Below are 144,179 nucleotides of genomic sequence, written 5' to 3'. Positions count from 1 at the left end.
TTTACTTTGAAACTCTGTTCTTTACCTTTTTCTCACTATGAAACAGCTTTGTATTCACCTTAAACACTGCTTCAGGGCAAGAGATTGTGTTTTAGACTAAAAGGGAATGCATTATAAGAAGAATCTTTACTTTGAAACTGTTCTTTACCTTTTTCTCACTATGAAACAGCTTTGTTTCATGAAACAGCTTTGAAACAGCTTTGTATTCACCTTAAACACTGTTTCAGGGCAAGAGATTGTGTTTTAGACTAAAATAGACTGCATTATAAGAAGAATCTTTACTTTGAAACTCTGTTCTTTACCTTTTTCACACTATGAAACAGCTTTATATTCACCTTAAACACTGTTTCAGGGCAAGAGATTGTATTTTAGACTAAAATAGACTGCATTATAAGAAGAATCTTTACTTTGAAACTCTGTTTTTTACCTTTTTCACACTATGAAACAGCTTTGTATTCACCTTAAACACTGTTTCAGGGCAAGAGATTGTGTTTTAGACTAAAAGGGAATGCATTGTAAGAAGAATCTACTTTGAAACTCTGTTCTTTACCTTTTTCACACTATGAAACAGCTTTATATTCGCCTTAAACACTGTTTCAGGGCAAAAGATTGTGTTTTAGACTAAAAGGGAATGCATTATAAGAAGAATCTTTACTTTGAAACTCTGTTCTTTACCTTTTTCTCACTATGAAACAGCTTTGTATTCACCTTAAACACTGCTTCAGGGCAAGAGATTGTGTTTTAGACTAAAAGGGAATGCATTATAAGAAGAATCTTTACTTTGAAACTCTGTTCTTTACCTTTTTCTCACTATGAAACAGCTTTGTTTCATGAATCAGCTTTGAAACAGCTTTGTATTCACCTTAAACACTGTTTCAGGGCAAGAGATTGTGTTTTAGACTAAAATAGACTGCATTATAAGAAGAATCTTTACTTTGAAACTCTGTTCTTTACCTTTTTCACACTATGAAACAGCTTTGTATTCATCTTAAACACTGTTTCAGGGCAAAAGATTGTGTTTTAGACTAAAAGGGAATGCATTATAAGAAGAATCTTTACTTTGAAACTCTGTTCTTTACCTTTTTCTCACTATGAAACAGCTTTGTATTCACCTTAAACACTGCTTCAGGGCAAGAGATTGTGTTTTAGACTAAAAGGGAATGCATTATAAGAAGAATCTTTACTTTGAAACTGTTCTTTACCTTTTTCTCACTATGAAACAGCTTTGTTTCATGAAACAGCTTTGAAACAGCTTTGTATTCACCTTAAACACTGTTTCAGGGCAAGAGATTGTGTTTTAGACTAAAATAGACTGCATTATAAGAAGAATCTTTACTTTGAAACTCTGTTCTTTACCTTTTTCACACTATGAAACAGCTTTATATTCACCTTAAACACTGTTTCAGGGCAAGAGATTGTATTTTAGACTAAAATAGACTGCATTATAAGAAGAATCTTTACTTTGAAACTCTGTTTTTTACCTTTTTCACACTATGAAACAGCTTTGTATTCACCTTAAACACTGTTTCAGGGCAAGAGATTGTGTTTTAGACTAAAAGGGAATGCATTGTAAGAAGAATCTACTTTGAAACTCTGTTCTTTACCTTTTTCACACTATGAAACAGCTTTATATTCGCCTTAAACACTGTTTCAGGGCAAAAGATTGTGTTTTAGACTAAAAGGGAATGCATTATAAGAAGAATCTTTACTTTGAAACTCTGTTCTTTACCTTTTTCTCACTATGAAACAGCTTTGTATTCACCTTAAACACTGCTTCAGGGCAAGAGATTGTGTTTTAGACTAAAAGGGAATGCATTATAAGAAGAATCTTTACTTTATAACTCTGTTCTTTACCTTTTTCTCACTATGAAACAGCTTTGTTTCATGAATCAGCTTTGAAACAGCTTTGTATTCACCTTAAACACTGTTTCAGGGCAAGAGATTGTGTTTTAGACTAAAATAGACTGCATTATAAGAAGAATCTTTACTTTGAAACTGTTCTTTACCTTTTTCTCACTATGAAACAGCTTTGTTTCATGAAACAGCTTTGAAACAGCTTTGTATTCACCTTAAACACTGTTTCAGGGCAAGAGGTTGTGTTTTAGACTAAAAGGGAATGCATTATAAGAAGAATATTTACTTTGAAACTCTGTTCTTTACCTTTTTCACACTATGAAACAGCTTTGTATTCACCTTAAACACTGTTTCAGGGCAAGAGATTGTGTTTTAGACTAAAATAGACTGCATTATAAGAAGAATCTTTACTTTGAAACTCTGTTCTTTACCTTTTTCACACTATGAAACAGCTTTGTATTCACCTTAAACACTGTTTCAGGGCAAGAGATTGTATTTTAGACTAAAATAGACTGCATTATAAGAAGAATCTTTACTTTGAAACTCTGTTTTTTACCTTTTTCACACTATGAAACAGCTTTGTATTCACCTTAAACACTGTTTCAGGGCAAGAGATTGTGTTTTAGACTAAAAGGGAATGCATTGTAAGAAGAATCTTTACTTTGAAACTCTGTTCTTTACCTTTTTCACACTATGAAACAGCTTTGTATTCACCTTAAACACTGCTTCAGGGCAAGAGATTGTGTTTTAGACTAAAAGGGAATGCATTATAAGAAGAATCTTTACTTTGAAACTGTTTTTTACCTTTTTCACACTATGAAACAGCTTTGTTTCATGAAACAGCTTTGAAACAGCTTTGTATTCACCTTAAACACTACTTCAGGGCAAGAGATTGTGTTTTAGACTAAAAGGGAATGCATTGTAAGAAGAATCTTTACTTTGAAACTCTGTTCTTTACCTTTTTCTCACTATGAAACAGCTTTGTATTCACCTTAAACACTGTTTCAGGGCAAGAGATTGTGTTTTAGACTAAAATAGACTGCATTATAAGAAGAATCTTTACTTTGAAACTCTGTTCTTTACCTTTTTCTCACTATGAAACAGCTTTGTTTCATGAAACAGCTTTGTATTCAACTTACTGTTTCAGAGCTAGACATCTTGTTTTTAACCAAACTGAATAACTTACAATATGTTAAGAAAACACATATTTCAAATGAAAAGAGTTTATAACAAGGGGAGATCAAGTTGTTTGTAATATGACCAATTAAAGTAATTGCAACTCTGTTTGTACACCTCTAACCAAAAAGAAACAGGGCTTCTATGCATTGTAATCAGCTTATACACCATTTCAGAGCAAGACATCTTGTTTTTAACCAAACTGAATAACTTACAATATCCTAAGAAAACACATATTTCAAGTGAAAAGAGTTTATCCAGGGGAGAACAATTTGTTTTAACATGGTTCTAATGTGACCCTTGAAAGTAATTGCAACTCTGTTTTTACACCTCTAACCACAAGGAGGCAACGTTTCCACGCATTATAATTGGCTTATACATAGTTTCAGAGTAAGAAATATTGTTTTTAACCAAACTGAACAACTAAAAGGGAATGCATTATAAGAAGAATGTTTACTTTGAAACTCTGTTCTTTACCTTTTAAACACTATGAAACAGCTTTGTATTCGCCTTAAACACTGTTTCAGGGCAAGAGATTGTATTTTAGACTAAAATAGACTGCATTATAAGAAGAATCTTTACTTTGAAACTGTTCTTTACCTTTTTCTCACTGTGAACCAGCTTTGTTTCATGAAACAGCTTTGAAACAGCTTTGTATTCACCTTAAACACTGTTTCAGGGCAAGAGATTGTGTTTTAGACTAAAAGGGAATGCATTATAAGAAGAATATTTACTTTGAAACTCTGTTCTTTACCTTTTTCTCACTATGAAACAGCTTTATATTCAACTTAAACACTGCATCAGGACAAGAGATTGTGTTTTAGACTAAAAGGGAATGCATTGTAAGAAGAATCTTTACTTTGAAACTCTGTTCTTTACCTTTTTCTCACTATGAAACAGCTTTATATTCGCCTTAAACACTGTTTCAGGGCAAAAGATTGTGTTTTAGACTAAAAGGGAATGCATTATAAGAAGAATCTTTACTTTGAAACTCTGTTCTTTACCTTTTTCTCACTATGAAACAGCTTTGTATTCACCTTAAACACTGCTTCAGGGCAAGAGATTGTGTTTTAGACTAAAAGGGAATGCATTATAAGAAGAATCTTTACTTTGAAACTGTTCTTTACCTTTTTCTCACTATGAAACAGCTTTGTTTCATGAAACAGCTTTGAAACAGCTTTGTATTCACCTTAAACACTGTTTCAGGGCAAGAGATTGTGTTTTAGACTAAAATAGACTGCATTATAAGAAGAATCTTTACTTTGAAACTCTGTTCTTTACCTTTTTCACACTATGAAACAGCTTTGTATTCACCTTAAACACTGTTTCAGGGCAAGAGATTGTATTTTAGACTAAAATAGACTGCATTATAAGAAGAATCTTTACTTTGAAACTCTGTTTTTTTACCTTTTTCACACTATGAAACAGCTTTGTATTCACCTTAAACACTGTTTCAGGGCAAGAGATTGTGTTTTAGACTAAAAGGGAATGCATTGTAAGAAGAATCTACTTTGAAACTCTGTTCTTTACCTTTTTCACACTATGAAACAGCTTTATATTCGCCTTAAACACTGTTTCAGGGCAAAAGATTGTGTTTTAGACTAAAAGGGAATGCATTATAAGAAGAATCTTTACTTTGAAACTCTGTTCTTTACCTTTTTCTCACTATGAAACAGCTTTGTTTCATGAAACAGCTTTGAAACAGCTTTGTATTCACCTTAAACACTACTTCAGGGCAAGAGATTGTGTTTTAGACTAAAAGGGAATGCATTGTAAGAAGAATCTTTACTTTGAAACTCTGTTCTTTACCTTTTTCTCACTATGAAACAGCTTTGTATTCACCTTAAACACTGTTTCAGGGCAAGAGATTGTGTTTTAGACTAAAATAGACTGCATTATAAGAAGAATCTTTACTTTGAAACTCTGTTCTTTACCTTTTTCTCACTATGAAACAGCTTTGTTTCATGAAACAGCTTTGAAACAGCTTTGTATTCAACTTACTGTTTCAGAGCTAGACATCTTGTTTTTAACCAAACTGAATAACTTACAATATGTTAAGAAAACACATATTTCAAATGAAAAGAGTTTATAACAAGGGGAGATCAAGTTGTTTGTAATATGACCAATTAAAGTAATTGCAACTCTGTTTTTACACCTCTAACCACAAGGAGGCAACGTTTCCACGCATTATAATTGGCTTATACATAGTTTCAGAGTAAGAAATATTATTTTTAACCAAACTGAACAACTAAAAGGGAATGCATTATAAGAAGAATGTTTACTTTGAAACTCTGTTCTTTACCTTTTAAACACTATGAAACAGCTTTGTATTCGCCTTAAACACTGTTTCAGGGCAAAAGATTGTGTTTTAGACTAAAAGGGAATGCATTATAAGAAGAATCTTTACTTTGAAACTCTGTTCTTTACCTTTTTCTCACTATGAAACAGCTTTGTATTCACCTTAAACACTGCTTCAGGGCAAGAGATTGTGTTTTAGACTAAAAGGGAATGCATTATAAGAAGAATCTTTACTTTGAAACTGTTCTTTACCTTTTTCTCACTATGAAACAGCTTTGTTTCATGAAACAGCTTTGAAACAGCTTTGTATTCACCTTAAACACTGTTTCAGGGCAAGAGATTGTGTTTTAGACTAAAATAGACTGCATTATAAGAAGAATCTTTACTTTGAAACTCTGTTCTTTACCTTTTTCACACTATGAAACAGCTTTATATTCACCTTAAACACTGTTTCAGGGCAAGAGATTGTATTTTAGACTAAAATAGACTGCATTATAAGAAGAATCTTTACTTTGAAACTCTGTTTTTTACCTTTTTCACACTATGAAACAGCTTTGTATTCACCTTAAACACTGTTTCAGGGCAAGAGATTGTGTTTTAGACTAAAAGGGAATGCATTGTAAGAAGAATCTACTTTGAAACTCTGTTCTTTACCTTTTTCACACTATGAAACAGCTTTATATTCGCCTTAAACACTGTTTCAGGGCAAAAGATTGTGTTTTAGACTAAAAGGGAATGCATTATAAGAAGAATCTTTACTTTGAAACTCTGTTCTTTACCTTTTTCTCACTATGAAACAGCTTTGTATTCACCTTAAACACTGCTTCAGGGCAAGAGATTGTGTTTTAGACTAAAAGGGAATGCATTATAAGAAGAATCTTTACTTTGAAACTGTTCTTTACCTTTTTCTCACTATGAAACAGCTTTGTTTCATGAAACAGCTTTGAAACAGCTTTGTATTCACCTTAAACACTGTTTCAGGGCAAGAGATTGTGTTTTAGACTAAAATAGACTGCATTATAAGAAGAATCTTTACTTTGAAACTCTGTTCTTTACCTTTTTCACACTATGAAACAGCTTTATATTCACCTTAAACACTGTTTCAGGGCAAGAGATTGTATTTTAGACTAAAATAGACTGCATTATAAGAAGAATCTTTACTTTGAAACTCTGTTTTTTACCTTTTTCACACTATGAAACAGCTTTGTATTCACCTTAAACACTGTTTCAGGGCAAGAGATTGTGTTTTAGACTAAAAGGGAATGCATTGTAAGAAGAATCTACTTTGAAACTCTGTTCTTTACCTTTTTCACACTATGAAACAGCTTTATATTCGCCTTAAACACTGTTTCAGGGCAAAAGATTGTGTTTTAGACTAAAAGGGAATGCATTATAAGAAGAATCTTTACTTTGAAACTCTGTTCTTTACCTTTTTCTCACTATGAAACAGCTTTGTATTCACCTTAAACACTGCTTCAGGGCAAGAGATTGTGTTTTAGACTAAAAGGGAATGCATTATAAGAAGAATCTTTACTTTGAAACTCTGTTCTTTACCTTTTTCTCACTATGAAACAGCTTTGTTTCATGAAACAGCTTTGAAACAGCTTTGTATTCACCTTAAACACTGTTTCAGGGCAAGAGATTGTGTTTTAGACTAAAATAGACTGCATTATAAGAAGAATCTTTACTTTGAAACTCTGTTCTTTACCTTTTTCACACTATGAAACAGCTTTGTATTCATCTTAAACACTGTTTCAGGGCAAAAGATTGTGTTTTAGACTAAAAGGGAATGCATTATAAGAAGAATCTTTACTTTGAAACTCTGTTCTTTACCTTTTTCTCACTATGAAACAGCTTTGTATTCACCTTAAACACTGCTTCAGGGCAAGAGATTGTGTTTTAGACTAAAAGGGAATGCATTATAAGAAGAATCTTTACTTTGAAACTGTTCTTTACCTTTTTCTCACTATGAAACAGCTTTGTTTCATGAAACAGCTTTGAAACAGCTTTGTATTCACCTTACTGTTTCAGAGCTAGACATCTTGTTTTTAACCAAACTGAATAACTTACAATATGTTAAGAAAACACATATTTCAAATGAAAAGAGTTTATAACAAGGGGAGATCAAGTTGTTTGTAATATGACCAATTAAAGTAATTGCAACTCTGTTTGTACACCTCTAACCAAAAAGAAACAGGGCTTCTATGCATTGTAATCAGCTTATACACCATTTCAGAGCAAGACATCTTGTTTTTAACCAAACTGAATAACTTACAATATCCTAAGAAAACACATATTTCAAGTGAAAAGAGTTTATCCAGGGGAGAACAATTTGTTTTAACATGGTTCTAATGTGACCCTTGAAAGTAATTGCAACTCTGTTTTTACACCTCTAACCACAAGGAGGCAACGTTTCCACGCATTATAATTGGCTTATACATAGTTTCAGAGTAAGAAATATTGTTTTTAACCAAACTGAACAACTAAAAGGGAATGCATTATAAGAAGAATGTTTACTTTGAAACTCTGTTCTTTACCTTTTAAACACTATGAAACAGCTTTGTATTCGCCTTAAACACTGTTTCAGGGCAAGAGATTGTATTTTAGACTAAAATAGACTGCATTATAAGAAGAATCTTTACTTTGAAACTGTTCTTTACCTTTTTCTCACTGTGAACCAGCTTTGTTTCATGAAACAGCTTTGAAACAGCTTTGTATTCACCTTAAACACTGTTTCAGGGCAAGAGATTGTGTTTTAGACTAAAAGGGAATGCATTATAAGAAGAATCTTTACTTTGAAACTCTGTTCTTTACCTTTTTCACACTATGAAACAGCTTTATATTCGCCTTTAACACTGTTTCAGGGCAAGAGGTTGTGTTTTAGACTAAAAGGGAATGCATTATAAGAAGAATATTTACTTTGAAACTCTGTTCTTTACCTTTTTCACACTATGAAACAGCTTTGTATTCACCTTAAACACTGTTTCAGGGCAAGAGATTGTGTTTTAGACTAAAATAGACTGCATTATAAGAAGAATCTTTACTTTGAAACTCTGTTCTTTACCTTTTTCACACTATGAAACAGCTTTGTATTCACCTTAAACACTGTTTCAGGGCAAGAGATTGTATTTTAGACTAAAATAGACTGCATTATAAGAAGAATCTTTACTTTGAAACTCTGTTTTTTTACCTTTTTCACACTATGAAACAGCTTTGTATTCACCTTAAACACTGTTTCAGGGCAAGAGATTGTGTTTTAGTCTAAAAGGGAATGCATTGTAAGAAGAATCTACTTTGAAACTCTGTTCTTTACCTTTTTCACACTATGAAACAGCTTTATATTCGCCTTAAACACTGTTTCAGGGCAAAAGATTGTGTTTTAGACTAAAAGGGAATGCATTATAAGAAGAATCTTTACTTTGAAACTCTGTTCTTTACCTTTTTCTCACTATGAAACAGCTTTGTTTCATGAAACAGCTTTGAAACAGCTTTGTATTCACCTTAAACACTACTTCAGGGCAAGAGATTGTGTTTTAGACTAAAAGGGAATGCATTGTAAGAAGAATCTTTACTTTGAAACTCTGTTCTTTACCTTTTTCTCACTATGAAACAGCTTTGTATTCACCTTAAACACTGTTTCAGGGCAAGAGATTGTGTTTTAGACTAAAATAGACTGCATTATAAGAAGAATCTTTACTTTGAAACTGTTCTTTACCTTTTTCTCACTATGAAACAGCTTTGTTTCATCAAACAGCTTTGAAACAGCTTTGTATTCACCTTACTGTTTCAGAGCTAGACATCTTGTTTTTAACCAAACTGAATAACTTACAATATGTTAAGAAAACACATATTTCAAATGAAAAGAGTTTATAACAAGGGGAGATCAAGTTGTTTGTAATATGACCAATTAAAGTAATTGCAACTCTGTTTGTACACCTCTAACCAAAAAGAAACAGGGCTTCTATGCATTGTAATCAGCTTATACACCATTTCAGAGCAAGACATCTTGTTTTTAACCAAACTGAATAACTTACAATATGTTAAGAAAACACATATTTCAAATGAAAAGAGTTTATAACAAGGGGAGATCAAGTTGTTTGTAATATGACCAATTAAAGTAATTGCAACTCTGTTTTTACACCTCTAACCACAAGGAGGCAACGTTTCCACGCATTATAATTGGCTTATACATAGTTTCAGAGTAAGAAATATTGTTTTTAACCAAACTGAACAACTAAAAGGGAATGCATTATAAGAAGAATGTTTACTTTGAAACTCTGTTCTTTACCTTTTAAACACTATGAAACAGCTTTGTATTCGCCTTAAACACTGCTTCAGGGCAAGAGATTGTGTTTTAGACTAAAAGGGAATACATTGTAAGAAGAATCTTTACTTTGAAACTCTGTTCTTTACCTTTTTCTCACTATGAAACAGCTTTGTTTCATGAAACAGCTTTGAAACAGCTTTGTATTCACCTTAAACACTGTTTCAGGGCAAGAGATTGTGTTTTAGACTAAAATAGACTGCATTATAAGAAGAATCTTTACTTTGAAACTCTGTTCTTTACCTTTTTCACACTATGAAACAGCTTTGTATTCATCTTAAACACTGTTTCAGGGCAAAAGATTGTGTTTTAGACTAAAAGGGAATGCATTATAAGAAGAATCTTTACTTTGAAACTCTGTTCTTTACCTTTTTCTCACTATGAAACAGCTTTGTATTCACCTTAAACACTGCTTCAGGGCAAGAGATTGTGTTTTAGACTAAAAGGGAATGCATTATAAGAAGAATCTTTACTTTGAAACTGTTCTTTACCTTTTTCTCACTATGAAACAGCTTTGTTTCATGAAACAGCTTTGAAACAGCTTTGTATTCACCTTAAACACTGTTTCAGGGCAAGAGGTTGTGTTTTAGACTAAAAGGGAATGCATTATAAGAAGAATATTTACTTTGAAACTCTGTTCTTTACCTTTTTCACACTATGAAACAGCTTTGTATTCACCTTAAACACTGTTTCAGGGCAAGAGATTGTGTTTTAGACTAAAATAGACTGCATTATAAGAAGAATCTTTACTTTGAAACTCTGTTCTTTACCTTTTTCACACTATGAAACAGCTTTGTATTCACCTTAAACACTGTTTCAGGGCAAGAGATTGTATTTTAGACTAAAATAGACTGCATTATAAGAAGAATCTTTACTTTGAAACTCTGTTTTTTACCTTTTTCACACTATGAAACAGCTTTGTATTCACCTTAAACACTGTTTCAGGGCAAGAGATTGTGTTTTAGACTAAAAGGGAATGCATTGTAAGAAGAATCTTTACTTTGAAACTCTGTTCTTTACCTTTTTCACACTATGAAACAGCTTTGTATTCACCTTAAACACTGCTTCAGGGCAAGAGATTGTGTTTTAGACTAAAAGGGAATGCATTATAAGAAGAATCTTTACTTTGAAACTGTTTTTTACCTTTTTCACACTATGAAACAGCTTTGTTTCATGAAACAGCTTTGAAACAGCTTTGTATTCACCTTAAACACTACTTCAGGGCAAGAGATTGTGTTTTAGACTAAAAGGGAATGCATTGTAAGAAGAATCTTTACTTTGAAACTCTGTTCTTTACCTTTTTCTCACTATGAAACAGCTTTGTATTCACCTTAAACACTGTTTCAGGGCAAGAGATTGTGTTTTAGACTAAAATAGACTGCATTATAAGAAGAATCTTTACTTTGAAACTCTGTTCTTTACCTTTTTCTCACTATGAAACAGCTTTGTTTCATGAAACAGCTTTGTATTCAACTTACTGTTTCAGAGCTAGACATCTTGTTTTTAACCAAACTGAATAACTTACAATATGTTAAGAAAACACATATTTCAAATGAAAAGAGTTTATAACAAGGGGAGATCAAGTTGTTTGTAATATGACCAATTAAAGTAATTGCAACTCTGTTTGTACACCTCTAACCAAAAAGAAACAGGGCTTCTATGCATTGTAATCAGCTTATACACCATTTCAGAGCAAGACATCTTGTTTTTAACCAAACTGAATAACTTACAATATCCTAAGAAAACACATATTTCAAGTGAAAAGAGTTTATCCAGGGGAGAACAATTTGTTTTAACATGGTTCTAATGTGACCCTTGAAAGTAATTGCAACTCTGTTTTTACACCTCTAACCACAAGGAGGCAACGTTTCCACGCATTATAATTGGCTTATACATAGTTTCAGAGTAAGAAATATTGTTTTTAACCAAACTGAACAACTAAAAGGGAATGCATTATAAGAAGAATGTTTACTTTGAAACTCTGTTCTTTACCTTTTAAACACTATGAAACAGCTTTGTATTCGCCTTAAACACTGTTTCAGGGCAAGAGATTGTATTTTAGACTAAAATAGACTGCATTATAAGAAGAATCTTTACTTTGAAACTGTTCTTTACCTTTTTCTCACTGTGAACCAGCTTTGTTTCATGAAACAGCTTTGAAACAGCTTTGTATTCACCTTAAACACTGTTTCAGGGCAAGAGATTGTGTTTTAGACTAAAAGGGAATGCATTGTAAGAAGAATCTTTACTTTGAAACTCTGTTCTTTACCTTTTTCTCACTATGAAACAGCTTTGTATTCACCTTAAACACTGCTTCAGGGCAAGAGATTGTGTTTTAGACTAAAAGGGAATGCATTATAAGAAGAATCTTTACTTTGAAACTCTGTTCTTTACCTTTTTCTCACTATGAAACAGCTTTATATTCAACTTAAACACTGCATCAGGACAAGAGATTGTGTTTTAGACTAAAAGGGAATGCATTGTAAGAAGAATCTTTACTTTGAAACTCTGTTCTTTACCTTTTTCTCACTATGAAACAGCTTTATATTCGCCTTAAACACTGTTTCAGGGCAAAAGATTGTGTTTTAGACTAAAAGGGAATGCATTATAAGAAGAATCTTTACTTTGAAACTCTGTTCTTTACCTTTTTCTCACTATGAAACAGCTTTGTATTCACCTTAAACACTGCTTCAGGGCAAGAGATTGTGTTTTAGACTAAAAGGGAATGCATTATAAGAAGAATCTTTACTTTGAAACTGTTCTTTACCTTTTTCTCACTATGAAACAGCTTTGTTTCATGAAACAGCTTTGAAACAGCTTTGTATTCACCTTAAACACTGTTTCAGGGCAAGAGATTGTGTTTTAGACTAAAATAGACTGCATTATAAGAAGAATCTTTACTTTGAAACTCTGTTCTTTACCTTTTTCACACTATGAAACAGCTTTATATTCACCTTAAACACTGTTTCAGGGCAAGAGATTGTATTTTAGACTAAAATAGACTGCATTATAAGAAGAATCTTTACTTTGAAACTCTGTTTTTTACCTTTTTCACACTATGAAACAGCTTTGTATTCACCATAAACACTGTTTCAGGGCAAGAGATTGTGTTTTAGACTAAAAGGGAATGCATTATAAGAAGAATCTTTACTTTGAAACTCTGTTCTTTACCTTTTTCTCACTATGAAACAGCTTTGTTTCATGAAACAGCTTTGAAACAGCTTTGTATTCACCTTAAACACTGTTTCAGGGCAAGAGATTGTGTTTTAGACTAAAATAGACTGCATTATAAGAAGAATCTTTACTTTGAAACTCTGTTCTTTACCTTTTTCACACTATGAAACAGCTTTGTATTCATCTTAAACACTGTTTCAGGGCAAAAGATTGTGTTTTAGACTAAAAGGGAATGCATTATAAGAAGAATCTTTACTTTGAAACTCTGTTCTTTACCTTTTTCACACTATGAAACAGCTTTATATTCGCCTTAAACACTGTTTCAGGGTAAGAGGTTGTGTTTTAGACTAAAATAGACTGCATTATAAGAAGAATCTTTACTTTGAAACTCTGTTCTTTACCTTTTTCTCACTATGAAACAGCTTTGTTTCATGAAACAGCTTTGAAACAGCTTTGTATTCACCTTAAACACTGTTTCAGGGCAAGAGATTGTGTTTTAGACTAAAATAGACTGCATTATAAGAAGAATCTTTACTTTGAAACTCTGTTCTTTACCTTTTTCTCACTATGAAACAGCTTTGTATTCACCTTAAACACTGCTTCAGGGCAAGAGATTGTGTTTTAGACTAAAAGGGAATGCATTATAAGAAGAATCTTTACTTTGAAACTGTTCTTTACCTTTTTCTCACTATGAAACAGCTTTGTTTCATGAAACAGCTTTGAAACAGCTTTGTATTCACCTTAAACACTGTTTCAGGGCAAGAGATTGTGTTTTAGACTAAAATAGACTGCATTATAAGAAGAATCTTTACTTTGAAACTCTGTTCTTTACCTTTTTCACACTATGAAACAGCTTTATATTCACCTTAAACACTGTTTCAGGGCAAGAGATTGTATTTTAGACTAAAATAGACTGCATTATAAGAAGAATCTTTACTTTGAAACTCTGTTTTTTACCTTTTTCACACTATGAAACAGCTTTGTATTCAGCTTAAACACTGTTTCAGGGCAAGAGATTGTGTTTTAGACTAAAAGGGAATGCATTGTAAGAAGAATCTTTACTTTGAAACTCTGTTCTTTACCTTTTTCACACTATGAAACAGCTTTATATTCGCCTTAAACACTGTTTCAGGGTAAAAGATTGTGTTTTAGACTAAAAGGGAATGCATTATAAGAAGAATCTTTACTTTGAAACTCTGTTCTTTACCTTTTTCTCACTATGAAACAGCTTTGTTTCATGAAACAGCTTTGAAACAGCTTTGTATTCACCTTAAACACTGTTTCAGGGCAAGAGATTGTGTTTTAGACTAAAATAGACTGCATTATAAGAAGAATCTTTACTTTGAAACTCTGTTCTTTACCTTTTTCACACTATGAAACAGCTTTGTATTCACCTTAAACACTGTTTCAGGGCAAGAGATTGTATTTTAGACTAAAATAGACTGCATTATAAGAAGAATCTTTACTTTGAAACTCTGTTGTTTACCTTTTTCTCACTATGAAACAGCTTTGTATTCACCTTAAACACTGCTTCAGGGCAAGAGATTGTGTTTTAGACTAAAAGGGAATGCATTATAAGAAGAATCTTTACTTTGAAACTCTGTTCTTTACCTTTTTCTCACTATGAAACAGCTTTGTTTCAAGAAACAGCTTTGTATTCACCTTAAACACTGTTTCAGGGCAAGAGATTGTGTTTTAGACTAAAAGGGAATGCATTGTAAGAAGAATCTTTACTTTGAAACTCTGTTCTTTACCTTTTTCACACTATGAAACAGCTTTATATTCGCCTTTAACACTGTTTCAGGGCAAGAGGTTGTGTTTTAGACTAAAAGGGAATGCATTATAAGAAGAATATTTACTTTGAAACTCTGTTCTTTACCTTTTTCTCACTATGAAACAGCTTTGTTTCATGAAACAGCTTTGAAACAGCTTTGTATTCACCTTAAACACTGTTTCAGGGCAAGAGATTGTGTTTTAGACTAAAATAGACTGCATTATAAGAAGAATCTTTACTTTGAAACTCTGTTCTTTACCTTTTTCACACTATGAAACAGCTTTGTATTCATCTTAAACACTGTTTCAGGGCAAAAGATTGTGTTTTAGACTAAAAGGGAATGCATTATAAGAAGAATCTTTACTTTGAAACTCAGTTCTTTACCTTTTTCTCACTATGAAACACCTTTGTATTCACCTTAAACACTGCTTCAGGGCAAGAGATTGTGTTTTAGACTAAAAGGGAATGCATTATAAGAAGAATCTTTACTTTGAAACTCTGTTCTTTACCTTTTTCTCACTATGAAACAGCTTTGTTTCATGAAACAGCTTTGAAACAGCTTTGTATTCACCTTAAACACTGTTTCAGGGCAAGAGATTGTGTTTTAGACTAAAATAGACTGCATTATAAGAAGAATCTTTACTTTGAAACTCTGTTCTTTACCTTTTTCTCACTATGAAACAGCTTTATATTCGCCTTAAACACTGTTTCAGGGCAAAAGATTGTGTTTTAGACTAAAAGGGAATGCATTATAAGAAGAATCTTTACTTTGAAACTCTGTTCTTTACCTTTTTCTCACTATGAAACAGCTTTGTATTCACCTTAAACACTGCTTCAGGGCAAGAGATTGTGTTTTAGACTAAAAGGGAATGCATTATAAGAAGAATCTTTACTTTGAAACTGTTCTTTACCTTTTTCTCACTATGAAACAGCTTTGTTTCATGAAACAGCTTTGAAACAGCTTTGTATTCACCTTAAACACTGTTTCAGGGCAAGAGATTGTGTTTTAGACTAAAATAGACTGCATTATAAGAAGAATCTTTACTTTGAAACTCTGTTCTTTACCTTTTTCACACTATGAAACAGCTTTATATTCACCTTAAACACTGTTTCAGGGCAAGAGATTGTATTTTAGACTAAAATAGACTGCATTATAAGAAGAATCTTTACTTTGAAACTCTGTTTTTTACCTTTTTCACACTATGAAACAGCTTTGTATTCACCATAAACACTGTTTCAGGGCAAGAGATTGTGTTTTAGACTAAAAGGGAATGCATTATAAGAAGAATCTTTACTTTGAAACTCTGTTCTTTACCTTTTTCTCACTATGAAACAGCTTTGTTTCATGAAACAGCTTTGAAACAGCTTTGTATTCACCTTAAACACTGTTTCAGGGCAAGAGATTGTGTTTTAGACTAAAATAGACTGCATTATAAGAAGAATCTTTACTTTGAAACTCTGTTCTTTACCTTTTTCACACTATGAAACAGCTTTGTATTCATCTTAAACACTGTTTCAGGGCAAAAGATTGTGTTTTAGACTAAAAGGGAATGCATTATAAGAAGAATCTTTACTTTGAAACTCTGTTCTTTACCTTTTTCACACTATGAAACAGCTTTATATTCGCCTTAAACACTGTTTCAGGGTAAGAGGTTGTGTTTTAGACTAAAATAGACTGCATTATAAGAAGAATCTTTACTTTGAAACTCTGTTCTTTACCTTTTTCTCACTATGAAACAGCTTTGTTTCATGAAACAGCTTTGAAACAGCTTTGTATTCACCTTAAACACTGTTTCAGGGCAAGAGATTGTGTTTTAGACTAAAATAGACTGCATTATAAGAAGAATCTTTACTTTGAAACTCTGTTCTTTACCTTTTTCTCACTATGAAACAGCTTTGTATTCACCTTAAACACTGCTTCAGGGCAAGAGATTGTGTTTTAGACTAAAAGGGAATGCATTATAAGAAGAATCTTTACTTTGAAACTGTTCTTTACCTTTTTCTCACTATGAAACAGCTTTGTTTCATGAAACAGCTTTGAAACAGCTTTGTATTCACCTTAAACACTGTTTCAGGGCAAGAGATTGTGTTTTAGACTAAAATAGACTGCATTATAAGAAGAATCTTTACTTTGAAACTCTGTTCTTTACCTTTTTCACACTATGAAACAGCTTTATATTCACCTTAAACACTGTTTCAGGGCAAGAGATTGTATTTTAGACTAAAATAGACTGCATTATAAGAAGAATCTTTACTTTGAAACTCTGTTTTTTACCTTTTTCACACTATGAAACAGCTTTGTATTCAGCTTAAACACTGTTTCAGGGCAAGAGATTGTGTTTTAGACTAAAAGGGAATGCATTGTAAGAAGAATCTTTACTTTGAAACTCTGTTCTTTACCTTTTTCACACTATGAAACAGCTTTATATTCGCCTTAAACACTGTTTCAGGGTAAAAGATTGTGTTTTAGACTAAAAGGGAATGCATTATAAGAAGAATCTTTACTTTGAAACTCTGTTCTTTACCTTTTTCTCACTATGAAACAGCTTTGTTTCATGAAACAGCTTTGAAACAGCTTTGTATTCACCTTAAACACTGTTTCAGGGCAAGAGATTGTGTTTTAGACTAAAATAGACTGCATTATAAGAAGAATCTTTACTTTGAAACTCTGTTCTTTACCTTTTTCACACTATGAAACAGCTTTGTATTCACCTTAAACACTGTTTCAGGGCAAGAGATTGTATTTTAGACTAAAATAGACTGCATTATAAGAAGAATCTTTACTTTGAAACTCTGTTGTTTACCTTTTTCTCACTATGAAACAGCTTTGTATTCACCTTAAACACTGCTTCAGGGCAAGAGATTGTGTTTTAGACTAAAAGGGAATGCATTATAAGAAGAATCTTTACTTTGAAACTCTGTTCTTTACCTTTTTCTCACTATGAAACAGCTTTGTTTCAAGAAACAGCTTTGTATTCACCTTAAACACTGTTTCAGGGCAAGAGATTGTGTTTTAGACTAAAAGGGAATGCATTGTAAGAAGAATCTTTACTTTGAAACTCTGTTCTTTACCTTTTTCACACTATGAAACAGCTTTATATTCGCCTTTAACACTGTTTCAGGGCAAGAGGTTGTGTTTTAGACTAAAAGGGAATGCATTATAAGAAGAATATTTACTTTGAAACTCTGTTCTTTACCTTTTTCACACTATGAAACAGCTTTGTATTCACCTTAAACACTGTTTCAGGGCAAGAGATTGTGTTTTAGACTAAAATAGACTGCATTATAAGAAGAATCTTTACTTTGAAACTCTGTTCTTTACCTTTTTCACACTATGAAACAGCTTTGTATTCACCTTAAACACTGTTTCAGGGCAAGAGATTGTATTTTAGACTAAAATAGACTGCATTATAAGAAGAATCTTTACTTTGAAACTCTGTTTTTTTACCTTTTTCACACTATGAAACAGCTTTGTATTCACCTTAAACACTGTTTCAGGGCAAGAGATTGTGTTTTAGTCTAAAAGGGAATGCATTGTAAGAAGAATCTACTTTGAAACTCTGTTCTTTACCTTTTTCACACTATGAAACAGCTTTATATTCGCCTTAAACACTGTTTCAGGGCAAAAGATTGTGTTTTAGACTAAAAGGGAATGCATTATAAGAAGAATCTTTACTTTGAAACTCTGTTCTTTACCTTTTTCTCACTATGAAACAGCTTTGTTTCATGAAACAGCTTTGAAACAGCTTTGTATTCACCTTAAACACTACTTCAGGGCAAGAGATTGTGTTTTAGACTAAAAGGGAATGCATTGTAAGAAGAATCTTTACTTTGAAACTCTGTTCTTTACCTTTTTCTCACTATGAAACAGCTTTGTATTCACCTTAAACACTGTTTCAGGGCAAGAGATTGTGTTTTAGACTAAAATAGACTGCATTATAAGAAGAATCTTTACTTTGAAACTCTGTTCTTTACCTTTTTCTCACTATGAAACAGCTTTGTTTCATGAAACAGCTTTGAAACAGCTTTGTATTCAACTTACTGTTTCAGAGCTAGACATCTTGTTTTTAACCAAACTGAATAACTTACAATATGTTAAGAAAACACATATTTCAAATGAAAAGAGTTTATAACAAGGGGAGATCAAGTTGTTTGTAATATGACCAATTAAAGTAATTGCAACTCTGTTTTTACACCTCTAACCACAAGGAGGCAACGTTTCCACGCATTATAATTGGCTTATACATAGTTTCAGAGTAAGAAATATTGTTTTTAACCAAACTGAACAACTAAAAGGGAATGCATTATAAGAAGAATGTTTACTTTGAAACTCTGTTCTTTACCTTTTAAACACTATGAAACAGCTTTGTATTCGCCTTAAACACTGTTTCAGGGCAAAAGATTGTGTTTTAGACTAAAAGGGAATGCATTATAAGAAGAATCTTTACTTTGAAACTCTGTTCTTTACCTTTTTCTCACTATGAAACAGCTTTGTATTCACCTTAAACACTGCTTCAGGGCAAGAGATTGTGTTTTAGACTAAAAGGGAATGCATTATAAGAAGAATCTTTACTTTGAAACTGTTCTTTACCTTTTTCTCACTATGAAACAGCTTTGTTTCATGAAACAGCTTTGAAACAGCTTTGTATTCACCTTAAACACTGTTTCAGGGCAAGAGATTGTGTTTTAGACTAAAATAGACTGCATTATAAGAAGAATCTTTACTTTGAAACTCTGTTCTTTACCTTTTTCACACTATGAAACAGCTTTATATTCACCTTAAACACTGTTTCAGGGCAAGAGACTGTATTTTAGACTAAAATAGACTGCATTATAAGAAGAATCTTTACTTTGAAACTCTGTTTTTTACCTTTTTCACACTATGAAACAGCTTTGTATTCACCTTAAACACTGTTTCAGGGCAAGAGATTGTGTTTTAGACTAAAAGGGAATGCATTGTAAGAAGAATCTACTTTGAAACTCTGTTCTTTACCTTTTTCACACTATGAAACAGCTTTATATTCGCCTTAAACACTGTTTCAGGGCAAAAGATTGTGTTTTAGACTAAAAGGGAATGCATTATAAGAAGAATCTTTACTTTGAAACTCTGTTCTTTACCTTTTTCTCACTATGAAACAGCTTTGTATTCACCTTAAACACTGCTTCAGGGCAAGAGATTGTGTTTTAGACTAAAAGGGAATGCATTATAAGAAGAATCTTTACTTTGAAACTCTGTTCTTTACCTTTTTCTCACTATGAAACAGCTTTGTTTCATGAAACAGCTTTGAAACAGCTTTGTATTCACCTTAAACACTGTTTCAGGGCAAGAGATTGTGTTTTAGACTAAAATAGACTGCATTATAAGAAGAATCTTTACTTTGAAACTCTGTTCTTTACCTTTTTCACACTATGAAACAGCTTTGTATTCATCTTAAACACTGTTTCAGGGCAAAAGATTGTGTTTTAGACTAAAAGGGAATGCATTATAAGAAGAATCTTTACTTTGAAACTCTGTTCTTTACCTTTTTCTCACTATGAAACAGCTTTGTATTCACCTTAAACACTGCTTCAGGGCAAGAGATTGTGTTTTAGACTAAAAGGGAATGCATTATAAGAAGAATCTTTACTTTGAAACTGTTCTTTACCTTTTTCTCACTATGAAACAGCTTTGTTTCATGAAACAGCTTTGAAACAGCTTTGTATTCACCTTAAACACTGTTTCAGGGCAAGAGGTTGTGTTTTAGACTAAAAGGGAATGCATTATAAGAAGAATCTTTACTTTGAAACTCTGTTCTTTACCTTTTTCACACTATGAAACAGCTTTGTATTCACCTTAAACACTGTTTCAGGGCAAGAGATTGTATTTTAGACTAAAATAGACTGCATTATAAGAAGAATCTTTACTTTGAAACTCTGTTTTTTACCTTTTTCACACTATGAAACAGCTTTGTATTCACCTTAAACACTGTTTCAGGGCAAGAGATTGTGTTTTAGACTAAAAGGGAATGCATTGTAAGAAGAATATTTACTTTGAAACTCTGTCCTTTACCTTTTTCTCACTATGAAACAGCTTTGTTTCATGAAACAGCTTTGTATTCAACTTACTGTTTCAGAGCTAGACATCTTGTTTTTAACCAAACTGAATAACTTACAATATGTTAAGAAAACACATATTTCAAATGAAAAGAGTTTATAACAAGGGGAGATCAAGTTGTTTGTAATATGACCAATTAAAGTAATTGCAACTCTGTTTGTACACCTCTAACCAAAAAGAAACAGGGCTTCTATGCATTGTAATCAGCTTATACACCATTTCAGAGCAAGACATCTTGTTTTTAACCAAACTGAATAACTTACAATATCCTAAGAAAACACATATTTCAAGTGAAAAGAGTTTATCCAGGGGAGAACAATTTGTTTTAACATGGTTCTAATGTGACCCTTGAAAGTAATTGCAACTCTGTTTTTACACCTCTAACCACAAGGAGGCAACGTTTCCACGCATTATAATTGGCTTATACATAGTTTCAGAGTAAGAAATATTGTTTTTAACCAAACTGAACAACTAAAAGGGAATGCATTATAAGAAGAATGTTTACTTTGAAACTCTGTTCTTTACCTTTTAAACACTATGAAACAGCTTTGTATTCGCCTTAAACACTGTTTCAGGGCAAGAGATTGTATTTTAGACTAAAATAGACTGCATTATAAGAAGAATCTTTACTTTGAAACTGTTCTTTACCTTTTTCTCACTGTGAACCAGCTTTGTTTCATGAAACAGCTTTGAAACAGCTTTGTATTCACCTTAAACACTGTTTCAGGGCAAGAGATTGTGTTTTAGACTAAAAGGGAATGCATTGTAAGAAGAATCTTTACTTTGAAACTCTGTTCTTTACCTTTTTCTCACTATGAAACAGCTTTGTATTCACCTTAAACACTGCTTCAGGGCAAGAGATTGTGTTTTAGACTAAAAGGGAATGCATTATAAGAAGAATCTTTACTTTGAAACTCTGTTCTTTACCTTTTTCTCACTATGAAACAGCTTTATATTCAACTTAAACACTGCATCAGGACAAGAGATTGTGTTTTAGACTAAAAGGGAATGCATTGTAAGAAGAATCTTTACTTTGAAACTCTGTTCTTTACCTTTTTCTCACTATGAAACAGCTTTATATTCGCCTTAAACACTGTTTCAGGGCAAAAGATTGTGTTTTAGACTAAAAGGGAATGCATTATAAGAAGAATCTTTACTTTGAAACTCTGTTCTTTACCTTTTTCTCACTATGAAACAGCTTTGTATTCACCTTAAACACTGCTTCAGGGCAAGAGATTGTGTTTTAGACTAAAAGGGAATGCATTATAAGAAGAATCTTTACTTTGAAACTGTTCTTTACCTTTTTCTCACTATGAAACAGCTTTGTTTCATGAAACAGCTTTGAAACAGCTTTGTATTCACCTTAAACACTGTTTCAGGGCAAGAGATTGTGTTTTAGACTAAAATAGACTGCATTATAAGAAGAATCTTTACTTTGAAACTCTGTTCTTTACCTTTTTCACACTATGAAACAGCTTTATATTCACCTTAAACACTGTTTCAGGGCAAGAGATTGTATTTTAGACTAAAATAGACTGCATTATAAGAAGAATCTTTACTTTGAAACTCTGTTTTTTACCTTTTTCACACTATGAAACAGCTTTGTATTCACCATAAACACTGTTTCAGGGCAAGAGATTGTGTTTTAGACTAAAAGGGAATGCATTATAAGAAGAATCTTTACTTTGAAACTCTGTTCTTTACCTTTTTCTCACTATGAAACAGCTTTGTTTCATGAAACAGCTTTGAAACAGCTTTGTATTCACCTTAAACACTGTTTCAGGGCAAGAGATTGTGTTTTAGACTAAAATAGACTGCATTATAAGAAGAATCTTTACTTTGAAACTCTGTTCTTTACCTTTTTCACACTATGAAACAGCTTTGTATTCATCTTAAACACTGTTTCAGGGCAAAAGATTGTGTTTTAGACTAAAAGGGAATGCATTATAAGAAGAATCTTTACTTTGAAACTCAGTTCTTTACCTTTTTCTCACTATGAAACACCTTTGTATTCACCTTAAACACTGCTTCAGGGCAAGAGATTGTGTTTTAGACTAAAAGGGAATGCATTATAAGAAGAATCTTTACTTTGAAACTCTGTTCTTTACCTTTTTCTCACTATGAAACAGCTTTGTTTCATGAAACAGCTTTGAAACAGCTTTGTATTCACCTTAAACACTGTTTCAGGGCAAGAGATTGTGTTTTAGACTAAAATAGACTGCATTATAAGAAGAATCTTTACTTTGAAACTCTGTTCTTTACCTTTTTCTCACTATGAAACAGCTTTATATTCGCCTTAAACACTGTTTCAGGGCAAAAGATTGTGTTTTAGACTAAAAGGGAATGCATTATAAGAAGAATCTTTACTTTGAAACTCTGTTCTTTACCTTTTTCTCACTATGAAACAGCTTTGTATTCACCTTAAACACTGCTTCAGGGCAAGAGATTGTGTTTTAGACTAAAAGGGAATGCATTATAAGAAGAATCTTTACTTTGAAACTGTTCTTTACCTTTTTCTCACTATGAAACAGCTTTGTTTCATGAAACAGCTTTGTATTCACCTTAAACACTGTTTCAGGGCAAGAGATTGTGTTTTAGACTAAAATAGACTGCATTATAAGAAGAATCTTTACTTTGAAACTCTGTTCTTTACCTTTTTCACACTATGAAACAGCTTTATATTCACCTTAAACACTGTTTCAGGGCAAGAGATTGTATTTTAGACTAAAATAGACTGCATTATAAGAAGAATCTTTACTTTGAAACTCTGTTTTTTACCTTTTTCACACTATGAAACAGCTTTGTATTCAGCTTAAACACTGTTTCAGGGCAAGAGATTGTGTTTTAGACTAAAAGGGAATGCATTGTAAGAAGAATCTTTACTTTGAAACTCTGTTCTTTACCTTTTTCACACTATGAAACAGCTTTATATTCGCCTTAAACACTGTTTCAGGGTAAAAGATTGTGTTTTAGACTAAAAGGGAATGCATTATAAGAAGAATCTTTACTTTGAAACTCTGTTCTTTACCTTTTTCTCACTATGAAACAGCTTTGTTTCATGAAACAGCTTTGAAACAGCTTTGTATTCACCTTAAACACTGTTTCAGGGCAAGAGATTGTGTTTTAGACTAAAATAGACTGCATTATAAGAAGAATCTTTACTTTGAAACTCTGTTCTTTACCTTTTTCACACTATGAAACAGCTTTGTATTCACCTTAAACACTGTTTCAGGGCAAGAGATTGTATTTTAGACTAAAATAGACTGCATTATAAGAAGAATCTTTACTTTGAAACTCTGTTGTTTACCTTTTTCTCACTATGAAACAGCTTTGTATTCACCTTAAACACTGCTTCAGGGCAAGAGATTGTGTTTTAGACTAAAAGGGAATGCATTATAAGAAGAATCTTTACTTTGAAACTCTGTTCTTTACCTTTTTCTCACTATGAAACAGCTTTGTTTCAAGAAACAGCTTTGAAACAGCTTTGTATTCACCTTAAACACTGTTTCAGGGCAAGAGATTGTGTTTTAGACTAAAAGGGAATGCATTGTAAGAAGAATCTTTACTTTGAAACTCTGTTCTTTACCTTTTTCTCATTATGAAACAGCTTTGTATTCACCTTAAACACTGCTTCAGGGCAAGAGATTGTGTTTTAGACTAAAAGGGAATGCATTATAAGAAGAATATTTACTTTGAAACTCTGTTCTTTACCTTTTTCACACTATGAAACAGCTTTGTATTCACCTTAAACACTGTTTCAGGGCAAGAGATTGTGTTTTAGACTAAAAGGGAATGCATTATAAGAAGAATCTTTACTTTGAAACTCTGTTCTTTACCTTTTTCTCACTATGAAACAGCTTTGTTTCAAGAAACAGCTTTGAAACAGCTTTGTATTCACCTTAAACACTGTTTCAGGGCAAGAGATTCTGTTTTAGACTAAAAGGGAATGCATTATAAGAAGAATCTTTACTTTGAAACTCTGTTCTTTACCTTTTTCACACTATGAAACAGCTTTGTATTCACCTTAAACACTGTTTCAGGGCAAGAGATTGTATTTTAGACTAAAATAGACTGCATTATGAGAAGAATCTTTACTTTGAAACTCTGTTCTTTACCTTTTTCTCACTATGAACCAGCTTTGTTTCATGAAACAGCTTTGAAACAGCTTTGTATTCACCTTAAACACTGCTTCAGGGCAAGAGATTGTGTTTTAGACTAAAAGGGAATGCATTGTAAGAAGAATCTTTACTTTGAAACTCTGTTCTTTACCTTTTTCACACTATGAAACAGCTTTATATTCGCCTTAAACACTGTTTCAGGGTAAGAGGTTGTGTTTTAGACTAAAATAGACTGCATTATAAGAAGATTCTTTACTTTGAAACTCTGTTCTTTACCTTTTTCTCACTATGAACCAGCTTTGTTTCATGAAACAGCTTTGAAACAGCTTTGTATTCACCTTAAACACTGTTTCAGGGCAAGAGATTGTGTTTTAGACTAAAAGGGAATGCATTGTAAGAAGAATCTTTACTTTGAAACTCTGTTCTTTACCTTTTTCTCACTATTAAACAGCTTTGTATTCACCTTAAACACTGCTTCAGGGCAAGAGATTGTGTTTTAGACTAAAAGGGAATGCATTATAAGAAGAATCTTTACTTTGAAACTCTGTTTTTTACCTTTTTCTCACTATGAAACAGCTTTATATTCAACTTAAACACTGCTTCAGGGCAAGAGATTGTGTTTTAGACTAAAATAGACTGCATTATAAGAAGAATCTTTACTTTGAAACTCTGTTCTTTACCTTTTTCTCACTATGAAACAGCTTTGTTTCATGAAACAGCTTTGAAACAGCTTTGTATTCACCTTAAACACTGTTTCAGGGCAAGAGATTGTGTTTTAGACTAAAATAGACTGCATTATAAGAAGAATCTTTACTTTGAAACTCTGTTCTTTACCTTTTTCACACTATGAAACAGCTTTATATTCACCTTAAACACTGTTTCAGGGCAAGAGATTGTATTTTAGACTAAAATAGACTGCATTATAAGAAGAATCTTTACTTTGAAACTCTGTTTTTTACCTTTTTCACACTATGAAACAGCTTTGTATTCACCATAAACACTGTTTCAGGGCAAGAGATTGTGTTTTAGACTAAAAGAGAATGCATTATAAGAAGAATCTTTACTTTGAAACTCTGTTCTTTACCTTTTTCTCACTATGAAACAGCTTTGTTTCATGAAACAGCTTTGAAACAGCTTTGTATTCACCTTAAACACTGTTTCAGGGCAAGAGATTGTGTTTTAGACTAAAATAGACTGCATTATAAGAAGAATCTTTACTTTGAAACTCTGTTCTTTACCTTTTTCACACTATGAAACAGCTTTGTATTCATCTTAAACACTGTTTCAGGGCAAAAGATTGTGTTTTAGACTAAAAGGGAATGCATTATAAGAAGAATCTTTACTTTGAAACTCAGTTCTTTACCTTTTTCTCACTATGAAACACCTTTGTATTCACCTTAAACACTGCTTCAGGGCAAGAGATTGTGTTTTAGACTAAAAGGGAATGCATTATAAGAAGAATCTTTACTTTGAAACTCTGTTCTTTACCTTTTTCTCACTATGAAACAGCTTTGTTTCATGAAACAGCTTTGAAACAGCTTTGTATTCACCTTAAACACTGTTTCAGGGCAAGAGATTGTGTTTTAGACTAAAATAGACTGCATTATAAGAAGAATCTTTACTTTGAAACTCTGTTCTTTACCTTTTTCTCACTATGAAACAGCTTTATATTCGCCTTAAACACTGTTTCAGGGCAAAAGATTGTGTTTTAGACTAAAAGGGAATGCATTATAAGAAGAATCTTTACTTTGAAACTCTGTTCTTTACCTTTTTCTCACTATGAAACAGCTTTGTATTCACCTTAAACACTGCTTCAGGGCAAGAGATTGTGTTTTAGACTAAAAGGGAATGCATTATAAGAAGAATCTTTACTTTGAAACTGTTCTTTACCTTTTTCTCACTATGAAACAGCTTTGTTTCATGAAACAGCTTTGAAACAGCTTTGTATTCACCTTAAACACTGTTTCAGGGCAAGAGATTGTGTTTTAGACTAAAAGGGAATGCATTGTAAGAAGAATCTTTACTTTGAAACTCTGTTCTTTACCTTTTTCACACTATGAAACAGCTTTATATTCGCCTTAAACACTGTTTCAGGGTAAAAGATTGTGTTTTAGACTAAAAGGGAATGCATTATAAGAAGAATCTTTACTTTGAAACTCTGTTCTTTACCTTTCTCTCACTATGAAACAGCTTTGTTTCATGAAACAGCTTTGAAACAGCTTTGTATTCACCTTAAACACTGTTTCAGGGCAAGAGATTGTGTTTTAGACTAAAATAGACTGCATTATAAGAAGAATCTTTACTTTGAAACTCTGTTCTTTACCTTTTTCACACTATGAAACAGCTTTGTATTCACCTTAAACACTGTTTCAGGGCAAGAGATTGTATTTTAGACTAAAATAGACTGCATTATAAGAAGAATCTTTACTTTGAAACTCTGTTGTTTACCTTTTTCTCACTATGAAACAGCTTTGTATTCACCTTAAACACTGCTTCAGGGCAAGAGATTGTGTTTTAGACTAAAAGGGAATGCATTATAAGAAGAATCTTTACTTTGAAACTCTGTTCTTTACCTTTTTCTCACTATGAAACAGCTTTGTTTCAAGAAACAGCTTTGAAACAGCTTTGTATTCACCTTAAACACTGTTTCAGGGCAAGAGATTGTGTTTTAGACTAAAAGGGAATGCATTGTAAGAAGAATCTTTACTTTGAAACTCTGTTCTTTACCTTTTTCTCACTATGAAACAGCTTTGTATTCACCTTAAACACTGCTTCAGGGCAAGAGATTGTGTTTTAGACTAAAAGGGAATGCATTATAAGAAGAATATTTACTTTGAAACTCTGTTCTTTACCTTTTTCACACTATGAAACAGCTTTGTATTCACCTTAAACACTGTTTCAGGGCAAGAGATTGTGTTTTAGACTAAAAGGGAATGCATTATAAGAAGAATCTTTACTTTGAAACTCTGTTCTTTACCTTTTTCTCACTATGAAACAGCTTTGTTTCAAGAAACAGCTTTGAAACAGCTTTGTATTCACCTTAAACACTGTTTCAGGGCAAGAGATTCTGTTTTAGACTAAAAGGGAATGCATTATAAGAAGAATCTTTACTTTGAAACTCTGTTCTTTACCTTTTTCACACTATGAAACAGCTTTGTATTCACCTTAAACACTGTTTCAGGGCAAGAGATTGTATTTTAGACTAAAATAGACTGCATTATGAGAAGAATCTTTACTTTGAAACTCTGTTCTTTACCTTTTTCTCACTATGAACCAGCTTTGTTTCATGAAACAGCTTTGAAACAGCTTTGTATTCACCTTAAACACTGCTTCAGGGCAAGAGATTGTGTTTTAGACTAAAAGGGAATGCATTGTAAGAAGAATCTTTACTTTGAAACTCTGTTCTTTACCTTTTTCACACTATGAAACAGCTTTATATTCGCCTTAAACACTGTTTCAGGGTAAGAGGTTGTGTTTTAGACTAAAATAGACTGCATTATAAGAAGATTCTTTACTTTGAAACTCTGTTCTTTACCTTTTTCTCACTATGAACCAGCTTTGTTTCATGAAACAGCTTTGAAACAGCTTTGTATTCACCTTAAACACTGTTTCAGGGCAAGAGATTGTGTTTTAGACTAAAAGGGAATGCATTGTAAGAAGAATCTTTACTTTGAAACTCTGTTCTTTACCTTTTTCTCACTATTAAACAGCTTTGTATTCACCTTAAACACTGCTTCAGGGCAAGAGATTGTGTTTTAGACTAAAAGGGAATGCATTATAAGAAGAATCTTTACTTTGAAACTGTTTTTTACCTTTTTCTCACTATGAAACAGCTTTATATTCAACTTAAACACTGCTTCAGGGCAAGAGATTGTGTTTTAGACTAAAATAGACTGCATTATAAGAAGAATCTTTACTTTGAAACTCTGTTCTTTACCTTTTTCTCACTATGAAACAGCTTTGTTTCATGAAACAGCTTTGAAACAGCTTTGTATTCACCTTAAACACTGCTTCAGGGCAAGAGATTGTGTTTTAGACTAAAAGGGAATGCATTATAAGAAGAATCTTTACTTTGAAACTCTGTGCTTTACCTTTTTCTCACTATGAAACAGCTTTGTTTCAAGAAACAGCTTTGAAACAGCTTTGTATTCACCTTAAACACTGTTTCAGGGCAAGAGATTGTGTTTTAGACTAAAAGGGAATGCATTGTAAGAAGAATCTTTACTTTGAAACTCTGTTCTTTACCTTTTTCTCACTATGAAACAGCTTTGTATTCACCTTAAACACTGCTTCAGGGCAAGAGATTGTGTTTTAGACTAAAAGGGAATGCATTATAAGAAGAATATTTACTTTGAAACTCTGTTCTTTACCTTTTTCACACTATGAAACAGCTTTGTATTCACCTTAAACACTGTTTCAGGGCAAGAGATTGTGTTTTAGACTAAAAGGGAATGCATTATAAGAAGAATCTTTACTTTGAAACTCTGTTCTTTACCTTTTTCACACTATGAAACAGCTTTGTATTCACCTTAAACACTGCTTCAGGGCAAGAGATTGTGTTTTAGACTAAAAGGGAATGCATTATAAGAAGAATCTTTACTTTGAAACTCTGTTCTTTACCTTTTTCTCACTATGAAACAGCTTTGTATTCACGTTAAACACTGCTTCAGGGCAAGAGATTGTGTTTTAGACTAAAAGGGAATGCATTATAAGAATAATCTTTACTTTGAAACTCTGTTCTTTACCTTTTTCACACTATGAAACAGCTTTGTATTCACCTTAAACACTGCTTCAGGGCAAGAGATTGTGTTTTAGACTAAAAGGGAATGCATTATAAGAAGAATCTTTACTTTGAAACTCTGTTTTTTACCTTTTTCTCACTATGAAACAGCTTTGTATTCACCTTAAACACTGTTTCAGGGCAAGAGTTTGTGTTTTAGACTAAAATAGACTGCATTATAAGAAGAATCTTTACTTTGAAACTCTGTTCTTTACCTTTTTCTCACTATGAAACAGCTTTGTTTCATGAAACAGCTTTGAAACAGCTTTGTATTCACCTTAAACACTGTTTCAGGGCAAGAGATTGTGTTTTAGACTAAAATAGACTGCATTATAAGAAGAATCTTTACTTTGAAACTCTGTTCTTTACCTTTTTCACACTATGAAACAGCTTTGTATTCATCTTAAACACTGTTTCAGGGCAAAAGATTGTGTTTTAGACTAAAAGGGAATGCATTATAAGAAGAATCTTTACTTTGAAACTCAGTTCTTTACCTTTTTCTCACTATGAAACACCTTTGTATTCACCTTAAACACTGCTTCAGGGCAAGAGATTGTGTTTTAGACTAAAAGGGAATGCATTATAAGAAGAATCTTTACTTTGAAACTCTGTTCTTTACCTTTTTCTCACTATGAAACAGCTTTGTTTCATGAAACAGCTTTGAAACAGCTTTGTATTCACCTTAAACACTGTTTCAGGGCAAGAGATTGTGTTTTAGACTAAAATAGACTGCATTATAAGAAGAATCTTTACTTTGAAACTCTGTTCTTTACCTTTTTCTCACTATGAAACAGCTTTATATTCGCCTTAAACACTGTTTCAGGGCAAAAGATTGTGTTTTAGACTAAAAGGGAATGCATTATAAGAAGAATCTTTACTTTGAAACTCTGTTCTTTACCTTTTTCTCACTATGAAACAGCTTTGTATTCACCTTAAACACTGCTTCAGGGCAAGAGATTGTGTTTTAGACTAAAAGGGAATGCATTATAAGAAGAATCTTTACTTTGAAACTCTGTTCTTTACCTTTTTCTCACTATGAAACAGCTTTGTTTCATGAAACAGCTTTGAAACAGCTTTGTATTCACCTTAAACACTGTTTCAGGGCAAGAGATTGTGTTTTAGACAAAAATAGACTGCATTATAAGAAGAATCTTTACTTTGAAACTCTGTTCTTTACCTTTTTCACACTATGAAACAGCTTTATATTCACCTTAAACACTGTTTCAGGGCAAGAGATTGTATTTTAGACTAAAATAGACTGCATTATAAGAAGAATCTTTACTTTGAAACTCTGTTTTTTACCTTTTTCACACTATGAAACAGCTTTGTATTCAGCTTAAACACTGTTTCAGGGCAAGAGATTGTGTTTTAGACTAAAAGAGAATGCATTGTAAGAAGAATCTTTACTTTGAAACTCTGTTCTTTACCTTTTTCACACTATGAAACAGCTTTATATTCGCCTTAAACACTGTTTCAGGGTAAAAGATTGTGTTTTAGACTAAAAGGGAATGCATTATAAGAAGAATCTTTACTTTGAAACTCTGTTCTTTACCTTTTTCTCACTATGAAACAGCTTTGTTTCATGAAACAGCTTTGAAACAGCTTTGTATTCACCTTAAACACTGTTTCAGGGCAAGAGATTGTGTTTTAGACTAAAATAGACTGCATTATAAGAAGAATCTTTACTTTGAAACTCTGTTCTTTACCTTTTTCACGCTATGAAACAGCTTTGTATTCACCTTAAACACTGTTTCAGGGCAAGAGATTGTATTTTAGACTAAAATAGACTGCATTATAAGAAGAATCTTTACTTTGAAACTCTGTTGTTTACCTTTTTCTCACTATGAAACAGCTTTGTATTCACCTTAAACACTGCTTCAGGGCAAGAGATTGTGTTTTAGACTAAAAGGGAATGCATTATAAGAAGAATCTTTACTTTGAAACTCTGTTCTTTACCTTTTTCTCACTATGAAACAGCTTTGTTTCAAGAAACAGCTTTGAAACAGCTTTGTATTCACCTTAAACACTGTTTCAGGGCAAGAGATTGTGTTTTAGACTAAAAGGGAATGCATTGTAAGAAGAATCTTTACTTTGAAACTCTGTTCTTTACCTTTTTCTCACTATGAAACAGCTTTGTATTCACCTTAAACACTGCTTCAGGGCAAGAGATTGTGTTTTAGACTAAAAGGGAATGCATTATAAGAAGAATCTTTACTTTGAAACTCTGTTTTTTACCTTTTTCTCACTATGAAACAGCTTTGTATTCACCTTAAACACTGTTTCAGGGCAAGAGTTTGTGTTTTAGACTAAAATAGACTGCATTATAAGAAGAATCTTTACTTTGAAACTCTGTTCTTTACCTTTTTCTCACTATGAAACAGCTTTGTTTCATGAAACAGCTTTGAAACAGCTTTGTATTCACCTTAAACACTGTTTCAGGGCAAGAGATTGTGTTTTAGACTAAAATAGACTGCATTATAAGAAGAATCTTTACTTTGAAACTCTGTTCTTTACCTTTTTCACACTATGAAACAGCTTTGTATTCATCTTAAACACTGTTTCAGGGCAAAAGATTGTGTTTTAGACTAAAAGGGAATGCATTATAAGAAGAATCTTTACTTTGAAACTCAGTTCTTTACCTTTTTCTCACTATGAAACACCTTTGTATTCACCTTAAACACTGCTTCAGGGCAAGAGATTGTGTTTTAGACTAAAAGGGAATGCATTATAAGAAGAATCTTTACTTTGAAACTCTGTTCTTTACCTTTTTCTCACTATGAAACAGCTTTGTTTCATGAAACAGCTTTGAAACAGCTTTGTATTCACCTTAAACACTGTTTCAGGGCAAGAGATTGTGTTTTAGACTAAAATAGACTGCATTATAAGAAGAATCTTTACTTTGAAACTCTGTTCTTTACCTTTTTCTCACTATGAAACAGCTTTATATTCGCCTTAAACACTGTTTCAGGGCAAAAGATTGTGTTTTAGACTAAAAGGGAATGCATTATAAGAAGAATCTTTACTTTGAAACTCTGTTCTTTACCTTTTTCTCACTATGAAACAGCTTTGTATTCACCTTAAACACTGCTTCAGGGCAAGAGATTGTGTTTTAGACTAAAAGGGAATGCATTATAAGAAGAATCTTTACTTTAAAAATCTGTTCTTTACCTTTTTCTCACTATGAAACAGCTTTGTTTCATGAAACAGCTTTGAAACAGCTTTGTATTCACCTTAAACACTGTTTCAGGGCAAGAGATTGTGTTTTAGACAAAAATAGACTGCATTATAAGAAGAATCTTTACTTTGAAACTCTGTTCTTTACCTTTTTCACACTATGAAACAGCTTTATATTCACCTTAAACACTGTTTCAGGGCAAGAGATTGTATTTTAGACTAAAATAGACTGCATTATAAGAAGAATCTTTACTTTGAAACTCTGTTTTTTACCTTTTTCACACTATGAAACAGCTTTGTATTCAGCTTAAACACTGTTTCAGGGCAAGAGATTGTGTTTTAGACTAAAAGAGAATGCATTGTAAGAAGAATCTTTACTTTGAAACTCTGTTCTTTACCTTTTTCACACTATGAAACAGCTTTATATTCGCCTTAAACACTGTTTCAGGGTAAAAGATTGTGTTTTAGACTAAAAGGGAATGCATTATAAGAAGAATCTTTACTTTGAAACTCTGTTCTTTACCTTTTTCTCACTATGAAACAGCTTTGTTTCATGAAACAGCTTTGAAACAGCTTTGTATTCACCTTAAACACTGTTTCAGGGCAAGAGATTGTGTTTTAGACTAAAATAGACTGCATTATAAGAAGAATCTTTACTTTGAAACTCTGTTCTTTACCTTTTTCACGCTATGAAACAGCTTTGTATTCACCTTAAACACTGTTTCAGGGCAAGAGATTGTATTTTAGACTAAAATAGACTGCATTATAAGAAGAATCTTTACTTTGAAACTCTGTTGTTTACCTTTTTCTCACTATGAAACAGCTTTGTATTCACCTTAAACACTGCTTCAGGGCAAGAGATTGTGTTTTAGACTAAAAGGGAATGCATTATAAGAAGAATCTTTACTTTGAAACTCTGTTCTTTACCTTTTTCTCACTATGAAACAGCTTTGTTTCAAGAAACAGCTTTGAAACAGCTTTGTATTCACCTTAAACACTGTTTCAGGGCAAGAGATTGTGTTTTAGACTAAAAGGGAATGCATTGTAAGAAGAATCTTTACTTTGAAACTCTGTTCTTTACCTTTTTCTCACTATGAAACAGCTTTGTATTCACCTTAAACACTGCTTCAGGGCAAGAGATTGTGTTTTAGACTAAAAGGGAATGCATTATAAGAAGAATATTGACTTTGAAACTCTGTTCTTTACCTTTTTCACACTATGAAACAGCTTTGTATTCACCTTAAACACTGTTTCAGGGCAAGAGATTGTGTTTTAGACTAAAAGGGAATGCATTATAAGAAGAATCTTTACTTTGAAACTCTGTTCTTTACCTTTTTCTCACTATGAAACAGCTTTGTTTCAAGAAACAGCTTTGAAACAGCTTTGTATTCACCTTAAACACTGTTTCAGGGCAAGAGATTCTGTTTTAGACTAAAAGGGAATGCATTATAAGAAGAATCTTTACTTTGAAACTCTGTTCTTTACCTTTTTCACACTATGAAACAGCTTTGTATTCACCTTAAACACTGTTTCAGGGCAAGAGATTGTATTTTAGACTAAAATAGACTGCATTATGAGAAGAATCTTTACTTTGAAACTCTGTTCTTTACCTTTTTCTCACTATGAACCAGCTTTGTTTCATGAAACAGCTTTGAAACAGCTTTGTATTCACCTTAAACACTGCTTCAGGGCAAGAGATTGTGTTTTAGACTAAAAGGGAATGCATTGTAAGAAGAATCTTTACTTTGAAACTCTGTTCTTTACCTTTTTCACACTATGAAACAGCTTTATATTCGCCTTAAACACTGTTTCAGGGTAAGAGGTTGTGTTTTAGACTAAAATAGACTGCATTATAAGAAGATTCTTTACTTTGAAACTCTGTTCTTTACCTTTTTCTCACTATGAACCAGCTTTGTTTCATGAAACAGCTTTGAAACAGCTTTGTATTCACCTTAAACACTGCTTCAGGGCAAGAGATTGTGTTTTAGACTAAAAGGGAATGCATTATAAGAAGAATCTTTACTTTGAAACTCTGTTCTTTACCTTTTTCTCACTATGAAACAGCTTTGTTTCAAGAAACAGCTTTGAAACAGCTTTGTATTCACCTTAAACACTGTTTCAGGGCAAGAGATTGTGTTTTAGACTAAAAGGGAATGCATTGTAAGAAGAATCTTTACTTTGAAACTCTGTTCTTTACCTTTTTCTCACTATGAAACAGCTTTGTATTCACCTTAAACACTGCTTCAGGGCAAGAGATTGTGTTTTAGACTAAAAGGGAATCCATTATAAGAAGAATATTTACTTTGAAACTCTGTTCTTTACCTTTTTCACACTATGAAACAGCTTTGTATTCACCTTAAACACTGTTTCAGGGCAAGAGATTGTGTTTTAGACTAAAAGGGAATGCATTATAAGAAGAATCTTTACTTTGAAACTCTGTTCTTTACCTTTTTCACACTATGAAACAGCTTTGTATTCACCTTAAACACTGCTTCAGGGCAAGAGATTGTGTTTTAGACTAAAAGGGAATGCATTATAAGAAGAATCTTTACTTTGAAACTCTGTTCTTTACCTTTTTCTCACTATGAAACAGCTTTGTATTCACCTTAAACACTGCTTCAGGGCAAGAGATTGTGTTTTAGACTAAAAGGGAATGCATTATAAGAATAATCTTTACTTTGAAACTCTGTTCTTTACCTTTTTCACACTATGAAACAGCTTTGTATTCACCTTAAACACTGCTTCAGGGCAAGAGATTGTGTTTTAGACTAAAAGGGAATGCATTATAAGAAGAATCTTTACTTTGAAACTCTGTTTTTTACCTTTTTCTCACTATGAAACAGCTTTGTATTCACCTTAAACACTGTTTCAGGGCAAGAGATTGTGTTTTAGACTAAAAGGGAATGCATTGTAAGAAGAATCTTTACTTTGAAACTCTGTTCTTTACCTTTTTCTCACTATGAAACAGCTTTGTATTCACCTTAAACACTGCTTCAGGGCAAGAGATTGTGTTTTAGACTAAAAGGGAATGCATTATAAGAAGAATATTGACTTTGAAACTCTGTTCTTTACCTTTTTCACACTATGAAACAGCTTTGTATTCACCTTAAACACTGTTTCAGGGCAAGAGATTGTGTTTTAGACTAAAAGGGAATGCATTATAAGAAGAATCTTTACTTTGAAACTCTGTTCTTTACCTTTTTCTCACTATGAAACAGCTTTGTTTCAAGAAACAGCTTTGAAACAGCTTTGTATTCACCTTAAACACTGTTTCAGGGCAAGAGATTCTGTTTTAGACTAAAAGGGAATGCATTATAAGAAGAATCTTTACTTTGAAACTCTGTTCTTTACCTTTTTCACACTATGAAACAGCTTTGTATTCACCTTAAACACTGTTTCAGGGCAAGAGATTGTATTTTAGACTAAAATAGACTGCATTATGAGAAGAATCTTTACTTTGAAACTCTGTTCTTTACCTTTTTCTCACTATGAACCAGCTTTGTTTCATGAAACAGCTTTGAAACAGCTTTGTATTCACCTTAAACACTGCTTCAGGGCAAGAGATTGTGTTTTAGACTAAAAGGGAATGCATTGTAAGAAGAATCTTTACTTTGAAACTCTGTTCTTTACCTTTTTCACACTATGAAACAGCTTTATATTCGCCTTAAACACTGTTTCAGGGTAAGAGGTTGTGTTTTAGACTAAAATAGACTGCATTATAAGAAGATTCTTTACTTTGAAACTCTGTTCTTTACCTTTTTCTCACTATGAACCAGCTTTGTTTCATGAAACAGCTTTGAAACAGCTTTGTATTCACCTTAAACACTGTTTCAGGGCAAGAGATTGTGTTTTAGACTAAAAGGGAATGCATTGTAAGAAGAATCTTTACTTTGAAACTCTGTTCTTTACCTTTTTCTCACTATTAAACAGCTTTGTATTCACCTTAAACACTGCTTCAGGGCAAGAGATTGTGTTTTAGACTAAAAGGGAATGCATTATAAGAAGAATCTTTACTTTGAAACTCTGTTTTTTACCTTTTTCTCACTATGAAACAGCTTTATATTCAACTTAAACACTGCTTCAGGGCAAGAGATTGTGTTTTAGACTAAAATAGACTGCATTATAAGAAGAATCTTTACTTTGAAACTCTGTTCTTTACCTTTTTCTCACTATGAAACAGCTTTGTTTCATGAAACAGCTTTGAAACAGCTTTGTATTCACCTTAAACACTGCTTCAGGGCAAGAGATTGTGTTTTAGACTAAAAGGGAATGCATTATAAGAAGAATCTTTACTTTGAAACTCTGTTCTTTACCTTTTTCTCACTATGAAACAGCTTTGTTTCAAGAAACAGCTTTGAAACAGCTTTGTATTCACCTTAAACACTGTTTCAGGGCAAGAGATTGTGTTTTAGACTAAAAGGGAATGCATTGTAAGAAGAATCTTTACTTTGAAACTCTGTTCTTTACCTTTTTCTCACTATGAAACAGCTTTGTATTCACCTTAAACACTGCTTCAGGGCAAGAGATTGTGTTTTAGACTAAAAGGGAATCCATTATAAGAAGAATATTTACTTTGAAACTCTGTTCTTTACCTTTTTCACACTATGAAACAGCTTTGTATTCACCTTAAACACTGTTTCAGGGCAAGAGATTGTGTTTTAGACTAAAAGGGAATGCATTATAAGAAGAATCTTTACTTTGAAACTCTGTTCTTTACCTTTTTCACACTATGAAACAGCTTTGTATTCACCTTAAACACTGCTTCAGGGCAAGAGATTGTGTTTTAGACTAAAAGGGAATGCATTATAAGAAGAATCTTTACTTTGAAACTCTGTTCTTTACCTTTTTCTCACTATGAAACAGCTTTGTATTCACCTTAAACACTGCTTCAGGGCAAGAGATTGTGTTTTAGACTAAAAGGGAATGCATTATAAGAATAATCTTTACTTTGAAACTCTGTTCTTTACCTTTTTCACACTATGAAACAGCTTTGTATTCACCTTAAACACTGCTTCAGGGCAAGAGATTGTGTTTTAGACTAAAAGGGAATGCATTATAAGAAGAATCTTTACTTTGAAACTCTGTTTTTTACCTTTTTCTCACTATGAAACAGCTTTGTATTCACCTTAAACACTGTTTCAGGGCAAGAGTTTGTGTTTTAGACTAAAATAGACTGCATTATAAGAAGAATCTTTACTTTGAAACTCTGTTCTTTACCTTTTTCTCACTATGAAACAGCTTTGTATTCACCTTAAACACTGCTTCAGGGCAAGAGATTGTGTTTTAGACTAAAAGGGAATGCATTATAAGAAGAATCTTTACTTTGAAACTCTGTTCTTTACCTTTTTCTCACTATGAAACAGCTTTATATTCAACTTAAACACTGCTTCAGGGCAAGAGATTGTGTTTTAGACTAAAATAGACTGCATTATAAGAAGAATCTTTACTTTGAAACTCTGTTCTTTACCTTTTTCTCACTATGAAACAGCTTTGTTTCATGAAACAGCTTTGAAACAGCTTTGTATTCACCTTAAACACTGCTTCAGGGCAAGAGATTGTGTTTTAGACTAAAAGGGAATGCATTATAAGAAGAATCTTTACTTTGAAACTCTGTTCTTTACCTTTTTCTCACTATGAAACAGCTTTGTTTCAAGAAACAGCTTTGAAACAGCTTTGTATTCACCTTAAACACTGTTTCAGGGCAAGAGATTGTGTTTTAGACTAAAAGGGAATGCATTGTAAGAAGAATCTTTACTTTGAAACTCTGTTCTTTACCTTTTTCTCACTATGAAACAGCTTTGTATTCACCTTAAACACTGCTTCAGGGCAAGAGATTGTGTTTTAGACTAAAAGGGAATGCATTATAAGAAGAATATTTACTTTGAAACTCTGTTCTTTACCTTTTTCACACTATGAAACAGCTTTGTATTCACCTTAAACACTGTTTCAGGGCAAGAGATTGTGTTTTAGACTAAAAGGGAATGCATTATAAGAAGAATCTTTACTTTGAAACTCTGTTCTTTACCTTTTTCTCACTATGAAACAGCTTTGTATTCACCTTAAACACTGCTTCAGGGCAAGAGATTGTGTTTTAGACTAAAAGGGAATGCATTATAAGAATAATCTTTACTTTGAAACTCTGTTCTTTACCTTTTTCTCACTATGAAACAGCTTTGTTTCAAGAAACAGCTTTGAAACAGCTTTGTATTCACCTTAAACACTGTTTCAGGGCAAGAGATTGTGTTTTAGACTAAAAGGGAATGCATTGTAAGAAGAATCTTTACTTTGAAACTCTGTTCTTTACCTTTTTCTCACTATGAAACAGCTTTGTATTCACCTTAAACACTGCTTCAGGGCAAGAGATTGTGTTTTAGACTAAAAGGGAATGCATTATAAGAAGAATATTGACTTTGAAACTCTGTTCTTTACCTTTTTCACACTATGAAACAGCTTTGTATTCACCTTAAACACTGTTTCAGGGCAAGAGATTGTGTTTTAGACTAAAAGGGAATGCATTATAAGAAGAATCTTTACTTTGAAACTCTGTTCTTTACCTTTTTCTCACTATGAAACAGCTTTGTTTCAAGAAACAGCTTTGAAACAGCTTTGTATTCACCTTAAACACTGTTTCAGGGCAAGAGATTCTGTTTTAGACTAAAAGGGAATGCATTATAAGAAGAATCTTTACTTTGAAACTTTGTTCTTTACCTTTTTCACACTATGAAACAGCTTTGTATTCACCTTAAACACTGTTTCAGGGCAAGAGATTGTATTTTAGACTAAAATAGACTGCATTATGAGAAGAATCTTTACTTTGAAACTCTGTTCTTTACCTTTTTCTCACTATGAACCAGCTTTGTTTCATGAAACAGCTTTGAAACAGCTTTGTATTCACCTTAAACACTGCTTCAGGGCAAGAGATTGTGTTTTAGACTAAAAGGGAATGCATTGTAAGAAGAATCTTTACTTTGAAACTCTGTTCTTTACCTTTTTCACACTATGAAACAGCTTTATATTCGCCTTAAACACTGTTTCAGGGTAAGAGGTTGTGTTTTAGACTAAAATAGACTGCATTATAAGAAGATTCTTTACTTTGAAACTCTGTTCTTTACCTTTTTCTCACTATGAACCAGCTTTGTTTCATGAAACAGCTTTGAAACAGCTTTGTATTCACCTTAAACACTGTTTCAGGGCAAGAGATTGTGTTTTAGACTAAAAGTGAATGCATTGTAAGAAGAATCTTTACTTTGAAACTCTGTTCTTTACCTTTTTCTCACTATTAAACAGCTTTGTATTCACCTTAAACACTGCTTCAGGGCAAGAGATTGTGTTTTAGACTAAAAGGGAATGCATTATAAGAAGAATCTTTACTTTGAAACTCTGTTTTTTACCTTTTTCTCACTATGAAACAGCTTTATATTCAACTTAAACACTGCTTCAGGGCAAGAGATTGTGTTTTAGACTAAAATAGACTGCATTATAAGAAGAATCTTTACTTTGAAACTCTGTTCTTTACCTTTTTCTCACTATGAAACAGCTGTGTTTCATGAAACAGCTTTGAAACAGCTTTGTATTCACCTTAAACACTGCTTCAGGGCAAGAGATTGTGTTTTAGACTAAAAGGGAATGCATTATAAGAAGAATCTTTACTTTGAAACTCTGTTCTTTACCTTTTTCTCACTATGAAACAGCTTTGTTTCAAGAAACAGCTTTGAAACAGCTTTGTATTCACCTTAAACACTGTTTCAGGGCAAGAGATTGTGTTTTAGACTAAAATAGACTGCATTATAAGAAGAATCTTTACTTTGAAACTCTGTTCTTTACCTTTTTCACACTATGAAACAGCTTTGTATTCACCTTAAACACTGCTTCAGGGCAAGAGATTGTGTTTTAGACTAAAAGGGAATGCATTATAAGAAGAATCTTTACTTTGAAACTCTGTTCTTTACCTTTTTCTCACTATGAAACAGCTTTGTATTCACCTTAAACACTGCTTCAGGGCAAGAGATTGTGTTTTAGACTAAAAGGGAATGCATTATAAGAATAATCTTTACTTTGAAACTCTGTTCTTTACCTTTTTCACACTATGAAACAGCTTTGTATTCACCTTAAACACTGCTTCAGGGCAAGAGATTGTGTTTTAGACTAAAAGGGAATGCATTATAAGAAGAATCTTTACTTTGAAACTCTGTTTTTTACCTTTTTCTCACTATGAAACAGCTTTGTATTCACCTTAAACACTGTTTCAGGGCAAGAGTTTGTGTTTTAGACTAAAATAGACTGCATTATAAGAAGAATCTTTACTTTGAAACTCTGTTCTTTACCTTTTTCTCACTATGAAACAGCTTTGTATTCACCTTAAACACTGCTTCAGGGCAAGAGATTGTGTTTTAGACTAAAAGGGAATGCATTATAAGAAGAATCTTTACTTTGAAACTCTGTTCTTTACCTTTTTCTCACTATGAACCAGCTTTGTTTCATGAAACAGCTTTGAAACAGCTTTGTATTCACCTTAAACACTGTTTCAGGGCAAGAGATTGTGTTTTAGACTAAAAGGGAATGCATTGTAAGAAGAATCTTTACTTTGAAACTCTGTTCTTTACCTTTTTCACACTATTAAACAGCTTTGTATTCACCTTAAACACTGCTTCAGGGCAAGAGATTGTGTTTTAGACTAAAAGGGAATGCATTATAAGAAGAATCTTTACTTTGAAACTCTGTTTTTTACCTTTTTCTCACTATGAAACAGCTTTATATTCAACTTAAACACTGCTTCAGGGCAAGAGATTGTGTTTTAGACTAAAATAGACTGCATTATAAGAAGAATCTTTACTTTGAAACTCTGTTCTTTACCTTTTTCTCACTATGAAACAGCTTTGTTTCTTGAAACAGCTTTGTATTCACCTTAAACACTGCTTCAGGGCAAGAGATTGTGTTTTAGACTAAAAGGGAATGCATTGTAAGAAGAATCTTTACTTTGAAACTCTGTTCTTTACCTTTTTCTCACTATGAAACAGCTTTGTATTCACCTTAAACACTGCTTCAGGGCAAGAGATTGTGTTTTAGACTAAAAGGGAATGCATTATAAGAAGAATATTTACTTTGAAACTCTGTTCTTTACCTTTTTCACACTATGAAACAGCTTTGTATTCACCTTAAACACTGTTTCAGGGCAAGAGATTGTGTTTTAGACTAAAAGGGAATGCATTATAAGAAGAATCTTTACTTTGAAACTCTGTTCTTTACCTTTTTCACACTATGAAACAGCTTTGTATTCACCTTAAACACTGCTTCAGGGCAAGAGATTGTGTTTTAGACTAAAAGGGAATGCATTATAAGAAGAATCTTTACTTTGAAACTCTGTTCTTTACCTTTTTCTCACTATGAAACAGCTTTGTATTCACCTTAAACACTGCTTCAGGGCAAGAGATTGTGTTTTAGACTAAAAGGGAATGCATTATAAGAATAATCTTTACTTTGAAACTCTGTTCTTTACCTTTTTCACACTATGAAACAGCTTTGTATTCACCTTAAACACTGCTTCAGGGTAAGAGATTGTGTTTTAGACTAAAAGGGAATGCATTATAAGAAGAATCTTTACTTTGAAAGTCTGTTTTTTACCTTTTTCTCACTATGAAACAGCTTTGTATTCACCTTAAACACTGTTTCAGGGCAAGAGTTTGTGTTTTAGACTAAAATAGACTGCATTATAAGAAGAATCTTTACTTTGAAACTCTGTTCTTTACCTTTTTCTCACTATGAAACAGCTTTCTTTCATGAAACAGCTTTGAAACAGCTTTGTATTCACCTTAAACACTGCTTCAGGGCAAGAGATTGTGTTTTAGACTAAAAGGGAATGCATTATAAGAAGAATCTTTACTTTGAAACTCTGTTCTTTACCTTTTTCTCACTATGAAACAGCTTTGTTTCAAGAAACAGCTTTGAAACAGCTTTGTATTCACCTTAAACACTGTTTCAGGGCAAGAGATTGTGTTTTAGACTAAAAGGGAATGCATTGTAAGAAGAATCTTTACTTTGAAACTCTGTTCTTTACCTTTTTCTCACTATGAAACAGCTTTGTATTCACCTTAAACACTGCTTCAGGGCAAGAGATTGTGTTTTAGACTAAAAGGGAATGCATTATAAGAAGAATATTTACTTTGAAACTCTGTTCTTTACCTTTTTCACACTATGAAACAGCTTTGTATTCACCTTAAACACTGTTTCAGGGCAAGAGATTGTGTTTTAGACTAAAAGGGAATGCATTATAAGAAGAATCTTTACTTTGAAACTCTGTTCTTTACCTTTTTCACACTATGAAACAGCTTTGTATTCACCTTAAACACTGCTTCAGGGCAAGAGATTGTGTTTTAGACTAAAAGGGAATGCATTATAAGAAGAATCTTTACTTTGAAACTCTGTTCTTTACCTTTTTCTCACTATGAAACAGCTTTGTATTCACCTTAAACACTGCTTCAGGGCAAGAGATTGTGTTTTAGACTAAAAGGGAATGCATTATAAGAATAATCTTTACTTTGAAACTCTGTTCTTTACCTTTTTCACACTATGAAACAGCTTTGTATTCACCTTAAACACTGCTTCAGGGCAAGAGATTGTGTTTTAGACTAAAAGGGAATGCATTATAAGAAGAATCTTTACTTTGAAACTCTGTTTTTTACCTTTTTCTCACTATGAAACAGCTTTGTATTCACCTTAAACACTGTTTCAGGGCAAGAGTTTGTGTTTTAGACTAAAATAGACTGCATTATAAGAAGAATCTTTACTTTGAAACTCTGTTCTTTACCTTTTTCTCACTATGAAACAGCTTTGTATTCACCTTAAACACTGCTTCAGGGCAAGAGATTGTGTTTTAGATTAAAAGGGAATGCATTATAAGAAGAATTTTTACTTTGAAACTCTGTTCTTTACCTTTTTCACACTATGAAACAGCTTTATATTCGCCTTAAACACTGTTTCAGGGTAAGAGGTTGTGTTTTAGACTAAAATAGACTGCATTATAAGAAGATTCTTTACTTTGAAACTCTGTTCTTTACCTTTTTCTCACTATGAACCAGCTTTGTTTCATGAAACAGCTTTGAAACAGCTTTGTATTCACCTTAAACACTGTTTCAGGGCAAGAGATTGTGTTTTAGACTAAAAGGGAATGCATTGTAAGAAGAATCTTTACTTTGAAACTCTGTTCTTTACCTTTTTCTCACTATTAAACAGCTTTGTATTCACCTTAAACACTGCTTCAGGGCAAGAGATTGTGTTTTAGACTAAAAGGGAATGCATTATAAGAAGAATCTTTACTTTGAAACTCTGTTTTTTACCTTTTTCTCACTATGAAACAGCTTTATATTCAACTTAAACACTGCTTCAGGGCAAGAGATTGTGTTTTAGACTAAAATAGACTGCATTATAAGAAGAATCTTTACTTTGAAACTCTGTTCTTTACCTTTTTCTCACTATGAAACAGCTTTGTTTCATGAAACAGCTTTGAAACAGCTTTGTATTCACCTTAAACACTGCTTCAGGGCAAGAGATTGTGTTTTAGACTAAAAGGGAATGCATTATAAGAAGAATCTTTACTTTGAAACTCTGTTCTTTACCTTTTTCTCACTATGAAACAGCTTTGTTTCAAGAAACAGCTTTGAAACAGCTTTGTATTCACCTTAAACACTGTTTCAGGGCAAGAGATTGTGTTTTAGACTAAAAGGGAATGCATTGTAAGAAGAATCTTTACTTTGAAACTCTGTTCTTTACCTTTTTCTCACTATGAAACAGCTTTGTATTCACCTTAAACACTGCTTCAGGGCAAGAGATTGTGTTTTAGACTAAAAGGGAATGCATTATAAGAAGAATATTTACTTTGAAACTCTGTTCTTTACCTTTTTCACACTATGAAACAGCTTTGTATTCACCTTAAACACTGTTTCAGGGCAAGAGATTGTGTTTTAGACTAAAAGGGAATGCATTATAAGAAGAATCTTTACTTTGAAACTCTGTTCTTTACCTTTTTCACACTATGAAACAGCTTTGTATTCACCTTAAACACTGCTTCAGGGCAAGAGATTGTGTTTTAGACTAAAAGGGAATGCATTATAAGAAGAATCTTTACTTTGAAACTCTGTTCTTTACCTTTTTCTCACTATGAAACAGCTTTGTATTCACCTTAAACACTGCTTCAGGGCAAGAGATTGTGTTTTAGACTAAAAGGGAATGCATTATAAGAATAATCTTTACTTTGAAACTCTGTTCTTTACCTTTTTCACACTATGAAACAGCTTTGTATTCACCTTAAACACTGCTTCAGGGCAAGAGATTGTGTTTTAGACTAAAAGGGAATGCATTATAAGAAGAATCTTTACTTTGAAACTCTGTTTTTTACCTTTTTCTCACTATGAAACAGCTTTGTATTCACCTTAAACACTGTTTCAGGGCAAGAGTTTGTGTTTTAGACTAAAATAGACTGCATTATAAGAAGAATCTTTACTTTGAAACTCTGTTCTTTACCTTTTTCTCACTATGAAACAGCTTTGTTTCATGAAACAGCTTTGAAACAGCTTTGTATTCACCTTAAACACTGCTTCAGGGCAAGAGATTGTGTTTTAGACTAAAAGGGAATGCATTATAAGAAGAATCTTTACTTTGAAACTCTGTTCTTTACCTTTTTCTCACTATGAAACAGCTTTGTTTCAAGAAACAGCTTTGTATTCACCTTAAACACTGTTTCAGGGCAAGAGATTGTGTTTTAGACTAAAAGGGAATGCATTGTAAGAAGAATCTTTACTTTGAAACTCTGTTCTTTACCTTTTTCTCACTATGAAACAGCTTTGTATTCACCTTAAACACTGCTTCAGGGCAAGAGATTGTGTTTTAGACTTAAAGGGAATGCATTATAAGAAGAATATTTACTTTGAAACTCTGTTCTTTACCTTTTTCACACTATGAAACAGCTTTGTATTCACCTTAAACACTGTTTCAGGGCAAGAGATTGTGTTTTAGACTAAAAGGGAATGCATTATAAGAAGAATCTTTACTTTGAAACTCTGTTCTTTACCTTTTTCACACTATGAAACAGCTTTGTATTCACCTTAAACACTGCTTCAGGGCAAGAGATTGTGTTTTAGACTAAAAGGGAATGCATTATAAGAAGAATCTTTACTTTGAAACTCTGTTCTTTACCTTTTTCTCACTATGAAACAGCTTTGTATTCACCTTAAACACTGCTTCAGGGCAAGAGATTGTGTTTTAGACTAAAAGGGAATGCATTATAAGAATAATCTTTACTTTGAAACTCTGTTCTTTACCTTTTTCACACTATGAAACAGCTTTGTATTCACCTTAAACACTGCTTCAGGGCAAGAGATTGTGTTTTAGACTAAAAGGGAATGCATTATAAGAAGAATCTTTACTTTGAAACTCTGTTTTTTACCTTTTTCTCACTATGAAACAGCTTTGTATTCACCTTAAACACTGTTTCAGGGCAAGAGTTTGTGTTTTAGACTAAAATAGACTGCATTATAAGAAGAATCTTTACTTTGAAACTCTGTTCTTTACCTTTTTCTCACTATGAAACAGCTTTGTATTCACCTTAAACACTGCTTCAGGGCAAGAGATTGTGTTTTAGACTAAAAGGGAATGCATTATAAGAAGAATCTTTACTTTGAAACTCTGTTCTTTACCTTTTTCACACTATGAAACAGCTTTATATTCGCCTTAAACACTGTTTCAGGGTAAGAGGTTGTGTTTTAGACTAAAATAGACTGCATTATAAGAAGATTCTTTACTTTGAAACTCTGTTCTTTACCTTTTTCTCACTATGAACCAGCTTTGTTTCATGAAACAGCTTTGAAACAGCTTTGTATTCACCTTAAACACTGTTTCAGGGCAAGAGATTGTGTTTTAGACTAAAAGGGAATGCATTGTAAGAAGAATCTTTACTTTGAAACTCTGTTCTTTACCTTTTTCTCACTATTAAACAGCTTTGTATTCACCTTAAACACTGCTTCAGGGCAAGAGATTGTGTTTTAGACTAAAAGGGAATGCATTATAAGAAGAATCTTTACTTTGAAACTCTGTTTTTTACCTTTTTCTCACTATGAAACAGCTTTATATTCAACTTAAACACTGCTTCAGGGCAAGAGATTGTGTTTTAGACTAAAATAGACTGCATTATAAGAAGAATCTTTACTTTGAAACTCTGTTCTTTACCTTTTTCTCACTATGAAACAGCTTTGTTTCATGAAACAGCTTTGAAACAACTTTGTATTCACCTTAAACACTGCTTCAGGGCAAGAGATTGTGTTTTAGACTAAAATAGACTGCATTATAAGAAGAATCTTTACTTTGAAACTCTGTTCTTTACCTTTTTCACACTATGAAACAGCTTTATATTCACCTTAAACACTGTTTCAGGGCAAGAGATTGTATTTTAGACTAAAATAGACTGCATTATAAGAAGAATCTTTACTTTGAAACTCTGTTTTTTACCTTTTTCACACTATGAAACAGCTTTGTATTCACCATAAACACTGTTTCAGGGCAAGAGATTGTGTTTTAGACTAAAATAGACTGCATTATAAGAAGAATCTTTACTTTGAAACTCTGTTCTTTACCTTTTTCACACTATGAAACAGCTTTATATTCACCTTAAACACTGTTTCAGGGTAAGAGATTGTATTTTAGACTAAAATAGACTGCATTATAAGAAGAATCTTTACTTTGAAACTCTGTTTTTTACCTTTTTCACACTATGAAACAGCTTTGTATTCACCTTAAACACTGTTTCAGGGCAAAAGATTGTGTTTTAGACTAAAAGGGAATGCATTATAAGAAGAATCTTTACTTTGAAACTCTGTTCTTTACCTTTTTCTCACTATGAAACAGCTTTGTATTCACCTTAAACACTGCTTCAGGGCAAGTGATTGTGTTTTAGACTAAAAGGGAATGCATTATAAGAAGAATCTTTACTTTGAAACTGTTCTTTACCTTTTTCTCACTATGAAACAGCTTTGTTTCATGAAACAGCTTTGAAACAGCTTTGTATTCACCTTAAACACTGTTTCAGGGCAAGAGATTGTGTTTTAGACTAAAATAGACTGCATTATAAGAAGAATCTTTACTTTGAAACTCTGTTCTTTACCTTTTTCACACTATGAAACAGCTTTATATTCACCTTAAACACTGTTTCAGGGCAAGAGATTGTATTTTAGACTAAAATAGACTGCATTATAAGAAGAATCTTTACTTTGAAACTCTGTTTTTTACCTTTTTCACACTATGAAACAGCTTTGTATTCACCATAAACACTGTTTCAGGGCAAGAGATTGTGTTTTAGACTAAAAGGGAATGCATTATAAGAAGAATCTTTACTTTGAAACTCTGTTCTTTACCTTTTTCTCACTATGAAACAGCTTTGTTTCATGAAACAGCTTTGAAACAGCTTTGTATTCACCTTAAACACTGTTTCAGGGCAAGAGATTGTGTTTTAGACTAAAATAGACTGCATTATAAGAAGAATCTTTACTTTGAAACTCTGTTCTTTACCTTTTTCACACTATGAAACAGCTTTGTATTCATCTTAAACACTGTTTCAGGGCAAAAGATTGTGTTTTAGACTAAAAGGGAATGCATTATAAGAAGAATCTTTACTTTGAAACTCTGTTCTTTACCTTTTTCTCACTATGAAACACCTTTGTATTCACCTTAAACACTGCTTCAGGGCAAGAGATTGTGTTTTAGACTAAAAGGGAATGCATTATAAGAAGAATCTTTACTTTGAAACTCTGTTCTTTACCTTTTTCTCACTATGAAACAGCTTTGTTTCATGAAACAGCTTTGAAACAGCTTTGTATTCACCTTAAACACTGTTTCAGGGCAAGAGATTGTGTTTTAGACTAAAATAGACTGCATTATAAGAAGAATCTTTACTTTGAAACTCTGTTCTTTACCTTTTTCACACTATGAAACAGCTTTGTATTCACCTTAAACACTGTTTCAGGGCAAGAGATTGTATTTTAGACTAAAATAGACTGCATTATAAGAAGAATCTTTACTTTGAAACTCTGTTTTTTTACCTTTTTCACACTATGAAACAGCTTTGTATTCACCTTAAACACTGTTTCAGGGCAAGAGATTGTGTTTTAGACTAAAAGGGAATGCATTGTAAGAAGAATCTACTTTGAAACTCTGTTCTTTACCTTTTTCTCACTATGAAACAGCTTTGTTTCATGAAACAGCTTTGAAACAGCTTTGTATTCACCTTAAACACTGTTTCAGGGCAAGAGATTGTGTTTTAGACTAAAATAGACTGCATTATAAGAAGAATCTTTACTTTGAAACTCTGTTCTTTACCTTTTTCACACTATGAAACAGCTTTATATTCACCTTAAACACTGTTTCAGGGCAAGAGATTGTGTTTTAGACTAAAAGGGAATGCATTATAAGAAGAATATTTACTTTGAAACTCTGTTCTTTACCTTTTTCACACTATGAAACAGCTTTGTATTCACCTTAAACACTGTTTCAGGGCAAGAGATTGTGTTTTAGACTAAAAGGGAATGCATTATAAGAAGAATCTTTACTTTGAAACTCTGTTCTTTACCTTTTTCACACTATGAAACAGCTTTGTATTCACCTTAAACACTGCTTCAGGGCAAGAGATTGTGTTTTAGACTAAAAGGGAATGCATTATAAGAAGAATCTTTACTTTGAAACTCTGTTCTTTACCTTTTTCTCACTATGAAACAGATTTGTATTCACCTTAAACACTGCTTCAGGGCAAGAGATTGTGTTTTAGACTAAAATAGACTGCATTATAAGAAGAATCTTTACTTTGAAACTCTGTTCTTTACCTTTTTCACACTATGAAACAGCTTTGTATTTACCTTAAACACTGTTTCAGGGCAAGAGATTGTATTTTAGACTAAAATAGACTGCATTATAAGAAGAATCTTTACTTTGAAACTCTGTTCTTTACCTTTTTCTCACTATGAAACAGCTTTATATTCGCCTTCAACACTGTTTCAGGGCAAAAGATTGTGTTTTAGACTAAAAGGGAATGCATTATAAGAAGAATCTTTACTTTGAAACTCTGTTCTTTACCTTTTTCTCACTATGAAACAGCTTTGTTTCATGAAACAGCTTTGAAACAGCTTTGTATTCACCTTAAACACTACTTCAGGGCAAGAGATTGTGTTTTAGACTAAAAGGGAATGCATTGTAAGAAGAATCTTTACTTTGAAACTCTGTTCTTTACCTTTTTCTCACTATGAAACAGCTTTGTATTCACCTTAAACACTGTTTCAGGGCAAGAGATTGTGTTTTAGACTAAAATAGACTGCATTATAAGAAGAATCTTTACTTTGAAACTCTGTTCTTTACCTTTTTCTCACTGTGAACCAGCTTTGTTTCATGAAACAGCTTTGAAACAGCTTTGTATTCACCTTAAACACTGTTTCAGGGCAAGAGATTGTGTTTTAGACTAAAAGGGAATGCATTGTAAGAAGAATCTTTACTTTGAAACTCTGTTCTTTACCTTTTTCTCACTATGAAACAGCTTTGTATTCACCTTAAACACTGCTTCAGGGCAAGAGATTGTGTTTTAGACTAAAAGGGAATGCATTATAAGAAGAATCTTTACTTTGAAACTCTGTTCTTTACCTTTTTCTCACTATGAAACAGCTTTATATTCAACTTAAACACTGCATCAGGACAAGAGATTGTGTTTTAGACTAAAAGGGAATGCATTGTAAGAAGAATCTTTACTTTGAAACTCTGTTCTTTACCTTTTTCACACTATGAAACAGCTTTATATTCACCTTAAACACTGTTTCAGGGCAAGAGATTGTATTTTAGACTAAAATAGACTGCATTATAAGAAGAATCTTTACTTTGAAACTCTGTTTTTTACCTTTTTCACACTATGAAACAGCTTTGTATTCACCATAAACACTGTTTCAGGGCAAGAGATTGTGTTTTAGACTAAAAGGGAATGCATTATAAGAAGAATCTTTACTTTGAAACTCTGTTCTTTACCTTTTTCTCACTATGAAACAGCTTTGTTTCATGAAACAGCTTTGAAACAGCTTTGTATTCACCTTAAACACTGTTTCAGGGCAAGAGATTGTGTTTTAGACTAAAATAGACTGCATTATAAGAAGAATCTTTACTTTGAAACTCTGTTCTTTACCTTTTTCACACTATGAAACAGCTTTATATTCACCTTAAACACTGTTTCAGGGTAAGAGATTGTATTTTAGACTAAAATAGACTGCATTATAAGAAGAATCTTTACTTTGAAACTCTGTTTTTTACCTTTTTCACACTATGAAACAGCTTTGTATTCACCTTAAACACTGTTTCAGGGCAAAAGATTGTGTTTTAGACTAAAAGGGAATGCATTATAAGAAGAATCTTTACTTTGAAACTCTGTTCTTTACCTTTTTCTCACTATGAAACAGCTTTGTATTCACCTTAAACACTGCTTCAGGGCAAGAGATTGTGTTTTAGACTAAAAGGGAATGCATTATAAGAAGAATCTTTACTTTGAAACTGTTCTTTACCTTTTTCTCACTATGAAACAGCTTTGTTTCATGAAACAGCTTTGAAACAGCTTTGTATTCACCTTAAACACTGTTTCAGGGCAAGAGATTGTGTTTTAGACTAAAATAGACTGCATTATAAGAAGAATCTTTACTTTGAAACTCTGTTCTTTACCTTTTTCACACTATGAAACAGCTTTATATTCACCTTAAACACTGTTTCAGGGCAAGAGATTGTATTTTAGACTAAAATAGACTGCATTATAAGAAGAATCTTTACTTTGAAACTGTTCTTTACCTTTTTCTCACTATGAAACAGCTTTGTTTCATGAAACAGCTTTGAAACAGCTTTGTATTCACCTTAAACACTGTTTCAGGGCAAGAGATTGTGTTTTAGACTAAAATAGACTGCATTATAAGAAGAATCTTTACTTTGAAACTCTGTTCTTTACCTTTTTCACACTATGAAACAGCTTTATATTCACCTTAAACACTGTTTCAGGGCAAGAGATTGTATTTTAGACTAAAATAGACTGCATTATAAGAAGAATCTTTACTTTGAAACTCTGTTTTTTACCTTTTTCACACTATGAAACAGCTTTGTATTCACCATAAACACTGTTTCAGGGCAAGAGATTGTGTTTTAGACTAAAAGGGAATGCATTATAAGAAGAATCTTTACTTTGAAACTCTGTTCTTTACCTTTTTCTCACTATGAAACAGCTTTGTTTCATGAAACAGCTTTGAAACAGCTTTGTATTCACCTTAAACACTGTTTCAGGGCAAGAGATTGTGTTTTAGACTAAAATAGACTGCATTATAAGAAGAATCTTTACTTTGAAACTCTGTTCTTTACCTTTTTCACACTATGAAACAGCTTTGTATTCATCTTAAACACTGTTTCAGGGCAAAAGATTGTGTTTTAGACTAAAAGGGAATGCATTATAAGAAGAATCTTTACTTTGAAACTCAGTTCTTTACCTTTTTCTCACTATGAAACACCTTTGTATTCACCTTAAACACTGCTTCAGGGCAAGAGATTGTGTTTTAGACTAAAAGGGAATGCATTATAAGAAGAATCTTTACTTTGAAACTCTGTTCTTTACCTTTTTCTCACTATGAAACAGCTTTGTTTCATGAAACAGCTTTGAAACAGCTTTGTATTCACCTTAAACACTGTTTCAGGGCAAGAGATTGTGTTTTAGACTAAAATAGACTGCATTATAAGAAGAATCTTTACTTTGAAACTCTGTTCTTTACCTTTTTCACACTATGAAACAGCTTTATATTCGCCTTAAACACTGTTTCAGGGTAAGAGGTTGTGTTTTAGACTAAAATAGACTGCATTATAAGAAGATTCTTTACTTTGAAACTCTGTTCTTTACCTTTTTCTCACTATGAACCAGCTTTGTTTCATGAAACAGCTTTGAAACAGCTTTGTATTCACCTTAAACACTGTTTCAGGGCAAGAGATTGTGTTTTAGACTAAAAGGGAATGCATTGTAAGAAGAATCTTTACTTTGAAACTCTGTTCTTTACCTTTTTCTCACTATTAAACAGCTTTGTATTCACCTTAAACACTGCTTCAGGGCAAGAGATTGTGTTTTAGACTAAAAGGGAATGCATTATAAGAAGAATCTTTACTTTGAAACTCTGTTTTTTACCTTTTTCTCACTATGAAACAGCTTTATATTCAACTTAAACACTGCTTCAGGGCAAGAGATTGTGTTTTAGACTAAAATAGACTGCATTATAAGAAGAATCTTTACTTTGAAACTCTGTTCTTTACCTTTTTCTCACTATGAAACAGCTTTGTTTCATGAAACAGCTTTGAAACAGCTTTGTATTCACCTTAAACACTGCTTCAGGGCAAGAGATTGTGTTTTAGACTAAAAGGGAATGCATTATAAGAAGAATCTTTACTTTGAAACTCTGTTCTTTACCTTTTTCTCACTATGAAACAGCTTTGTTTCAAGAAACAGCTTTGAAACAGCTTTGTATTCACCTTAAACACTGTTTCAGGGCAAGAGATTGTGTTTTAGACTAAAAGGGAATGCATTGTAAGAAGAATCTTTACTTTGAAACTCTGTTCTTTACCTTTTTCTCACTATGAAACAGCTTTGTATTCACCTTAAACACTGCTTCAGGGCAAGAGATTGTGTTTTAGACTAAAAGGGAATGCATTATAAGAAGAATATTTACTTTGAAACTCTGTTCTTTACCTTTTTCACACTATGAAACAGCTTTGTATTCACCTTAAACACTGTTTCAGGGCAAGAGATTGTGTTTTAGACTAAAAGGGAATGCATTATAAGAAGAATCTTTACTTTGAAACTCTGTTCTTTACCTTTTTCACACTATGAAACAGCTTTGTATTCACCTTAAACACTGCTTCAGGGCAAGAGATTGTGTTTTAGACTAAAAGGGAATGCATTATAAGAAGAATCTTTACTTTGAAACTCTGTTCTTTACCTTTTTCTCACTATGAAACAGCTTTGTATTCACCTTAAACACTGCTTCAGGGCAAGAGATTGTGTTTTAGACTAAAAGGGAATGCATTATAAGAATAATCTTTACTTTGAAACTCTGTTCTTTACCTTTTTCACACTATGAAACAGCTTTGTATTCACCTTAAACACTGCTTCAGGGCAAGAGATTGTGTTTTAGACTAAAAGGGAATGCATTATAAGAAGAATCTTTACTTTGAAACTCTGTTTTTTACCTTTTTCTCACTATGAAACAGCTTTGTATTCACCTTAAACACTGTTTCAGGGCAAGAGTTTGTGTTTTAGACTAAAATAGACTGCATTATAAGAAGAATCTTTACTTTGAAACTCTGTTCTTTACCTTTTTCTCACTATGAAACAGCTTTGTTTCATGAAACAGCTTTGAAACAGCTTTGTATTCACCTTAAACACTGCTTCAGGGCAAGAGATTGTGTTTTAGACTAAAAGGGAATGCATTATAAGAAGAATCTTTACTTTGAAACTCTGTTCTTTACCTTTTTCTCACTATGAAACAGCTTTGTTTCAAGAAACAGCTTTGTATTCACCTTAAACACTGTTTCAGGGCAAGAGATTGTGTTTTAGACTAAAAGGGAATGCATTGTAAGAAGAATCTTTACTTTGAAACTCTGTTCTTTACCTTTTTCTCACTATGAAACAGCTTTGTATTCACCTTAAACACTGCTTCAGGGCAAGAGATTGTGTTTTAGACTTAAAGGGAATGCATTATAAGAAGAATATTTACTTTGAAACTCTGTTCTTTACCTTTTTCACACTATGAAACAGCTTTGTATTCACCTTAAACACTGTTTCAGGGCAAGAGATTGTGTTTTAGACTAAAAGGGAATGCATTATAAGAAGAATCTTTACTTTGAAACTCTGTTCTTTACCTTTTTCACACTATGAAACAGCTTTGTATTCACCTTAAACACTGCTTCAGGGCAAGAGATTGTGTTTTAGACTAAAAGGGAATGCATTATAAGAAGAATCTTTACTTTGAAACTCTGTTCTTTACCTTTTTCTCACTATGAAACAGCTTTGTATTCACCTTAAACACTGCTTCAGGGCAAGAGATTGTGTTTTAGACTAAAAGGGAATGCATTATAAGAATAATCTTTACTTTGAAACTCTGTTCTTTACCTTTTTCACACTATGAAACAGCTTTGTATTCACCTTAAACACTGCTTCAGGGCAAGAGATTGTGTTTTAGACTAAAAGGGAATGCATTATAAGAAGAATCTTTACTTTGAAACTCTGTTTTTTACCTTTTTCTCACTATGAAACAGCTTTGTATTCACCTTAAACACTGTTTCAGGGCAAGAGTTTGTGTTTTAGACTAAAATAGACTGCATTATAAGAAGAATCTTTACTTTGAAACTCTGTTCTTTACCTTTTTCTCACTATGAAACAGCTTTGTATTCACCTTAAACACTGCTTCAGGGCAAGAGATTGTGTTTTAGACTAAAAGGGAATGCATTATAAGAAGAATCTTTACTTTGAAACTCTGTTCTTTACCTTTTTCACACTATGAAACAGCTTTATATTCGCCTTAAACACTGTTTCAGGGTAAGAGGTTGTGTTTTAGACTAAAATAGACTGCATTATAAGAAGATTCTTTACTTTGAAACTCTGTTCTTTACCTTTTTCTCACTATGAACCAGCTTTGTTTCATGAAACAGCTTTGAAACAGCTTTGTATTCACCTTAAACACTGTTTCAGGGCAAGAGATTGTGTTTTAGACTAAAAGGGAATGCATTGTAAGAAGAATCTTTACTTTGAAACTCTGTTCTTTACCTTTTTCTCACTATTAAACAGCTTTGTATTCACCTTAAACACTGCTTCAGGGCAAGAGATTGTGTTTTAGACTAAAAGGGAATGCATTATAAGAAGAATCTTTACTTTGAAACTCTGTTTTTTACCTTTTTCTCACTATGAAACAGCTTTATATTCAACTTAAACACTGCTTCAGGGCAAGAGATTGTGTTTTAGACTAAAATAGACTGCATTATAAGAAGAATCTTTACTTTGAAACTCTGTTCTTTACCTTTTTCTCACTATGAAACAGCTTTGTTTCATGAAACAGCTTTGAAACAACTTTGTATTCACCTTAAACACTGCTTCAGGGCAAGAGATTGTGTTTTAGACTAAAATAGACTGCATTATAAGAAGAATCTTTACTTTGAAACTCTGTTCTTTACCTTTTTCACACTATGAAACAGCTTTATATTCACCTTAAACACTGTTTCAGGGCAAGAGATTGTATTTTAGACTAAAATAGACTGCATTATAAGAAGAATCTTTACTTTGAAACTCTGTTTTTTACCTTTTTCACACTATGAAACAGCTTTGTATTCACCATAAACACTGTTTCAGGGCAAGAGATTGTGTTTTAGACTAAAATAGACTGCATTATAAGAAGAATCTTTACTTTGAAACTCTGTTCTTTACCTTTTTCACACTATGAAACAGCTTTATATTCACCTTAAACACTGTTTCAGGGTAAGAGATTGTATTTTAGACTAAAATAGACTGCATTATAAGAAGAATCTTTACTTTGAAACTCTGTTTTTTACCTTTTTCACACTATGAAACAGCTTTGTATTCACCTTAAACACTGTTTCAGGGCAAAAGATTGTGTTTTAGACTAAAAGGGAATGCATTATAAGAAGAATCTTTACTTTGAAACTCTGTTCTTTACCTTTTTCTCACTATGAAACAGCTTTGTATTCACCTTAAACACTGCTTCAGGGCAAGTGATTGTGTTTTAGACTAAAAGGGAATGCATTATAAGAAGAATCTTTACTTTGAAACTGTTCTTTACCTTTTTCTCACTATGAAACAGCTTTGTTTCATGAAACAGCTTTGAAACAGCTTTGTATTCACCTTAAACACTGTTTCAGGGCAAGAGATTGTGTTTTAGACTAAAATAGACTGCATTATAAGAAGAATCTTTACTTTGAAACTCTGTTCTTTACCTTTTTCACACTATGAAACAGCTTTATATTCACCTTAAACACTGTTTCAGGGCAAGAGATTGTATTTTAGACTAAAATAGACTGCATTATAAGAAGAATCTTTACTTTGAAACTCTGTTTTTTACCTTTTTCACACTATGAAACAGCTTTGTATTCACCATAAACACTGTTTCAGGGCAAGAGATTGTGTTTTAGACTAAAAGGGAATGCATTATAAGAAGAATCTTTACTTTGAAACTCTGTTCTTTACCTTTTTCTCACTATGAAACAGCTTTGTTTCATGAAACAGCTTTGAAACAGCTTTGTATTCACCTTAAACACTGTTTCAGGGCAAGAGATTGTGTTTTAGACTAAAATAGACTGCATTATAAGAAGAATCTTTACTTTGAAACTCTGTTCTTTACCTTTTTCACACTATGAAACAGCTTTGTATTCATCTTAAACACTGTTTCAGGGCAAAAGATTGTGTTTTAGACTAAAAGGGAATGCATTATAAGAAGAATCTTTACTTTGAAACTCTGTTCTTTACCTTTTTCTCACTATGAAACACCTTTGTATTCACCTTAAACACTGCTTCAGGGCAAGAGATTGTGTTTTAGACTAAAAGGGAATGCATTATAAGAAGAATCTTTACTTTGAAACTCTGTTCTTTACCTTTTTCTCACTATGAAACAGCTTTGTTTCATGAAACAGCTTTGAAACAGCTTTGTATTCACCTTAAACACTGTTTCAGGGCAAGAGATTGTGTTTTAGACTAAAATAGACTGCATTATAAGAAGAATCTTTACTTTGAAACTCTGTTCTTTACCTTTTTCACACTATGAAACAGCTTTGTATTCACCTTAAACACTGTTTCAGGGCAAGAGATTGTATTTTAGACTAAAATAGACTGCATTATAAGAAGAATCTTTACTTTGAAACTCTGTTTTTTTACCTTTTTCACACTATGAAACAGCTTTGTATTCACCTTAAACACTGTTTCAGGGCAAGAGATTGTGTTTTAGACTAAAAGGGAATGCATTGTAAGAAGAATCTACTTTGAAACTCTGTTCTTTACCTTTTTCTCACTATGAAACAGCTTTGTTTCATGAAACAGCTTTGAAACAGCTTTGTATTCACCTTAAACACTGTTTCAGGGCAAGAGATTGTGTTTTAGACTAAAATAGACTGCATTATAAGAAGAATCTTTACTTTGAAACTCTGTTCTTTACCTTTTTCACACTATGAAACAGCTTTATATTCACCTTAAACACTGTTTCAGGGCAAGAGATTGTGTTTTAGACTAAAAGGGAATGCATTATAAGAAGAATATTTACTTTGAAACTCTGTTCTTTACCTTTTTCACACTATGAAACAGCTTTGTATTCACCTTAAACACTGTTTCAGGGCAAGAGATTGTGTTTTAGACTAAAAGGGAATGCATTATAAGAAGAATCTTTACTTTGAAACTCTGTTCTTTACCTTTTTCACACTATGAAACAGCTTTGTATTCACCTTAAACACTGCTTCAGGGCAAGAGATTGTGTTTTAGACTAAAAGGGAATGCATTATAAGAAGAATCTTTACTTTGAAACTCTGTTCTTTACCTTTTTCTCACTATGAAACAGATTTGTATTCACCTTAAACACTGCTTCAGGGCAAGAGATTGTGTTTTAGACTAAAATAGACTGCATTATAAGAAGAATCTTTACTTTGAAACTCTGTTCTTTACCTTTTTCACACTATGAAACAGCTTTGTATTTACCTTAAACACTGTTTCAGGGCAAGAGATTGTATTTTAGACTAAAATAGACTGCATTATAAGAAGAATCTTTACTTTGAAACTCTGTTCTTTACCTTTTTCTCACTATGAAACAGCTTTATATTCGCCTTCAACACTGTTTCAGGGCAAAAGATTGTGTTTTAGACTAAAAGGGAATGCATTATAAGAAGAATCTTTACTTTGAAACTCTGTTCTTTACCTTTTTCTCACTATGAAACAGCTTTGTTTCATGAAACAGCTTTGAAACAGCTTTGTATTCACCTTAAACACTACTTCAGGGCAAGAGATTGTGTTTTAGACTAAAAGGGAATGCATTGTAAGAAGAATCTTTACTTTGAAACTCTGTTCTTTACCTTTTTCTCACTATGAAACAGCTTTGTATTCACCTTAAACACTGTTTCAGGGCAAGAGATTGTGTTTTAGACTAAAATAGACTGCATTATAAGAAGAATCTTTACTTTGAAACTCTGTTCTTTACCTTTTTCTCACTGTGAACCAGCTTTGTTTCATGAAACAGCTTTGAAACAGCTTTGTATTCACCTTAAACACTGTTTCAGGGCAAGAGATTGTGTTTTAGACTAAAAGGGAATGCATTGTAAGAAGAATCTTTACTTTGAAACTCTGTTCTTTACCTTTTTCTCACTATGAAACAGCTTTGTATTCACCTTAAACACTGCTTCAGGGCAAGAGATTGTGTTTTAGACTAAAAGGGAATGCATTATAAGAAGAATCTTTACTTTGAAACTCTGTTCTTTACCTTTTTCTCACTATGAAACAGCTTTATATTCAACTTAAACACTGCATCAGGACAAGAGATTGTGTTTTAGACTAAAAGGGAATGCATTGTAAGAAGAATCTTTACTTTGAAACTCTGTTCTTTACCTTTTTCACACTATGAAACAGCTTTATATTCACCTTAAACACTGTTTCAGGGCAAGAGATTGTATTTTAGACTAAAATAGACTGCATTATAAGAAGAATCTTTACTTTGAAACTCTGTTTTTTACCTTTTTCACACTATGAAACAGCTTTGTATTCACCATAAACACTGTTTCAGGGCAAGAGATTGTGTTTTAGACTAAAAGGGAATGCATTATAAGAAGAATCTTTACTTTGAAACTCTGTTCTTTACCTTTTTCTCACTATGAAACAGCTTTGTTTCATGAAACAGCTTTGAAACAGCTTTGTATTCACCTTAAACACTGTTTCAGGGCAAGAGATTGTGTTTTAGACTAAAATAGACTGCATTATAAGAAGAATCTTTACTTTGAAACTCTGTTCTTTACCTTTTTCACACTATGAAACAGCTTTATATTCACCTTAAACACTGTTTCAGGGTAAGAGATTGTATTTTAGACTAAAATAGACTGCATTATAAGAAGAATCTTTACTTTGAAACTCTGTTTTTTACCTTTTTCACACTATGAAACAGCTTTGTATTCACCTTAAACACTGTTTCAGGGCAAAAGATTGTGTTTTAGACTAAAAGGGAATGCATTATAAGAAGAATCTTTACTTTGAAACTCTGTTCTTTACCTTTTTCTCACTATGAAACAGCTTTGTATTCACCTTAAACACTGCTTCAGGGCAAGAGATTGTGTTTTAGACTAAAAGGGAATGCATTATAAGAAGAATCTTTACTTTGAAACTGTTCTTTACCTTTTTCTCACTATGAAACAGCTTTGTTTCATGAAACAGCTTTGAAACAGCTTTGTATTCACCTTAAACACTGTTTCAGGGCAAGAGATTGTGTTTTAGACTAAAATAGACTGCATTATAAGAAGAATCTTTACTTTGAAACTCTGTTCTTTACCTTTTTCACACTATGAAACAGCTTTATATTCACCTTAAACACTGTTTCAGGGCAAGAGATTGTATTTTAGACTAAAATAGACTGCATTATAAGAAGAATCTTTACTTTGAAACTGTTCTTTACCTTTTTCTCACTATGAAACAGCTTTGTTTCATGAAACAGCTTTGAAACAGCTTTGTATTCACCTTAAACACTGTTTCAGGGCAAGAGATTGTGTTTTAGACTAAAATAGACTGCATTATAAGAAGAATCTTTACTTTGAAACTCTGTTCTTTACCTTTTTCACACTATGAAACAGCTTTATATTCACCTTAAACACTGTTTCAGGGCAAGAGATTGTATTTTAGACTAAAATAGACTGCATTATAAGAAGAATCTTTACTTTGAAACTCTGTTTTTTACCTTTTTCACACTATGAAACAGCTTTGTATTCACCATAAACACTGTTTCAGGGCAAGAGATTGTGTTTTAGACTAAAAGGGAATGCATTATAAGAAGAATCTTTACTTTGAAACTCTGTTCTTTACCTTTTTCTCACTATGAAACAGCTTTGTTTCATGAAACAGCTTTGAAACAGCTTTGTATTCACCTTAAACACTGTTTCAGGGCAAGAGATTGTGTTTTAGACTAAAATAGACTGCATTATAAGAAGAATCTTTACTTTGAAACTCTGTTCTTTACCTTTTTCACACTATGAAACAGCTTTGTATTCACCTTAAACACTGTTTCAGGGCAAGAGATTGTATTTTAGACTAAAATAGACTGCATTATAAGAAGAATCTTTACTTTGAAACTCTGTTTTTTTACCTTTTTCACACTATGAAACAGCTTTGTATTCACCTTAAACACTGTTTCAGGGCAAGAGATTGTGTTTTAGACTAAAAGGGAATGCATTGTAAGAAGAATCTACTTTGAAACTCTGTTCTTTACCTTTTTCTCACTATGAAACAGCTTTGTTTCATGAAACAGCTTTGAAACAGCTTTGTATTCACCTTAAACACTGTTTCAGGGCAAGAGATTGTGTTTTAGACTAAAATAGACTGCATTATAAGAAGAATCTTTACTTTGAAACTCTGTTCTTTACCTTTTTCACACTATGAAACAGCTTTATATTCACCTTAAACACTGTTTCAGGGCAAGAGATTGTGTTTTAGACTAAAAGGGAATGCATTATAAGAAGAATATTTACTTTGAAACTCTGTTCTTTACCTTTTTCACACTATGAAACAGCTTTGTATTCACCTTAAACACTGTTTCAGGGCAAGAGATTGTGTTTTAGACTAAAAGGGAATGCATTATAAGAAGAATCTTTACTTTGAAACTCTGTTCTTTACCTTTTTCACACTATGAAACAGCTTTGTATTCACCTTAAACACTGCTTCAGGGCAAGAGATTGTGTTTTAGACTAAAAGGGAATGCATTATAAGAAGAATCTTTACTTTGAAACTCTGTTCTTTACCTTTTTCTCACTATGAAACAGATTTGTATTCACCTTAAACACTGCTTCAGGGCAAGAGATTGTGTTTTAGACTAAAATAGACTGCATTATAAGAAGAATCTTTACTTTGAAACTCTGTTCTTTACCTTTTTCACACTATGAAACAGCTTTGTATTTACCTTAAACACTGTTTCAGGGCAAGAGATTGTATTTTAGACTAAAATAGACTGCATTATAAGAAGAATCTTTACTTTGAAACTCTGTTCTTTACCTTTTTCTCACTATGAAACAGCTTTGTTTCATGAAACAGCTTTGAAACAGCTTTGTATTCACCTTAAACACTACTTCAGGGCAAGAGATTGTGTTTTAGACTAAAAGGGAATGCATTGTAAGAAGAATCTTTACTTTGAAACTCTGTTCTTTACCTTTTTCTCACTATGAAACAGCTTTGTATTCACCTTAAACACTGTTTCAGGGCAAGAGATTGTGTTTTAGACTAAAATAGACTGCATTATAAGAAGAATCTTTACTTTGAAACTCTGTTCTTTACCTTTTTCTCACTGTGAACCAGCTTTGTTTCATGAAACAGCTTTGAAACAGCTTTGTATTCACCTTAAACACTGTTTCAGGGCAAGAGATTGTGTTTTAGACTAAAAGGGAATGCATTGTAAGAAGAATCTTTACTTTGAAACTCTGTTCTTTACCTTTTTCTCACTATGAAACAGCTTTGTATTCACCTTAAACACTGCTTCAGGGCAAGAGATTGTGTTTTAGACTAAAAGGGAATGCATTATAAGAAGAATCTTTACTTTGAAACTCTGTTCTTTACCTTTTTCTCACTATGAAACAGCTTTATATTCAACTTAAACACTGCATCAGGACAAGAGATTGTGTTTTAGACTAAAAGGGAATGCATTGTAAGAAGAATCTTTACTTTGAAACTCTGTTCTTTACCTTTTTCACACTATGAAACAGCTTTATATTCACCTTAAACACTGTTTCAGGGCAAGAGATTGTATTTTAGACTAAAATAGACTGCATTATAAGAAGAATCTTTACTTTGAAACTCTGTTTTTTACCTTTTTCACACTATGAAACAGCTTTGTATTCACCATAAACACTGTTTCAGGGCAAGAGATTGTGTTTTAGACTAAAAGGGAATGCATTATAAGAAGAATCTTTACTTTGAAACTCTGTTCTTTACCTTTTTCTCACTATGAAACAGCTTTGTTTCATGAAACAGCTTTGAAACAGCTTTGTATTCACCTTAAACACTGTTTCAGGGCAAGAGATTGTGTTTTAGACTAAAATAGACTGCATTATAAGAAGAATCTTTACTTTGAAACTCTGTTCTTTACCTTTTTCACACTATGAAACAGCTTTATATTCACCTTAAACACTGTTTCAGGGTAAGAGATTGTATTTTAGACTAAAATAGACTGCATTATAAGAAGAATCTTTACTTTGAAACTCTGTTTTTTACCTTTTTCACACTATGAAACAGCTTTGTATTCACCTTAAACACTGTTTCAGGGCAAAAGATTGTGTTTTAGACTAAAAGGGAATGCATTATAAGAAGAATCTTTACTTTGAAACTCTGTTCTTTACCTTTTTCTCACTATGAAACAGCTTTGTATTCACCTTAAACACTGCTTCAGGGCAAGAGATTGTGTTTTAGACTAAAAGGGAATGCATTATAAGAAGAATCTTTACTTTGAAACTGTTCTTTACCTTTTTCTCACTATGAAACAGCTTTGTTTCATGAAACAGCTTTGAAACAGCTTTGTATTCACCTTAAACACTGTTTCAGGGCAAGAGATTGTGTTTTAGACTAAAATAGACTGCATTATAAGAAGAATCTTTACTTTGAAACTCTGTTCTTTACCTTTTTCACACTATGAAACAGCTTTATATTCACCTTAAACACTGTTTCAGGGCAAGAGATTGTATTTTAGACTAAAATAGACTGCATTATAAGAAGAATCTTTACTTTGAAACTCTGTTTTTTACCTTTTTCACACTATGAAACAGCTTTGTATTCACCATAAACACTGTTTCAGGGCAAGAGATTGTGTTTTAGACTAAAAGGGAATGCATTATAAGAAGAATCTTTACTTTGAAACTCTGTTCTTTACCTTTTTCTCACTATGAAACAGCTTTGTTTCATGAAACAGCTTTGAAACAGCTTTGTATTCACCTTAAACACTGTTTCAGGGCAAGAGATTGTGTTTTAGACTAAAATAGACTGCATTATAAGAAGAATCTTTACTTTGAAACTCTGTTCTTTACCTTTTTCACACTATGAAACAGCTTTGTATTCATCTTAAACACTGTTTCAGGGCAAAAGATTGTGTTTTAGACTAAAAGGGAATGCATTATAAGAAGAATCTTTACTTTGAAACTCAGTTCTTTACCTTTTTCTCACTATGAAACACCTTTGTATTCACCTTAAACACTGCTTCAGGGCAAGAGATTGTGTTTTAGACTAAAAGGGAATGCATTGTAAGAAGAATCTTTACTTTGAAACTCTGTTCTTTACCTTTTTCTCACTATGAAACAGCTTTGTTTCAAGAAACAGCTTTGAAACAGCTTTGTATTCACCTTAAACACTGTTTCAGGGCAAGAGATTGTGTTTTAGACTAAAAGGGAATGCATTGTAAGAAGAATCTTTACTTTGAAACTCTGTTCTTTACCTTTTTCTCACTATGAAACAGCTTTGTATTCACCTTAAACACTGCTTCAGGGCAAGAGATTGTGTTTTAGACTAAAAGGGAATGCATTATAAGAAGAATATTTACTTTGAAACTCTGTTCTTTACCTTTTTCACACTATGAAACAGCTTTGTATTCACCTTAAACACTGTTTCAGGGCAAGAGATTGTGTTTTAGACTAAAAGGGAATGCATTATAAGAAGAATCTTTACTTTGAAACTCTGTTCTTTACCTTTTTCACACTATGAAACAGCTTTGTATTCACCTTAAACACTGCTTCAGGGCAAGAGATTGTGTTTTAGACTAAAAGGGAATGCATTATAAGAAGAATCTTTACTTTGAAACTCTGTTCTTTACCTTTTTCTCACTATGAAACAGCTTTGTATTCACCTTAAACACTGCTTCAGGGCAAGAGATTGTGTTTTAGACTAAAAGGGAATGCATTATAAGAAGAATCTTTACTTTGAAACTCTGTTTTTTACCTTTTTCTCACTATGAAACAGCTTTGTATTCACCTTAAACACTGTTTCAGGGCAAGAGATTGTGTTTTAGACTAAAAGGGAATGCATTGTAAGAAGAATCTTTACTTTGAAACTCTGTTCTTTACCTTTTTCTCACTATGAAACAGCTTTGTATTCACCTTAAACACTGCTTCAGGGCAAGAGATTGTGTTTTAGACTAAAAGGGAATGCATTATAAGAAGAATATTGACTTTGAAACTCTGTTCTTTACCTTTTTCACACTATGAAACAGCTTTGTATTCACCTTAAACACTGTTTCAGGGCAAGAGATTGTGTTTTAGACTAAAAGGGAATGCATTATAAGAAGAATCTTTACTTTGAAACTCTGTTCTTTACCTTTTTCTCACTATGAAACAGCTTTGTTTCAAGAAACAGCTTTGAAACAGCTTTGTATTCACCTTAAACACTGTTTCAGGGCAAGAGATTCTGTTTTAGACTAAAAGGGAATGTATTATAAGAAGAATCTTTACTTTGAAACTCTGTTCTTTACCTTTTTCACACTATGAAACAGCTTTGTATTCACCTTAAACACTGTTTCAGGGCAAGAGATTGTATTTTAGACTAAAATAGACTGCATTATGAGAAGAATCTTTACTTTGAAACTCTGTTCTTTACCTTTTTCTCACTATGAACCAGCTTTGTTTCATGAAACAGCTTTGAAACAGCTTTGTATTCACCTTAAACACTGCTTCAGGGCAAGAGATTGTGTTTTAGACTAAAAGGGAATGCATTGTAAGAAGAATCTTTACTTTGAAACTCTGTTCTTTACCTTTTTCACACTATGAAACAGCTTTATATTCGCCTTAAACACTGTTTCAGGGTAAGAGGTTGTGTTTTAGACTAAAATAGACTGCATTATAAGAAGATTCTTTACTTTGAAACTCTGTTCTTTACCTTTTTCTCACTATGAACCAGCTTTGTTTCATGAAACAGCTTTGAAACAGCTTTGTATTCACCTTAAACACTGTTTCAGGGCAAGAGATTGTGTTTTAGACTAAAAGGGAATGCATTGTAAGAAGAATCTTTACTTTGAAACTCTGTTCTTTACCTTTTTCTCACTATTAAACAGCTTTGTATTCACCTTAAACACTGCTTCAGGGCAAGAGATTGTGTTTTAGACTAAAAGGGAATGCATTATAAGAAGAATCTTTACTTTGAAACTCTGTTTTTTACCTTTTTCTCACTATGAAACAGCTTTATATTCAACTTAAACACTGCTTCAGGGCAAGAGATTGTGTTTTAGACTAAAATAGACTGCATTATAAGAAGAATCTTTACTTTGAAACTCTGTTCTTTACCTTTTTCTCACTATGAAACAGCTTTGTTTCATGAAACAGCTTTGAAACAGCTTTGTATTCACCTTAAACACTGCTTCAGGGCAAGAGATTGTGTTTTAGACTAAAAGGGAATGCATTATAAGAAGAATCTTTACTTTGAAACTCTGTTCTTTACCTTTTTCTCACTATGAAACAGCTTTGTTTCAAGAAACAGCTTTGAAACAGCTTTGTATTCACCTTAAACACTGTTTCAGGGCAAGAGATTGTGTTTTAGACTAAAAGGGAATGCATTGTAAGAAGAATCTTTACTTTGAAACTCTGTTCTTTACCTTTTTCTCACTATGAAACAGCTTTGTATTCACCTTAAACACTGCTTCAGGGCAAGAGATTGTGTTTTAGACTAAAAGGGAATCCATTATAAGAAGAATATTTACTTTGAAACTCTGTTCTTTACCTTTTTCACACTATGAAACAGCTTTGTATTCACCTTAAACACTGTTTCAGGGCAAGAGATTGTGTTTTAGACTAAAAGGGAATGCATTATAAGAAGAATCTTTACTTTGAAACTCTGTTCTTTACCTTTTTCACACTATGAAACAGCTTTGTATTCACCTTAAACACTGCTTCAGGGCAAGAGATTGTGTTTTAGACTAAAAGGGAATGCATTATAAGAAGAATCTTTACTTTGAAACTCTGTTCTTTACCTTTTTCTCACTATGAAACAGCTTTGTATTCACCTTAAACACTGCTTCAGGGCAAGAGATTGTGTTTTAGACTAAAAGGGAATGCATTATAAGAATAATCTTTACTTTGAAACTCTGTTCTTTACCTTTTTCACACTATGAAACAGCTTTGTATTCACCTTAAACACTGCTTCAGGGCAAGAGATTGTGTTTTAGACTAAAAGGGAATGCATTATAAGAAGAATCTTTACTTTGAAACTCTGTTTTTTACCTTTTTCTCACTATGAAACAGCTTTGTATTCACCTTAAACACTGTTTCAGGGCAAGAGTTTGTGTTTTAGACTAAAATAGACTGCATTATAAGAAGAATCTTTACTTTGAAACTCTGTTCTTTACCTTTTTCTCACTATGAAACAGCTTTGTATTCACCTTAAACACTGCTTCAGGGCAAGAGATTGTGTTTTAGACTAAAAGGGAATGCATTATAAGAAGAATCTTTACTTTGAAACTCTGTTCTTTACCTTTTTCTCACTATGAAACAGCTTTATATTCAACTTAAACACTGCTTCAGGGCAAGAGATTGTGTTTTAGACTAAAATAGACTGCATTATAAGAAGAATCTTTACTTTGAAACTCTGTTCTTTACCTTTTTCTCACTATGAAACAGCTTTGTTTCATGAAACAGCTTTGAAACAGCTTTGTATTCACCTTAAACACTGCTTCAGGGCAAGAGATTGTGTTTTAGACTAAAAGGGAATGCATTATAAGAAGAATCTTTACTTTGAAACTCTGTTCTTTACCTTTTTCTCACTATGAAACAGCTTTGTTTCAAGAAACAGCTTTGAAACAGCTTTGTATTCACCTTAAACACTGTTTCAGGGCAAGAGATTGTGTTTTAGACTAAAAGGGAATGCATTGTAAGAAGAATCTTTACTTTGAAACTCTGTTCTTTACCTTTTTCTCACTATGAAACAGCTTTGTATTCACCTTAAACACTGCTTCAGGGCAAGAGATTGTGTTTTAGACTAAAAGGGAATGCATTATAAGAAGAATATTTACTTTGAAACTCTGTTCTTTACCTTTTTCACACTATGAAACAGCTTTGTATTCACCTTAAACACTGTTTCAGGGCAAGAGATTGTGTTTTAGACTAAAAGGGAATGCATTATAAGAAGAATCTTTACTTTGAAACTCTGTTCTTTACCTTTTTCTCACTATGAAACAGCTTTGTATTCACCTTAAACACTGCTTCAGGGCAAGAGATTGTGTTTTAGACTAAAAGGGAATGCATTATAAGAATAATCTTTACTTTGAAACTCTGTTCTTTACCTTTTTCTCACTATGAAACAGCTTTGTTTCAAGAAACAGCTTTGAAACAGCTTTGTATTCACCTTAAACACTGTTTCAGGGCAAGAGATTGTGTTTTAGACTAAAAGGGAATGCATTGTAAGAAGAATCTTTACTTTGAAACTCTGTTCTTTACCTTTTTCTCACTATGAAACAGCTTTGTATTCACCTTAAACACTGCTTCAGGGCAAGAGATTGTGTTTTAGACTAAAAGGGAATGCATTATAAGAAGAATATTGACTTTGAAACTCTGTTCTTTACCTTTTTCACACTATGAAACAGCTTTGTATTCACCTTAAACACTGTTTCAGGGCAAGAGATTGTGTTTTAGACTAAAAGGGAATGCATTATAAGAAGAATCTTTACTTTGAAACTCTGTTCTTTACCTTTTTCTCACTATGAAACAGCTTTGTTTCAAGAAACAGCTTTGAAACAGCTTTGTATTCACCTTAAACACTGTTTCAGGGCAAGAGATTCTGTTTTAGACTAAAAGGGAATGCATTATAAGAAGAATCTTTACTTTGAAACTTTGTTCTTTACCTTTTTCACACTATGAAACAGCTTTGTATTCACCTTAAACACTGTTTCAGGGCAAGAGATTGTATTTTAGACTAAAATAGACTGCATTATGAGAAGAATCTTTACTTTGAAACTCTGTTCTTTACCTTTTTCTCACTATGAACCAGCTTTGTTTCATGAAACAGCTTTGAAACAGCTTTGTATTCACCTTAAACACTGCTTCAGGGCAAGAGATTGTGTTTTAGACTAAAAGGGAATGCATTGTAAGAAGAATCTTTACTTTGAAACTCTGTTCTTTACCTTTTTCACACTATGAAACAGCTTTATATTCGCCTTAAACACTGTTTCAGGGTAAGAGGTTGTGTTTTAGACTAAAATAGACTGCATTATAAGAAGATTCTTTACTTTGAAACTCTGTTCTTTACCTTTTTCTCACTATGAACCAGCTTTGTTTCATGAAACAGCTTTGAAACAGCTTTGTATTCACCTTAAACACTGTTTCAGGGCAAGAGATTGTGTTTTAGACTAAAAGTGAATGCATTGTAAGAAGAATCTTTACTTTGAAACTCTGTTCTTTACCTTTTTCTCACTATTAAACAGCTTTGTATTCACCTTAAACACTGCTTCAGGGCAAGAGATTGTGTTTTAGACTAAAAGGGAATGCATTATAAGAAGAATCTTTACTTTGAAACTCTGTTTTTTACCTTTTTCTCACTATGAAACAGCTTTATATTCAACTTAAACACTGCTTCAGGGCAAGAGATTGTGTTTTAGACTAAAATAGACTGCATTATAAGAAGAATCTTTACTTTGAAACTCTGTTCTTTACCTTTTTCTCACTATGAAACAGCTGTGTTTCATGAAACAGCTTTGAAACAGCTTTGTATTCACCTTAAACACTGCTTCAGGGCAAGAGATTGTGTTTTAGACTAAAAGGGAATGCATTATAAGAAGAATCTTTACTTTGAAACTCTGTTCTTTACCTTTTTCTCACTATGAAACAGCTTTGTTTCAAGAAACAGCTTTGAAACAGCTTTGTATTCACCTTAAACACTGTTTCAGGGCAAGAGATTGTGTTTTAGACTAAAATAGACTGCATTATAAGAAGAATCTTTACTTTGAAACTCTGTTCTTTACCTTTTTCACACTATGAAACAGCTTTGTATTCACCTTAAACACTGCTTCAGGGCAAGAGATTGTGTTTTAGACTAAAAGGGAATGCATTATAAGAAGAATCTTTACTTTGAAACTCTGTTCTTTACCTTTTTCTCACTATGAAACAGCTTTGTATTCACCTTAAACACTGCTTCAGGGCAAGAGATTGTGTTTTAGACTAAAAGGGAATGCATTATAAGAATAATCTTTACTTTGAAACTCTGTTCTTTACCTTTTTCACACTATGAAACAGCTTTGTATTCACCTTAAACACTGCTTCAGGGCAAGAGATTGTGTTTTAGACTAAAAGGGAATGCATTATAAGAAGAATCTTTACTTTGAAACTCTGTTTTTTACCTTTTTCTCACTATGAAACAGCTTTGTATTCACCTTAAACACTGTTTCAGGGCAAGAGTTTGTGTTTTAGACTAAAATAGACTGCATTATAAGAAGAATCTTTACTTTGAAACTCTGTTCTTTACCTTTTTCTCACTATGAAACAGCTTTGTATTCACCTTAAACACTGCTTCAGGGCAAGAGATTGTGTTTTAGACTAAAAGGGAATGCATTATAAGAAGAATCTTTACTTTGAAACTCTGTTCTTTACCTTTTTCTCACTATGAACCAGCTTTGTTTCATGAAACAGCTTTGAAACAGCTTTGTATTCACCTTAAACACTGTTTCAGGGCAAGAGATTGTGTTTTAGACTAAAAGGGAATGCATTGTAAGAAGAATCTTTACTTTGAAACTCTGTTCTTTACCTTTTTCACACTATTAAACAGCTTTGTATTCACCTTAAACACTGCTTCAGGGCAAGAGATTGTGTTTTAGACTAAAAGGGAATGCATTATAAGAAGAATCTTTACTTTGAAACTCTGTTTTTTACCTTTTTCTCACTATGAAACAGCTTTATATTCAACTTAAACACTGCTTCAGGGCAAGAGATTGTGTTTTAGACTAAAATAGACTGCATTATAAGAAGAATCTTTACTTTGAAACTCTGTTCTTTACCTTTTTCTCACTATGAAACAGCTTTGTTTCTTGAAACAGCTTTGTATTCACCTTAAACACTGCTTCAGGGCAAGAGATTGTGTTTTAGACTAAAAGGGAATGCATTGTAAGAAGAATCTTTACTTTGAAACTCTGTTCTTTACCTTTTTCTCACTATGAAACAGCTTTGTATTCACCTTAAACACTGCTTCAGGGCAAGAGATTGTGTTTTAGACTAAAAGGGAATGCATTATAAGAAGAATATTTACTTTGAAACTCTGTTCTTTACCTTTTTCACACTATGAAACAGCTTTGTATTCACCTTAAACACTGTTTCAGGGCAAGAGATTGTGTTTTAGACTAAAAGGGAATGCATTATAAGAAGAATCTTTACTTTGAAACTCTGTTCTTTACCTTTTTCACACTATGAAACAGCTTTGTATTCACCTTAAACACTGCTTCAGGGCAAGAGATTGTGTTTTAGACTAAAAGGGAATGCATTATAAGAAGAATCTTTACTTTGAAACTCTGTTCTTTACCTTTTTCTCACTATGAAACAGCTTTGTATTCACCTTAAACACTGCTTCAGGGCAAGAGATTGTGTTTTAGACTAAAAGGGAATGCATTATAAGAATAATCTTTACTTTGAAACTCTGTTCTTTACCTTTTTCACACTATGAAACAGCTTTGTATTCACCTTAAACACTGCTTCAGGGTAAGAGATTGTGTTTTAGACTAAAAGGGAATGCATTATAAGAAGAATCTTTACTTTGAAAGTCTGTTTTTTACCTTTTTCTCACTATGAAACAGCTTTGTATTCACCTTAAACACTGTTTCAGGGCAAGAGTTTGTGTTTTAGACTAAAATAGACTGCATTATAAGAAGAATCTTTACTTTGAAACTCTGTTCTTTACCTTTTTCTCACTATGAAACAGCTTTGTTTCATGAAACAGCTTTGAAACAGCTTTGTATTCACCTTAAACACTGCTTCAGGGCAAGAGATTGTGTTTTAGACTAAAAGGGAATGCATTATAAGAAGAATCTTTACTTTGAAACTCTGTTCTTTACCTTTTTCTCACTATGAAACAGCTTTGTTTCAAGAAACAGCTTTGAAACAGCTTTGTATTCACCTTAAACACTGTTTCAGGGCAAGAGATTGTGTTTTAGACTAAAAGGGAATGCATTGTAAGAAGAATCTTTACTTTGAAACTCTGTTCTTTACCTTTTTCTCACTATGAAACAGCTTTGTATTCACCTTAAACACTGCTTCAGGGCAAGAGATTGTGTTTTAGACTAAAAGGGAATGCATTATAAGAAGAATATTTACTTTGAAACTCTGTTCTTTACCTTTTTCACACTATGAAACAGCTTTGTATTCACCTTAAACACTGTTTCAGGGCAAGAGATTGTGTTTTAGACTAAAAGGGAATGCATTATAAGAAGAATCTTTACTTTGAAACTCTGTTCTTTACCTTTTTCACACTATGAAACAGCTTTGTATTCACCTTAAACACTGCTTCAGGGCAAGAGATTGTGTTTTAGACTAAAAGGGAATGCATTATAAGAAGAATCTTTACTTTGAAACTCTGTTCTTTACCTTTTTCTCACTATGAAACAGCTTTGTATTCACCTTAAACACTGCTTCAGGGCAAGAGATTGTGTTTTAGACTAAAAGGGAATGCATTATAAGAATAATCTTTACTTTGAAACTCTGTTCTTTACCTTTTTCACACTATGAAACAGCTTTGTATTCACCTTAAACACTGCTTCAGGGCAAGAGATTGTGTTTTAGACTAAAAGGGAATGCATTATAAGAAGAATCTTTACTTTGAAACTCTGTTTTTTACCTTTTTCTCACTATGAAACAGCTTTGTATTCACCTTAAACACTGTTTCAGGGCAAGAGTTTGTGTTTTAGACTAAAATAGACTGCATTATAAGAAGAATCTTTACTTTGAAACTCTGTTCTTTACCTTTTTCTCACTATGAAACAGCTTTGTATTCACCTTAAACACTGCTTCAGGGCAAGAGATTGTGTTTTAGATTAAAAGGGAATGCATTATAAGAAGAATTTTTACTTTGAAACTCTGTTCTTTACCTTTTTCACACTATGAAACAGCTTTATATTCGCCTTAAACACTGTTTCAGGGTAAGAGGTTGTGTTTTAGACTAAAATAGACTGCATTATAAGAAGATTCTTTACTTTGAAACTCTGTTCTTTACCTTTTTCTCACTATGAACCAGCTTTGTTTCATGAAACAGCTTTGAAACAGCTTTGTATTCACCTTAAACACTGTTTCAGGGCAAGAGATTGTGTTTTAGACTAAAAGGGAATGCATTGTAAGAAGAATCTTTACTTTGAAACTCTGTTCTTTACCTTTTTCTCACTATTAAACAGCTTTGTATTCACCTTAAACACTGCTTCAGGGCAAGAGATTGTGTTTTAGACTAAAAGGGAATGCATTATAAGAAGAATCTTTACTTTGAAACTCTGTTTTTTACCTTTTTCTCACTATGAAACAGCTTTATATTCAACTTAAACACTGCTTCAGGGCAAGAGATTGTGTTTTAGACTAAAATAGACTGCATTATAAGAAGAATCTTTACTTTGAAACTCTGTTCTTTACCTTTTTCTCACTATGAAACAGCTTTGTTTCATGAAACAGCTTTGAAACAGCTTTGTATTCACCTTAAACACTGCTTCAGGGCAAGAGATTGTGTTTTAGACTAAAAGGGAATGCATTATAAGAAGAATCTTTACTTTGAAACTCTGTTCTTTACCTTTTTCTCACTATGAAACAGCTTTGTTTCAAGAAACAGCTTTGAAACAGCTTTGTATTCACCTTAAACACTGTTTCAGGGCAAGAGATTGTGTTTTAGACTAAAAGGGAATGCATTGTAAGAAGAATCTTTACTTTGAAACTCTGTTCTTTACCTTTTTCTCACTATGAAACAGCTTTGTATTCACCTTAAACACTGCTTCAGGGCAAGAGATTGTGTTTTAGACTAAAAGGGAATGCATTATAAGAAGAATATTTACTTTGAAACTCTGTTCTTTACCTTTTTCACACTATGAAACAGCTTTGTATTCACCTTAAACACTGTTTCAGGGCAAGAGATTGTGTTTTAGACTAAAAGGGAATGCATTATAAGAAGAATCTTTACTTTGAAACTCTGTTCTTTACCTTTTTCACACTATGAAACAGCTTTGTATTCACCTTAAACACTGCTTCAGGGCAAGAGATTGTGTTTTAGACTAAAAGGGAATGCATTATAAGAAGAATCTTTACTTTGAAACTCTGTTCTTTACCTTTTTCTCACTATGAAACAGCTTTGTATTCACCTTAAACACTGCTTCAGGGCAAGAGATTGTGTTTTAGACTAAAAGGGAATGCATTATAAGAATAATCTTTACTTTGAAACTCTGTTCTTTACCTTTTTCACACTATGAAACAGCTTTGTATTCACCTTAAACACTGCTTCAGGGCAAGAGATTGTGTTTTAGACTAAAAGGGAATGCATTATAAGAAGAATCTTTACTTTGAAACTCTGTTTTTTACCTTTTTCTCACTATGAAACAGCTTTGTATTCACCTTAAACACTGTTTCAGGGCAAGAGTTTGTGTTTTAGACTAAAATAGACTGCATTATAAGAAGAATCTTTACTTTGAAACTCTGTTCTTTACCTTTTTCTCACTATGAAACAGCTTTGTTTCATGAAACAGCTTTGAAACAGCTTTGTATTCACCTTAAACACTGCTTCAGGGCAAGAGATTGTGTTTTAGACTAAAAGGGAATGCATTATAAGAAGAATCTTTACTTTGAAACTCTGTTCTTTACCTTTTTCTCACTATGAAACAGCTTTGTTTCAAGAAACAGCTTTGTATTCACCTTAAACACTGTTTCAGGGCAAGAGATTGTGTTTTAGACTAAAAGGGAATGCATTGTAAGAAGAATCTTTACTTTGAAACTCTGTTCTTTACCTTTTTCTCACTATGAAACAGCTTTGTATTCACCTTAAACACTGCTTCAGGGCAAGAGATTGTGTTTTAGACTTAAAGGGAATGCATTATAAGAAGAATATTTACTTTGAAACTCTGTTCTTTACCTTTTTCACACTATGAAACAGCTTTGTATTCACCTTAAACACTGTTTCAGGGCAAGAGATTGTGTTTTAGACTAAAAGGGAATGCATTATAAGAAGAATCTTTACTTTGAAACTCTGTTCTTTACCTTTTTCACACTATGAAACAGCTTTGTATTCACCTTAAACACTGCTTCAGGGCAAGAGATTGTGTTTTAGACTAAAAGGGAATGCATTATAAGAAGAATCTTTACTTTGAAACTCTGTTCTTTACCTTTTTCTCACTATGAAACAGCTTTGTATTCACCTTAAACACTGCTTCAGGGCAAGAGATTGTGTTTTAGACTAAAAGGGAATGCATTATAAGAATAATCTTTACTTTGAAACTCTGTTCTTTACCTTTTTCACACTATGAAACAGCTTTGTATTCACCTTAAACACTGCTTCAGGGCAAGAGATTGTGTTTTAGACTAAAAGGGAATGCATTATAAGAAGAATCTTTACTTTGAAACTCTGTTTTTTACCTTTTTCTCACTATGAAACAGCTTTGTATTCACCTTAAACACTGTTTCAGGGCAAGAGTTTGTGTTTTAGACTAAAATAGACTGCATTATAAGAAGAATCTTTACTTTGAAACTCTGTTCTTTACCTTTTTCTCACTATGAAACAGCTTTGTATTCACCTTAAACACTGCTTCAGGGCAAGAGATTGTGTTTTAGACTAAAAGGGAATGCATTATAAGAAGAATCTTTACTTTGAAACTCTGTTCTTTACCTTTTTCACACTATGAAACAGCTTTATATTCGCCTTAAACACTGTTTCAGGGTAAGAGGTTGTGTTTTAGACTAAAATAGACTGCATTATAAGAAGATTCTTTACTTTGAAACTCTGTTCTTTACCTTTTTCTCACTATGAACCAGCTTTGTTTCATGAAACAGCTTTGAAACAGCTTTGTATTCACCTTAAACACTGTTTCAGGGCAAGAGATTGTGTTTTAGACTAAAAGGGAATGCATTGTAAGAAGAATCTTTACTTTGAAACTCTGTTCTTTACCTTTTTCTCACTATTAAACAGCTTTGTATTCACCTTAAACACTGCTTCAGGGCAAGAGATTGTGTTTTAGACTAAAAGGGAATGCATTATAAGAAGAATCTTTACTTTGAAACTCTGTTTTTTACCTTTTTCTCACTATGAAACAGCTTTATATTCAACTTAAACACTGCTTCAGGGCAAGAGATTGTGTTTTAGACTAAAATAGACTGCATTATAAGAAGAATCTTTACTTTGAAACTCTGTTCTTTACCTTTTTCTCACTATGAAACAGCTTTGTTTCATGAAACAGCTTTGAAACAACTTTGTATTCACCTTAAACACTGCTTCAGGGCAAGAGATTGTGTTTTAGACTAAAATAGACTGCATTATAAGAAGAATCTTTACTTTGAAACTCTGTTCTTTACCTTTTTCACACTATGAAACAGCTTTATATTCACCTTAAACACTGTTTCAGGGCAAGAGATTGTATTTTAGACTAAAATAGACTGCATTATAAGAAGAATCTTTACTTTGAAACTCTGTTTTTTACCTTTTTCACACTATGAAACAGCTTTGTATTCACCATAAACACTGTTTCAGGGCAAGAGATTGTGTTTTAGACTAAAATAGACTGCATTATAAGAAGAATCTTTACTTTGAAACTCTGTTCTTTACCTTTTTCACACTATGAAACAGCTTTATATTCACCTTAAACACTGTTTCAGGGTAAGAGATTGTATTTTAGACTAAAATAGACTGCATTATAAGAAGAATCTTTACTTTGAAACTCTGTTTTTTACCTTTTTCACACTATGAAACAGCTTTGTATTCACCTTAAACACTGTTTCAGGGCAAAAGATTGTGTTTTAGACTAAAAGGGAATGCATTATAAGAAGAATCTTTACTTTGAAACTCTGTTCTTTACCTTTTTCTCACTATGAAACAGCTTTGTATTCACCTTAAACACTGCTTCAGGGCAAGTGATTGTGTTTTAGACTAAAAGGGAATGCATTATAAGAAGAATCTTTACTTTGAAACTGTTCTTTACCTTTTTCTCACTATGAAACAGCTTTGTTTCATGAAACAGCTTTGAAACAGCTTTGTATTCACCTTAAACACTGTTTCAGGGCAAGAGATTGTGTTTTAGACTAAAATAGACTGCATTATAAGAAGAATCTTTACTTTGAAACTCTGTTCTTTACCTTTTTCACACTATGAAACAGCTTTATATTCACCTTAAACACTGTTTCAGGGCAAGAGATTGTATTTTAGACTAAAATAGACTGCATTATAAGAAGAATCTTTACTTTGAAACTCTGTTTTTTACCTTTTTCACACTATGAAACAGCTTTGTATTCACCATAAACACTGTTTCAGGGCAAGAGATTGTGTTTTAGACTAAAAGGGAATGCATTATAAGAAGAATCTTTACTTTGAAACTCTGTTCTTTACCTTTTTCTCACTATGAAACAGCTTTGTTTCATGAAACAGCTTTGAAACAGCTTTGTATTCACCTTAAACACTGTTTCAGGGCAAGAGATTGTGTTTTAGACTAAAATAGACTGCATTATAAGAAGAATCTTTACTTTGAAACTCTGTTCTTTACCTTTTTCACACTATGAAACAGCTTTGTATTCATCTTAAACACTGTTTCAGGGCAAAAGATTGTGTTTTAGACTAAAAGGGAATGCATTATAAGAAGAATCTTTACTTTGAAACTCAGTTCTTTACCTTTTTCTCACTATGAAACACCTTTGTATTCACCTTAAACACTGCTTCAGGGCAAGAGATTGTGTTTTAGACTAAAAGGGAATGCATTATAAGAAGAATCTTTACTTTGAAACTCTGTTCTTTACCTTTTTCTCACTATGAAACAGCTTTGTTTCATGAAACAGCTTTGAAACAGCTTTGTATTCACCTTAAACACTGTTTCAGGGCAAGAGATTGTGTTTTAGACTAAAATAGACTGCATTATAAGAAGAATCTTTACTTTGAAACTCTGTTCTTTACCTTTTTCACACTATGAAACAGCTTTGTATTCACCTTAAACACTGTTTCAGGGCAAGAGATTGTATTTTAGACTAAAATAGACTGCATTATAAGAAGAATCTTTACTTTGAAACTGTTTTTTTACCTTTTTCACACTATGAAACAGCTTTGTATTCACCTTAAACACTGTTTCAGGGCAAGAGATTGTGTTTTAGACTAAAAGGGAATGCATTGTAAGAAGAATCTACTTTGAAACTCTGTTCTTTACCTTTTTCTCACTATGAAACAGCTTTGTTTCATGAAACAGCTTTGAAACAGCTTTGTATTCACCTTAAACACTGTTTCAGGGCAAGAGATTGTGTTTTAGACTAAAATAGACTGCATTATAAGAAGAATCTTTACTTTGAAACTCTGTTCTTTACCTTTTTCACACTATGAAACAGCTTTATATTCACCTTAAACACTGTTTCAGGGCAAGAGATTGTGTTTTAGACTAAAAGGGAATGCATTATAAGAAGAATATTTACTTTGAAACTCTGTTCTTTACCTTTTTCACACTATGAAACAGCTTTGTATTCACCTTAAACACTGTTTCAGGGCAAGAGATTGTGTTTTAGACTAAAAGGGAATGCATTATAAGAAGAATCTTTACTTTGAAACTCTGTTCTTTACCTTTTTCACACTATGAAACAGCTTTGTATTCACCTTAAACACTGCTTCAGGGCAAGAGATTGTGTTTTAGACTAAAAGGGAATGCATTATAAGAAGAATCTTTACTTTGAAACTCTGTTCTTTACCTTTTTCTCACTATGAAACAGATTTGTATTCACCTTAAACACTGCTTCAGGGCAAGAGATTGTGTTTTAGACTAAAATAGACTGCATTATAAGAAGAATCTTTACTTTGAAACTCTGTTCTTTACCTTTTTCACACTATGAAACAGCTTTGTATTTACCTTAAACACTGTTTCAGGGCAAGAGATTGTATTTTAGACTAAAATAGACTGCATTATAAGAAGAATCTTTACTTTGAAACTCTGTTCTTTACCTTTTTCTCACTATGAAACAGCTTTATATTCGCCTTCAACACTGTTTCAGGGCAAAAGATTGTGTTTTAGACTAAAAGGGAATGCATTATAAGAAGAATCTTTACTTTGAAACTCTGTTCTTTACCTTTTTCTCACTATGAAACAGCTTTGTTTCATGAAACAGCTTTGAAACAGCTTTGTATTCACCTTAAACACTACTTCAGGGCAAGAGATTGTGTTTTAGACTAAAAGGGAATGCATTGTAAGAAGAATCTTTACTTTGAAACTCTGTTCTTTACCTTTTTCTCACTATGAAACAGCTTTGTATTCACCTTAAACACTGTTTCAGGGCAAGAGATTGTGTTTTAGACTAAAATAGACTGCATTATAAGAAGAATCTTTACTTTGAAACTCTGTTCTTTACCTTTTTCTCACTGTGAACCAGCTTTGTTTCATGAAACAGCTTTGAAACAGCTTTGTATTCACCTTAAACACTGTTTCAGGGCAAGAGATTGTGTTTTAGACTAAAAGGGAATGCATTGTAAGAAGAATCTTTACTTTGAAACTCTGTTCTTTACCTTTTTCTCACTATGAAACAGCTTTGTATTCACCTTAAACACTGCTTCAGGGCAAGAGATTGTGTTTTAGACTAAAAGGGAATGCATTATAAGAAGAATCTTTACTTTGAAACTCTGTTCTTTACCTTTTTCTCACTATGAAACAGCTTTATATTCAACTTAAACACTGCATCAGGACAAGAGATTGTGTTTTAGACTAAAAGGGAATGCATTGTAAGAAGAATCTTTACTTTGAAACTCTGTTCTTTACCTTTTTCACACTATGAAACAGCTTTATATTCACCTTAAACACTGTTTCAGGGCAAGAGATTGTATTTTAGACTAAAATAGACTGCATTATAAGAAGAATCTTTACTTTGAAACTCTGTTTTTTACCTTTTTCACACTATGAAACAGCTTTGTATTCACCATAAACACTGTTTCAGGGCAAGAGATTGTGTTTTAGACTAAAAGGGAATGCATTATAAGAAGAATCTTTACTTTGAAACTCTGTTCTTTACCTTTTTCTCACTATGAAACAGCTTTGTTTCATGAAACAGCTTTGAAACAGCTTTGTATTCACCTTAAACACTGTTTCAGGGCAAGAGATTGTGTTTTAGACTAAAATAGACTGCATTATAAGAAGAATCTTTACTTTGAAACTCTGTTCTTTACCTTTTTCACACTATGAAACAGCTTTATATTCACCTTAAACACTGTTTCAGGGTAAGAGATTGTATTTTAGACTAAAATAGACTGCATTATAAGAAGAATCTTTACTTTGAAACTCTGTTTTTTACCTTTTTCACACTATGAAACAGCTTTGTATTCACCTTAAACACTGTTTCAGGGCAAAAGATTGTGTTTTAGACTAAAAGGGAATGCATTATAAGAAGAATCTTTACTTTGAAACTCTGTTCTTTACCTTTTTCTCACTATGAAACAGCTTTGTATTCACCTTAAACACTGCTTCAGGGCAAGAGATTGTGTTTTAGACTAAAAGGGAATGCATTATAAGAAGAATCTTTACTTTGAAACTGTTCTTTACCTTTTTCTCACTATGAAACAGCTTTGTTTCATGAAACAGCTTTGAAACAGCTTTGTATTCACCTTAAACACTGTTTCAGGGCAAGAGATTGTGTTTTAGACTAAAATAGACTGCATTATAAGAAGAATCTTTACTTTGAAACTCTGTTCTTTACCTTTTTCACACTATGAAACAGCTTTATATTCACCTTAAACACTGTTTCAGGGCAAGAGATTGTATTTTAGACTAAAATAGACTGCATTATAAGAAGAATCTTTACTTTGAAACTCTGTTTTTTACCTTTTTCACACTATGAAACAGCTTTGTATTCACCATAAACACTGTTTCAGGGCAAGAGATTGTGTTTTAGACTAAAAGGGAATGCATTATAAGAAGAATCTTTACTTTGAAACTCTGTTCTTTACCTTTTTCTCACTATGAAACAGCTTTGTTTCATGAAACAGCTTTGAAACAGCTTTGTATTCACCTTAAACACTGTTTCAGGGCAAGAGATTGTGTTTTAGACTAAAATAGACTGCATTATAAGAAGAATCTTTACTTTGAAACTCTGTTCTTTACCTTTTTCACACTATGAAACAGCTTTGTATTCATCTTAAACACTGTTTCAGGGCAAAAGATTGTGTTTTAGACTAAAAGGGAATGCATTATAAGAAGAATCTTTACTTTGAAACTCAGTTCTTTACCTTTTTCTCACTATGAAACACCTTTGTATTCACCTTAAACACTGCTTCAGGGCAAGAGATTGTGTTTTAGACTAAAAGGGAATGCATTGTAAGAAGAATCTTTACTTTGAAACTCTGTTCTTTACCTTTTTCTCACTATGAAACAGCTTTGTTTCAAGAAACAGCTTTGAAACAGCTTTGTATTCACCTTAAACACTGTTTCAGGGCAAGAGATTGTGTTTTAGACTAAAAGGGAATGCATTGTAAGAAGAATCTTTACTTTGAAACTCTGTTCTTTACCTTTTTCTCACTATGAAACAGCTTTGTATTCACCTTAAACACTGCTTCAGGGCAAGAGATTGTGTTTTAGACTAAAAGGGAATGCATTATAAGAAGAATATTTACTTTGAAACTCTGTTCTTTACCTTTTTCACACTATGAAACAGCTTTGTATTCACCTTAAACACTGTTTCAGGGCAAGAGATTGTGTTTTAGACTAAAAGGGAATGCATTATAAGAAGAATCTTTACTTTGAAACTCTGTTCTTTACCTTTTTCACACTATGAAACAGCTTTGTATTCACCTTAAACACTGCTTCAGGGCAAGAGATTGTGTTTTAGACTAAAAGGGAATGCATTATAAGAAGAATCTTTACTTTGAAACTCTGTTCTTTACCTTTTTCTCACTATGAAACAGCTTTGTATTCACCTTAAACACTGCTTCAGGGCAAGAGATTGTGTTTTAGACTAAAAGGGAATGCATTATAAGAATAATCTTTACTTTGAAACTCTGTTCTTTACCTTTTTCACACTATGAAACAGCTTTGTATTCACCTTAAACACTGCTTCAGGGCAAGAGATTGTGTTTTAGACTAAAAGGGAATGCATTATAAGAAGAATCTTTACTTTGAAACTCTGTTTTTTACCTTTTTCTCACTATGAAACAGCTTTGTATTCACCTTAAACACTGTTTCAGGGCAAGAGTTTGTGTTTTAGACTAAAATAGACTGCATTATAAGAAGAATCTTTACTTTGAAACTCTGTTCTTTACCTTTTTCTCACTATGAAACAGCTTTGTATTCACCTTAAACACTGCTTCAGGGCAAGAGATTGTGTTTTAGATTAAAAGGGAATGCATTATAAGAAGAATTTTTACTTTGAAACTCTGTTCTTTACCTTTTTCACACTATGAAACAGCTTTATATTCGCCTTAAACACTGTTTCAGGGTAAGAGGTTGTGTTTTATACTAAAATAGACTGCATTATAAGAAGATTCTTTACTTTGAAACTCTGTTCTTTACCTTTTTCTCACTATGAACCAGCTTTGTTTCATGAAACAGCTTTGAAACAGCTTTGTATTCACCTTAAACACTGTTTCAGGGCAAGAGATTGTGTTTTAGACTAAAAGGGAATGCATTGTAAGAAGAATCTTTACTTTGAAACTCTGTTCTTTACCTTTTTCTCACTATTAAACAGCTTTGTATTCACCTTAAACACTGCTTCAGGGCAAGAGATTGTGTTTTAGACTAAAAGGGAATGCATTATAAGAAGAATCTTTACTTTGAAACTCTGTTTTTTACCTTTTTCTCACTATGAAACAGCTTTATATTCAAGTTAAACACTGCTTCAGGGCAAGAGATTGTGTTTTAGACTAAAATAGACTGCATTATAAGAAGAATCTTTACTTTGAAACTCTGTTCTTTACCTTTTTCTCACTATGAAACAGCTTTGTTTCATGAAACAGCTTTGAAACAGCTTTGTATTCACCTTAAACACTGCTTCAGGGCAAGAGATTGTGTTTTAGACTAAAAGGGAATGCATTATAAGAAGAATATTTACTTTGAAACTCTGTTCTTTACCTTTTTCACACTATGAAACAGCTTTGTATTCACCTTAAACACTGTTTCAGGGCAAGAGATTGTGTTTTAGACTAAAAGGGAATGCATTATAAGAAGAATCTTTACTTTGAAACTCTGTTCTTTACCTTTTTCACACTATGAAACAGCTTTGTATTCACCTTAAACACTGCTTCAGGGCAAGAGATTGTGTTTTAGACTAAAAGGGAATGCATTATAAGAAGAATCTTTACTTTGAAACTCTGTTCTTTACCTTTTTCTCACTATGAAACAGCTTTGTATTCACCTTAAACACTGCTTCAGGGCAAGAGATTGTGTTTTAGACTAAAAGGGAATGCATTATAAGAATAATCTTTACTTTGAAACTCTGTTCTTTACCTTTTTCACACTATGAAACAGCTTTGTATTCACCTTAAACACTGCTTCAGGGCAAGAGATTGTGTTTTAGACTAAAAGGGAATGCATTATAAGAAGAATCTTTACTTTGAAACTCTGTTTTTTACCTTTTTCTCACTATGAAACAGCTTTGTATTCACCTTAAACACTGTTTCAGGGCAAGAGTTTGTGTTTTAGACTAAAATAGACTGCATTATAAGAAGAATCTTTACTTTGAAACTCTGTTCTTTACCTTTTTCTCACTATGAAACAGCTTTGTTTCATGAAACAGCTTTGAAACAGCTTTGTATTCACCTTAAACACTGCTTCAGGGCAAGAGATTGTGTTTTAGACTAAAAGGGAATGCATTATAAGAAGAATCTTTACTTTGAAACTCTGTTCTTTACCTTTTTCTCACTATGAAACAGCTTTGTTTCAAGAAACAGCTTTGTATTCACCTTAAACACTGTTTCAGGGCAAGAGATTGTGTTTTAGACTAAAAGGGAATGCATTGTAAGAAGAATCTTTACTTTGAAACTCTGTTCTTTACCTTTTTCTCACTATGAAACAGCTTTGTATTCACCTTAAACACTGCTTCAGGGCAAGAGATTGTGTTTTAGACTTAAAGGGAATGCATTATAAGAAGAATATTTACTTTGAAACTCTGTTCTTTACCTTTTTCACACTATGAAACAGCTTTGTATTCACCTTAAACACTGTTTCAGGGCAAGAGATTGTGTTTTAGACTAAAAGGGAATGCATTATAAGAAGAATCTTTACTTTGAAACTCTGTTCTTTACCTTTTTCACACTATGAAACAGCTTTGTATTCACCTTAAACACTGCTTCAGGGCAAGAGATTGTGTTTTAGACTAAAAGGGAATGCATTATAAGAAGAATCTTTACTTTGAAACTCTGTTCTTTACCTTTTTCTCACTATGAAACAGCTTTGTATTCACCTTAAACACTGCTTCAGGGCAAGAGATTGTGTTTTAGACTAAAAGGGAATGCATTATAAGAATAATCTTTACTTTGAAACTCTGTTCTTTACCTTTTTCACACTATGAAACAGCTTTGTATTCACCTTAAACACTGCTTCAGGGCAAGAGATTGTGTTTTAGACTAAAAGGGAATGCATTATAAGAAGAATCTTTACTTTGAAACTCTGTTTTTTACCTTTTTCTCACTATGAAACAGCTTTGTATTCACCTTAAACACTGTTTCAGGGCAAGAGTTTGTGTTTTAGACTAAAATAGACTGCATTATAAGAAGAATCTTTACTTTGAAACTCTGTTCTTTACCTTTTTCTCACTATGAAACAGCTTTGTATTCACCTTAAACACTGCTTCAGGGCAAGAGATTGTGTTTTAGACTAAAAGGGAATGCATTATAAGAAGAATCTTTACTTTGAAACTCTGTTCTTTACCTTTTTCACACTATGAAACAGCTTTATATTCGCCTTAAACACTGTTTCAGGGTAAGAGGTTGTGTTTTAGACTAAAATAGACTGCATTATAAGAAGATTCTTTACTTTGAAACTCTGTTCTTTACCTTTTTCTCACTATGAACCAGCTTTGTTTCATGAAACAGCTTTGAAACAGCTTTGTATTCACCTTAAACACTGTTTCAGGGCAAGAGATTGTGTTTTAGACTAAAAGGGAATGCATTGTAAGAAGAATCTTTACTTTGAAACTCTGTTCTTTACCTTTTTCTCACTATTAAACAGCTTTGTATTCACCTTAAACACTGCTTCAGGGCAAGAGATTGTGTTTTAGACTAAAAGGGAATGCATTATAAGAAGAATCTTTACTTTGAAACTCTGTTTTTTACCTTTTTCTCACTATGAAACAGCTTTATATTCAACTTAAACACTGCTTCAGGGCAAGAGATTGTGTTTTAGACTAAAATAGACTGCATTATAAGAAGAATCTTTACTTTGAAACTCTGTTCTTTACCTTTTTCTCACTATGAAACAGCTTTGTTTCATGAAACAGCTTTGAAACAACTTTGTATTCACCTTAAACACTGCTTCAGGGCAAGAGATTGTGTTTTAGACTAAAATAGACTGCATTATAAGAAGAATCTTTACTTTGAAACTCTGTTCTTTACCTTTTTCACACTATGAAACAGCTTTATATTCACCTTAAACACTGTTTCAGGGCAAGAGATTGTATTTTAGACTAAAATAGACTGCATTATAAGAAGAATCTTTACTTTGAAACTCTGTTTTTTACCTTTTTCACACTATGAGACAGCTTTGTATTCACCATAAACACTGTTTCAGGGCAAGAGATTGTGTTTTAGACTAAAATAGACTGCATTATAAGAAGAATCTTTACTTTGAAACTCTGTTCTTTACCTTTTTCACACTATGAAACAGCTTTATATTCACCTTAAACACTGTTTCAGGGTAAGAGATTGTATTTTAGACTAAAATAGACTGCATTATAAGAAGAATCTTTACTTTGAAACTCTGTTTTTTACCTTTTTCACACTATGAAACAGCTTTGTATTCACCTTAAACACTGTTTCAGGGCAAAAGATTGTGTTTTAGACTAAAAGGGAATGCATTATAAGAAGAATCTTTACTTTGAAACTCTGTTCTTTACCTTTTTCTCACTATGAAACAGCTTTGTATTCACCTTAAACACTGCTTCAGGGCAAGTGATTGTGTTTTAGACTAAAAGGGAATGCATTATAAGAAGAATCTTTACTTTGAAACTGTTCTTTACCTTTTTCTCACTATGAAACAGCTTTGTTTCATGAAACAGCTTTGAAACAGCTTTGTATTCACCTTAAACACTGTTTCAGGGCAAGAGATTGTGTTTTAGACTAAAATAGACTGCATTATAAGAAGAATCTTTACTTTGAAACTCTGTTCTTTACCTTTTTCACACTATGAAACAGCTTTATATTCACCTTAAACACTGTTTCAGGGCAAGAGATTGTATTTTAGACTAAAATAGACTGCATTATAAGAAGAATCTTTACTTTGAAACTCTGTTTTTTACCTTTTTCACACTATGAAACAGCTTTGTATTCACCATAAACACTGTTTCAGGGCAAGAGATTGTGTTTTAGACTAAAAGGGAATGCATTATAAGAAGAATCTTTACTTTGAAACTCTGTTCTTTACCTTTTTCTCACTATGAAACAGCTTTGTTTCATGAAACAGCTTTGAAACAGCTTTGTATTCACCTTAAACACTGTTTCAGGGCAAGAGATTGTGTTTTAGACTAAAATAGACTGCATTATAAGAAGAATCTTTACTTTGAAACTCTGTTCTTTACCTTTTTCACACTATGAAACAGCTTTGTATTCATCTTAAACACTGTTTCAGGGCAAAAGATTGTGTTTTAGACTAAAAGGGAATGCATTGTAAGAAGAATCTTTACTTTGAAACTCTGTTCTTTACCTATTTCACACTATGAAACAGCTTTATATTCGCCTAAACACTGTTTCAGGGTAAAAGATTGTGTTTTAGACTAAAAGGGAATGCATTATAAGAAGAATCTTTACTTTGAAACTCTGTTCTTTACCTTTTTCTCACTATGAAACAGCTTTGTATTCACCTTAAACACTGCTTCAGGGCAAGAGATTGTGTTTTAGACTAAAAGGGAATGCATTATAAGAATAATCTTTACTTTGAAACTCTGTCCTTTACCTTTTTCTCACTATGAAACAGCTTTATATTCAACTTAAACACTGCTTCAGGGCAAGAGATTGTGTTTTAGACTAAAAGGGAATGAATTGTAAGAAGAATCTTTACTTTGAAACTCTGTTCTTTACCTTTTTCACACTATGAAACAGCTTTGTATTCACCTTAAACACTGTTTCAGGGCAAGAGATTGTGTTTTAGACTAAAAGGGAATGCATTATAAGAAGAATCTTTACTTTGAAACTCTGTTCTTTACCTTTTTCACACTATGAAACAGCTTTGTATTCACCTTAAACACTGTTTCAGGGCAAGAGATTGTGTTTTAGACTAAAATGGAATGCATTGTAAGAAGAATCTTTACTTTGAAACTGTTCTTTACCTTTTTCACACTATGAAACAGCTTTGTATTCGCCTTAAACACTGTTTCAGGGCAAAAGATTGTGTTTTAGACTAAAAGGGAATGCATTATAAGAAGAATCTTTACTTTGAAACTGTTCTTTACCTTTTTCTCACTATGAAACAGCTTTATATTCAACTTAAACACTGCTTCAGGGCAAGATATTGTGTTTTAGACTAAAAGGGAATGCATTATAAGAAGAATCTTTACTTTGAAACTCTGTTCTTTACCTTTTTCTCACTATGAAACAGCTTTATATTCAACTTAAACACTGCTTCAGGGCAAGAGATTGTGTTTTAGACTAAAATAGACTGCATTATAGGAAGAATCTTTACTTTGAAACTCTGTTCTTTACATTTTTCACACTATGAAACAGCTTTGTATTCACCTTAAACACTGTTTCAGGGCAAAAGGTTGTGTTTTAGACTAAAAGGGAATGCATTATAAGAAGAATCTTTACTTTGAAACTCTGTCCTTTACCTTTTTCTCACTATGAAACAGCTTTATATTCAACTTAAACACTGCTTCAGGGCAAGAGATTGTGTTTTAGACTAAAAGGGAATGCATTGTAAGAAGAATCTTTACTTTGAAACTCTGTTCTTTACCTTTTTCACACTATGAAACAGCTTTGTATTCACCTTAAACACTGTTTCAGGGCAAGAGATTGTGTTTTAGACTAAAAGGGAATGCATTATAAGAAGAATCTTTACTTTGAAACTCTGTTCTTTACCTTTTTCACACTATGAAACAGCTTTGTATTCACCTTAAACACTGTTTCAGGGCAAGAGATTGTGTTTTAGACTAAAAGGGAATGCATTGTAAGAAGAATCTTTACTTTGAAACTGTTCTTTACCTTTTTCACACTATGAAACAGCTTTATATTCAACTTAAACACTGCTTCAGGGCAAGATATTGTGTTTTAGACTAAAAGGGAATGCATTATAAGAAGAATCTTTACTTTGAAACTCTGTTCTTTACCTTTTTCTCACTATGAAACAGCTTTATATTCAACTTAAACACTGCTTCAGGGCAAGAGATTGTGTTTTAGACTAAAATAGACTGCATTATAGGAAGAATCTTTACTTTGAAACTCTGTTCTTTACATTTTTCACACTATGAAACAGCTTTGTATTCACCTTAAACACTGTTTCAGGGCAAAAGGTTGTGTTTTAGACTAAAAGGGAATGCATTATAAGAAGAATCTTTACTTTGAAACTCTGTCCTTTACCTTTTTCTCACTATGAAACAGCTTTATATTCAACTTAAACACTGCTTCAGGGCAAGAGATTGTGTTTTAGACTAAAAGGGAATGCATTGTAAGAAGAATCTTTACTTTGAAACTCTGTTCTTTACCTTTTTCACACTATGAAACAGCTTTGTATTCACCTTAAACACTGTTTCAGGGCAAGAGATTGTGTTTTAGACTAAAAGGGAATGCATTATAAGAAGAATCTTTACTTTGAAACTCTGTTCTTTACCTTTTTCACACTATGAAACAGCTTTGTATTCACCTTAAACACTGTTTCAGGGCAAGAGATTGTGTTTTAGACTAAAAGGGAATGCATTGTAAGAAGAATCTTTACTTTGAAACTGTTCTTTACCTTTTTCACACTATGAAACAGCTTTGTATTCGCCTTAAACACTGTTTCAGGGCAAAAGATTGTGTTTTAGACTAAAAGGGAATGCATTATAAGAAGAATCTTTACTTTGAAACTCTGTTCTTTACCTTTTTCTCACTATGAAACAGCTTTATATTCAACTTAAACTCTGCTTCAGGGCAAGATATTGTGTTTTAGACTAAAATAGACTGCATTATAGGAAGAATCTTTACTTTGAAACTCTGTTCTTTACATTTTTCACACTATGAAACAGCTTTATATTCAACTTAAACACTGCTTCAGGGCAAGAGATTGTGTTTTACACTAAAAGGGCATGCATTGTAAGAAGAATGTTTACTTTGAAACTCTGTTCTTTACCTTTTTCACACTATGAAACAGCTTTGTATTCACCTTAAACACTGTTTCAGGGCAAGAGATTGTGTTTTAGACTAAAAGGGAATGCATTATAAGAAGAATCTTTACTTTGAAACTCTGTCCTTTACCTTTTTCACACTATGAAACAGCTTTGTATTCACCTTAAACACTGTTTCAGGGCAAGAGATTGTGTTTTAGACTAAAAGGGAATGCATTATAAGAAGAATCTTTACTTTGAAACTCTGTCCTTTACCTTTTTCACACTATGAAACAGCTTTGTATTCACCTTAAACACTGTTTCAGGGCAAGAGATTGTGTTTTAGACTAAAAGGGAATGCATTGTAAGAAGAATCTTTACTTTGAAACTGTTCTTTACCTTTTTCACACTATGAAACAGCTTTGTATTCGCCTTAAACACTGTTTCAGGGCAAAAGGTTGTGTTTTAGACTAAAAGGGAATGCATTATAAGAAGAATCTTTACTTTGAAACTCTGTCCTTTACCTTTTTCTCACTATGAAACAGCTTTATATTCAACTTAAACACTGCTTCAGGGCAAGAGATTGTGTTTTAGACTAAAAGGGAATGCATTGTAAGAAGAATCTTTACTTTGAAACTCTGTTCTTTACCTTTTTCACACTATGAAACAGCTTTGTATTCACCTTAAACACTGTTTCAGGGCAAGAGATTGTGTTTTAGACTAAAAGGGAATGCATTATAAGAAGAATCTTTACTTTGAAACTCTGTTCTTTACCTTTTTCACACTATGAAACAGCTTTGTATTCACCTTAAACACTGTTTCAGGGCAAGAGATTGTGTTTTAGACTAAAAGGGAATGCATTGTAAGAAGAATCTTTACTTTGAAACTGTTCTTTACCTTTTTCACACTATGAAACAGCTTTGTATTCGCCTTAAACACTGTTTCAGGGCAAAAGATTGTGTTTTAGACTAAAAGGGAATGCATTATAAGAAGAATCTTTACTTTGAAACTCTGTTCTTTACCTTTTTCTCACTATGAAACAGCTTTATATTCAACTTAAACACTGCTTCAGGGCAAGATATTGTGTTTTAGACTAAAATAGACTGCATTATAGGAAGAATCTTTACTTTGAAACTCTGTTCTTTACATTTTTCACACTATGAAACAGCTTTATATTCAACTTAAACACTGCTTCAGGGCAAGAGATTGTGTTTTACACTAAAAGGGCATGCATTGTAAGAAGAATGTTTACTTTGAAACTCTGTTCTTTACCTTTTTCACACTATGAAACAGCTTTGTATTCACCTTAAACACTGTTTCAGGGCAAGAGATTGTGTTTTAGACTAAAAGGGAATGCATTATAAGAAGAATCTTTACTTTGAAACTCTGTCCTTTACCTTTTTCACACTATGAAACAGCTTTGTATTCACCTTAAACACTGTTTCAGGGCAAGAGATTGTGTTTTAGACTAAAAGGGAATGCATTGTAAGAAGAATCTTTACTTTGAAACTGTTCTTTACCTTTTTCACACTATGAAACAGCTTTGTATTCGCCTTAAACACTGTTTCAGGGCAAAAGGTTGTGTTTTAGACTAAAAGGGAATGCATTATAAGAAGAATCTTTACTTTGAAACTCTGTCCTTTACCTTTTTCTCACTATGAAACAGCTTTATATTCAACTTAAACACTGCTTCAGGGCAAGAGATTGTGTTTTAGACTAAAAGGGAATGAATTGTAAGAAGAATCTTTACTTTGAAACTCTGTTCTTTACCTTTTTCACACTATGAAACAGCTTTGTATTCACCTTAAACACTGTTTCAGGGCAAGAGATTGTGTTTTAGACTAAAAGGGAATGCATTATAAGAAGAATCTTTACTTTGAAACTCTGTTCTTTACCTTTTTCACACTATGAAACAGCTTTGTATTCACCTTAAACACTGTTTCAGGGCAAGAGATTGTGTTTTAGACTAAAATGGAATGCATTGTAAGAAGAATCTTTACTTTGAAACTGTTCTTTACCTTTTTCACACTATGAAACAGCTTTGTATTCGCCTTAAACACTGTTTCAGGGCAAAAGATTGTGTTTTAGACTAAAAGGGAATGCATTATAAGAAGAATCTTTACTTTGAAACTCTGTTCTTTACCTTTTTCTCACTATGAAACAGCTTTATATTCAACTTAAACACTGCTTCAGGGCAAGATATTGTGTTTTAGACTAAAAGGGCATGCATTGTAAGAAGAATGTTTACTTTGAAACTCTGTTCTTTACCTTTTTCACACTATGAAACAGCTTTGTATTCACCTTAAACACTGTTTCAGGGCAAGAGATTGTGTTTTAGACTAAAAGGGAATGCATTATAAGAAGAATCTTTACTTTGAAACTCTGTCCTTTACCTTTTTCACACTATGAAACAGCTTTGTATTCACCTTAAACACTGTTTCAGGGCAAGAGATTGTGTTTTAGACTAAAAGGGAATGCATTGTAAGAAGAATCTTTACTTTGAAACTGTTCTTTACCTTTTTCACACTATGAAACAGCTTTGTATTCGCCTTAAACACTGTTTCAGGGCAAAAGGTTGTGTTTTAGACTAAAAGGGAATGCATTATAAGAAGAATCTTTACTTTGAAACTCTGTCCTTTACCTTTTTCTCACTATGAAACAGCTTTATATTCAACTTAAACACTGCTTCAGGGCAAGAGATTGTGTTTTAGACTAAAAGGGAATGAATTGTAAGAAGAATCTTTACTTTGAAACTCTGTTCTTTACCTTTTTCACACTATGAAACAGCTTTGTATTCACCTTAAACACTGTTTCAGGGCAAGAGATTGTGTTTTAGACTAAAAGGGAATGCATTATAAGAAGAATCTTTACTTTGAAACTCTGTTCTTTACCTTTTTCACACTATGAAACAGCTTTGTATTCACCTTAAACACTGTTTCAGGGCAAGAGATTGTGTTTTAGACTAAAATGGAATGCATTGTAAGAAGAATCTTTACTTTGAAACTGTTCTTTACCTTTTTCACACTATGAAACAGCTTTGTATTCGCCTTAAACACTGTTTCAGGGCAAAAGATTGTGTTTTAGACTAAAAGGGAATGCATTATAAGAAGAATCTTTACTTTGAAACTCTGTTCTTTACCTTTTTCTCACTATGAAACAGCTTTATATTCAACTTAAACACTGCTTCAGGGCAAGATATTGTGTTTTAGACTAAAAGGGAATGCATTATAAGAAGAATCTTTACTTTGAAACTCTGTTCTTTACCTTTTTCTCACTATGAAACAGCTTTATATTCAACTTAAACACTGCTTCAGGGCAAGAGATTGTGTTTTAGACTAAAATAGACTGCATTATAGGAAGAATCTTTACTTTGAAACTCTGTTCTTTACATTTTTCACACTATGAAACAGCTTTGTATTCACCTTAAACACTGTTTCAGGGCAAGAGATTGTGTTTTAGACTAAAAGGGAATGCATTATAAGAAGAATCTTTACTTTGAAACTCTGTTCTTTACCTTTTTCTCACTATGAAACAGCTTTATATTCAACTTAAACACTGATTCAGGGCAAGAGATTGTGGTTTAGACTAAAAGGGCATGCATTGTAAGAAGAATGTTTACTTTGAAACTCTGTTCTTTACCTTTTTCACAATATGAAACAGCTTTATATTCAACTTAAACACTGTTTCAGGGCAAGAGATTGTGTTTTAGACTAAAATAGACTGCATTATAAGAAGAATCTTTACTTTGAAACTCTGTCCTTTACCTTTTTCTCACTATGAAACAGCTTTATATTCAACTTAAACACTGCTTCAGGGCAAGAGATTGTGTTTTAGACTAAAAGGGAATGCATTGTAAGAAGAATCTTTACTTTGAAACTCTGTCCTTTACCTTTTTCACACTATGAAACAGCTTTATATTCAACTTAAACACTGTTTCAGGGCAATAGATTGTGTTTTAGACAAAAATAGACTGCATTATAAGAAGAATCTTTACTTTGAAACTCTGTTCTTTACCTTTTTCACACTATGAAACCGCTTTGTATTCGCCTTAAACACTGTTTCAGGGCAAGAGATTGTGTTTTAGACTAAAAGGGCATGCATTGTAAGAAGAATGTTTACTTTGAAACTCTGTCCTTTACCTTTTTCACACGATGAAACAGCTTTGTTTTCACCTTAAACACTGTTTCAGGGCAAGAGATTGTGTTTTAGACTAAAAGGGAATGCATTGTAAGAAGAATCTTTACTTTGAAACTGTTCTTTACCTTTTTCACACTATGAAACAGCTTTGTATTCGCCTTAAACACTGTTTCAGGGCAAAAGGTTGTGTTTTAGACTAAAAGGGAATGCATTATAAGAAGAATCTTTACTTTGAAACTCTGTCCTTTACCTTTTTCTCACTATGAAACAGCTTCATATTCAACTTAAACACTGCTTCAGGGCAAGAGATTGTGTTTTAGACTAAAAGGGAATGCATTGTAAGAAGAATCTTTACTTTGAAACTCTGTTCTTTACCTTTTTCACACTATGAAACAGCTTTGTATTCACCTTAAACACTGTTTCAGGGCAAGAGATTGTGTTTTAGACTAAAAGGGAATGCATTATAAGAAGAATCTTTACTTTGAAACTCTGTTCTTTACCTTTTTCACACTATGAAACAGCTTTGTATTCACCTTAAACACTGTTTCAGGGCAAGAGATTGTGTTTTAGACTAAAAGGGAATGCATTGTAAGAAGAATCTTTACTTTGAAACTGTTCTTTACCTTTTTCACACTATGAAACAGCTTTGTATTCGCCTTAAACACTGTTTCAGGGCAAAAGATTGTGTTTTATACTAAAAGGGAATGCATTATAAGAAGAATCTTTACTTTGAAACTCTGTTCTTTACCTTTTTCTCACTATGAAACAGCTTTATATTCAACTTAAACACTGCTTCAGGGCAAGAGATTGTGTTTTAGACTAAAAGGGAATGCATTATAAGAAGAATCTTTACTTTGAAACTCTGTCCTTTACCTTTTTCTCACTATGAAACAGCTTTGTATTCACCTTAAACACTGTTTCAAGTCAAGAGATTGTGTTTTAGACTAAAAGGGAATGCATTGTAAGAAGAATATTTACTTTGAAACTCTGTTCTTTACCTTTTTCACACTATGAAACTGCTTTGTATTCGCCTTAAACACTGTTTCAGGGCAAGAGATTGTGTTTTAGACTAAAAGGGCATGCATTGTAAGAAGAATGTTTACTTTGAAACTCTGTTCTTTACCTTTTTCACACTATGAAACAGCTTTATATTCAACTTAAACACTGTTTCAGGGCAAGAGATTGTGTTTTAGACTAAAATAGACTGCATTATAGGAAGAATCTTTACTTTGAAACTCTGTTCTTTACATTTTTCACACTATGAAACAGCTTTGTATTCACCTTATACACTGTTTCAGGGCAAGAGATTGTGTTTTAGACTAAAAGGGAATGCATTATAAGAAGAATCTTTACTTTGAAACTCTGTTCTTTACCTTTTTCTCACTATGAAACAGCTTTATATTCAACTTAAACACTGATTCAGGGCAAGAGATTGTGGTTTAGACTAAAAGGGCATGCATTGTAAGAAGAATGTTTACTTTGAAACTCTGTTCTTTACCTTTTTCACAATATGAAACAGCTTTATATTCAACTTAAACACTGTTTCAGGGCAAGAGATTGTGTTTTAGACTAAAATAGACTGCATTATAAGAAGAATCTTTACTTTGAAATTCTGTCCTTTACCTTTTTCTCACTATGAAACAGCTTTATATTCAACTTAAACACTGCTTCAGGGCAAGAGATTGTATTTTAGACTAAAAGGGAATGCATTGTAAGAAGAATCTTTACTTTGAAACTCTATTCTTTACCTTTTTCACACTATGAAACCGCTTTGTATTCGCCTTAAACACTGTTTCAGGGCAAGAGATTGTGTTTTAGACTAAAAGGGCATGCATTGTAAGAAGAATGTTTACTTTGAAACTCTGTTCTTTACCTTTTTCACACTATGAAACAGCTTTATTTTCAACTTAAACACTGTTTCAGGGCAAGAGATTGTGTTTTAGACTAAAAGGGCATGCATTGTAAGAAGAATCTTTACTTTGAAACTCTGTTCTTTACCTTTTTCACACTATGAAACAGCTTTATATTCAACTTAAACACTGTTTCAGGGCAAGAGATTGTGTTTTAGACTAAAATAGACTGCATTATAAGAAGAATCTTTACTTTGAAACTCTGTTCTTTACCTTTTTCACACTATGAAACAGCTTTGTATTCACCTTAAACACTGTTTTAGGGCAAGAGATTGTGTTTTAGACTAAAAGGGAATGCATTGTAAGAAGAATATTTACTTTGAAACTCTGTTCTTTACCTTTTTCACACTATGAAACCGCTTTGTATTCGCCTTAAACACTGTTTCAGGGCAAGAGATTGTGTTTTAGACTAAAAGGGCATGCATTGTAAGAAGAATGTTTACTTTGAAACTCTGTCCTTTACCTTTTTCACACGATGAAACAGCTTTGTTTTCACCTTAAACACTGTTTCAGGGCAAGAGATTGTGTTTTAGACTAAAAGGGAATGCATTGTAAGAAGAATCTTTACTTTGAAACTGTTCTTTACCTTTTTCACACTATGAAACAGCTTTGTATTCGCCTTAAACACTGTTTCAGGGCAAAAGGTTGTGTTTTAGACTAAAAGGGAATGCATTATAAGAAGAATCTTTACTTTGAAACTCTGTCCTTTACTTTTTTCTCACTATGAAACAGCTTCATATTCAACTTAAACACTGCTTCAGGGCAAGAGATTGCGTTTTAGACTAAAAGGGAATGCATTGTAAGAAGAATCTTTACTTTGAAACTCTGTTCTTTACCTTTTTCACACTATGAAACAGCTTTGTATTCACCTTAAACACTGTTTCAGGGCAAGAGATTGTGTTTTAGACTAAAAGGGAATGCATTATAAGAAGAATCTTTACTTTGAAACTCTGTTCTTTACCTTTTTCACACTATGAAACAGCTTTGTATTCACCTTAAACACTGTTTCAGGGCAAGAGATTGTGTTTTAGACTAAAAGGGAATGCATTGTAAGAAGAATCTTTACTTTGAAACTGTTCTTTACCTTTTTCACACTATGAAACAGCTTTGTATTCGCCTTAAACACTGTTTCAGGGCAAAAGATTGTGTTTTATACTAAAAGGGAATGCATTATAAGAAGAATCTTTACTTTGAAACTCTGTTCTTTACCTTTTTCTCACTATGAAACAGCTTTATATTCAACTTAAACACTGCTTCAGGGCAAGAGATTGTGTTTTAGACTAAAAGGGAATGCATTATAAGAAGAATCTTTACTTTGAAACTCTGTCCTTTACCTTTTTCTCACTATGAAACAGCTTTGTATTCACCTTAAACACTGTTTCAAGTCAAGAGATTGTGTTTTAGACTAAAAGGGAATGCATTGTAAGAAGAATATTTACTTTGAAACTCTGTTCTTTACCTTTTTCACACTATGAAACTGCTTTGTATTCGCCTTAAACACTGTTTCAGGGCAAGAGATTGTGTTTTAGACTAAAAGGGCATGCATTGTAAGAAGAATGTTTACTTTGAAACTCTGTTCTTTACCTTTTTCACACTATGAAACAGCTTTATATTCAACTTAAACACTGTTTCAGGGCAAGAGATTGTGTTTTAGACTAAAATAGACTGCATTATAGGAAGAATCTTTACTTTGAAACTCTGTTCTTTACATTTTTCACACTATGAAACAGCTTTGTATTCACCTTATACACTGTTTCAGGGCAAGAGATTGTGTTTTAGACTAAAAGGGAATGCATTATAAGAAGAATCTTTACTTTGAAACTCTGTTCTTTACCTTTTTCTCACTATGAAACAGCTTTATATTCAACTTAAACACTGATTCAGGGCAAGAGATTGTGGTTTAGACTAAAAGGGCATGCATTGTAAGAAGAATGTTTACTTTGAAACTCTGTTCTTTACCTTTTTCACAATATGAAACAGCTTTATATTCAACTTAAACACTGTTTCAGGGCAAGAGATTGTGTTTTAGACTAAAATAGACTGCATTATAAGAAGAATCTTTACTTTGAAACTCTGTCCTTTACCTTTTTCTCACTATGAAACAGCTTTATATTCAACTTAAACACTGCTTCAGGGCAAGAGATTGTATTTTAGACTAAAAGGGAATGCATTGTAAGAAGAATCTTTACTTTGAAACTCTATTCTTTACCTTTTTCACACTATGAAACAGCTTTGTATTTGCCTTAAACACTGTTTCAGGGCAAGAGATTGTGTTTTAGACTAAAAGGGAATGCATTATAAGAAGAATCTTTACTTTGAAACTCTGTCCTTTACCTTTTTCACACTATGAAACCGCTTTGTATTCGCCTTAAACACTGTTTCAGGGCAAGAGATTGTGTTTTAGACTAAAAGGGCATGCATTGTAAGAAGAATGTTTACTTTGAAACTCTGTTCTTTACCTTTTTCACACTATGAAACAGCTTTAAATTCAACTTAAACACTGTTTCAGGGCAAGAGATTGTGTTTTAGACTAAAATAGACTGCATTATAAGAAGAATCTTTACTTTCAAACTCTGTTCTTTACCTTTTTCACACTATGAAACAGCTTTATTTTCAACTTAAACACTGTTTCAGGGCAAGAGATTGTGTTTTAGACTAAAAGGGCATGCATTGTAAGAAGAATCTTTACTTTGAAACTCTGTTCTTTACCTTTTTCACACTATGAAACAGCTTTATATTCAACTTAAACACTGTTTCAGGGCAAGAGATGGTGTTTTAGACTAAAATAGACTGCATTATAAGAAGAATCTTTACTTTGAAACTCTGTCCTTTACCTTTTTCTCACTATGAAACAGCTTTATATTCAACTTAAACACTGCTTCAGGGCAAGAGATTGTGTTTTAGACTAAAAGGGAATGCATTGTAAGAAGAATCTTTACTTTGAAACTCTGTTCTTTACCTTTTTCACACTATGAAACAGCTTTGTATTTGCCTTAAACACTGTTTCAGGGCAAGAGATTGTGTTTTAGACTAAAAGGGAATGCATTATAAGAAGAATCTTTACTTTGAAACTCTGTCCTTTACCTTTTTCACACTATGAAACCGCTTTGTTTTCGCCTTAAACACTGTTTCAGGGCAAGAGATTGTGTTTTAGACTAAAAGGGCATGCATTGTAAGAAGAATGTTTACTTTGAAACTCTGTTCTTTACCTTTTTCACACTATGAAACAGCTTTATATTCAACTTAAACACTGTTTCAGGGCAAGAGATTGTGTTTTAGACTAAAATAGACTGCATTATAAGAAGAATCTTTACTTTGAAACTCTGTTCTTTACCTTTTTCACACTATGAAACAGCTTTGTATTCACCTTAAACACTGTTTCAGGGCAAGAGATTGTGTTTTAGACTAAAATGGAATGCATTGTAAGAAGAATCTTTACTTTGAAACTGTTCTTTACCTTTTTCACACTATGAAACAGCTTTGTATTCGCCTTAAACACTGTTTCAGGGCAAAAGATTGTGTTTTAGACTAAAAGGGAATGCATTATAAGAAGAATCTTTACTTTGAAACTCTGTTCTTTACCTTTTTCTCACTATGAAACAGCTTTATATTCAACTTAAACACTGCTTCAGGGCAAGATATTGTGTTTTAGACTAAAAGGGAATGCATTATAAGAAGAATCTTTACTTTGAAACTCTGTTCTTTACCTTTTTCTCACTATGAAACAGCTTTATATTCAACTTAAACACTGCTTCAGGGCAAGAGATTGTGTTTTAGACTAAAATAGACTGCATTATAGGAAGAATCTTTACTTTGAAACTCTGTTCTTTACATTTTTCACACTATGAAACAGCTTTGTATTCACCTTAAACACTGTTTCAGGGCAAGAGATTGTGTTTTAGACTAAAAGGGAATGCATTATAAGAAGAATCTTTACTTTGAAACTCTGTTCTTTACCTTTTTCTCACTATGAAACAGCTTTATATTCAACTTAAACACTGATTCAGGGCAAGAGATTGTGGTTTAGACTAAAAGGGCATGCATTGTAAGAAGAATGTTTACTTTGAAACTCTGTTCTTTACCTTTTTCACAATATGAAACAGCTTTATATTCAACTTAAACACTGTTTCAGGGCAAGAGATTGTGTTTTAGACTAAAATAGACTGCATTATAAGAAGAATCTTTACTTTGAAACTCTGTCCTTTACCTTTTTCTCACTATGAAACAGCTTTATATTCAACTTAAACACTGCTTCAGGGCAAGAGATTGTGTTTTAGACTAAAAGGGAATGCATTGTAAGAAGAATCTTTACTTTGAAACTCTGTCCTTTACCTTTTTCACACTATGAAACCGCTTTGTATTCGCCTTAAACACTGTTTCAGGGCAAGAGATTGTGTTTTAGACTAAAAGGGCATGCATTGTAAGAAGAATGTTTACTTTGAAACTCTGTCCTTTACCTTTTTCACACGATGAAACAGCTTTGTTTTCACCTTAAACACTGTTTCAGGGCAAGAGATTGTGTTTTAGACTAAAAGGGAATGCATTGTAAGAAGAATCTTTACTTTGAAACTGTTCTTTACCTTTTTCACACTATGAAACAGCTTTGTATTCGCCTTAAACACTGTTTCAGGGCAAAAGGTTGTGTTTTAGACTAAAAGGGAATGCATTATAAGAAGAATGTTTACTTTGAAACTCTGTTCTTTACCTTTTTCACACTATGAAACAGCTTTGTATTCACCTTAAACACTGTTTCAGGGCAAGAGATTGTGTTTTAGACTAAAAGGGAATGCATTGTAAGAAGAATCTTTACTTTGAAACTGTTCTTTACCTTTTTCACACTATGAAACAGCTTTGTATTCGCCTTAAACACTGTTTCAGGGCAAAAGATTGTGTTTTATACTAAAAGGGAATGCATTATAAGAAGAATCTTTACTTTGAAACTCTGTTCTTTACCTTTTTCTCACTATGAAACAGCTTTATATTCAACTTAAACACTGCTTCAGGGCAAGAGATTGTGTTTTAGACTAAAAGGGAATGCATTATACGAAGAATCTTTACTTTGAAACTCTGTCCTTTACCTTTTTCTCACTATGAAACAGCTTTGTATTCACCTTAAACACTGTTTCAAGTCAAGAGATTGTGTTTTAGACTAAAAGGGCATGCATTGTAAGAAGAATCTTTACTTTGAAACTCTGTTCTTTACCTTTTTCTCACTATGAAACAGCTTTATATTCAACTTAAACACTGATTCAGGGCAAGAGATTGTGGTTTAGACTAAAAGGGCATGCATTGTAAGAAGAATGTTTACTTTGAAACTCTGTTCTTTACCTTTTTCACAATATGAAACAGCTTTATATTCAACTTAAACACTGTTTCAGGGCAAGAGATTGTGTTTTAGACTAAAATAGACTGCATTATAAGAAGAATCTTTACTTTGAAATTCTGTCCTTTACCTTTTTCTCACTATGAAACAGCTTTATATTCAACTTAAACACTGCTTCAGGGCAAGAGATTGTATTTTAGACTAAAAGGGAATGCATTGTAAGAAGAATCTTTACTTTGAAACTCTATTCTTTACCTTTTTCACACTATGAAACCGCTTTGTATTCGCCTTAAACACTGTTTCAGGGCAAGAGATTGTGTTTTAGACTAAAAGGGCATGCATTGTAAGAAGAATGTTTACTTTGAAACTCTGTTCTTTACCTTTTTCACACTATGAAACAGCTTTAAATTCAACTTAAACACTGTTTCAGGGCAAGAGATTGTGTTTTAGACTAAAATAGACTGCATTATAAGAAGAATCTTTACTTTCAAACTCTGTTCTTTACCTTTTTCACACTATGAAACAGCTTTATTTTCAACTTAAACACTGTTTCAGGGCAAGAGATTGTGTTTTAGACTAAAAGGGCATGCATTGTAAGAAGAATCTTTACTTTGAAACTCTGTTCTTTACCTTTTTCACACTATGAAACAGCTTTATATTCAACTTAAACACTGTTTCAGGGCAAGAGATTGTGTTTTAGACTAAAATAGACTGCATTATAAGAAGAATCTTTACTTTGAAACTCTGTTCTTTACCTTTTTCACACTATGAAACAGCTTTGTATTCACCTTAAACACTGTTTTAGGGCAAGAGATTGTGTTTTAGACTAAAAGGGAATGCATTGTAAGAAGAATATTTACTTTGAAACTCTGTTCTTTACCTTTTTCACACTATGAAACCGCTTTGTATTCGCCTTAAACACTGTTTCAGGGCAAGAGATTGTGTTTTAGACTAAAAGGGCATGCATTGTAAGAAGAATGTTTACTTTGAAACTCTGTCCTTTACCTTTTTCACACGATGAAACAGCTTTGTTTTCACCTTAAACACTGTTTCAGGGCAAGAGATTGTGTTTTAGACTAAAAGGGAATGCATTGTAAGAAGAATCTTTACTTTGAAACTGTTCTTTACCTTTTTCACACTATGAAACAGCTTTGTATTCGCCTTAAACACTGTTTCAGGGCAAAAGGTTGTGTTTTAGACTAAAAGGGAATGCATTATAAGAAGAATCTTTACTTTGAAACTCTGTCCTTTACCTTTTTCTCACTATGAAACAGCTTCATATTCAACTTAAACACTGCTTCAGGGCAAGAGATTGTGTTTTAGACTAAAAGGGAATGCATTGTAAGAAGAATCTTTACTTTGAAACTCTGTTCTTTACCTTTTTCACACTATGAAACAGCTTTGTATTCACCTTAAACACTGTTTCAGGGCAAGAGATTGTGTTTTAGACTAAAAGGGAATGCATTATAAGAAGAATCTTTACTTTGAAACTCTGTTCTTTACCTTTTTCACACTATGAAACAGCTTTGTATTCACCTTAAACACTGTTTCAGGGCAAGAGATTGTGTTTTAGACTAAAAGGGAATGCATTGTAAGAAGAATCTTTACTTTGAAACTGTTCTTTACCTTTTTCACACTATGAAACAGCTTTGTATTCGCCTTAAACACTGTTTCAGGGCAAAAGATTGTGTTTTATACTAAAAGGGAATGCATTATAAGAAGAATCTTTACTTTGAAACTCTGTTCTTTACCTTTTTCTCACTATGAAACAGCTTTATATTCAACTTAAACACTGCTTCAGGGCAAGAGATTGTGTTTTAGACTAAAAGGGAATGCATTATAAGAAGAATCTTTACTTTGAAACTCTGTCCTTTACCTTTTTCTCACTATGAAACAGCTTTGTATTCACCTTAAACACTGTTTCAAGTCAAGAGATTGTGTTTTAGACTAAAAGGGAATGCATTGTAAGAAGAATATTTACTTTGAAACTGTTCTTTACCTTTTTCACACTATGAAACTGCTTTGTATTCGCCTTAAACACTGTTTCAGGGCAAGAGATTGTGTTTTAGACTAAAAGGGCATGCATTGTAAGAAGAATGTTTACTTTGAAACTCTGTTCTTTACCTTTTTCACACTATGAAACAGCTTTATATTCAACTTAAACACTGTTTCAGGGCAAGAGATTGTGTTTTAGACTAAAATAGACTGCATTATAGGAAGAATCTTTACTTTGAAACTCTGTTCTTTACATTTTTCACACTATGAAACAGCTTTGTATTCACCTTATACACTGTTTCAGGGCAAGAGATTGTGTTTTAGACTAAAAGGGAATGCATTATAAGAAGAATCTTTACTTTGAAACTCTGTTCTTTACCTTTTTCTCACTATGAAACAGCTTTATATTCAACTTAAACACTTATTCAGGGCAAGAGATTGTGGTTTAGACTAAAAGGGCATGCATTGTAAGAAGAATGTTTACTTTGAAACTCTGTTCTTTACCTTTTTCACAATATGAAACAGCTTTATATTCAACTTAAACACTGTTTCAGGGCAAGAGATTGTGTTTTAGACTAAAATAGACTGCATTATAAGAAGAATCTTTACTTTGAAACTCTGTCCTTTACCTTTTTCTCACTATGAAACAGCTTTATATTCAACTTAAACACTGCTTCAGGGCAAGAGATTGTATTTTAGACTAAAAGGGAATGCATTGTAAGAAGAATCTTTACTTTGAAACTCTATTCTTTACCTTTTTCACACTATGAAACAGCTTTGTATTTGCCTTAAACACTGTTTCAGGGCAAGAGATTGTGTTTTAGACTAAAAGGGAATGCATTATAAGAAGAATCTTTACTTTGAAACTCTGTCCTTTACCTTTTTCACACTATGAAACCGCTTTGTATTCGCCTTAAACACTGTTTCAGGGCAAGAGATTGTGTTTTAGACTAAAAGGGCATGCATTGTAAGAAGAATGTTTACTTTGAAACTCTGTTCTTTACCTTTTTCACACTATGAAACAGCTTTAAATTCAACTTAAACACTGTTTCAGGGCAAGAGATTGTGTTTTAGACTAAAATAGACTGCATTATAAGAAGAATCTTTACTTTCAAACTCTGTTCTTTACCTTTTTCACACTATGAAACAGCTTTATTTTCAACTTAAACACTGTTTCAGGGCAAGAGATTGTGTTTTAGACTAAAAGGGCATGCATTGTAAGAAGAATCTTTACTTTGAAACTCTGTTCTTTACCTTTTTCACACTATGAAACAGCTTTATATTCAACTTAAACACTGTTTCAGGGCAAGAGATTGTGTTTTAGACTAAAATAGACTGCATTATAAGAAGAATCTTTACTTTGAAACTCTGTTCTTTACCTTTTTCTCACTATGAAACAGCTTTATATTCAACTTAAACACTGCTTCAGGGCAAGATATTGTGTTTTAGACTAAAAGGGAATGCATTATAAGAAGAATCTTTACTTTGAAACTCTGTTCTTTACCTTTTTCTCACTATGAAACAGCTTTATATTCAACTTAAACACTGCTTCAGGGCAAGAGATTGTGTTTTAGACTAAAAGGGAATGCATTATAAGAAGAATCTTTACTTTGAAACTCTGTCCTTTACCTTTTTCTCACTATGAAACAGCTTTATATTCAACTTAAACACTGCTTCAGGGCAAGAGATTGTGTTTTAGACTAAAAGGGAATACATTGTAAGAAGAATCTTTACTTTGAAACTCTGTTCTTTACCTTTTTCACACTATGAAACAGCTTTATATTCAACTTAAACACTGTTTCAGGGCAATAGATTGTGTTTTAGACAAAAATAGACTGCATTATAAGAAGAATCTTTACATTGAAACTCTGTTCTTTACCTTTTTCACACTATGAAACAGCTTTGTATTCACCTTAAACACTGTTTCAGGGCAAGAGATTGTGTTTTAGACTAAAATAGACTGCATTATAAGAAGAATCTTTACTTTGAAACTCTGTTCTTTACCTTTTTCACACTATGAAACAGCTTTGTATTCACCTTAAACACTGTTTCAGGGCAAGAGATTGTGTTTTAGACTAAAAGGGAATGCATTATAAGAAGAATCTTTACTTTGAAACTCTGTTCTTTACCTTTTTCTCACTATGAAACAGCTTTATATTGAACTTAAACACTGATTCAGGGCAAGAGATTGTGGTTTAGACTAAAAGGGCATGCATTGTAAGAAGCATGTTTACTTTGAAACTCGGTTCTTTACCTTTTTCACACTATGAAACAGCTTTATATTCAACTTAAACACTGTTTCAGGGCAAGAGATTGTGTTTTAGACTAAAATAGACTGCATTATAAGAAGAATCTTTACTTTGAAACTCTGTTCTTTACCTTTTTCACACTAGGAAACAGCTTTGTATTCACCTTAAACACTGTTTCAGGGCAAGAGATTGTGTTTTAGAATAAAAGGGAATGCATTATAAGAAGAATATTTACTTTGAAACTGTTCTTTACCTTTTTCTCACTATGAAACAGCTTTATATTCAACTTAAACACTGCTTCAGGGCAAGAGATTGTGTTTTAGACTAAAAGGGAATGCATTATAAGAAGAATCTTTACTTTGAAACTCTGTCCTTTACCTTTTTCTCACTATGAAACAGCTTTATATTCAACTTAAACACTGCTTCAGGGCAAGAGATTGTGTTTTAGACTAAAAGGGAATGCATTGTAAGAAGAATATTTACTTTGAAACTCTGTTCTTTACCTTTTTCACACTATGAAACAGCTTTGTATTCACCTTAAACACTGTTTCAGGGCAAGAGATTGTGTTTTAGACTAAAAGGGAATGCATTATAAGAAGAATCTTTACTTTGAAACTCTGTTCTTTACCTTTTTCACACTATGAAACAGCTTTGTATTCAACTTAAACACTGATTCAGGGCAAGAGATTGTGTTTTACACTAAAAGGGAATGCCTTGTAAGAAGAATGTTTACTTTGAAACTCTGTTCTTTACCTTTTTCACACTATGAAACAGCTTTAAATTCAACTTAAACACTGTTTCAGGGCAAGAGATTGTGTTTTAGACTAAAATAGACTGCATTATAAGAAGAATCTTTACTTTGAAACTCTGTTCTTTACCTTTTTCACACTATGAAACAGCTTTATATTCAACTTAAACACTGTTTCAGGGCAAGAGATTGTGTTTTAGACTAAAAGGGCATGCATTGTAAGAAGAATCTTTACTTTGAAACTCTGTTCTTTACCTTTTTCACACTATGAAACAGCTTTATATTCAACTTAAACACTGTTTCAGGGCAAGAGATTGTGTTTTAGACTAAAATAGACTGCATTATAAGAAGAATCTTTACTTTGAAACTCTGTCCTTTACCTTTTTCTCACTATGAAACAGCTTTATATTCAACTTAAACACTGCTTCAGGGCAAGAGATTGTGTTTTAGACTAAAAGGGAATGCATTGTAAGAAGAATCTTTACTTTGAAACTCTGTTCTTTACCTTTTTCACACTATGAAACAGCTTTGTATTTGCCTTAAACACTGTTTCAGGGCAAGAGATTGTGTTTTAGACTAAAAGGGAATGCATTATAAGAAGAATCTTTACTTTGAAACTCTGTCCTTTACCTTTTTCACACTATGAAACCGCTTTGTTTTCGCCTTAAACACTGTTTCAGGGCAAGAGATTGTGTTTTAGACTAAAAGGGCATGCATTGTAAGAAGAATGTTTACTTTGAAACTCTGTTCTTTACCTTTTTCACACTATGAAACAGCTTTAAATTCAACTTAAACACTTTCAGGGCAAGAGATTGTGTTTTAGACTAAAATAGACTGCATTATAAGAAGAATCTTTACTTTGAAACTCTGTTCTTTACCTTTTTCACACTATGAAACAGCTTTGTATTCACCTTAAACACTGTTTCAGGGCAAGAGATTGTGTTTTAGACTAAAAGGGAATGCATTATAAGAAGAATGTTTACTTTGAAACTGTTCGTTACCTTTTTCTCACTATGAAACAGCTTTATATTCAACTTAAACACTGATTCAGGGCAAGAGATTGTGTTTTAGACTAAAAGGGCATGCATTGTAAGAAGAATGTTTACTTTGAAACTCTGTTCTTTACCTTTTTCACACTATGAAACAGCTTTATATTCAACTTAAACACTGTTTCAGGGCAAGAGATTGTGTTTTAGACTAAAATAGACTGCATTATAAGAAGAATCTTTACTTTGAAACTCTGTTCTTTACCTTTTTCTCACTATGAAACAGCTTTATATTCAACTTAAACACTGCTTCAGGGCAAGATATTGTGTTTTAGACTAAAAGGGAATGCATTATAAGAAGAATCTTTACTTTGAAACTCTGTTCTTTACCTTTTTCTCACTATGAAACAGCTTTATATTCAACTTAAACACTGCTTCAGGGCAAGAGATTGTGTTTTAGACTAAAAGGGAATGCATTATAAGAAGAATCTTTACTTTGAAACTCTGTCCTTTACCTTTTTCTCACTATGAAACAGCTTTATATTCAACTTAAACACTGCTTCAGGGCAAGAGATTGTGTTTTAGACTAAAAGGGAATACATTGTAAGAAGAATCTTTACTTTGAAACTCTGTTCTTTACCTTTTTCACACTATGAAACAGCTTTATATTCAACTTAAACACTGTTTCAGGGCAATAGATTGTGTTTTAGACAAAAATAGACTGCATTATAAGAAGAATCTTTACATTGAAACTCTGTTCTTTACCTTTTTCACACTATGAAACAGCTTTGTATTCACCTTAAACACTGTTTCAGGGCAAGAGATTGTGTTTTAGAATAAAAGGGAATGCATTATAAGAAGAATATTTACTTTGAAACTGTTCTTTACCTTTTTCTCACTATGAAACAGCTTTATATTCAACTTAAACACTGCTTCAGGGCAAGAGATTGTGTTTTAGACTAAAAGGGAATGCATTATAAGAAGAATCTTTACTTTGAAACTCTGTCCTTTACCTTTTTCTCACTATGAAACAGCTTTATATTCAACTTAAACACTGCTTCAGGGCAAGAGATTGTGTTTTAGACTAAAAGGGAATGCATTGTAAGAAGAATATTTACTTTGAAACTCTGTTCTTTACCTTTTTCACACTATGAAACAGCTTTGTATTCACCTTAAACACTGTTTCAGGGCAAAAGATTGTGTTTTAGACTAAAAGGGAATGCATTATAAGAAGAATCTTTACTTTGAAACTCTGTTCTTTACCTTTTTCTCACTATGAAAAAGCTTTATATTCAACTTAAACACTGATTCAGGGCAAGATATTGTGTTTTAGACTAAAAGGGAATGCATTATAAGAAGAATCTTTACTTTGAAACTCTGTTTTTTACCTTTTTCACACTATGAAACAGCTTTGTATTCACCTTAAACACTGTTTCAGGGCAAGAGATTGTGTTTTAGGATAAAAGGGAATGCATTATAAGAAGAATCTTTACTTTGAAACTCTGTTCTTTACCTTTTTCTCACTATGAAACAGCTTTATATTCAACTTAAACACTGCTTCAGGGCAAGAGATTGTGTTTTAGACTAAAAGGGAATGCATTATAAGAAGAATGTTTACTTTGAAACTGTTCGTTACCTTTTTCTCACTATGAAACAGCTTTATATTCAACTTAAACACTGATTCAGGGCAAGAGATTGTGTTTTAGACTAAAAGGGCATGCATTGTAAGAAGAATGTTTACTTTGAAACTCTGTTCTTTACCTTTTTCACACTATGAAACAGCTTTATATTCAACTTAAACACTGTTTCAGGGCAAGAGATTGTGTTTTAGACTAAAATAGACTGCATTATAAGAAGAATCTTTACTTTGAAACTCTGTTCTTTACCTTTTTCTCACTATGAAACAGCTTTATATTCAACTTAAACACTGCTTCAGGGCAAGATATTGTGTTTTAGACTAAAAGGGAATGCATTATAAGAAGAATCTTTACTTTGAAACTCTGTTCTTTACCTTTTTCTCACTATGAAACAGCTTTATATTCAACTTAAACACTGCTTCAGGGCAAGAGATTGTGTTTTAGACTAAAAGGGAATGCATTATAAGAAGAATCTTTACTTTGAAACTCTGTCCTTTACCTTTTTCTCACTATGAAACAGCTTTATATTCAACTTAAACACTGCTTCAGGGCAAGAGATTGTGTTTTAGACTAAAAGGGAATGCATTGTAAGAAGAATATTTACTTTGAAACTCTGTTCTTTACCTTTTTCACAGTATGAAACAGCTTTGTATTCACCTTAAACACTGTTTCAGGGCAAAAGATTGTGTTTTAGACTAAAAGGGAATGCATTATAAGAAGAATCTTTACTTTGAAACTCTGTTCTTTACCTTTTTCTCACTATGAAAAAGCTTTATATTCAACTTAAACACTGATTCAGGGCAAGATATTGTGTTTTAGACTAAAAGGGAATGCATTATAAGAAGAATCTTTACTTTGAAACTCTGTTTTTTACCTTTTTCACACTATGAAACAGCTTTGTATTCACCTTAAACACTGTTTCAGGGCAAGAGATTGTGTTTTAGGATAAAATGGAATGCATTATAAGAAGAATCTTTACTTTGAAACTCTGTTCTTTACCTTTTTCACACTATGAAACAGCTTTGTATTCACCTTAAACACTGTTTCAGGGCAAGAGATTGTGTTTTAGACTAAAAGGGAATGCATTATAAGAAGAATCTTTACTTTGAAACTCTGTTCTTTACCTTTTTCTCACTATGAAACAGCTTTATATTCAACTTAAACACTGCTTCAGGGCAAGAGATTGTGTTTTAGACTAAAAGGGAATGCATTATAAGAAGAATCTTTACTTTGAAACTCTGTCCTTTACCTTTTTCTCACTATGAAACAGCTTTATATTCAACTTAAACACTGCTTCAGGGCAAGAGATTGTGTTTTAGACTAAAAGGGAATGCATTGTAAGAAGAATGTTTACTTTGAAACTCTGTTCTTTACCTTTTTCACACTATGAAACAGCTTTATATTCAACTTAAACACTGTTTCAGGGCAAGAGATTGTGTTTTAGACTAAAATAGACTGCATTATAAGAAGAATCTTTACTTTGAAACTCTGTTCTTTACCTTTTTCACACTATGAAACAGCTTTGTATTCACCTTAAACACTGTTTCAGGGCAAGAGATTGTGTTTTAGACTAAAAGGGAATGCATTATAAGAAGAATCTTTACTTTGAAACTCTGTCCTTTACCTTTTTCTCACTATGAAACAGCTTTATATTCAACTTAAACACTGCTTCAGGGCAAGAGATTGTGTTTTAGACTAAAATAGACTGCATTATAAGAAGAATCTTTACTTTGAAACTCTGTTCTTTACTTTTTTCACACTATGAAACAGCTTTGTATTCACCTTAAACACTGTTTCAGGGCAAGGGATTGTGTTTTAGACTAAAAGGGAATGCATTATAAGAAGAATCTTTACTTTGAAACTCTGTTCTTTACCTTTTTCTCACTATGAAAAAGCTTTATATTCAACTTAAACACTGCTTCAGGGCAAGAGATTGTGTTTTAGACTAAAATAGACTGCATTATAAGAAGAATCTTTACTTTGAAACTGTGCTTTACCTTTTTCTCACTATGAAACAGCTTTATATTCAACTTAAACACTGCTTCAGGGCAAGAGATTGTGTTTTAGACTAAAAGGGAATGCATTGTAAGAAGAATGTTTACTTTGAAACTCTGTTCTTTACCTTTTTCACACTATGAAACAGCTTTATATTCAACTTAAACACTGTTTCAGGGCAAGAGATTGTGTTTTAGACTAAAATAGACTGCATTATAAGAAGAATCTTTACTTTGAAACTCTGTTCTTTACCTTTTTCACACTATGAAACAGCTTTGTATTCACCTTAAACACTGTTTCAGGGCAAGAGATTGTGTTTTAGACTAAAAGGGAATGCATTATAAGAAGAATCTTTACTTTGAAACTCTGTTCTTTACCTTTTTCTCACTATGAAACAGCTTTATATTCAACTTAAACACTGCTTCAGGGCAAGAGATTGTGTTTTAGACTAAAAGGGAATGCATTATAAGAAGAATCTTTACTTTGAAACTCTGTCCTTTACCTTTTTCTCACTATGAAACAGCTTTATATTCAACTTAAACACTGCTTCAGGGCAAGAGATTGTGTTTTAGACTAAAAGGGCATGCATTGTAAGAAGAATGTTTACTTTGAAACTCTGTTCTTTACCTTTTTCACACTATGAAACAGCTTTATATTCAACTTAAACACTGTTTCAGGGCAAGAGATTGTGTTTTAGACTAAAAGGGAATGCATTATAAGAAGAATCTTTACTTTGAAACTCTGTTCTTTACCTTTTTCACACTATGAAACAGCTTTGTATTCAACTTAAACACTGATTCAGGGCAAGAGATTGTGTTTTACACTAAAAGGGAATGCATTGTAAGAAGAATCTTTACTTTGAAACTCTGTTCTTTACCTTTTTCACACTATGAAACAGCTTTGTATTCGCCTTAAACACTGTTTCAGGGCAAAAGATTGTGTTTTAGACTAAAAGGGAATGCATTATAAGAAGAATCTTTACTTTGAAACTCTGTTCTTTACCTTTTTGTCACTATGAAAAAGCTTTATATTCAACTTAAACACTGATTCAGGGCAAGATATTGTGTTTTAGACTAAAAGGGAATGCATTATAAGAAGAATCTTTACTTTGAAACTCTGTTTTTTACCTTTTTCACACTATGAAACAGCTTTGTATTCACCTTAAACACTGTTTCAGGGCAAGAGATTGTGTTTTAGGATAAAAGGGAATGCATTATAAGAAGAATCTTTACTTTGAAACTCTGTTCTTTACCTTTTTCACACTATGAAACAGCTTTGTATTCACCTTAAACACTGTTTCAGGGCAAGAGATTGTGTTTTAGACTAAAAGGGAATGCATTGTAAGAAGAATCTTTACTTTGAAACTCTGTTCTTTACCTTTTTCACACTATGAAACAGCTTTATATTCAACTTAAACACTGTTTCAGGGCAAGAGATTGTGTTTTAGACTAAAATAGACTGCATTATAAGAAGAATCTTTACTTTGAAACTCTGTTCTTTACCTTTTTCACACTATGAAACAGCTTTGTATTCACCTTAAACACTGTTTCAGGGCAAGAGATTATGTTTTAGACTAAAAGGGAATGCATTATAAGAAGAATCTTTACTTTGAAACTCTGTTCTTTACCTTTTTCTCACTATGAAACAGCTTTATATTCAACTTAAACACTGCTTCAGGGCAAGAGATTGTGTTTTAGACTAAAAGGGAATGCATTATAAGAAGAATCTTTACTTTGAAACTCTGTCCTTTACCTTTTTCTCACTATGAAACAGCTTTATATTCAACTTAAACACTGCTTCAGGGCAAGAGATTGTGTTTTAGACTAAAAGGGAATGCATTGTAAGAAGAATGTTTACTTTGAAACTCTGTTCTTTACCTTTTTCACACTATGAAACAGCTTTATATTCAACTTAAACACTGTTTCAGGGCAATAGATTGTGTTTTAGACTAAAATAGACTGCATTATAAGAAGAATCTTTACTTTGAAACTCTGTTCTTTACCTTTTTCACACTATGAAACAGCTTTGTATTCACCTTAAACACTGTTTCAGGGCAAGAGATTGTGTTTTAGACTAAAAGGGAATGCATTATAAGAAGAATCTTTACTTTGAAACTCTGTCCTTTACCTTTTTCTCACTATGAAACAGCTTTATATTCAACTTAAACACTGCTTCAGGGCAAGAGATTGTGTTTTAGACTAAAATAGACTGCATTATAAGAAGAATCTTTACTTTGAAACTCTGTTCTTTACTTTTTTCACACTATGAAACAGCTTTGTATTCACCTTAAACACTGTTTCAGGGCAAGGGATTGTGTTTTAGACTAAAAGGGAATGCATTATAAGAAGAATCTTTACTTTGAAACTCTGTTCTTTACCTTTTTCTCACTATGAAACAGCTTTATATTCAACTTAAACACTGCTTCAGGGCAAGAGATTGTGTTTTAGACTAAAAGGGAATGCATTATAAGAAGAATCTTTACTTTGAAACTCTGTCCTTTACCTTTTTCTCACTATGAAACAGCTTTATATTCAACTTAAACACTGCTTCAGGGCAAGAGATTGTGTTTTAGACTAAAAGGGAATGCATTGTAAGAAGAATGTTTACTTTGAAACTCTGTTCTTTACCTTTTTCACACTATGAAACAGCTTTGTATTCACCTAAAACACTGTTTCAGGGCAAGAGATTGTGTTTTAGACTAAAATAGACTGCATTATAAGAAGAATCTTTACTTTGAAACTCTGTTCTTTACCTTTTTCTCACTATGAAACAGCTTTATATTCAACTTAAACACTGATTCAGGGCAAGATATTGTGTTTTAGACTAAAAGGGAATGCATTATAAGAAGAATCTTTACTTTGAAACTCTGTTTTTTACCTTTTTCACACTATGAAACAGCTTTGTATTCACCTTAAACACTGTTTCAGGGCAAGAGATTGTGTTTTAGAATAAAAGGGAATGCATTATAAGAAGAATCTTTACTTTGAAACTCTGTTCTTTACCTTTTTCACACTATGAAACAGCTTTGTATTCACCTTAAACACTGTTTCAGGGCAAGAGATTGTGTTTTAGACTAAAATAGACTGCATTATAAGAAGAATCTTTACTTTGAAACTGTTCTTTACTTTTTTCACACTATGAAACAGCTTTGTATTCACCTTAAACACTGTTTCAGGGCAAGGGATTGTGTTTTAGACTAAAAGGGAATGCATTATAAGAAGAATCTTTACTTTGAAACTCTGTTCTTTACCTTTTTCTCACTATGAAACAGCTTTATATTCAACTTAAACACTGCTTCAGGGCAAGAGATTGTGTTTTAGACTAAAAGGGAATGCATTGTAAGAAGAATGTTTACTTTGAAACTCTGTTCTTTACCTTTTTCACACTATGAAACAGCTTTATATTCAACTTAAACACTGTTTCAGGGCAAGAGATTGTGTTTTAGACTAAAATAGACTGCATTATAAGAAGAATCTTTACTTTGAAACTCTGTTCTTTACCTTTTTCTCACTATGAAACAGCTTTATATTCAACTTAAACACTGATTCAGGGCAAGATATTGTGTTTTAGACTAAAAGGGAATGCATTATAAGAAGAATCTTTACTTTGAAACTCTGTTTTTTACCTTTTTCACACTATGAAACAGCTTTGTATTCACCTTAAACACTGTTTCAGGGCAAGAGATTGTGTTTTAGAATAAAAGGGAATGCATTATAAGAAGAATCTTTACTTTGAAACTCTGTTCTTTACCTTTTTCACACTATGAAACAGCTTTGTATTCACCTTAAACACTGTTTCAGGGCAAGAGATTGTGTTTTAGACTAAAAGGGAATGCATTGTAAGAAGAATCTTTACTTTGAAACTCTGTTCTTTACCTTTTTCACACTATGAAACAGCTTTATATTCAACTTAAACACTGTTTCAGGGCAAGAGATTGTGTTTTAGACTAAAATAGACTGCATTATAAGAAGAATCTTTACTTTGAAACTCTGTTCTTTACCTTTTTCACACTATGAAACAGCTTTGTATTCACCTTAAACACTGTTTCAGGGCAAGAGATTGTGTTTTAGACTAAAAGGGAATGCATTATAAGAAGAATCTTTACTTTGAAACTCTGTTCTTTACCTTTTTCTCACTATGAAACAGCTTTATATTCAACTTAAACACTGCTTCAGGGCAAGAGATTGTGTTTTACACTAAAAGGGAATGCATTATAAGAAGAATCTTTACTTTGAAACTCTGTTCTTTACCTTTTTCTCACTATGAAACAGCTTTATATTCAACTTAAACACTGATTCAGGGCAAGAGATTGTGTTTTAGACTAAAAGGGCATGCATTGTAAGAAGAATGTTTACTTTGAAACTCTGTTCTTTAACTTTTTCACACTATGAAACAGCTTTGTATTCACCTTAAACACTGTTTCAGGGCAAGAGATTGTGTTTTAGACTAAAAGGGAATGCATTGTAAGAAGAATCTTTACTTTGAAACTCTGTTCTTTACCTTTTTCTCACTATGAAACAGCTTTGTATTCACCTTAAACACTGTTTCAGGGCAAGAGATTGTGTTTTAGACTAAAAGGGAATGCATTATAAGAAGAATCTTTACTTTGAAACTCTGTTCTTTACCTTTTTCACACTATGAAGCAGCTTTGTATTCGCCTTAAACACTGTTTCAGGGCAAAAGATTGTGTTTTAGACTAAAAGGGAATGCATTATAAGAAGAATCTTTACTTTGAAACTCTGTTCTTTACCTTTTTCTCACTATGAAACAGCTTTATATTCAACTTAAACACTGCTTCAGGGTAAGATATTGTGTTTTAGACTAAAAGGGAATGCATTATAAGAAGAATCTTTACTTTGAAACTCTGTTCTTTACCTTTTTCACACTATGAAACAGCTTTGTATTCACCTTAAACACTGTTTCAGGGCAAGAGATTGTGTTTTAGAATAAAAGGGAATGCATTATAAGAAGAATCTTTACTTTGAAACTCTGTTTTTTACCTTTTTCACACTATGAAACAGCTTTGTATTCACCTTAAACACTGTTTCAGGGCAAGAGATTGTGTTTTAGACTAAAAGGGAATGCATTATAAGAAGAATCTTTACTTTGAAACTGTCCTTTACCTTTTTCTCACTATGAAACAGCTTTATATTCAACTTAAACACTGCTTCAGGGCAAGAGATTGTGTTTTAGACTAAAAGGGCATGCATTGTAAGAAGAATGTTTACTTTGAAACTCTGTTCTTTACCTTTTTCACACTATGAAACAGCTTTGTATTCACCTAAAACACTGTTTCAGGGCAAGAGATTGTGTTTTAGACTAAAATAGACTGCATTATAAGAAGAATCTTTACTTTGAAACTCTGTTCTTTACCTTTTTCTCACTATGAAACAGCTTTATATTCAACTTAAACACTGATTCAGGGCAAGATATTGTGTTTTAGACTAAAAGGGAATGCATTATAAGAAGAATCTTTACTTTGAAACTCTGTTTTTTACCTTTTTCACACTATGAAACAGCTTTGTATTCACCTTAAACACTGTTTCAGGGCAAGAGATTGTGTTTTAGAATAAAAGGGAATGCATTATAAGAAGAATCTTTACTTTGAAACTCTGTTCTTTACCTTTTTCACACTATGAAACAGCTTTGTATTCACCTTAAACACTGTTTCAGGGCAAGAGATTGTGTTTTAGACTAAAATAGACTGCATTATAAGAAGAATCTTTACTTTGAAACTCTGTTCTTTACTTTTTTCACACTATGAAACAGCTTTGTATTCACCTTAAACACTGTTTCAGGGCAAGGGATTGTGTTTTAGACTAAAAGGGAATGCATTATAAGAAGAATCTTTACTTTGAAACTCTGTTCTTTACCTTTTTCTCACTATGAAACAGCTTTATATTCAACTTAAACACTGCTTCAGGGCAAGAGATTGTGTTTTAGACTAAAAGGGAATGCATTATAAGAAGAATCTTTACTTTGAAACTCTGTCCTTTACCTTTTTCTCACTATGAAACAGCTTTATATTCAACTTAAACACTGCTTCAGGGCAAGAGATTGTGTTTTAGACTAAAAGGGAATGCATTGTAAGAAGAATGTTTACTTTGAAACTCTGTTCTTTACCTTTTTCACACTATGAAACAGCTTTATATTCAACTTAAACACTGTTTCAGGGCAAGAGATTGTGTTTTAGACTAAAATAGACTGCATTATAAGAAGAATCTTTACTTTGAAACTCTGTTCTTTACCTTTTTCTCACTATGAAACAGCTTTATATTCAACTTAAACACTGATTCAGGGCAAGATATTGTGTTTTAGACTAAAAGGGAATGCATTATAAGAAGAATCTTTACTTTGAAACTCTGTTTTTTACCTTTTTCACACTATGAAACAGCTTTGTATTCACCTTAAACACTGTTTCAGGGCAAGAGATTGTGTTTTAGAATAAAAGGGAATGCATTATAAGAAGAATCTTTACTTTGAAACTCTGTTCTTTACCTTTTTCACACTATGAAACAGCTTTGTATTCACCTTAAACACTGTTTCAGGGCAAGAGATTGTGTTTTAGACTAAAAGGGAATGCATTGTAAGAAGAATCTTTACTTTGAAACTCTGTTCTTTACCTTTTTCACACTATGAAACAGCTTTATATTCAACTTAAACACTGTTTCAGGGCAAGAGATTGTGTTTTAGACTAAAATAGACTGCATTATAAGAAGAATCTTTACTTTGAAACTCTGTTCTTTACCTTTTTCACACTATGAAACAGCTTTGTATTCACCTTAAACACTGTTTCAGGGCAAGAGATTGTGTTTTAGACTAAAAGGGAATGCATTATAAGAAGAATCTTTACTTTGAAACTCTGTTCTTTACCTTTTTCTCACTATGAAACAGCTTTATATTCAACTTAAACACTGCTTCAGGGCAAGAGATTGTGTTTTACACTAAAAGGGAATGCATTATAAGAAGAATCTTTACTTTGAAACTCTGTCCTTTAACTTTTTCTCATTATGAAACAGCTTTATATTCAACTTAAACACTGCTTCAGGGCAAGAGATTGTGTTTTAGACTAAAAGGGCATGCATTGTAAGAAGAATGTTTACTTTGAAACTCTGTTCTTTACCTTTTTCACACTATGAAACAGCTTTATATTCACCTTAAACACTGTTTCAGGGCAAGAGATTGTGTTTTAGACTAAAAGGGAATGCATTATAAGAAGAATCTTTACTTTGAAACTCTGTTCTTTACCTTTTTCTCACTATGAAACAGCTTTATATTCAACTTAAACACTGATTCAGGGCAAGAGATTGTGTTTTAGACTAAAAGGGCATGCATTGTAAGAAGAATGTTTACTTTGAAACTCTGTTCTTTAACTTTTTCACACTATGAAACAGCTTTGTATTCACCTTAAACACTGTTTCAGGGCAAGAGATTGTGTTTTAGACTAAAAGGGAATGCATTGTAAGAAGAATCTTTACTTTGAAACTCTGTTCTTTACCTTTTTCTCACTATGAAACAGCTTTGTATTCACCTTAAACACTGTTTCAGGGCAAGAGATTGTGTTTTAGACTAAAAGGGAATGCATTATAAGAAGAATCTTTACTTTGAAACTCTGTTCTTTACCTTTTTCACACTATGAAGCAGCTTTGTATTCGCCTTAAACACTGTTTCAGGGCAAAAGATTGTGTTTTAGACTAAAAGGGAATGCATTATAAGAAGAATCTTTACTTTGAAACTCTGTTCTTTACCTTTTTCTCACTATGAAACAGCTTTATATTCAACTTAAACACTGCTTCAGGGTAAGATATTGTGTTTTAGACTAAAAGGGAATGCATTATAAGAAGAATCTTTACTTTGAAACTCTGTTCTTTACCTTTTTCACACTATGAAACAGCTTTGTATTCACCTTAAACACTGTTTCAGGGCAAGAGATTGTGTTTTAGAATAAAAGGGAATGCATTATAAGAAGAATCTTTACTTTGAAACTCTGTTTTTTACCTTTTTCACACTATGAAACAGCTTTGTATTCACCTTAAACACTGTTTCAGGGCAAGAGATTGTGTTTTAGACTAAAAGGGAATGCATTATAAGAAGAATCTTTACTTTGAAACTGTCCTTTACCTTTTTCTCACTATGAAACAGCTTTATATTCAACTTAAACACTGCTTCAGGGCAAGAGATTGTGTTTTAGACTAAAAGGGCATGCATTGTAAGAAGAATGTTTACTTTGAAACTCTGTTCTTTACCTTTTTCACACTATGAAACAGCTTTATATTCAACTTAAACACTGTTTCAGGGCAAGAGATTGTGTTTTAGACTAAAATAGACTGCATTATAAGAAGAATCTTTACTTTGAAACTCTGTTCTTTACCTTTTTCACACTATGAAACAGCTTTATATTCAACTTAAACACTGCTTCAGGGCAAGAGATTGTGTTTTAGACTAAAAGGGAATGCATTATAAGAAGAATCTTTACTTTGAAACTGTCCTTTACCTTTTTCTCACTATGAAACAGCTTTATATTCAACTTAAACACTGTTTCAGGGCAAGAGATTGTGTTTTAGACTAAAAGGGAATGCATTGTAAGAAGAATATTTACTTTGAAACTCTGTTCTTTAACTTTTTCACACTATGAAACAGCTTTATATTCAACTTAAACACTGTTTCAGGGCAAAAGATTGTGTTTTAGACTAAAAGGGAATGCATTATAAGAAGAATCTTTACTTTGAAACTCTGTTCTTTACCTTTTTCTCACTATGAAACAGCTTTGTATTCACCTTAAACACTGTTTCAGGGCAAGAGATTGTGTTTTAGACTAAAAGGGAATGCATTATAAGAAGAATCTTTACTTTGAAACTCTGTTCTTTACCTTTTTCACACTATGAAACAGCTTTGTATTCACCTTAAACACTGTTTCAGGGCAAGAGATTGTGTTTTAGACTAAAAGGGAATGCATTGTAAGAAGAATCTTTACTTTGAAACTCTGTTCTTTACCTTTTTCACACTATGAAACAGCTTTGTATTCGCCTTAAACACTGTTTCAGGGCAAAAGATTGTGTTTTAGACTAAAAGGGAATGCATTATAAGAAGAATCTTTACTTTGAAACTCTGTTCTTTACCTTTTTCACACTATGAAACAGCTTTGTATTCACCTTAAACACTGTTTCAGGGCAAGAGATTGTGTTTTAGAATAAAAGGGAATGCATTATAAGAAGAATCTTTACTTTGAAACTCTGTTTTTTACCTTTTTCACACTATGAAACAGCTTTGTATTCACCTTAAACACTGTTTTAGGGCAAGAGATTGTGTTTTAGACTAAAAGGGAATGCATTGTAAGAAGAATCTTTACTTTGAAACTCTGTTCTTTACCTTTTTCACACTATGAAACAGCTTTATATTCAACTTAAACACTGCTTCAGGGCAAGAGATTGTGTTTCAGACTAAAAGGGAATGCATTATAAGAAGAATCTTTACTTTGAAACTCTGTCCTTTACCTTTTTCTCACTATGAAACAGCTTTGTATTCACCTAAAACACTGTTTCAGGGCAAGAGATTGTGTTTTAGACTAAAAGGGAATGCATTATAAGAAGAATCTTTACTTTGAAACTCTGTTCTTTACCTTTTTCTCACTATGAAACAGCTTTATATTCAACTTAAACACTGCTTCAGGGCAAGAGATTGTGTTTTAGACTAAAAGGGAATGCATTATAAGAAGAATCTTTACTTTGAAACTCTGTCCTTTACCTTTTTCTCACTATGAAACAGCTTTATATTCAACTTAAACACTGCTTCAGGGCAAGAGATTGTGTTTTAGACTAAAAGGGCATGCATTATAAGAAGAATGTTTACTTTGAAACTCTGTTCTTTACCTTTTTCACACTATGAAACAGCTTTATATTCAACTTAAACACTGTTTCAGGGCAAGAGATTGTGTTTTAGACTAAAATAGACTGCATTATAAGAACAATCTTTACTGTGAAACTCTGTTCTTTACCTTTTTCACACTATGAAACAGCTTTGTATTCACCTTAAACACTGTTTCAGGGCAAGAGATTGTGTTTTAGACTAAAAGGGAATGCATTATAAGAAGAATCTTTACTTTGAAACTCTGTTCTTTACCTTTTTCTCACTATGAAACAGCTTTATATTCAACTTAAACACTGCTTCAGGGCAAGAGATTGTGTTTTAGACTAAAAGGGAATGCATTATAAGAAGAATCTTTACTTTGAAACTCTGTTCTTTACCTTTTTCACACTATGAAACAGCTTTGTATTCACCTTAAACACTGTTTCAGGGCAAGAGATTGTGTTTTAGACTAAAAGGGAATGCATTGTAAGAAGAATCTTTACTTTGAAACTCTGTTCTTTACCTTTTTCACACTATGAAACAGCTTTATATTCAACTTAAACACTGCTTCAGGGCAAGAGATTGTGTTTTAGATTAAAAGGGAATGCATTATAAGAAGAATCTTTACTTTGAAACTGTCCTTTACCTTTTTCTCACTATGAAACAGCTTTATATTCAACTTAAACACTGCTTCAGGGCAAGAGATTGTGTTTTAGACTAAAAGGGCATGCATTGTAAGAAGAATGTTTACTTTGAAACTCTGTTCTTTACCTTTTTCACACGATGAAACAGCTTTATATTCAACTTAAACACTGTTTCAGGGCAAGAGATTGTGTTTTAGACTAAAAGGGAATGCATTGTAAGAAGAATCTTTACTTTGAAACTCTGTTCTTTACCTTTTTCACAATATGAAACAGCATTGTATTCACCTTAAACACTGTTTCAGGGCAAGAGATTGTGTTTTAGACTAAAAGGGAATGCATTATAAGAAGAATCTTTACTTTGAAACTCTGTTCTTTACCTTTTTCTCACTATGAAACAGCTTTATATTCAACTTAAACACTGCTTCAGGGCAAGAGATTGTGTTTCAGACTAAAAGGGAATGCATTATAAGAAGAATCTTTACTTTGAAACTCTGTCCTTTACCTTTTTCTCACTATGAAACAGCTTTGTATTCACCTAAAACACTGTTTCAGGGCAAGAGATTGTGTTTTAGACTAAAAGGGAATGCATTATAAGAAGAATCTTTACTTTGAAACTCTGTTCTTTACCTTTTTCTCACTATGAAACAGCTTTATATTCAACTTAAACACTGCTTCAGGGCAAGAGATTGTGTTTTAGACTAAAAGGGAATGCATTATAAGAAGAATCTTTACTTTGAAACTCTGTCCTTTACCTTTTTCTCACTATGAAACAGCTTTATATTCAACTTAAACACTGCTTCAGGGCAAGAGATTGTGTTTTAGACTAAAAGGGCATGCATTATAAGAAGAATGTTTACTTTGAAACTCTGTTCTTTACCTTTTTCACACTATGAAACAGCTTTATATTCAACTTAAACACTGTTTCAGGGCAAGAGATTGTGTTTTAGACTAAAATAGACTGCATTATAAGAACAATCTTTACTGCGAAACTCTGTTCTTTACCTTTTTCACACTATGAAACAGCTTTGTATTCACCTTAAACACTGTTTCAGGGCAAGAGATTGTGTTTTAGACTAAAAGGGAATGCATTATAAGAAGAATCTTTACTTTGAAACTCTGTTCTTTACCTTTTTCTCACTATGAAACAGCTTTATATTCAACTTAAACACTGCTTCAGGGCAAGAGATTGTGTTTTAGACTAAAAGGGAATGCATTATAAGAAGAATCTTTACTTTGAAACTCTGTTCTTTACCTTTTTCACACTATGAAACAGCTTTGTATTCACCTTAAACACTGTTTCAGGGCAAGAGATTGTGTTTTAGACTAAAAGGGAATGCATTGTAAGAAGAATCTTTACTTTGAAACTCTGTTCTTTACCTTTTTCACACTATGAAACAGCTTTATATTCAACTTAAACACTGCTTCAGGGCAAGAGATTGTGTTTTAGACTAAAAGGGCATGCATTATAAGAAGAATGTTTACTTTGAAACTCTGTTCTTTACCTTTTTCACACTATGAAACAGCTTTGTATTCACCTTAAACACTGTTTCAGGGCAAGAGATTGTGTTTTAGACTAAAAGGGAATGCATTGTAAGAAGAATCTTTACTTTGAAACTCTGTTCTTTACCTTTTTCACACTATGAAACCGCTTTGTATTCACCTTAAACACTGTTTCAGGGCAAAAGATTGTGTTTTAGACTAAAAGGGAATGCATTATAAGAAGAATCTTTACTTTGAAACTCTGTCCTTTACCTTTTTCACACTATGAAACAGCTTTATATTCAACTTAAACACTGCTTCAGGGCAAGAGATTGTGTTTTAGATTAAAAGGGAATGCATTATAAGAAGAATCTTTACTTTGAAACTGTCCTTTACCTTTTTCTCACTATGAAACAGCTTTATATTCAACTTAAACACTGCTTCAGGGCAAGAGATTGTGTTTTAGACTAAAAGGGCATGCATTGTAAGAAGAATGTTTACTTTGAAACTCTGTTCTTTACCTTTTTCACACGATGAAACAGCTTTATATTCAACTTAAACACTGTTTCAGGGCAAGAGATTGTGTTTTAGACTAAAAGGGAATGCATTGTAAGAAGAATCTTTACTTTGAAACTCTGTTCTTTACCTTTTTCACACTATGAAACAGCATTGTATTCACCTTAAACACTGTTTCAGGGCAAGAGATTGTGTTTTAGACTAAAAGGGAATGCATTATAAGAAGAATCTTTACTTTGAAACTCTGTTCTTTACCTTTTTCTCACTATGAAACAGCTTTATATTCAACTTAAACACTGCTTCAGGGCAAGAGATTGTGTTTCAGACTAAAAGGGAATGCATTATAAGAAGAATCTTTACTTTGAAACTCTGTCCTTTACCTTTTTCTCACTATGAAACAGCTTTGTATTCACCTAAAACACTGTTTCAGGGCAAGAGATTGTGTTTTATACTAAAAGGGAATGCATTATAAGAAGAATCTTTACTTTGAAACTCTGTTCTTTACCTTTTTCTCACTATGAAACAGCTTTATATTCAACTTAAACACTGCTTCAGGGCAAGAGATTGTGTTTTAGACTAAAAGGGAATGCATTATAAGAAGAATCTTTACTTTGAAACTCTGTCCTTTACCTTTTTCTCACTATGAAACAGCTTTATATTCAACTTAAACACTGCTTCAGGGCAAGAGATTGTGTTTTAGACTAAAAGGGCATGCATTATAAGAAGAATGTTTACTTTGAAACTCTGTTCTTTACCTTTTTCACACTATGAAACAGCTTTATATTCAACTTAAACACTGTTTCAGGGCAAGAGATTGTGTTTTAGACTAAAATAGACTGCATTATAAGAACAATCTTTACTTTGAAACTCTGTTCTTTACCTTTTTCACACTATGAAACAGCTTTGTATTCACCTTAAACACTGTTTCAGGGCAAGAGATTGTGTTTTAGACTAAAAGGGAATGCATTATAAGAAGAATCTTTACTTTGAAACTCTGTTCTTTACCTTTTTCTCACTATGAAACAGCTTTATATTCAACTTAAACACTGCTTCAGGGCAAGAGATTGTGTTTTAGACTAAAAGGGAATGCATTATAAGAAGAATCTTTACTTTGAAACTCTGTTCTTTACCTTTTTCACACTATGAAACAGCTTTGTATTCACCTTAAACACTGTTTCAGGGCAAGAGATTGTGTTTTAGACTAAAAGGGAATGCATTGTAAGAAGAATCTTTACTTTGAAACTCTGTTCTTTACCTTTTTCACACTATGAAACCGCTTTGTATTCACCTTAAACACTGTTTCAGGGCAAAAGATTGTGTTTTAGACTAAAAGGGAATGCATTATAAGAAGAATCTTTACTTTGAAACTGTTTTTTACCTTTTTCACACTATGAAACAGCTTTGTATTCACCTTAAACACTGTTTCAGGGCAAGAGATTGTGTTTTAGACTAAAAGGGAATGCATTGTAAGAAGAATCTTTACTTTGAAACTCTGTTCTTTACCTTTTTCACACTATGAAACAGCTTTATATTCAACTTAAACACTGCTTCAGGGCAAGAGATTGTGTTTTAGATTAAAAGGGAATGCATTATAAGAAGAATCTTTACTTTGAAACTGTCCTTTACCTTTTTCTCACTATGAAACAGCTTTATATTCAACTTAAACACTGCTTCAGGGCAAGAGATTGTGTTTTAGACTAAAAGGGCATGCATTGTAAGAAGAATGTTTACTTTGAAACTCTGTTCTTTACCTTTTTCACACGATGAAACAGCTTTATATTCAACTTAAACACTGTTTCAGGGCAAGAGATTGTGTTTTAGACTAAAAGGGAATGCATTGTAAGAAGAATCTTTACTTTGAAACTCTGTTCTTTACCTTTTTCACACTATGAAACAGCTTTATATTCAACTTAAACACTGCTTCAGGGCAAGAGATTGTGTTTTAGATTAAAAGGGAATGCATTATAAGAAGAATCTTTACTTTGAAACTGTCCTTTACCTTTTTCTCACTATGAAACAGCTTTATATTCAACTTAAACACTGCTTCAGGGCAAGAGATTGTGTTTTAGACTAAAAGGGCATGCATTGTAAGAAGAATGTTTACTTTGAAACTCTGTTCTTTACCTTTTTCACACGATGAAACAGCTTTATATTCAACTTAAACACTGTTTCAGGGCAAGAGATTGTGTTTTAGACTAAAATAGACTGCATTATAAGAATAATCTTTACTTTGAAACTCTGTTCTTTACCTTTTTCACACTATGAAACAGCTTTGTATTCACCTTAAACACTGTTTCAGGGCAAGAGATTGTGTTTTAGACTAAAAGGGAATGCATTATAAGAAGAATCTTTACTTTGAAACTCTGTTCTTTACCTTTTTCTCACTATGAAACAGCTTTATATTCAACTTAAACACTGCTTCAGGGCAAGAGATTGTGTTTTCGACTAAAAGGGAATGCATTATAAGAAGAATCTTTACTTTGAAACTCTGTCCTTTACCTTTTTCTCAATATGAAACAGCTTTGTATTCACCTAAAACACTGTTTCAGGGCAAGAGATTGTGTTTTAGACTAAAAGGGAATGCATTATAAGAAGAATCTTTACTTTGAAACTCTGTTCTTTACCTTTTTCTCACTATGAAACAGCTTTATATTCAAATTAAACACTGCTTCAGGGCAAGAGATTGTGTTTTAGACTAAAAGGGAATGCATTATAAGAAGAATCTTTACTTTGAAACTCTGTCCTTTACCTTTTTCTCACTATGAAACAGCTTTATATTCAACTTAAACACTGCTTCAGGGCAAGAGATTGTGTTTTAGACTAAAAGGGCATGCATTGTAAGAAGAATGTTTACTTTGAAACTCTGTTCTTTACCTTTTTCACACTATGAAACAGCTTTGTATTCACCTTAAACACTGTTTCAGGGCAAGAGATTGTGTTTTAGACTAAAAGGGAATGCATTATAAGAAGAATCTTTACTTTGAAACTCTGTTCTTTACCTTTTTCTCACTATAAAACAGCTTTATATTCAACTTAAACACTGCTTCAGGGCAAGAGATTGTGTTTTAGACTAAAAGGGAATGCATTATAAGAAGAATCTTTACTTTGAAACTCTGTCCTTTACCTTTTTCACACTATGACACCGCTTTGTATTCGCCTTAAACACTGTTTCAGGGCAAGAGATTGTGTTTTAGACTAAAAGGGCATGCATTGTAAGAAGAATGTTTACTTTGAAACTCTGTTCTTTACCTTTTTCACACTATGAAACAGCTTTATATTCAACTTAAACACTGTTTCAGAGCTAGAGATTGTGTTTTAGACTAAAATGTAATGCATTATAAATGGTATCTTTACATTGCTACTCTGTTCTTTACCTTTTAAACACATTGAAACAGCATTGTAATCGCCCTAAACACTGTTTCAGGGCAAGAGATTGTGTTTTAGGCGAAAATATAATGCATTATAAATGGTATCTTTACATTGCTACTCTGTTCTTTACCTTTTAAACACATTGAAACAGCGTTTCAAAGCATTGTAATCGCACTCAACACTGTTTCAGGGCAAGAGATTGTGTTTTAGACTAAAATATAATGCATTATAAATGGTATCTTTACATTGCTACTCTGTTCTTTACCTTTTAAACAGCATTGTAATCGCCCTAAACACTGTTTCAGGGCAAGAGATTGTGTTTTAGACTAAAATGTAATGCATTATAAATGGTATCTTTACATTGCTAGTCTGTTCTTTACCTTTTAAACACATTGAAACAGCATTGTAATCGCCCTAAACACTGTTTCAGAGCTAGAGATTGTGTTTTAGACTAAAATGTAATGCATTATAAATGGTATCTTTACATTGCTACTCTGTTCTTTACCTTTTAAACAGCATTGTAATCGCCCTAAACACTGTTTCAGGGCAAGAGATTGTGTTTTAGGCGAAAATATAATGCATTATAAACGGAATCTTTACATTGCTAGTCTGTTCTTTACCTTTTAAACACATTGAAACATCGTTTCAAAGCATTGTAATCGCCCTAAACACTGTTTCAGGGCAAGATATTGTGTTTTAGACTAAAATATAATGCATTATAAATGGAATCTTTACATTGCAACTCTGTTCTTTACCTTTTAAACAAATTGAAACAGCGTTTCAAAGCATTGTAATCGCCCTAAACGCTGTTTCAGAGCAAGAGATTGTGTTTTAGACTAAAATATAATGTATTATAAATGGTATCTTTACATTGCTACTCTGTTCTTTACCTTTTAAACAGCATTGTAATCGCCCTAAACACTGTTTCAGGGCAAGAGATTGTGTTTTAGACTAAAATGTAATGCATTATAAATGGTATCTTTACATTGCTAGTCTGTTCTTTACCTTTTAAACACATTGAAACAGCATTGTAATCGCCCTAAACACTGTTTCAGAGCTAGAGATTGTGTTTTAGACTAAAATGTAATGCATTATAAATGGTATCTTTACATTGCTACTCTGTTCTTTACCTTTTAAACACATTGAAGCAGCATTGTAATCGCCCTAAACACTGTTTCAGGGCAAGAGATTGTGTTTTAGGTGAAAATATAATGCATTATAAATGGAATCTTTACATTGCAACTCTGTTCTTTACCTTTTAAACACATTGAAACATCGTTTCAAAGCATTGTAATCGCCCTAAACACTGTTTCAGGGCAAGAGATTGTGTTTTAGACTAAAATGTAATGCATTATAAATGGGAGATTTACATTGCTACTCTGTTCTTTAACTTTTAAACACATTGAAACAGCATTGTAATCGCCCTAAACACTGTTTCAGAGCAAGAGATTGTGTTTTAGACTAAAATATAATGCATTATAAATGGAATCTTTACATTGCAACTCTGTTCTTTACCTTTTAAACACATTGAAACAGCGTTTCAAAGCATTGTAATCGCCCTAAACGCTGTTTCAGAGCAAGAGATTGTGTTTTAGACTAACATATAATGCATTATAAAAGGGTATCTTTACATTGCTACTCTGTTCTTTACCTTTTAAACAGCATTGTAATCACCCTAAACACTGTTTCAGGGCAAGAGATTGTGTTTTAGACTAAAATGTAATGCATTATAAATGGTATCTTTACATTGCTACTCTGTTCTTTACCTTTTAAACACATTGAAACAGCATTGTAATCGCCTAAACACTGTTTCAGGGCAAGAGATTGTGTTTTAGACTAAAATGTAATGCATTATAAATGGTATCTTTACATTGCTAGTCTGTTCTTTACCTTTTAAACACATTGAAACAGCATTGTAATCGCCCTAAACACTGTTTCAGAGCTAGAGATTGTGTTTTAGACTAAAATGTAATGCATTATAAATGGTATCTTTACATTGCTACTCTGTTCTTTACCTTTTTCACACTATGAAACAGCATTGTATTCACCTTAAACACTGTTTCAGGGCAAGAGATTGTGTTTTAGACTAAAAGGGAATGCATTATAAGAAGAATCTTTACTTTGAAACTCTGTTCTTTACCTTTTTCACACTATGAAACAGCTTTATATTCAACTTAAACACTGCTTCAGGGCAAGAGATTGTGTTTTAGATTAAAAGGGAATGCATTATAAGAAGAATCTTTACTTTGAAACTGTCCTTTACCTTTTTCTCACTATGAAACAGCTTTATATTCAACTTAAACACTGCTTCAGGGCAAAAGATTGTGTTTTAGACTAAAAGGGCATGCATTGTAAGAAGAATGTTTACTTTGAAACTCTGTTCTTTACCTTTTTCACACGATGAAACAGCTTTATATTCAACTTAAACACTGTTTCAGGGCAAGAGATTGTGTTTTAGACTAAAAGGGAATGCATTGTAAGAAGAATCTTTACTTTGAAACTCTGTTCTTTACCTTTTTCACACTATGAAACAGCTTTATATTCAACTTAAACACTGCTTCAGGGCAAGAGATTGTGTTTTAGATTAAAAGGGAATGCATTATAAGAAGAATCTTTACTTTGAAACTGTCCTTTACCTTTTTCTCACTATGAAACAGCTTTATATTCAACTTAAACACTGCTTCAGGGCAAGAGATTGTGTTTTAGACTAAAAGGGCATGCATTGTAAGAAGAATGTTTACTTTGAAACTCTGTTCTTTACCTTTTTCACACGATGAAACAGCTTTATATTCAACTTAAACACTGTTTCAGGGCAAGAGATTGTGTTTTAGACTAAAAGGGAATGCATTGTAAGAAGAATCTTTACTTTGAAACTCTGTTCTTTACCTTTTTCACACTATGAAACAGCATTGTATTCACCTTAAACACTGTTTCAGGGCAAGAGATTGTGTTTTAGACTAAAAGGGAATGCATTATAAGAAGAATCTTTACTTTGAAACTCTGTTCTTTACCTTTTTCTCACTATGAAACAGCTTTATATTCAACTTAAACACTGCTTCAGGGCAAGAGATTGTGTTTCAGACTAAAAGGGAATGCATTATAAGAAGAATCTTTACTTTGAAACTCTGTCCTTTACCTTTTTCTCACTATGAAACAGCTTTGTATTCACCTAAAACACTGTTTCAGGGCAAGAGATTGTGTTTTAGACTAAAAGGGAATGCATTATAAGAAGAATCTTTACTTTGAAACTCTGTTCTTTACCTTTTTCTCACTATGAAACAGCTTTATATTCAACTTAAACACTGCTTCAGGGCAAGAGATTGTGTTTTAGACTAAAAGGGAATGCATTATAAGAAGAATCTTTACTTTGAAACTCTGTCCTTTACCTTTTTCTCACTATGAAACAGCTTTATATTCAACTTAAACACTGCTTCAGGGCAAGAGATTGTGTTTTAGACTAAAAGGGCATGCATTATAAGAAGAATGTTTACTTTGAAACTCTGTTCTTTACCTTTTTCACACTATGAAACAGCTTTATATTCAACTTAAACACTGTTTCAGGGCAAGAGATTGTGTTTTAGACTAAAATAGACTGCATTATAAGAACAATCTTTACTGTGAAACTCTGTTCTTTACCTTTTTCACACTATGAAACAGCTTTGTATTCACCTTAAACACTGTTTCAGGGCAAGAGATTGTGTTTTAGACTAAAAGGGAATGCATTATAAGAAGAATCTTTACTTTGAAACTCTGTTCTTTACCTTTTTCTCACTATGAAACAGCTTTATATTCAACTTAAACACTGCTTCAGGGCAAGAGATTGTGTTTTAGACTAAAAGGGAATGCATTATAAGAAGAATCTTTACTTTGAAACTCTGTTCTTTACCTTTTTCACACTATGAAACAGCTTTGTATTCACCTTAAACACTGTTTCAGGGCAAGAGATTGTGTTTTAGACTAAAAGGGAATGCATTGTAAGAAGAATCTTTACTTTGAAACTCTGTTCTTTACCTTTTTCACACTATGAAACCGCTTTGTATTCACCTTAAACACTGTTTCAGGGCAAAAGATTGTGTTTTAGACTAAAAGGGAATGCATTATAAGAAGAATCTTTACTTTGAAACTGTTTTTTACCTTTTTCACACTATGAAACAGCTTTGTATTCACCTTAAACACTGTTTCAGGGCAAGAGATTGTGTTTTAGACTAAAAGGGAATGCATTGTAAGAAGAATCTTTACTTTGAAACTCTGTTCTTTACCTTTTTCACACTATGAAACAGCTTTATATTCAACTTAAACACTGCTTCAGGGCAAGAGATTGTGTTTTAGATTAAAAGGGAATGCATTATAAGAAGAATCTTTACTTTGAAACTGTCCTTTACCTTTTTCTCACTATGAAACAGCTTTATATTCAACTTAAACACTGCTTCAGGGCAAGAGATTGTGTTTTAGACTAAAAGGGCATGCATTGTAAGAAGAATGTTTACTTTGAAACTCTGTTCTTTACCTTTTTCACACGATGAAACAGCTTTATATTCAACTTAAACACTGTTTCAGGGCAAGAGATTGTGTTTTAGACTAAAAGGGAATGCATTGTAAGAAGAATCTTTACTTTGAAACTCTGTTCTTTACCTTTTTCACACTATGAAACAGCTTTATATTCAACTTAAACACTGCTTCAGGGCAAGAGATTGTGTTTTAGATTAAAAGGGAATGCATTATAAGAAGAATCTTTACTTTGAAACTGTCCTTTACCTTTTTCTCACTATGAAACAGCTTTATATTCAACTTAAACACTGCTTCAGGGCAAGAGATTGTGTTTTAGACTAAAAGGGCATGCATTGTAAGAAGAATGTTTACTTTGAAACTCTGTTCTTTACCTTTTTCACACGATGAAACAGCTTTATATTCAACTTAAACACTGTTTCAGGGCAAGAGATTGTGTTTTAGACTAAAATAGACTGCATTATAAGAATAATCTTTACTTTGAAACTCTGTTCTTTACCTTTTTCACACTATGAAACAGCTTTGTATTCACCTTAAACACTGTTTCAGGGCAAGAGATTGTGTTTTAGACTAAAAGGGAATGCATTATAAGAAGAATCTTTACTTTGAAACTCTGTTCTTTACCTTTTTCTCACTATGAAACAGCTTTATATTCAACTTAAACACTGCTTCAGGGCAAGAGATTGTGTTTTAGACTAAAAGGGAATGCATTATAAGAAGAATCTTTACTTTGAAACTCTGTCCTTTACCTTTTTCTCACTATGAAACAGCTTTATATTCAAATTAAACACTGCTTCAGGGCAAGAGATTGTGTTTTAGACTAAAAGGGAATGCATTATAAGAAGAATCTTTACTTTGAAACTCTGTCCTTTACCTTTTTCTCACTATGAAACAGCTTTATATTCAACTTAAACACTGCTTCAGGGCAAGAGATTGTGTTTTAGACTAAAAGGGCATGCATTGTAAGAAGAATGTTTACTTTGAAACTCTGTTCTTTACCTTTTTCACACTATGAAACAGCTTTGTATTCACCTTAAACACTGTTTCAGGGCAAGAGATTGTGTTTTAGACTAAAAGGGAATGCATTATAAGAAGAATCTTTACTTTGAAACTCTGTTCTTTACCTTTTTCTCACTATAAAACAGCTTTATATTCAACTTAAACACTGCTTCAGGGCAAGAGATTGTGTTTTAGACTAAAAGGGAATGCATTATAAGAAGAATCTTTACTTTGAAACTCTGTCCTTTACCTTTTTCACACTATGACACCGCTTTGTATTCGCCTTAAACACTGTTTCAGGGCAAGAGATTGTGTTTTAGACTAAAAGGGCATGCATTGTAAGAAGAATGTTTACTTTGAAACTCTGTTCTTTACCTTTTTCACACTATGAAACAGCTTTGTATTCAACTTAAACACTGTTTCAGGGCTAGAGATTGTGTTTTAGACTAAAATGTAATGCATTATAAATGGTATCTTTACATTGCTACTCTGTTCTTTACCTTTTAAACACATTGAAACAGCATTGTAATCGCCCTAAACACTGTTTCAGGGCAAGAGATTGTGTTTTAGGCGAAAATATAATGCATTATAAATGGTATCTTTACATTGCTACTCTGTTCTTTACCTTTTAAACACATTGAAACATCGTTTCAAAGCATTGTAATCGCCCTAAACACTGTTTCAGGGCAAGATGTTGTGTTTTAGACTAAAATGTAATGCATTATAAATGGTAGATTTACATTGCTACTCTGTTCTTTAACTTTTAAACACATTGAAAGAGCATTGTAATCGACCTAAACGCTGTTTCAGAGCAAGAGATTGTGTTTTAGACTAAAATATAATGCATTATAAATGGTATCTTTACATTGCTACTCTGTTCTTTACCTTTTAAACACATTGAAAGAGCATTGTAATCGCCCTAAACACTGTTTCAGAGCAAGAGATTGTGTTTTAGACTAAAATATAATGCATTATAAATGGAATCTTTACATTGCAACTCTGTTCTTTACCTTTTAAACACATTGAAACAACGTTTCAAAGCATTGTAATCGCACTCAACGCTGTTTCAGAGCAAGAGATTGTGTTTTAGACTAAAATATAATGCATTATAAATGGTATCTTTACATTGCTACTCTGTTCTTTACCTTTTAAACAGCATTGTAATCGCCCTAAACACTGTTTCAGGGCAAGAGATTGTGTTTTAGACTAAAATGTAATGCATTATAAATGGTATCTTTACATTGCTAGTCTGTTCTTTACCTTTTAAACACATTGAAACAGCATTGTAATCGCCCTAAACACTGTTTCAGAGCTAGAGATTGTGTTTTAGACTAAAATGTAATGCATTATAAATGGTATCTTTACATTGCTACTCTGTTCTTTACCTTTTAAACACATTGAAGCAGCATTGTAATCGCCCTAAACACTGTTTCAGGGCAAGAGATTGTGTTTTAGGTGAAAATATAATGCATTATAAATGGAATCTTTACATTGCAACTCTGTTCTTTACCTTTTAAACACATTGAAACATCGTTTCAAAGCATTGTAATCGCCCTAAACACTGTTTCAGGGCAAGAGATTGTGTTTTAGACTAAAATGTAATGCATTATAAATGGGAGATTTACATTGCTACTCTGTTCTTTAACTTTTAAACACATTGAAACAGCATTGTAATCGCCCTAAACACTGTTTCAGAGCAAGAGATTGTGTTTTAGACTAAAATATAATGCATTATAAATGGAATCTTTACATTGCAACTCTGTTCTTTACCTTTTAAACACATTGAAACAGCGTTTCAAAGCATTGTAATCGCCCTAAACGCTGTTTCAGAGCAAGAGATTGTGTTTTAGACTAACATATAATGCATTATAAAAGGGTATCTTTACATTGCTACTCTGTTCTTTACCTTTTAAACAGCATTGTAATCACCCTAAACACTGTTTCAGGGCAAGAGATTGTGTTTTAGACTAAAATGTAATGCATTATAAATGGTATCTTTACATTGCTACTCTGTTCTTTACCTTTTAAACACATTGAAACAGCCCTAAACGCTGTTTCAGTGCAAGAGATTGTGTTTTAGACTAAAATATAATGCATTATAAATGGTATCTTTACATTGCTACTCTGTTCTTTACCTTTTAAACACATTGAAACAGCATTGTAATCGCCTAAACACTGTTTCAGGGCAAGAGATTGTGTTTTAGACTAAAATGTAATGCATTATAAATGGTATCTTTACATTGCTAGTCTGTTCTTTACCTTTTAAACACATTGAAACAGCATTGTAATCGCCCTAAACACTGTTTCAGAGCAAGAGATTGTGTTTTAGACTAAAATGTAATGCATTATAAATGGTATCTTTACATTGCTACTCTGTTCTTTACCTTTTTCACACTATGAAACAGCTTTGTATTCACCTTAAACACTGTTTCAGGGCAAGAGATTGTGTTTTAGACTAAAAGGGAATGCATTATAAGAAGAATCTTTACTTTGAAACTCTGTTCTTTACCTTTTTCTCACTATGAAACAGCTTTATATTCAACTTAAACACTGTTTCAGAGCTAGAGATTGTGTTTTAGACTAAAATGTAATGCATTATAAATGGTATCTTTACATTGCTACTCTGTTCTTTACCTTTTAAACACATTGAAACAGCATTGTAATCGCCCTAAACACTGTTTCAGGGCAAGAGATTGTGTTTTAGGCGAAAATATAATGCATTATAAATGGTATCTTTACATTGCTACTCTGTTCTTTACCTTTTAAACACATTGAAACATCGTTTCAAAGCATTGTAATCGCCCTAAACACTGTTTCAGGGCAAGATGTTGTGTTTTAGACTAAAATGTAATGCATTATAAATGGTAGATTTACATTGCTACTCTGTTCTTTAACTTTTAAACACATTGAAAGAGCATTGTAATCGACCTAAACGCTGTTTCAGAGCAAGAGATTGTGTTTTAGACTAAAATATAATGCATTATAAATGGTATCTTTACATTGCTACTCTGTTCTTTACCTTTTAAACACATTGAAAGAGCATTGTAATCGCCCTAAACACTGTTTCAGAGCAAGAGATTGTGTTTTAGACTAAAATATAATGCATTATAAATGGAATCTTTACATTGCAACTCTGTTCTTTACCTTTTAAACACATTGAAACAGCGTTTCAAAGCATTGTAATCGCACTCAACGCTGTTTCAGAGCAAGAGATTGTGTTTTAGACTAAAATATAATGCATTATAAATGGTATCTTTACATTGCTACTCTGTTCTTTACCTTTTAAACAGCATTGTAATCGCCCTAAACACTGTTTCAGGGCAAGAGATTGTGTTTTAGACTAAAATGTAATGCATTATAAATGGTATCTTTACATTGCTAGTCTGTTCTTTACCTTTTAAACACATTGAAACAGCATTGTAATCGCCCTAAACACTGTTTCAGAGCTAGAGATTGTGTTTTAGACTAAAATGTAATGCATTATAAATGGTATCTTTACATTGCTACTCTGTTCTTTACCTTTTAAACAGCATTGTAATCGCCCTAAACACTGTTTCAGGGCAAGAGATTGTGTTTTAGGCGAAAATATAATGCATTATAAACGGAATCTTTACATTGCTAGTCTGTTCTTTACCTTTTAAACACATTGAAACATCGTTTCAAAGCATTGTAATCGCCCTAAACACTGTTTCAGGGCAAGATATTGTGTTTTAGACTAAAATATAATGCATTATAAATGGAATCTTTACATTGCAACTCTGTTCTTTACCTTTTAAACAAATTGAAACAGCGTTTCAAAGCATTGTAATCGCCCTAAACGCTGTTTCAGAGCAAGAGATTGTGTTTTAGACTAAAATATAATGTATTATAAATGGTATCTTTACATTGCTACTCTGTTCTTTACCTTTTAAACAGCATTGTAATCGCCCTAAACACTGTTTCAGGGCAAGAGATTGTGTTTTAGACTAAAATGTAATGCATTATAAATGGTATCTTTACATTGCTAGTCTGTTCTTTACCTTTTAAACACATTGAAACAGCATTGTAATCGCCCTAAACACTGTTTCAGAGCTAGAGATTGTGTTTTAGACTAAAATGTAATGCATTATAAATGGTATCTTTACATTGCTACTCTGTTCTTTACCTTTTAAACACATTGAAGCAGCATTGTAATCGCCCTAAACACTGTTTCAGGGCAAGAGATTGTGTTTTAGGTGAAAATATAATGCATTATAAATGGAATCTTTACATTGCAACTCTGTTCTTTACCTTTTAAACACATTGAAACATCGTTTCAAAGCATTGTAATCGCCCTAAACACTGTTTCAGGGCAAGAGATTGTGTTTTAGACTAAAATGTAATGCATTATAAATGGGAGATTTACATTGCTACTCTGTTCTTTAACTTTTAAACACATTGAAACAGCATTGTAATCGCCCTAAACACTGTTTCAGAGCAAGAGATTGTGTTTTAGACTAAAATATAATGCATTATAAATGGAATCTTTACATTGCAACTCTGTTCTTTACCTTTTAAACACATTGAAACAGCGTTTCAAAGCATTGTAATCGCCCTAAACGCTGTTTCAGAGCAAGAGATTGTGTTTTAGACTAACATATAATGCATTATAAAAGGGTATCTTTACATTGCTACTCTGTTCTTTACCTTTTAAACAGCATTGTAATCACCCTAAACACTGTTTCAGGGCAAGAGATTGTGTTTTAGACTAAAATGTAATGCATTATAAATGGTATCTTTACATTGCTACTCTGTTCTTTACCTTTTAAACACATTGAAACAGCCCTAAACGCTGTTTCAGTGCAAGAGATTGTGTTTTAGACTAAAATATAATGCATTATAAATGGTATCTTTACATTGCTACTCTGTTCTTTACCTTTTAAACACATTGAAACAGCATTGTAATCGCCTAAACACTGTTTCAGGGCAAGAGATTGTGTTTTAGACTAAAATGTAATGCATTATAAATGGTATCTTTACATTGCTAGTCTGTTCTTTACCTTTTAAACACATTGAAACAGCATTGTAATCGCCCTAAACACTGTTTCAGAGCTAGAGATTGTGTTTTAGACTAAAATGTAATGCATTATAAATGGTATCTTTACATTGCTACTCTGTTCTTTACCTTTTTCACACTATGAAACAGCATTGTATTCACCTTAAACACTGTTTCAGGGCAAGAGATTGTGTTTTAGACTAAAAGGGAATGCATTATAAGAAGAATCTTTACTTTGAAACTCTGTTCTTTACCTTTTTCTCACTATGAAACAGCTTTATATTCAACTTAAACACTGTTTCAGAGCTAGAGATTGTGTTTTAGACTAAAATGTAATGCATTATAAATGGTATCTTTACATTGCTACTCTGTTCTTTACCTTTTAAACACATTGAAACAGCATTGTAATCGCCCTAAACACTGTTTCAGGGCAAGAGATTGTGTTTTAGGCGAAAATATAATGCATTATAAATGGTATCTTTACATTGCTACTCTGTTCTTTACCTTTTAAACACATTGAAACATCGTTTCAAAGCATTGTAATCGCCCTAAACACTGTTTCAGGGCAAGATATTGTGTTTTAGACTAAAATGTAATGCATTATAAATGGTAGATTTACATTGCTACTCTGTTCTTTAACTTTTAAACACATTGAAAGAGCATTGTAATCGACCTAAACGCTGTTTCAGAGCAAGAGATTGTGTTTTAGACTAAAATATAATGCATTATAAATGGTATTTTTACATTGCTACTCTGTTCTTTACCTTTTAAACACATTGAAAGAGCATTGTAATCGCCCTAAACACTGTTTCAGAGCAAGAGATTGTGTTTTAGACTAAAATATAATGCATTATAAATGGAATCTTTACATTGCAACTCTGTTCTTTACCTTTTAAACACATTGAAACAGCGTTTCAAAGCATTGTAATCGCACTCAACGCTGTTTCAGAGCAAGAGATTGTGTTTTAGACTAAAATATAATGCATTATAAATGGTATCTTTACATTGCTACTCTGTTCTTTACCTTTTAAACAGCATTGTAATCGCCCTAAACACTGTTTCAGGGCAAGAGATTGTGTTTTAGACTAAAATGTAATGCATTATAAATGGTATCTTTACATTGCTAGTCTGTTCTTTACCTTTTAAACACATTGAAACAGCATTGTAATCGCCCTAAACACTGTTTCAGAGCTAGAGATTGTGTTTTAGACTAAAATGTAATGCATTATAAATGGTATCTTTACATTGCTACTCTGTTCTTTACCTTTTAAACAGCATTGTAATCGCCCTAAACACTGTTTCAGGGCAAGAGATTGTGTTTTAGGCGAAAATATAATGCATTATAAACGGAATCTTTACATTGCTAGTCTGTTCTTTACCTTTTAAGCACATTGAAACATCGTTTCAAAGCATTGTAATCGCCCTAAACACTGTTTCAGGGCAAGATATTGTGTTTTAGACTAAAATATAATGCATTATAAATGGAATCTTTACATTGCAACTCTGTTCTTTACCTTTTAAACAAATTGAAACAGCGTTTCAAAGCATTGTAATCGCCCTAAACGCTGTTTCAGAGCAAGAGATTGTGTTTTAGACTAAAATATAATGTATTATAAATGGTATCTTTACATTGCTACTCTGTTCTTTACCTTTTAAACAGCATTGTAATCGCCCTAAACACTGTTTCAGGGCAAGAGATTGTGTTTTAGACTAAAATGTAATGCATTATAAATGGTATCTTTACATTGCTAGTCTGTTCTTTACCTTTTAAACACATTGAAACAGCATTGTAATCGCCCTAAACACTGTTTCAGAGCTAGAGATTGTGTTTTAGACTAAAATGTAATGCATTATAAATGGTATCTTTACATTGCTACTCTGTTCTTTACCTTTTAAACACATTGAAGCAGCATTGTAATCGCCCTAAACACTGTTTCAGGGCAAGAGATTGTGTTTTAGGTGAAAATATAATGCATTATAAATGGAATCTTTACATTGCAACTCTGTTCTTTACCTTTTAAACACATTGAAACATCGTTTCAAAGCATTGTAATCGCCTTAAACACTGTTTCAGGGCAAGAGATTGTGTTTTAGACTAAAATGTAATGCATTATAAATGGGAGATTTACATTGCTACTCTGTTCTTTAACTTTTAAACACATTGAAACAGCATTGTAATCGCCCTAAACACTGTTTCAGAGCAAGAGATTGTGTTTTAGACTAAAATATAATGCATTATAAATGGAATCTTTACATTGCAACTCTGTTCTTTACCTTTTAAACACATTGAAACAGCGTTTCAAAGCATTGTAATCGCCCTAAACGCTGTTTCAGAGCAAGAGATTGTGTTTTAGACTAACATATAATGCATTATAAAAGGGTATCTTTACATTGCTACTCTGTTCTTTACCTTTTAAACAGCATTGTAATCACCCTAAACACTGTTTCAGGGCAAGAGATTGTGTTTTAGACTAAAATGTAATGCATTATAAATGGTATCTTTACATTGCTACTCTGTTCTTTACCTTTTAAACACATTGAAACAGCCCTAAACGCTGTTTCAGTGCAAGAGATTGTGTTTTAGACTAAAATATAATGCATTATAAATGGTATCTTTACATTGCTACTCTGTTCTTTACCTTTTAAACACATTGAAACAGCATTGTAATCGCCTAAACACTGTTTCAGGGCAAGAGATTGTGTTTTAGACTAAAATGTAATGCATTATAAATGGTATCTTTACATTGCTAGTCTGTTCTTTACCTTTTAAACACATTGAAACAGCATTGTAATCGCCCTAAACACTGTTTCAGGGCAAGAGATTGTGTTTTAGACTAAAATGTAATGCATTATAAATGGTATCTTTACATTGCTACTCTGTTCTTTACCTTTTTCACACTATGAAACAGCTTTGTATTCACCTTAAACACTGTTTCAGGGCAAGAGATTGTGTTTTAGACTAAAAGGGAATGCATTATAAGAAGAATCTTTACTTTGAAACTCTGTTCTTTACCTTTTTCTCACTATGAAACAGCTTTATATTCAACTTAAACACTGTTTCAGGGCAAGAGATTGTGTTTTAGACTAAAATGTAATGCATTATAAATGGTATCTTTACATTGCTACTCTGTTCTTTACCTTTTAAACACATTGAAACAGCATTGTAATCGCCCTAAACACTGTTTCAGGGCAAGAGATTGTGTTTTAGGCGAAAATATAATGCATTATAAATGGTATCTTTACATTGCTACTCTGTTCTTTACCTTTTAAACACATTGAAACATCGTTTCAAAGCATTGTAATCGCCCTAAACACTGTTTCAGGGCAAGATATTGTGTTTTAGACTAAAATGTAATGCATTATAAATGGTAGATTTACATTGCTACTCTGTTCTTTAACTTTTAAACACATTGAAAGAGCATTGTAATCGACCTAAACGCTGTTTCAGAGCAAGAGATTGTGTTTTAGACTAAAATATAATGCATTATAAATGGTATCTTTACATTGCTACTCTGTTCTTTACCTTTTAAACACATTGAAAGAGCATTGTAATCGCCCTAAACACTGTTTCAGAGCAAGAGATTGTGTTTTAGACTAAAATATAATGCATTATAAATGGAATCTTTACATTGCAACTCTGTTCTTTACCTTTTAAACACATTGAAACAGCGTTTCAAAGCATTGTAATCGCACTAAACGCTGTTTCAGAGCAAGAGATTGTGTTTTAGACTAAAATATAATGCATTATAAATGGTATCTTTACATTGCTACTCTGTTCTTTACCTTTTAAACAGCATTGTAATCGCCCTAAACACTGTTTCAGGGCAAGAGATTGTGTTTTAGACTAAAATGTAATGCATTATAAATGGTATCTTTACATTGCTAGTCTGTTCTTTACCTTTTAAACACATTGAAACAGCATTGTAATCGCCCTAAACACTGTTTCAGAGCTAGAGATTGTGTTTTAGACTAAAATGTAATGCATTATAAATGGTATCTTTACATTGCTACTCTGTTCTTTACCTTTTAAACAGCATTGTAATCGCCCTAAACACTGTTTCAGGGCAAGAGATTGTGTTTTAGGCGAAAATATAATGCATTATAAACGGAATCTTTACATTGCTAGTCTGTTCTTTACCTTTTAAACACATTGAAACATCGTTTCAAAGCATTGTAATCGCCCTAAACACTGTTTCAGGGCAAGATATTGTGTTTTAGACTAAAATATAATGCATTATAAATGGAATCTTTACATTGCAACTCTGTTCTTTACCTTTTAAACAAATTGAAACAGCGTTTCAAAGCATTGTAATCGCCCTAAACGCTGTTTCAGAGCAAGAGATTGTGTTTTAGACTAAAATATAATGTATTATAAATGGTATCTTTACATTGCTACTCTGTTCTTTACCTTTTAAACAGCATTGTAATCGCCCTAAACACTGTTTCAGGGCAAGAGATTGTGTTTTAGGTGAAAATATAATGCATTATAAATGGAATCTTTACATTGCAACTCTGTTCTTTACCTTTTAAACACATTGAAACATCATTTCAAAGCATTGTAATCGCCCTAAACACTGTTTCAGGGCAAGAGATTGTGTTTTAGACTAAAATGTAATGCATTATAAATGGGAGATTTACATTGCTACTCTGTTCTTTAACTTTTAAACACATTGAAACAGCATTGTAATCGCCCTAAACACTGTTTCAGAGCAAGAGATTGTGTTTTAGACTAAAATATAATGCATTATAAATGGAATCTTTACATTGCAACTCTGTTCTTTACCTTTTAAACACATTGAAACAGCGTTTCAAAGCATTGTAATCGCCCTAAACGCTGTTTCAGAGCAAGAGATTGTGTTTTAGACTAACATATAATGCATTATAAAAGGGTATCTTTACATTGCTACTCTGTTCTTTACCTTTTAAACAGCATTGTAATCACCCTAAACACTGTTTCAGGGCAAGAGATTGTGTTTTAGACTAAAATGTAATGCATTATAAATGGTATCTTTACATTGCTACTCTTTTCTTTACCTTTTAAACACATTGAAACAGCCCTAAACGCTGTTTCAGTGCAAGAGATTGTGTTTTAGACTAAAATATAATGCATTATAAATGGTATCTTTACATTGCTACTCTGTTCTTTACCTTTTAAACACATTGAAACAGCATTGTAATCGCCTAAACACTGTTTCAGGGCAAGAGATTGTGTTTTAGACTAAAATGTAATGCATTATAAATGGTATCTTTACATTGCTAGTCTGTTCTTTACCTTTTAAACACATTGAAACAGCATTGTAATCGCCCTAAACACTGTTTCAGAGCTAGAGATTGTGTTTTAGACTAAAATGTAATGCATTATAAATGGTATCTTTACATTGCTACTCTGTTCTTTACCTTTTAAACACATTGAAGCAGCATTGTAATCGCCCTAAACACTGTTTCAGGGCAAGAGATTGTGTTTTAGGCGAAAATATAATGCATTATAAATGGAATCTTTACATTGCAACTCTGTTCTTTACCTTTTAAAAACATTGAAACATCGTTGCAAAGCATTGTAATCGCCCTAAACACTGTTTCAGGGCAAGAGATTGTGTTTTAGACTAAAATGTAATGCATTATAAATGGGAGATTTACATTGCTACTCTGTTCTTTTACTTTCAAGAGATTGTGTTTTAGACTAAAAGGGAATGCATTATAAGAAGAATCTTTACTTTGAAACTCTGTCCTTTACCTTTTTCTCACTATGAAACAGCTTTGTATTCACCTAAAACACTGTTTCAGGGCAAGAGATTGTGTTTTAGACTAAAAGGGAATGCATTATAAGAAGAATCTTTACTTTGAAACTCTGTTCTTTACCTTTTTCTCACTATGAAACAGCTTTATATTCAAATTAAACACTGCTTCAGGGCAAGAGATTGTGTTTTAGACTAAAAGGGAATGCATTATAAGAAGAATCTTTACTTTGAAACTCTGTCCTTTACCTTTTTCTCACTATGAAACAGCTTTATATTCAACTTAAACACTGCTTCAGGGCAAGAGATTGTGTTTTAGACTAAAAGGGCATGCATTGTAAGAAGAATGTTTACTTTGAAACTCTGTTCTTTACCTTTTTCACACTATGAAACAGCTTTGTATTCACCTTAAACACTGTTTCAGGGCAAGAGATTGTGTTTTAGACTAAAAGGGAATGCATTATAAGAAGAATCTTTACTTTGAAGCTCTGTTCTTTACCTTTTTCTCACTATAAAACAGCTTTATATTCAACTTAAACACTGCTTCAGGGCAAGAGATTGTGTTTTAGACTAAAAGGGAATGCATTATAAGAAGAATCTTTACTTTGAAACTCTGTCCTTTACCTTTTTCACACTATGAAACCGCTTTGTATTCGCCTTAAACACTGTTTCAGGGCAAGAGATTGTGTTTTAGACTAAAATGTAATGCATTATAAATGGTATCTTTACATTGCTACTCTGTTCTTTACCTTTTAAACACATTGAAACAGCATTGTAATCGCCCTAAACACTGTTTCAGGGCAAGAGATTGTGTTTTAGGCGAAAATATAATGCATTATAAATGGTATCTTTACATTGCTACTCTGTTCTTTACCTTTTAAACACATTGAAACATCGTTTCAAAGCATTGTAATCGCCCTAAACACTGTTTCAGGGCAAGATATTGTGTTTTAGACTAAAATGTAATGCATTATAAATGGTAGATTTACATTGCTACTCTGTTCTTTAACTTTTAAACACATTGAAAGAGCATTGTAATCGACCTAAACGCTGTTTCAGAGCAAGAGATTGTGTTTTAGACTAAAATATAATGCATTATAAATGGTATCTTTACATTGCTACTCTGTTCTTTACCTTTTAAACACATTGAAAGAGCATTGTAATCGCCCTAAACACTGTTTCAGAGCAAGAGATTGTGTTTTAGACTAAAATATAATGCATTATAAATGGAATCTTTACATTGCAACTCTGTTCTTTACCTTTTAAACACATTGAAACAGCGTTTCAAAGCATTGTAATCGCACTAAACGCTGTTTCAGAGCAAGAGATTGTGTTTTAGACTAAAATATAATGCATTATAAATGGTATCTTTACATTGCTACTCTGTTCTTTACCTTTTAAACAGCATTGTAATCGCCCTAAACACTGTTTCAGGGCAAGAGATTGTGTTT

Source organism: Electrophorus electricus, chromosome 8 (assembly GCF_041902795.1).
Source record: "Electrophorus electricus isolate QZ-2024a chromosome 8, ASM4190279v1, whole genome shotgun sequence".
Taxonomy (NCBI): domain Eukaryota; kingdom Metazoa; phylum Chordata; class Actinopteri; order Gymnotiformes; family Gymnotidae; genus Electrophorus; species Electrophorus electricus.
The sequence above is the reverse complement of the archived record's forward strand: the minus strand, read 5'-3'. Positions refer to the sequence as shown.